Source organism: Numenius arquata, chromosome 10, assembly GCF_964106895.1.
Source record: "Numenius arquata chromosome 10, bNumArq3.hap1.1, whole genome shotgun sequence".
Lineage (NCBI taxonomy): Eukaryota > Metazoa > Chordata > Aves > Charadriiformes > Scolopacidae > Numenius > Numenius arquata.
Window position 1 is genome coordinate 39,221,560 of NC_133585.1, and position 144,179 is coordinate 39,365,738.

At 41.0% G+C, this 144,179-nt stretch overlaps 1 protein-coding gene across 1 annotated transcript; it reads left to right on the top strand.

Moving 5' to 3' along the window:
* Positions 1-6,906: 6,906 nt before the first annotated feature.
* Positions 6,907-92,369, top strand: LOC141469697 (bifunctional heparan sulfate N-deacetylase/N-sulfotransferase 4). Its single transcript, XM_074155344.1, has 13 exons — positions 6,907-7,887; positions 39,072-39,159; positions 44,208-44,362; positions 53,356-53,541; positions 55,243-55,371; positions 78,179-78,361; positions 80,081-80,177; positions 81,328-81,451; positions 82,721-82,895; positions 84,029-84,199; positions 86,572-86,681; positions 91,862-91,964; positions 92,250-92,369. The coding sequence occupies exons 1-13, from the start codon at positions 6,907-6,909 to the stop codon at positions 92,367-92,369; spliced, it is 2,622 nt and encodes an 873-aa protein (XP_074011445.1).
* The last annotated feature ends 51,810 nt before the right edge of the window (positions 92,370-144,179 follow it).

Genomic DNA, 144,179 nt, shown 5'->3' on the forward strand with positions numbered 1-144,179 from the left:
GCTATGACTAGTCTGCCAAATGACCTTGGAAAAGTAGACCTGCACCCAAGAATAACGCTACTTAGCTTTTTTGAATTTTTAGTGAGTTACTGGTGAGAAGTGATAGATTTTATTACCATCACTCAGGCAAGATGGACACATCAGAAACATCATAAAGACCATAGTTTTTATCATTTTATTATTATTATTTTAAGTCTGGCCACAAATCTAAGGTGTTTTCCCTGATGACATCAAGATATTAAGTACATTTTAGTATAAAGTGAATGTTTTAATATCGCTATGCAATGTTTTTGCCACATATGGAACTGCACAAAAGGTGGATGTGGTCATTAACACCTATGTGTTGCAATGGTGACTAGAGCCACCCTGTCAAGAAACAAGAAAAATATATAGGTTCTCTCTTCATGCATCGTTCTCCTAACACTATACTTAAATTACTGATTTCTAGGAGCTTCCATGCCTGACACTCAAGAAAAATCAGCAGTCAGTGATTTCTGAGGAAATATTACAACTACTTATGTTCAAAAACACTGAAGTGCTACAGACTGATAAATTGGAAGGAAGGTCACTGAAACATCACAGATGGGATATTTATGTGCATTTCTAGGTGGTCCAAGTGACCAAGGGACTGTTAGAAATTAATGGGTCAGGAGAAAGGAGTGTTGAGGCTGAACATCAGGCAACATTTACCAGAAGTGTGGTCTGGTTAAGTCTTAGAATAAACTTCCACTAGGAGTTAAGTAACATGAAGTGTTACATATGGGCTGGGGAATCAAAGGCAGCAACAACTTTGTGAGGGAGTATTTGCAGAAAGAACAGTACCTTCATTATAGTCTCATTAGTTCACATTTTTAAAAGCATCCTACTGATTCACATAGAATATCTTTGTGGGGGGTCTCATCAGCAGATAGTATAGGTAACTATCTGAAAGCATCAATAAGAAAAAAAACACTTGGTGAGTCAGCAATTTCAGACCACAGATGCATTAATGAGAACAAAATATGTTTGCTTACATGCTGTTATGACAGTACATTTATCACTTGTGTTCAAGAAAGTAGGACTGGTGGAAGTCAGTGGTGGCTATCTGCACACCTTCAGAAGTATTAAAGGGATAGAAATAATTATTATGAGGCTTTCTTTAATCACAATTTCCCTACTCAGTCAAAAGATGAGTAAAACACTGAAAATAAAGAAAACCACCCTATTAGTATGCTTCAAATCACACTTGACAATGCTAACCACAATAAAAACAGGTCAGCTTTGATGGTCCTGGAGCGAGACAAACTGCTAGCTTTGCATCAATCTGTCTGCAGCAATCAGATGTTACCAGTTTATCAAGAGTGAAGAGTTTACAGATTTCCTGAGTGCCTTTACACCATGTTTCCCAACCATCTTATATACATAGTACAAGGTGGGGTGTGTGTGTGCACATGTGTACACATGTGAGAGTACCTGTATGTGTAAAGCCTATCTCCAAGTATGCCTTTCCACCAGGAAGCCTTTTTTCTTCAAAGCTCCAAGTTCTGAAATCATCTGGAAAAGTTTAAATCCAAAGAAAGATAGAAGTCAAAAGGGTCGAATAGCTAGCTTCCAAGTATTGCTTCATGCATAAGATCGTGCCAGCTTTCATTGAGTGCACAAGGTGAGGTATTTCAAACACTTTGCTTTATATTCATTGATTATCGACTTCAACCTCTGGCATCATTTAGCTTTCTGGAATCACGCAAGATTATATGTGCGCTATAGACTGATCAAATTGCTGAAAACACTGAAAAATTGATGTTTTAACTTACAGATGATTATGCATTGATAACAACCAAAGAGGTGAAAGAGCTGAGCAGCCTCTCCACTCAGAAAGTATAAGAGAAAGTTAGAACAAAGTTAGAAGACTTGCAACAGCTTTTATCAGCTGTTACTTTATCCTAGGTAAAGGAGTTTCCTAAAACCTTGTGGTAAGCTATGAGCAGCTGGCATCACCACCCTTCATGAGCAAAGGCACATTTATCAACACACAACACATTGCAACTTTGTTAAACTTGAAAAAGAAAAAAGTTACTTTCAAGAAGCACTCAAGTTTCATGAGCTCAGTAAAAAAAGTCTCCTGGAAATTTTTCTGAGATTAAAAAAAGCTGTTTTCTCCTCTGCAATGAATAGAAACCCTGAACTTTTGCTAATGGTCAACAGGAGTAATTTTTCACTCAAATCAGTTTGCTTGTTTCTGTATTGAATGAGCTCTCCTACGTAAGGAGTAGCAAGTAGGTATCATGGATCGTCGGGCTGCTAATAAGTGGCAGGAGTCATACAAACTTAGAAAGTAAGGAAAAGAGGAAAGAGTTTACATTACTTTTTTTTAGCCTAAAGGGAAGTTTTATTATAGAAAATAAAGACATTCTGACTTCTGATTTATGCTGGAATCAGATGAGAGGAAACCTCTGGCCTGCCTCCAGAGGAGTTACCCATAGAGTGTTCTGCTCTGCTACAGACAGGTGACCAGAGATGACCGTGTTGCAGGGGATCAACAAGCTCCTCTCCTCAGCGCTGTAATCAGCTGCAGGCTCCTAACCTGCTGCAGAAGGAAGTCTATTAACTCAATCCAGAGAGCGGATAAAAACAACTGTTCGCTTAACAGCAAGATCCCTGCTTTCCAGACTCTGAACTAGATCCGATCCATAGCCTACCTACAAGGAGAGGTAAAGGCAGGAGAAGAGCTCACAACAGCCCTGCGAGGCAGTCATATCCCTGCACTTTGGTCAGGCTGGCAGCACAATCACCGAGATCTCACCACTGTCCTCAGGCCACATACCACCCATTTCTTCCTGATGGAAGGCATCAACTCTCCCTCTTAATGGGGTTTTCCCTATTTACCCAGGCAATAACGTCATTATTTCAGCTATCCTTCATTAGCAATTAATATATTTGCAATATGTAACTGCCTTCTGCAATGTCTGTATCCCTCCCACTGGTTAGTTGCACCTAATTTGGTCAAGATGCTTGTTAAATCACTAAGCCCTGTGAGAAGGTCTGCGTATAGGAACCAGACCATGAGAGAATCAGCTTTAATTCCCAATGAGATGTTAACACATGATATTAATAAGAGGCTGTTTCTCTTCAGTATTGTGCTATCAGTTTTAAATAGTTGAGTTCTAATCTCGAAATCAATCATCTTCAAAATCACTATGCTTTATTCATCAATCAAAAGCATTTTTCTGTGGAAGCAGGAAGTATTATTTAGCAAGGAGGCAGCAATTTATAAACCTCTGGTTTTCTTTGGTTGCCTGAATTAAAGAAAAATTACGGTTCCTGCAGATGGCTATGGCATCACAACAGAGTTATATTGCAGAGTTCTGGTCTTTCTGGGGAAGGCCCCATGTTTATGAAGTCAGCTTAATGCAAGATTGAAGATCTGAAGGACCAACTATGGATGAATGTAACCTTGATTCCTTGATCAAATGTCCCAGCTTTGGGCTTTACCCTTGACAAGTCAATGAGTGCTGACCAGTGACCATAGAACACAGGATGTCAAACACCAGCTTCTAAAATGAAACTACATTTGTAACGTTAATTAAGAAATATGGCCTATTTTCATGTTTTTCAAATTAATATAGCACAGAAATACTCCAAAGATATTTGAATTGAGTGAATATAAAGCTCTTGAACTTTAAGGGGGAGAGTTTCAGAGGCACAAATGGCACTTAACTTCCAATTATGCCTTGGAAAATGTCCCGCTAATGGCTAATATAGCTGATTTATTTTCATAAACTTTAATTACTTCACACTTCTTTTTTTTTCACCGAACAGTATAATCAGTTCAACAGAGCAGTTCAAACACAAGGCGCAAACTAAAAAGATTTGCTCCAATGCCAGGTTTCCATATGCAAGTTCAAATTCCTTATCAGTTCTAATATTTAGACATCTAGTTAAGTTTGAATACTTGCAGTTGTTATAACATCTGGATACAACAGATGTACTAGTTTACATTAAATCTGTTTACTATATTTTAACTGGAAGAGATTTTATGAATGTTATTTGGATCGAATAATTTGGGATGAAGACCATGCTTTTATTTTGGCTAGTATAAAGTGAGGCACTTCTCATATTTTAGTAATACAAACAATAGTAGCAGCAAAGATCTGGCTCATTAAGTGTATTATTTTGACAGTTTGTAATACCAGTTCCTGGGATATCCAGCAGGATAGAACAGCAAGGAAAGAATGTGCAATTTTAGGTCTCCTTTTATGCTATTCCCTTGTGCTACAGATGCAGGCTGAGACATTTGGCAAGTATTCAGCCTGATTTAGTGGCAGATTTCTTAGAGGAAAAGTCCTGGTTTTTATTTATTTTAAAATATTAGGGTCTTAATTAAGGTGCTTTACCTGCCCTGAGGATTTCTGAGACCCTGCTCTGAGAGGCGAGGTGAGAGCAGGTGCTGTCTCCTAAAAAGCAAGAAAATATTGCCCTCTAGTGCTGAAAGCAAGCAGAGGATGCAGAGTCCACGAAGGGTTTTTAATTATTGTTTCCAAGATACCTGCCTATCTCATGCTAACAAAACAAAGTCTTGTTGCAATTAGCTGTTTTGTGGGCAGATTACCCACCCGGCAAGGCTGCCCTTCCCATGGAGAGCAATTCTCCTGAAGCCATAAACCCTCAGAGCCAGGCTGAGTGACTCATCAACGTCACCAAAACTGCAACACGGCCTCGCAGAGGATGCTTCACTTGATCCAGCTTTATCTTTTGATAAAAATCTTAATTGGAGGTTTAATAAGAAGTGAGATCCTAGCAAGCAGAGAGAACTGCAGGAAAAGGAAAGCACCAAAGAGGGGCAAATACACCTACAATTATCAGGATTATTTCAATATCCTAATGACAGCTGTGATTTCTTTTTCATTTCTTCTCTCATACATAAGATGTTATTAAATACAGAAAACTTCCCTCATTCCTATTGACTTCTTTCCATGGATGAACTACGCACTTTGCAGTAGTTCCTTTTGGCCAATTGCTGTGTGACAGGCAGCAGAGTCACTGATGGAGCAGCCCACAATACAGGGGTACGGATCTCCTAGTAAGCTTCCACCAAAGAAAAGTAAAGATAAAAACCTGAAAAGTCACAAATGGCCTCAGCAACAACTCCCTCTCTCTAAACTGCAGGGATGGCAACATGTCCTCTCATGACCCAGCAGACCTATTAATTCACAATTACTTCAGCACTCTGTTCATTGCTTGATAAGCTCCCACAAGCAGTAGAGTAATACTAGGACAGTGGTATACAAGGCATTTAAAGTAAAATTAAAAACTTTTCACTTGCATTTTTAAGATCCTGAACTGACACAATCAAGAGGTTGTCACGTCCCAAGGTTGAGGAGACTCATATTTGCCGATTTCCAATGTCAGAATTGAGGTGAAATGACACCAGAGCAGTCCAAACAACAATTAATGTTTATTAACCAAACTAACTTTGCTGAAATATAAGTAAACTTATGAATGCAAGCCTTACACCATGTCATTAAGCCACCATTTTGGAAAAATTAGGTAGTCAAAGAGGGAGAACAGGTAAAAGTTAAAAGGAAGAAAGAGAGATAGAGGGAGAGAAAGATCACCAGTCCCAGGTCCAGAGGTCCTGGAAGCTGGCTGGGGTTAGGAGGGTGGCCACCCTGGAGTCCTGAGTTACCCAGTGAGGACTCATAGCCCTGCAAGGTAAGGAAGGCGGCCCAGAAAAGTGCTGACTCACCAAGGCATCCAGTGTACCCGGAATGGGGCCAGGGCTGCTGCGCTCTCAGCCATGGGGTGCCAGGCTGGTCCTCTCCAGCCTGTTCACCCTTATTCCGTCAACACTCTTCATCGAGCGTTTGAGGAGGTTTCTTGTAGTCTGGGTCTCTACAGAGGTTCCTTAGAACTGTATGCCAGAGTAATAAAATATACGGCTTGGCAAATTTTTTCAATACCTTTCTTACAAGCATTTTCCAGGTTTAGGTGTAAAGCTGAAGATGAATGAAGGTTTTCAGAAAGAATTTCAAAAGCTTAATCTGATGTAATGGAGGAGGGCACACCAACTGACAAGTGTCTGCCTGGAAAGAGTGTTTCTTCCTTGCAGTTCAAAAATCATCCATTGTTTACAGTCTGACATTGTTCCAATAAGTATAATATAAATAATCCAGAAAGATGGTAATTTCTATTTAAATCCATAGATTTAGTTACTTTTAATTGCCTCCGAGTCATATGGTTACCAATGGCCATTTTTCCTGAATTTAGGTAGAACCACCAAGACTTGCACAAGGGCTTCAGAGCTGGCCAAGCTGTCAGGTTTAAACACCTCATTCTTCAGCCCAGCAGGGACAGACCAAAGCCGCAGTCCTTTAGCTGGAGGTGTCATGTCCAGGGCACACATCTACATTCCCATCCATGAAGAGATACATGTCCTCAAAAAGTTATGTTTAGACTTTATTTTTATACCCTAAGAATATGGGAGAACTGTTTAATGCAGCTTATCTTAATACATCAAGAAAGCAAGTGACACTGAGTGCTCCTTGAATTGTTCATAAACTTCCCTCTTAACTCAGATTACCAGTATCAATCACCGCCCTTAGTAATGTGTGTTTTTAATTGCTTTATGGATTTTATTTATTCTTCTTTTACTTCTTGTTGCAGATAATGTTAAGAGTCCTCTTCATTGATTATTGGCAGCTGCTGCATTCTGAGAAAACCTCTTTCAATTTAGCTTTCCGGATCCTTTGACTTCCCGCTCCAACAGCTTTAAAACCTCCCCGACAGCTTCATAAATGCACTGCAATGGTCACATGAATGTCTTGGGAGGGGAATCAGCACCTCCGCATCTCCTCATTCCTATGGCACTTTAGGGAGAGAGAACCAAAAAAGCGGCAAGTCCAACAGAAATTGGAAGTCCTGTGAAAGATGAATCTAATCGTGAAGCTCCGCAGAAGTTTCAGAATGCTAGTCATTCTCCTGGCAACCTTCTGCTTGGCAAGTATCGTCATTTCTGCCTATTACCTCTACACCGGCTACAAGCAGGAAATGGCCCTCGTGGAAACCACCGGAGAAGCGGAGTGTGAAGACCTCAAGCTTCTACCATACAGGTCTGTGGAGCTGAAAACAGCTAAGCCAATTGATCCATCTAAAACTGATCCCACTGTCCTCCTGTTCGTGGAAAGCCAGTACTCCCAGCTGGGGCAAGATATCATAGCCATCCTCGAGTCCAGCAGATTTCAGTACCATATGGTCATCGCACCAGCTAAGGGGGATATTCCCCCTCTCACAGAAAACGGAAGAGGAAAATACACGATTGTAATATACGAGAATATTTTGAAGTATGTATCCATGGACTCATGGAATAGAGAGCTTCTGGAAAAATACTGTGTGGAATACAGTGTTAGCATAATTGGTTTTCATAAAGCCAACGAGAACAGCGTCCCAAGTACAAAACTGAAAGGATTGCCATTACATCTTTACAATAACGTAGCCCTCAAAGACTGTGTGGTAAACTCTCAGTCTCCCTTGCTGCGCATTACCAAAGCACCAAGGCTTGAGAAAGGTCCGCTGCCTGGCGAAGACTGGTCAGTTTTCCAGTTTAACCATTCCACCTATCAACCTGTGCTTTTAACTGAACTGCAGACCTCCAGACAGCCCCCCGCGGGATTGCCAAAGGCTGCTCTGTATGCAACTGTCATCCAAGACTTGGGGCTTCATGACGGGATTCAAAGAGTCCTTTTTGGAAACAACCTGACCTTCTGGTTGCACAAACTGATCTTGATTGATGCCATCTCTTTCCTTTCGGGGAAGAAGCTCACACTGTCCTTGGATAGGTACATTCTGGTTGACATAGATGACATCTTTGTTGGGAAGGAGGGAACGAGGATGAACATCAACGATGTGAAGGTAAGGCAAGAATTGGGGGATATCATCCCAGACACGTGTATGTGCAAACGGGTGTATAAAAAAGAGACAAAACTTGAAAAAGCTGGCAAGCTCCATTTCCTAGTAAAGGCTGAAAGTGCACAAGCATAGCTAGCAGGTGTAGAAATCATAACCTTAGATTATTTTAAGAGTCTATTTACCCACATACATACAGAGATGCATTTATGTATATCCATTGATACATAGAGACGGTCTCAAGCAGTAATGCCTATAGTGAATGTACGGGCTGCCTCTTGCTTATATAGGTTGTGCTCAAGGGCTTCACCCAGAGCGCTTGGGTAACAAAGGAGACTTTTTACACCTCACATAACAGAGATCTTTCTTTAAACTAAATAAAAGGAAGGATCTATTTCTTGAGCAAGTTTGCTGCTGAGACACCTGAATTTTTTAGATAACAATCCATGTTTTACACAAATTAACACAATTTTTTCCCTGTATGCATACATTTCCCTATGTGCACACATATGTAGGTGACATATATAAAATACCATTTAGAGGCATTTTCTGTATTCCTTCTTTCACTATTTCTGAAAAGTAGACAGAGCAATAGAAGAAGGTTGTCTTTTTAAGTCTCACAGAACTATCACTATATTTAAAAAGAACAAAAAGAGCAAAGGAAAAAAAGCCTGAAAAAATTAGTTACATTTTGATTTACAAGAATTAGCAGGATATTTTTCATTAGCAGACTAGCAGATAAGCATTTAAAGTTACCAGTGACAGGATGGAAGCATAGCCTACACTTCAGCAAGCGTCATAACCATCTGATATGGCAAAAAGCCCTCAGACTGTTCTTTGGTGGCTCTTTCAAACTTATTTTCATAGTCTGTAGTATCCAGGGACACCATTAGATTTATTCAGAGTAATTTTCAAAGATGTGTGCAACTTGGAAAGAATAGACAGAACTCTGTAGCATGAAAGTTATTTCCTTGCAATTTTCAACATGTGGGAATCATCAGATTCAGAGATTAATTGAAGGTTCTAAGCATGCAACATCACATTCTCAAGCCTTTATTCTAGAAGGTTTTTTCCCTCTAAACACCCCGATGCTTTCACGAGCAATAAGCAAGCCTTTTGTTTTTAAACACAGATTTCTATTTTTTTTCTTAATTTTTATTTCCACTTTTACAACTTGTATATTCATCTGCCTCCTCATCCAGCTCATTCAGAGAGATATCAAAACACCCAGAAAAAGCAATAGTCTCATGTACTATTAAAACTATTTTGCACATCAGAACAGTTCAGATAATTCTATTAGCTAAACCAGGCGTATGAATGCTCATCGGGGCTGATTTCTAGCACCATGCACTCCAAGTGCCTGGCGTCTTGAGATCTGAGCGCTGTGCACAAGCTCAGTGATCAAGTGCTCTCTCTCCGGAAATATATGGTAAAATGCTCTGAGAAAGGGCTTATACACGAGAGGAAATTAACTGAAAAGGCAATTGTGGAACAAGTTTTTCAGCAATAGCTTTCCGCCTGCACATTTTTTAGAGCATCTTTTGCTGATGTGGTTTGCTCCACTAAGGAAGTCTAATATTCTACATTGGTTAAAAAGCCCCTATTATTATAAGAAGAGTGTCCACAGAGTCACTCAGAAACTCAAATCATGCTTTTGACTGGAATATCTCACTCGGAAGAAAAAAAACAAGTCATCTCCTTTATTATCCAGCCATCGACAACATTACTAGGAAAACCTTTCCACCTGTGGCTGGCAGAGCAGCTGTGCTTCATTGCTCATTATAGGAGACACAGCAGAAAACTCCAGATTCAGGGGCTTGAGTAGGAGCTGGATGGCAGAACAGTAGCTGTTAGAAGCATTCAGCGTCACTTTTATATGCTGCACACATTTACCCATCTGAAAACCCAGCAGTCCACACTGCTGAATATCTTGAAAATAACAAGAGAAAGCATCTGTTAGGATTCAGATGTTTTTTTAAGTTATTTTTTAAAGGAATGTGTGGTGAGTCTTCTTTTTATGGATTACGTTTGAGTCAAGGTATGAAGGGAAGCTTTCATTCTTCCCACATTTCTCCACTGCTAATTTAGAAGCGCACTTCCATCACAAAACCACCAATAGTGCCACTCACAAGATAAGTCAACTCTTCACCTCAAGCAAGAAATCATGCCAAAAACACCCACCATGGGGAGAAATCTTTTGCAGGCACAGGCTCAGAACCAACCTTCACATTAAGCACTCTTTTGGAGACAATAAAAAGTTTACCTCCCTTTTAGACAATGTTCACACGTAAATCAACTCTGCAACTTGACCATCCATTGATATTCTGCCCTTAGCATCATGGATTTAATTTCAAATCAGTTACTCGGTACAGATTTATTCCTCAAGGTATTTCGCAAACACTTGCTACACAAATCAGTCCATTCTTATAGAATGGACGTTCCCAGAATACATTAACATTTAAAACAGGATGCTTGCTAATGAACATAAAACCGAAATCAGAGTGTACTTTGGTTAGTTTACAGTAAAGTATAATTACAGCCAGTTAGAGAACAATCTCCCAAGTCACTTGGGGAAGGAGGCAATTAAGAACCAATGGGCCTGCCTTAAGGCAGAGCAGTTTCTTTGCTTGAAAGACAAAAATAGGAAAGGGAGACAATATTTAAGAGGCTGATATTTAAGTGATGTCAAAGCATTGCCATGCATTTTGAAGCAGTGTCTGTGGCCTGCTGCTCAGAAAGCTGCATTTTCACAGCAGTTGAGAGGCTGTTTCCGACACACCAAGGTACCGTGAGGTTTAGGGGCAGATTGTGCTTGTCCTGTAAGGGTATGATGATGTGGAAGTGGAAATGGCTCTGATAGATAGAAGGATTAGCACAGGCTCTTCTGTATGTTTTTCAACAAGAACATGGTAGAATTTGGACCATCTTCTTTCTTTCCTGAACTGCATATTCCAGGCATAGTTAGGACCAAAAACACTAACCAAAAAAAAAAAAAACCAACAAAAAAACACACACGCAAACCCCCAAACCACTCACTAAAAACCAAATCATCCCCCCAGTCCATATTTATAATGCCATGCACCTCAAAACTCACTTCATCCTGTCTCCTGCAATGCAAGTTTAAATCAGAAGCATCCCCAATGTAAAAGAAAATATTTGTTATTTATACGGTGCTTTCAAAAGCAAGAGAGCCATATAGAGCAGTGCTTGTAATGAAACAGTTTCTCAACACAGTACAATCCACCACGTTATGCCACATCACTATTTCTACTATTCCTTTAGTTCTCAGCATTTATCACTGCAAACAGCGTGGGTTCACTTTGCGGAGTTACACAGGCTCTCAGTCAGGCTCTCCTAAGGTGCCGCACACACCCATGTGCCTCGGGAATGCTTTCACACATGCCAGATTCCCAGACGTGTGCAAGAAAACTGCAAATGAACAGTTACACACCTCCTAAACTGTATGACAAATACAGCTAAATAACATCACTCCGTTACAGCTCTGAGACCTTTCTTTCCAGTGACCAAACATACAATGACTGCCAACCCAAAGGACACACGACTCGAAATGAGTCTTCTGATAACAGTATTTGTAGGTAACAATAAAAAGATAAGTAACACTGTTCCTGTGTAATTACTTCCTGCAACGCAAATGTTTTTATCCCCTCACAAAGCCATTTCTCAATTAGGCACTTCAGGGATATATATATATAGTTTTTATAAAGTGTGGTATTGGCTAGAGGAACGGAGATTAGAGAATGGAGTTATTATGGGCTCTGTTTACCACAAAAGATCTCCTAGTCCCTTGTATTATAGAATTTGTGCAAGGTCATATCTGTCTAAGTAATTAAACAGGAACTCAGCAGAGCCACAGAAAGCTATTTTCCCAAGCTTTGCAGAGATCCATCTTGAGCCTAGCAAGCCTCTGCAAATGAATTTCTCCCTTTCCCTCCTGCCTATGTATTATCTCACTGCTTGATTTTAGAAAGCAAGAGACTCAAGAATTCATCAGTTAATTTGCAGAATTACTGAATTCATGTACTTGCAAATTATATTGGTTCCCAGCACACAAGTCCAGGAACATTAACATTACTAATTTAGCCAAAAAAATTAGAAATGTCAGTTTATGCTGGGTCTGGGACTGCCATACAGAAAAAAAAAAGAAACTTTAAAGGTTAAAGTTTTGTATTAACTGCACAAACACACAGAGGTGCGTTACCCAAACAGGTAGTAAGAACTTGCTAAAGTTTTAGTGGGTTTTGGTTTGAGGTGGGGTTTTTTTGATTTTTTTTTTTTTTTTGCTATAGTATGAGCCAGTACAATATTTACTCACCGAGGAAGAGATCAGTGCAGCAACCATGACTTTTTCAACACCTTTCACAAATATGTTTTCTATTGTTAAACCTGTAAGAACACAATACAAGCTAAGGCCCTTACTCTTTAATAAGTGAAAAAAATAAAACAAAAAACATTATCCTTTCACTTCCTAGCATCCTCTTAACTCTTGAACTGCAGCACAACTTCCCTTCTAGCACCTTCTTCCAGGTGGACCCTCTCAGGAGCCACCTGCTTCCCTCTCTTCCCCCACTCTCCCAGCTGGAGCTGATAATCAAATAAAAATTGCTGGTCCCAGCACCATCGTATCACAAAACCCCTTTCTCTAAAAGCTACACTTCCCATTTCTGTATTTCCTCTAATTGCTGGTATAAGGGCAGGAGCACCCTTGTGCTTTCTGAGGTATTATAAAATGATGGAGCAATGCTTGGGAATGTCATTTGTGTTACTGTTGACTGCAGTCCCTCCTTCTCCTTGCAGCACCGAATAGCCCATCTGCATTTTGCCCTCTTCCACTGTAAGCTTCAGTCCACTTACTTCAGTGGAAATACGTTAGTCCCTGACACCTCCTCACTTCCACAAGTCTGCACTTTATCTTTGACCTTCACTGTCATTAAAATGCCTTGAACACTTAAAGGCTGTGATTTCCTCCTCATTTTAGTATTTTAAAGGCAAGAATTCATGTTGGAGTTGCATCTTTTCTGATAATTCCAAATTAAAGAGTATTGGCTCAGCAGGAGGCTGAGCTCAATAACTGAATCTCTCCAGCATATGCTTTTTCTGATCTTTCTGCAAGGACGATTGCTTTCACGTGGAATAATTAGAAATGTCTGGGCCACATCACCAGACATGGCAGAAGCACAGTCAGTACAAATCTGCACAGGGTGGGTAAAGCTCTCTGTGCTGCTGTGGGCAAACCCTCCTCCCCTGTCCATGCAAAGTCTATACGCCCTTTGAAAGAAGGAATTTAATAAACTGCTGTAGAGTAATGCTCATTTCTGCTTCAGCTCTGCTGGGATGCATTACCTCTCATGCTCTTTGGAGTTGGTGGTACAGACCCAAGCCAGGCATGTGGATGGGGAAGCTCTATTAAACGACAAGAACATGTTTCTGCATTCCTTCGCAGCATTTGGCATCTAGTGTCACGGAATACACCAGCTTTCTGTAGAAATTTGCCAGCAGTGCCAGCAGACCAGAATTGAGAATGAGGGAGGGTTATCATGGGTACTTGGATTTCTAACTCAGGTTTCTGAAGAGTTTCTCCGGATGCTCCACTCTCTTATACCTATTCTATGCTCACACCCAACTGTAGGGAAGATTATGATGGAAGTTACAGCAGCCCAATAACTCAATCTGCATCCAGTTACTTCCAAATGTATCAATCTCCAAAATCCACAGTGCTTGAGCAAAATTTGAAACTCTTGCTGCTCTAAATAGGCACTAGAAACAAATCTTTTTTTATCGTTCACTCGTTTGCAGCTTTTTCCTTCAGCATAAGCTGCAAACAGCAATCGCTTCCTTGCCGATAATGTAAAATATAATAGTCATCCCTACAGCCTTTTTATAATAATAAACTCCTGCCAGTAAAGTAACCACACCAATGGACAATACAGCAAGAAACTAAAACCAGAAGATGTATGAGCCTAGGAAGAGAGAGGAGACAGCCAAGCATTAGTCATTATAGGCCATGTTGCCCTTATGTCACCTTTTAAAGCACTTGAGAGTGGCAGTGAAGAACACAATGAAGAAAAATTCTGGAGTTCCCACTTTTTGATGCTCTTAAAGACTTTAAAAGTGAATTTAAAAAGCGGCTGAGAAGGTATTGTAAGAAAAATTTAATAATCAGACAATCTTTTTAAAAATGGGAGCATCTAGTCCATTCTGCCTCAGCAGAGATGACAGTTCATTCAATATTTTCCTTGTTTGGGTCTCTTGAATCACCCAACTCTTTCTGCAATAATTTGAGTGTTGAATATTGCTCAAGTGCCTTGTCAAGCTACATCATACAAAACGTTCCATACTTTTTTTCTTTCAATAAAGCCTGTTCTTTCATTCAGAATTTCAGTACTGATGTAGTTAAAAAATACAATTCCTTTACCATCAGCAAAAAAATTATTTTCCTCCTTGGCAGCCTAGTGGGTCAACTGTCTATCTGAGTACCCTGCCTGAATTATAAGAGATTTGGGGTTCCCTCATCTGCCAGGTTTCCCACTGAAGATATGGTAGGTCTTGACAGAGTTTTATATGGTCTTGCCAGAAAACAAATTATGGCAGCTCTAATTTTCTAGCTCTTTCATTTCATTATTTGAGACAAATATGTTCCTCTTTGTGTCCCAGTCATTAAAAGGGTACCTCTACCACATAGTCTAACCAAGATCTTCCTGAATGTTTGAAAACTCATTCAGTGTTCTTCTGTCCCAGAGGGCATGGTGATTTTTTGTCTGCAGGGCTACAAGACTCCAAGCAGTGCAATTTGATATTGTTTGTACAAACGTCACAGAATTATCACAAATCTGAACTGGTTTTTTCCAAGAAAATAAATTTAATATTTTACAAAGCAAGCACACAAGTTAAAAAAAAAAAAAAAACAAACCAGAGAAAAATCTTCCTTCGTTCCTCCAGCTTTTTAACTAGCTGTAAGAACTAGATAGAATTTAATTTTGAAAAAAGGTAACAATTCTGAAATTTTAAAAAACAGCACAATATCTTTTAAAATACGGAAAGGACAGGGGGTTTTAGTTATTGGTCTAATTCAGAAATATCTAGTGCTCACAGCCTGTGCTCAGCATCACTGTCTTGTGACGCATTCCTTTGTTTACACTTCCATTAATTTCCTGGATTGAATGTCTTGAATCCCTTCTCCAAAATAATTCTGAAGTCATAGGCTGTATCACGCTGGAGTATATTTCTAGGATATATGTGGTACTCTATTTAACTTAGCTTCATTTAATTTACTTAAATCGTGTTCATAACATTTAGGGAATCCGTAGGAACAAAAACCCATGGCTGCTTTATATCAGCCTCTCAAGAGGCCTCCATTAACCTGAGTTTTAAAACAATGCATATTAGTTAAAAAAAAAGCAATAACAATTGCTTCCTATATAGCAAAAGAACACTCTATGAAATGATCAAATACCTTTCTAGAAAGGGTAGCCAATGCAGACTTAAAGAGCAGTCATAATTATTGTCTTAAAAGCACTTGATGCAGCAATAAACACATTACCATGAATGCCATACATAATGCAGTTACTTTAGTAGCAGTGTTACTTAAGTAATTTTAAGTACGCCTTTGTCATCCAAATGTGAGCAGAAGAAACAACATTTGGAGCAAAAGCTCAATTTAGTATCATTAGCATTGTTCAAATTATTTGAAAATGGCAATGCTCAGGAAAATGTGTGAATAGATAGAAGGATGGACAAACAGATGAGATAATAGGGCAACAAGGATGATTCAAGGATTGGAGCATCTCCCTTATGAAGAAAGGCTGAGAGAGCTGGGACTCTTTAGCCTGGAGAAGAGAAGGCTGAGGGGAGACCTTATCAATGCTTATAAGTATCTAAAGGGTGGGTTGAAGGAGGAGGGAGACAGACTGTTCAGTGGTTGCCAGTGAGAGGATGAGGGGCAACGGGCACAAGCTGGAACATAGGAGGTTCCACTCAAATATGAGAAAAAACTTCTTCACAGTGAGGGTGACAGAGCCCTGGAACAGGCTGCCCAGGGAGGTTGTGGAGTCCCCTTCTTTGGAGATTTTCAAGACCCGCCTGGATGCAGTCCTGAGTAACATGCTCTGACATGCTCTGGGCAATCCTGCTCCAGCAGGGGAGTTGGACTAGATGATCTTTATGGTCCCTTCCTACTCTAAAAAATTCAGTGAAATTCAGTGAAATAGAGAAAATCTCAGAAAATAAGAACTTTGAAACTTAAAATATTTAGTGATAATTAACTAGGCATTTTCTACCCACCCCTGTATCATAGTGTAGTATGAAAATAACTCTTTGACTCTGTCTGGCTTCAAATTCTTAGACAGATCAATCGATCGATCGATTGATCAATCTACCCATATACATATATATGCATATGTTCACACAAACTATATCAAATCTTATGACCTTCTTGTCTCTTCTGTAAATACGGCCATAGACTCCTTCAATTAATACTTTTACTTCTATTGTTATACATGTCCACCTGTCTTCTTTCCATACAGGCAGATTAATGTAAGGGCTTTTAGGTAAAAGTTACCAAATTCCACCTTACAAAGAGGGCAGAATAAGAGTCTAGTAAGAGCTGCACCTCTAACATTGGGCTTGGTGTCCCTGTAGGCTGCAAAATTACTTTCTGGTAAATGGTCGGTGTTTATTAATTATCATTCCTGAAGGTAAACATCACACGCCAGCATGTGGAACTTCAAAACCGGTAAATCGGAAGCAGAATACGATGCCTTTGGTCAAAATCTAGGATGTGACCATTGCTTCAAGTAAGCTGTGCATTCATCTATGGGAAGATTTAGGTTTTCCCCGGAGGGCTGGGCAATTTTCATCAGGGTTTCCTTTTCCTCTGGACATACACAGAGTCCAAATACTTTTACAGAGACATAAGAACAAATGACCTTCTGACTCCATCGTTCAACATGAGTCATGCAGAGCTTGGAATAGTTAGAATGAGTCATATATTGCTTTCAGCAGAGTTTGTCGGAGAATAGTGCTTTGCATACAAACACATTGATTCATCTGGAGAAATTCACTTCACAAGAAACTATTTTATTTAGGAAATTTCATATGGTCTGTGTGTAGCTACTTTAATAAATAAACAAAAAAAAAAGAATTATTTCATTGAACATTTAAAATTGTGACAGTTTGATACAGTTATTTCACTGCTGAAGGGGATGTCTGTGCATCAGAGTTTATTGAGGTTTTTTTTGCAATGATCAGAAGCACACACACAAAGAATCAAATTTGATGAGAAAATCATCCTGTCTTTTATGTTTATGTCACCAGATAATATTCTGGTGGCAGGCCAAGCAAAAGAAGATAAAATCATGCAAAGCTTTCAGGGTTTGCTGTGAAAGCATGAGCTGTAATAAAACACTATATGACACATTGTGGTTTTCCATCAGATGCCAGCCAGTGAGACCTGATGGTGAGCTTTTGACCTATGATCATTGGCATGGCAACTCTCCAACCCTTTATGGAGACACAAATCAAGGCTCTCCAGTTTAAAACCAAGAGCACCGATGGCAAGTGATGGGTAAACCCTTCATTATTTGCTAGTGTTTAATGGGGCTCTCAAGAAGGTCTTATAGGTACACTTATCATAACTTCTGCCAGCTGCTGTGAACAGGTACACATCCGGGAGTCTTAGGCACCAAATGCTGTCTATCAGTATCTCGCTTTATACCAGACCGTTTGGCAACGCAGCATCTCTAGGACTTTCAAAGGATGATGGTAAGAAACTGCAGACGGTTGACTTTCCAGATGCCAGTCTCTAGAATAAGGCTAACATCTGTGCGCACCGGGTTAGGACTGCACCAGCTGTACTGACCGCTGATCCATCTGTCTGTATTGTCAAGTTCCAGTACACTTTATAGTTTCAGTTAATTCTAGGGGGCTTTTTTGTCATTGCCAAGATATATAGCAGGCTGAACCAAACACACATGGGAGATTGCCTTGTTCTCCATTCACATGGCCCATGCTACAGGTGCATGCCACTACCAGTGCCCCAGGAGGAGAGTTGGCCTGTTCTCGGTGCTCAGAGAGCAGGGCAGTGCTCACAGCCATAAGTATCAAGCCCTTTTTCAATTGCTTCTGTTCTCTCCATATTAGGGTTGATTGGGAGTATTTGTACCAAGACACACAACAGTCATGATGTTATTTGGGCTAGCAGTTTGCAGCACCCGTGAAACATCACCCATGCTCATATGAATTTATAAAATGGTGAAAATGTGGACACCATAGCACTGGGAAGTTGCTGAAAAACCTTCCCCTTCCATAGATTCCGAGAGCCCCTTTGCTTGGGAATTTTATGAGATCACTTTATGTTTTCTGCTGTGTGCTGCATGCATGCCTGGAAGCACCCGCTGGGGTTAGATGTTAACACATCCCAAATGCAACGCCCCACTTTGCTATACAGGGCACCCTGACTCCGTTTGCGGAGATAGCAGTTTGCTGCCCCGCTCCTTTGAACCCCCTCACAGAGAGATTTCCCCTTCTTTCATGCATGTTTTCTGCCAGTACAGATTAGTCATTCACCAGGTCAGGAGAACTCCCATTTCTTTATTGCTGCACACATGGAGGCAGCAACACAGTTCTCTGGTAAATCCCACCACTGCTTCATTGCCAGCCTATTCTCAGTTCGGTAGCCGGTTGCCAACATCAGCTTTAGCTTACACTTCATTTTCATTTTGTGGCTTTTAATGTCTTATCCATACATTTATTAGCACTGCTACCTACACGTCCCTTTTATGGTGCCTGTTCTGAATGCACAGTGGTACCCTGTATGTGTGTACCCATGTGGTACATGGATGCAGCATAGCTTTGTACCCAACTGTAATCGTTTTCTGCAGGCACCAAACACAATTGCTACGTAAATACAGGAGGTAAGAGGAATAAAACTTTGTTCCTTATGGGCCAAACACACAAGGCAATGTTTCTACAGAGATTTTCTTAGAGATAAGAAGCAAAAGTAATTTGAGGACTACTGCCCATAGAGCATCTTCACCCACCGAGAGTAAGCCACACATTACATTTTTATTTTGATGGCAACCTTTTATTCTGGAAACATTGTCCTAATAACATAATACTTTTCCTTACAATTTGTCTTCTCTCTGTGCCAGAACATACAGTGGTCCTAAAATCAAGGTTTCTAACTCTTTATAAGATTCATCTGCATAGGACCTTAGAGTGTGTGTTTTAATTTGTTAAAACTATATTTCTTTCACATTTTTGCTTTTACTATTAAATATGACATTGTAAAAAAAACCAACTTGCTAGTTCTACAATAGGTACATAAAAATATTTTTTATTGCTATGAATACATTTCTCCAAAAAAAGCACGAAAGAATTTTTCACTCTCATGGGCCACTATATTACTATAATATAAGACTATTTGGTAATTTATCATGTCATCTTGTGTGGACAAAATTTCTAAATTTCTTATAGAAATATTAAATATGAGAAAATATAATCACAGGATCAGAGAGTGGTAGGGGTTGGAAGGGACCTTCAGAGATAATCTAGTCTAATTTCAATAGTTACAATATTTTATTAGGAATATTTTATAAAAGTTCAGAATTCCTCTCAAGAAATGCCAGAATGGAAACAAAACAAAACTTTTTTTTTTACATTAATAGAATTTCATTTTCAAAATTAACAAGAAAATGAAAGGATAAGTTATTCATAATTTCCTGCATACTAGTGAATTAGTAAAAACACTCTGGATCTTTCTGAACAGTGTTTTTGTTCATTAGGATTTGAATTATTGCCACATGTGGCATATATTAAAGTTTTCTGATGTAAACCTCCAACATTTATCATTGATTAGTATAGCATACGATAAAAAGCTCTTGTATTTCCAGTTAAGGTTGGCACAGAAAGACTACTAAGGCAATGTGTTGTCCTTCAGATCTGAGAGTTTCTTTAGGAGTGACTTTGGCTGTTCAGAGTCCAGAGTTTGTCTGGACAACCCAGGTCTGTTGTTCAAGGCCATAGAGCTCACAGGCGTTGTTCTGTGAATGGGTTAAAATATACATGGATGCAGTTTGGGAAAAAAAAAAGGTTCAACAAGTTGAAATCCTTGAAGTTGAGTGAAACTCTTACTTTTTTTCTTAATTTGGTTTGGTTTTTTTTTGTGAGACAGAGAGTCCTAAATCCCAGATTCCTTTAAAAAAAAATCTCCTTTTTTCGTTTAATTATCACTAAGAATTATGGCAAGCTAGCAAAGGTTAGAATAGCGTGTTCCTTTCTGAGGCCATTAAATTTGAGCAATAAAGCCATTATCCCACCTCTGGCTCCTTTTAGAAAAGCAGAACCGGTGACCACCTGTTTTAACTTTCACCTGGAAGAAAATAATGCCTCCCCATCCCCAAACATATTAGCAAAATATCACTCGGTGTTAATTTTTCATATTTTCTTGTGGAAATAAAGCCATGGGTGAGTAATTTTTTTTCCCCTTTCGGTAGCAAAAATTATAAATACCACTTACCAAGCCATGACAGTTTCTCTAACTGTATATAAACCTTACTCTTTTCTACATTTTTGTTCTTTCTTCACACTACCAGCACTCTCTTAATCTGCTGTTCACGTTTTCATCCAGACAGCACCCAAATGGAAGTGCGATCTATGGCGTGATACACAGTTTATCTGGCACACGACATCCACCCTACTTGCAATTTCTGATTGGAGAAGGCTGAATAAGTTATCTGAAAGTTTAATTTTTTTAATTGATGTAGTCATTTAATTGGTATTTTTGCATTTTTTTTTTTTAAAAAACAAAAATTATATATATTAAAACTAGTACTTACTTCCCAATACTTTCTGACCAAGGCATGGTGATATTCAAAGATTTAAAGATTAGAATTTAAGTTTTCCTTCCTTTCAACCCCTTGGACTAAATGGGTGAAAAATCCTTCCAAAATGGTAAAGTGGCAAGGCAGGAGAAAATTAAGTTTATATTTTTGTTACTCGATCAACCTGGACTGCTCCAGTGAAACAGTTTCCCATGGAAAAATGCTGATTTATTAAATGCAGAATGTTCCACCAAATGTGATTTAAACAAAATTATAATCTGCCAACTCGTCTGCTCTGGCAGGCTGAGGGAAAAGTGGACAGTTTCAAGAATATTAAAAAAAAAAAAAAAAATCCAAAAGATCATAATTAAATGCAGCTTTGGAATTGCTGATCTTCCAGAAATTAAAAAATGCAAATAATTCACACTCTGCTGAGAGACTTTTTTAATATGAGAATATTCTAGGAAATGGATATTTCAGGTTTTTACTGCCTTTTCATTTTATGTAAAGGCCAGAATTATTAATATAACTTTTACATTACATGTTAAATCTAAAATATCAACATTTAAGCAATTTCTAAAAGTTGTATCAATATTACACTTGAACTGCCTGATTGAATCAGATTGATTCAAAGCCACGGGCTTCGAGAACCTATGTTTTTCACCCCAAAACATCAAACCTTCAAGTAAAGGCTCTGTAAAGAATGTTTGAATTCACATTTTTGACAGCATACCGTATTTGCTTGCCTTCCTTGAAACTCATGAAATATTGGCTCTTAAAACTGTCAGTGATTCTTGAAAGCACAAGTGCTTTTTTGGTTGAGATCCAATTGTTTTAACAGGGTAAACCTCTGTATAATTGTCCATTCCCTGGGTTTTTAAACTCTTCAGAAGTCTGGAGGTCTGTACATTAGCCTGCTCATTAATAGCGTAGATACAATGCCAAGATCAGGATTGGTTTAGTTTTGATATTGATTTCAATATCAAGGGGGGTTGGCGTCAAAAATATTCTCGACAAGAGCAGCTCCAACCGTGATCTCAGGGCTTTGGAGAGGGGGGAGGCCACAGCTGGCCACCTCTGGGGTGAAAAGCAGCATATCAAAGAGCAAAAGAACATGAGAGAGAAGCCCAAGGGATGAGTGGAGAGGACTCTTGGGGAGAGACTCTTTATCAGGGAATGTAGTGATAGGACAAGGGGTAATGGTTTTAAACTGGAAGAGGAGAGATTTAGATTAGATACTTGTTATGGTTTGAGAGAACCCATAACAATCTATTGTCATTAGACAATTATTCTATCACCCGATGACCCCTCCCCACCCTGAAAGGGGAATCGAGGAACACAAAGAAACACAAGGGTTGAAATATAAATAGATTTAATAAACTAAGACTAAATAATTAGCAATAATACTAAAGAACCAGTATTAATTCTGATACTGATATAAGATATACAGAAATTGTACTCAGCCAACTATATCAGTAGGAAGTTGTGCACTCCCAGCCGTGGATAGCAAGTATCGGACACTGCGAGCGCAATGGCTTCAGGAGGAAGGGAAGGCCTCAGGGCTCCGGCACCGGGGCAAGGAGTTGTCTGGACCTGCCGCCATCAGGGAGAGAGCTGCCTACGCAGCAAACTTTTCTAATTTATATTGGATGTGACGTTCATGGTATGAAATACCCCTGTTGGCCAGCCTGGGTCAAATGCCCAGGCCTTGCTCCTCCTTGTCCCTGCACCTGGCAAGGCTCGAAAACACTAACCTTGAATCCCGTAGAGCCTGGCTGGCTATAAAGTAAATATTTTCACAAATTCAGACACTAGAGTCTTCTAAAAGTGCAATTTTCCCCAGCATTAGAAGCAAAGTTAGTCCTGTGTCTCTCAACCCAGGACAATACTAGAAAGAAATTCTTTACTGTGAGGGTGGTGAGGCACTGGAACAGGTTGCCCAGAGAAGTTGTGGATGCCCCATCCCTGGAAGTGTTCAAGGCCAGGCTGGATGGGGCTTTGAGCAACCTGCTCTAGTGGGAGGTGTCCCTGCCCATGGCAGGGGGTTGCAACTCAGTGATCTTTAAAGTCCCTTCCAACTCTAACCGTTCTATGATTCTATGAGGATCAAAGAGGACCCTGGATCAGGGCTATTTTCCAGTAATATTTAATCCCTAAGGGCTATACAGACTGAAGACCTTCTTTGTAATAATATTTACTGTAAGTTTTTCAACAAATTAGCACAAATATTTGGAAATTAATTGAACATAGACAGGTAAATAAGATTAATCTATATGTACCTACAATTAATAGAGACTAAATACTCTATAATCTTATTAATTTATCAAATCTTTAATGAAGCTCCAGGCATAAGTGTGAACTGCCGAGGCTGTGCTCTGCATGGTTAGTAATAACAACCCATGTAAAAAAAAACAGGTTCAGCTGCAGAATGTGAATTCTTTAATAAAAAAGCTCTGCATGTGTCTTCCTAGTAACGTATCCCAAGATTTATATGCATCATAAACAAATATGTCTGTGGTATTATAAAGTGTAATTCCACTGTATTTGTTATTAGGAAAGGGAATAAGGCTTCCCATATGCTTTCACTATTATTTCTCTTGTAACTGTGAACATGCCTGCCAGTACATTATCAGGAAATAAAAGGTGCCCATCGCTGTTATAAATATTGCAAGGTGGGTGTTATGGAGCAGCTCAGTGGTAAAGACCAGTGGGGATTTACTCTCAGCCTTCAGGCAGCAGGTATGTCTCAAAGCTCAGCAGCAAGAGGCAAAGCCTCGGACTAGTGACACCTTGTCATTTGTTTGCTTAATATAAGGAAACATTTTGAGTTGACAAGACACACATCGATTTCAGCAGTGTAGGGTGATGCCAAAGTGAGGTTTAGAAATTTCCAAAGATCAGGATCTCAGCTGAGACTTGAATATAAAATTACCTACGCTCAACTTAATCTATATCTCTCCTGAAGGGTAAGAGGAAATTCCCTTCTCTTCCCTCATGTATTGGTAGCTGATACCACAGTGGACTAAGTCATAGGTGAAAATAAACTATTTTTAGAAAAGGGACTTTATTACTCTTTTACTATTATTTTATGGTTTACCTTGGAGGCCTGGCCAACCAGCCCCTGTGTATTGCACTGGGCATTCTCTGAAGGCAATACAAAGTCCACCCATGCACATGAGGGTACAAGAGGACAGTGCGGTACTGGTGAAATGCCCTTTGAGCGCTCGCCAGGCTAGAGTAAAATCACTTGAAACTGTTTTACTGATTAAATGTGCTGGGGGAAAATTTTTGGCTGAATCATGTACTTTCATATGTCTTTGTCGTCACTTTCCTCTATTGCTATATCGGACAATATTCTGTGCTATGCCAGTATAAGAGTAAATGTGCAAAGTTACAGTTTATTGCAATATTTATAGACACAGGTATGTGCCTGTAGATCGACATGTACGCAAAGGCTGAAAGACCTCACTGTAGGATGGTTAAACTAAACTACTAAACTAAAGTAGAGGGGTCTACTCCAACCCCTCTGCCAGAGCAGCTTCACCTAGAGCAGGTTGCACAGGATGGCATCCAGGCGGGTTTTAAGTGTCTCCAGAGATGGAGACTCCACCACCTCCCTGGGCAGCCTTTTCCAGTGCTCTGCCACCCTCAAAGTAAAGAAGTTCCTCCTCATGTTTAGATGGAACTTTCTGTGTTCATATTTAGCAATTCCAGTGGCTGGTTGCTGGTGCTAAAACCTCAGGCAGCAAAGGTTTGAGGTGGGCTTCACTCCAGCAGAGGAAAGATGGGACAAAGAAGGGGGAATGCAGAGTCTACAGAAGAGCCTGAGGAATAAGGAATAGTTTTCCACAATGGAAAAATACCACCTATCTTTTAGATAATTCTCATCTTACAGTTGCAAATTCTTTTCTGGATTTGAATGTACACCTTGTCAAACAATCCCATTTGGGCAGCAGAGCATTAGCCAAGTAAAACCTATCCCAACAATCCAGTATTTATGATTTTAAACAGCTATTGCCATATAAAATAAAATTATGGCACTCCCCCACAGCTAGGAGAGTAACAGAACCTCTCACTTCAAAAATGAGTGAAAATTTAGTGTAGACACCTATAATTAAAAGGTTGATACTTTGCTGAACATTTTTCTCAGTTTAATGATCCAAAGTCACATGGATTCATGCTTTAAACTGCAAGTGTCACTACCCAGTTCTCAATGGGATATTTAGAGAGAAAAGTACTACCTATAATGACTAAGATCAAAAGCAACTAGAATTAAAAGTTAACTGGCTCAGTAATACCACTTTCCACCTGCCACAAAAATGCATGTGAGTGGCCTTGAAATAGGAATATTCTTTTAAACAAAACCCAAAAATTTCCCCCCAACCCTTCTGCGCATCTTTTTTTTTCTGAGAAAATACTATGCAAGCATTTAATGTGCTGGTGAGCTTAGTTTTCATCACTGTTCTTAAGTGATAGAAACTTATTCACCATAAATATTGACAGCCAGTGTTCTCCTATATGTGAGAACAGAGAAAAAAACAAAAATTTCAGCTATTGTGAGACTTATGAAAGGATCACAAACATTAGTAACACTGATTTTCACTGTATTATTATTGTAATCAGACACCATTATGCTTGGAAGACATACCCTTCTTCTAGGGCATGTGCTGAATCTTTCAACAAAACTATTCCCTGTGGAAGGCTCTATATACCACAGGAATGCGTTCTCATACAAATGTTAAGTTGGGGAAAAGAAAAAGAAATTTCAAAATTATGTTCCCATTCTCTTCCAAGCAGCCAAGAAAACACGTCATAAAAGATATCAGTAAACACTCTCTGATTAAAAATGCTTGCTAGAAATGTTTACTCTCCCTTCCAAATAAGTCACTTTGTGTACTTACAGCATAGCACAGCAATCATCCCGTGTAATTTAGAAAATCAGGGATGAGGAGCTTGAAGAGACAACAAGCATACCTTTCTAACAGGAAATACTTCGCAGATGCATGATGCTAGGGAAAATTCAATGCGTTCCAATACCAAAAAAGGTTCTTTATCAGAAACAGTTTTAGAAGCCCTGGGGATAAGTTATCCCTGTCAAGAATGATTTAGCAGTGTCTAGAAAGGGATCAGCTCCATCAAACGGTAGGAAATTCACCTAAAACCTCTTTTTGTCTGTGCTGCCTCTGGATCTGCCTTGGGTTGTGGTGCCAGGTAGAAGGGCTCCCTGTTATCAGAAGTTTCCTTCCTAGGAAGTCACTAGAAGGGCTGAAAGAATTCTTAATACTTTTTAACAATTACATTATACTACTTGAATATCTCAAGGGGGCACATTTGAGGTTTTTTCAAGTCCATAATCCGGAGTGATCTGAAGAATGTTGGTACTTCAGTTTTGCTCTGTGGTGATAGTTTTAACCATACAGCTATGACCTGAAGCATTTCCTCTGGCTCTTGGAAAGATTTGTTCTCAATTTTACCTAAAATTACTTAGTTTTATGAAAAAGTAACCTGCTGGAACCTCTGAAATGGTTGATTTCAAATTTTTCAGCCTCATTTGGCGATCTGGCTTGATTTTATCGGATAACATACTGGCCTTTGATGTTTCTATTCAAGAAAATTTAGTAGAAACTTACCACGGGCTTTGCCATTTGGCTTTGGATCTTCCAGCTTTCTCCTCTGGACAACTTATTATGCTGTCTTCAAGCTAGGAAGGATAATAAAGCAGTGGTAAGCAGCAGGAGGATTTTCTGAGACAGAGGAATTTTGAACCCATCCTTGAGGACAAAACAGGCTTTGCCTCCCTCTACTCTAAACTTGAAGGATATGGGGGGTGGCAGAAGCAGTCTGACCTCTGGTAAAAGAGATGAGCACGCTGTAAAGCAAGAACATTTGCCTTGCAATTCCCTTTTCATTTTACAGAAACTTCCAATGCCAGTTAACAAACACGATCAAAACACTGAAGTGAGCTCCCCAGATAGTGCCAAACGGCATCATGAAGAAGGAAGAAGAGTCAAAAAAGTTAAGCTCTGCTACACAAGCATCAAACATCTCAAAAATATTAAAAAGCAAAGTTAATCCTAGTGATTTTTAAAGTTCATCCTTACTCATAAAGATTTTGCAAAACTCCAGTTTTCAGAATAACTGACAAAAGCATGGAAGTCTCCAAGTATCACCAGGGAAAGCTGGGTGACAGGAGTTTCCTAGCGAACCATCCTTTTGTTCCAGAACAAAGAAAAATGTTCCACTGGTACAGATTTCTGTGAACCCACTCAATTTTAGGGAATCCAGTTCTAGCACAGTTACACTTTTTACACGCTGCAGCCAGATGTCTAATTGCAATCCATTGAGGATTAAAGGGAACCTATAAAACTAACAGATTGATTAAATACAATTCGGGCTTTCTGTAAAACAGAAGCCTTCCTAGGTCATTGGAAGTAAATGGAAAGGAGACTGTGTGATACAGGTATGTTACTTGTAACATGGTTGAGAAATATTCCGCAATAATTTAAAAGACAACCCTTTCCCAATCCTAAGGCATTTTTCACTTGGCCCCAAAAGAATAGCAGAAAATGGTTTTATCACGTTGCTTCAAGGCATGCTGCCACTTACAGTGCAACTAAGTGTGACTTTTTCTACCTGTTCAGGATCTACCTTCCTCTCCCCCACATACAACGCAGTGAAATAGATGGGCAAGGCTAGACTGGGAAAGGACAATAACTGCTGCCTGTCTTCTTGCTCCCACCTATGTCCAAAGCTTCTGGGAGCACCTCAGCACAACCATCAGTGTTTAGGAATTCCACAGAGACTTGGGGGTTTGTAGTTGCTGGCCCAAGGCAGAAGTAGCCGCTCTCCGCTGCCTATGGAAATGCTGGAGTCACCATCCCTGGAGGTATTTAAATATGTGTAGACATGGTGCTTAGGGACATGGTTTAGTGGTGGGCTTCACAGTGTTGGCTTAATGGTTGGACTCAATAATCTTAAGGGTCTTTTCCAACCTAAATAATTCTAGGATTCTATAGTGTTCCTTGGTATCCTTAAATTCCCTGGTTTCTGATTTTTAGGGAGAAGGTGGCAATGAACAGACTTGCAAAGGGGATAAAAGTAACAGACCATAGACACAGCTGGCATATAGGTGCTAGAAGTGACGTGAAAGGTATATTGAAACAATTTGAGGGAATGATTTGAGATTCCCGTTACATACTTTAGAAGGGGTTATAAGGAAAAATAGCAATTTAGAATGAGAAAGACAACAAAACTGGAAAAGTCTGCACACTGAGCATATGAGTTTAAAAAATACTTGTTCACAGACAAAAAAGCACCAAGGAGAGCCATGTTTCTGCTCTGTCCTTCTGCATTTGGATATTTTGGATCATTCCCATTTTTTAGCACTGACAGCAGGAACAGAGAAATTAACAACTGCTGTGGTTTCCATGTTCCTCCTCCCACTCTGAAAGCTTTAGAAGCCCTTCACTTAAACGTATGGAGGTACCCTCTTAACGCCACTAGTTATATCCATCATTGCACAAACACACCCCTTCTGAAAGCTGAAGGACAGACCTGAATTTTGAATATATCACCTCTGTTCCAATCTCTCCTTTATGATTGAATGTGTGTTTAAAAAATAAAAGCTTAATTCCACCACAAAGTATATACATCAGTTAGGTTTTAAGCAGTAAATTTAAAGTAGTAATTTGAGATTGCTGGTAAGAGTTCAGAATTTTGAGATAAATGTCCATGATGAGAATTTTAAGGAGTTTTTATTTTGATGACAAGTTACTGATGTAAATAATTTCCAAGGGCAGTAAAGGAGCAGAAAACCCACTCTGATTAAAGCTTAGTACATCCAAGTCCATAAATTAAAGACAATAGATAAGGTAGCCTCCATTAGTCCAGCCCTTAAATAATTTATAAGAACTGAGTGCCCACATATAACAGGTTAGGGGTTTTTTGGGTTTTTTTTTTTTTGCTTAAAGAAGCAATTCTGACCAATCAAGAAACAAGAGAAAGAAATATAGCAGATACAACTGAAACAAACTGTAGTTTGTATTTGTATTGTATTGTATACAATTTTGTACTGTAATAAAGAAGGGGAGACTGATCTTTTTTTGGCACGACCCACACATTACTTGAGAGGAGTTGTAAATACCTGTCTGTTTTACTATTGGTGACATGCAGCACAATGACTGACACCAATGCAGTTTGCTGCAACAGAATCACAATTGCTGAGCATTAATCTTTTATTAACATACTATTTTAAATCTTGATGTTGTCCCTTTAAAACTTCAAGACATTTTTCCTGTTCAATACTTATTTTAGGGTTGGTTTTTTTGGTGATTATCAAAGCTAGATGATGGTTCTGCATCTGCCATTCTGGCCTCTCTCATGCTAGCACCCTAGTAGAATTACAGACAGACAAACTCCACCTGCCTCGTGCAGACATAGATACAGGGCAAGATGCAAGAAGAGGCATCTCTTCTTTCCTCTGTGTGGCTGTTGTACTGGCCAAGCAGAACATCAGTCATAGGGAGCATGGGAGCATAGAGTGGCCTGGGAGAAGATGGGAGAGCTATTTAAATTAGACTAAGCATTCCTGATCATGTTGTCTCTTTTAAAAACTGGACCAAAAATTCTTCATCTACAGCAGGCAGATTACCTTCTCCTTATTCTCAAGCCTGAATAGCCTCATGAGACCCCACCTAGAGTACTGTGTCCAGCTCTGGGCCCTCCAGCATAAGAAGGACATGAACCTGTTGGAGTGGGTCCAGAGGAGGCCACAAACATGATCAGAGGGCTGGAGCACCTCTGCTCTGAGGACAGGCTGAGAGAGTTGGGGTTGTTCAGGCAGGAGAAGAGAAGGCTCCGGGAAGACCTTATAGCCCCTGCCAGTACCTAAAGGGGCTACAGGAAAGATGGGGAGGGACCCTTTATCAGGAAGTGGAGTGATAGGACGAGGTGGAATGGTTTGAAACTGAAACAGGGCAGATTTAGATTAGATATCAGGAAGAAATTTTTCGCTACGAGAGTGGTGAGGCACTGGAACAGGTTGCCCAGAGAAGTTGTGCTCGCCCCATCCCTGGAGGTGTTCAAGACCAGGCTGGATGGGACTTTGAGCAACCTGGTCTAGTGGGAGGTGTCCCTGCCCATGGCAGGGGGGTTGGAACTGGATGATCTTTAGGGTCCCTTCCAACCCAAAGCATTCTATGATTCTATGATTCTTTTCCTGAAAACACTTCAACTTTTGAAAAATCAGAATTTATAAGAAATAAGCCCCTTCACTGCCTTGCTTCAAGGTACCACCGGCTCCTGTCCCTGCTGCATACAACCTGTGGGGAGGGACCTTGGTCAGCAGCAGGGCTAGTGCCGGCAGGCTCTTCCCCTCCCCAGCCACAGGGAATCACCACCCATTCTCAACTCGGGCACGTGCTGCTTTTTCCCTTTGCAGAATTTGTCAGCAGATTTGGTTAGTATTCCTAAAAAATTCTTGAGAATTAGTAGTGATTTTTATTAAAGACCCTCAGTGATTTCCCAAATAGGCTGTAAATCTTTTCAGCAGTCAATGCCGACACAGAACAGTAATCACTGCTGGCAGGTAACCAGTGCAACCATACCCTGCTCTGTCATGACAGTACCAGCAGCTGGTCCTCTGGATGCTCACCACCATGCCTAATGCCTTTGATTTTCCCCAGCCAGATACGGCTGGAGAACTGGAAGCAATCACATTGACTCATCTATATGATGCTAGTTAAAATAAATCCTGCTTTTTATTAATGTGATTTATTTTTAATTTATACTTTTTGCTCTGTTAGACTGTCCCCTTGCCCTTCATTTGAGCTTTCTGTTGCTAGGTCTTCTAAGAAATACAAGAGGGCTGGCTATGAACACTTTTTTCCAAGAAAAGAGACAGAATAATTCCACGGATATTTATATATTTGCACACACACGTGCAGTTGGTCAGGGTGCTCTCGCTGCCAGGTTATCTGTGTCACTGTCGTAGCATCATCTCTTCTGTAATACTTAACCAAAAGCCACCTTCTGAGTTCTCAAGCGATGTTATTAGCCAGTTAGTCATGAGTAGCTAGTAAATTTGGTGCAATATCACCCCATTCACCTCATTCATCTGAAACTACTTGAACCTTTACTGGAACAGATGCATTCCTCTGTGCTGAATTAAGTGCAATTAGATTCCTGACTATTTTCTGACTTCAGGATGGAGTTTTGAAATAGCAGCAGAAGTAGATCTGATAAATTGGATATCCCACTTATAAAGGAGAAATAAATTCCTCTGTTTGCAATAAACTTATTACATATGAGTGAAAAACATGCCTTCTTTCTTGCTTCAAATAAACCCACATATCCTCTCAGACCTCACACTTAGATGGTTACTCAAGGGAAATGCTGAACAGACTAAAGTAATAGCTCTATAATAATAAAAAAAAATAGATCTGCAGACAGAGCTGGCTGTGTTCAGCACCATCAGAGACCTTCCTATTAATTCTTTATACAGCACTATAGATTAGCATAGTACTTCACAGAAATAAATACAAAAAGAAGTGAGGTCCCATATCTCAGGAAGGCTGGGCAATGGCCGAAGTCCTGCTCGCCTCGCTGGGTGTGGGGAGGGCTCTGCAGCCAGCACTGGGAATGACACCGTTTGTGTGACTGGGTGAAAACGTCTCAAGAGGGAACATAAATCTGTGAGGGCTGACAGTTGCCCATTGATCTGGTGCCTGTTTAACAGCTATTCAAATCAGTTTTGGCATAGGGTAAATAGCACGAGTGATTTCAAAATCCCATTAAGGATTTGACTGACTTTAACCCCTAAACTCCTTTCAAAATCTAGCCAGTAAGTCAATAATGTGAATTCTTTATAATTCCTACACTATAGTATTAAAGAATTTTCTATTGAAATTCTGTTATAAGCATGTGAAGTGGGCTGAAATCCTGACCACACAGAAATCAATGACTCAGCTTCACTGGGTTTAAAAATTCTTCACCAAGTTGTGTTTTAAGAAGTGCAGATACAGCTGATTTGATTGTCCTCCTTATGGCAGAAATTTGTGCTCCAAACCAAAAGCTGAAACTAAGGAACCTGGAGTCCTGGTCTTTCAGTGACCCTGTCAGTGTTGTCAGGCTAGACATCACTTCTTTTTTTTTAAATTCAGTTTTCCTATCAGAAAAACAGTGAGTAGCTATTTCACATCATCCTTATGATAGCTACTGTGATTATTACTTTTTCATGGTAGTCCTATGAAGATTGCATTGGCTTTGAAGACTGCCAAGACCACATCAAGAATTGTCAGATTTTTTTCCTAGAGTAGATTTTGGGGAGGGAACAGGAGTGGGAAGAGGCAATCAAAAATCACATCCTGACAGCAGCTGCTTGCAGTGGAAAAAAAACATTGCTGAAAGTATTCTTAGCTTTTTTTCCTCTAAAAATTTTCAGCTGGAAATCAAGAGCAAAACTGCTACTTTGTAGTCCTCCAACTTCCCACAGACCACCAGCAAATTGCTGCATGGAACAGCTTAGGAATGAACCTCAGGGCTATATAACTGCAAAAGCATTAAGGACAGATGTTAGGAACAAAAATGAATAAATGCATTAAAAGACTTCTTGGTATTAATAATAAGTATGTACCATAGTGGCCCGAGAAAACTCTCCTGAAGTGAAAAACACTGGTAAAATTTTCATCAAATCTTAAAGTAATTTTGGATGGAAGGGATTTCTGGAGGTGATCTAGTCTAAGCCCCCGCTCAGAGCAGAGGTAACTTCAAAGTTAGATCAGATCATATCTCAAAGGACAGAGATTCCCCAGCCTCTCCAGGCAACCTGTCTCAGGAAAAAATCCTGTTTACTAAGCCGTATATATAAATATAATGTATAGAAAAATTACTGTAAAGAATATCTACCTTTATATATTTGCACATATTTTATATCTACAATATGTATAAATGAACAGTAATGTGTACATAGTGAACATATATATATTATGCACACACGTGAAAGAAAAAAAACCCTGCAGCAGTGGAATCACTACCCAGCACCAGGATTCATTCCCAAATGAATGATGACTTTGAGTAATGGCAAGTTAGCCCATTTTTGACAGGATTCTCAGTCATATCCCTCGGATGGTGATGGGGCAACGTAACCTTGGCCATGTAGCCCTAGGATGCCAGACACTGGCACATCCTCCTGCGCCAGCAGCACTTCCTAGAATGAGTCTGCGGAAATAAAATAATTCATGATGACAGCAAATTATAGATACACTGAAAAGCAGAAATACCTAACTTCCCCTCCTTCCCCTGATCTCCTTCCAAACTGCCTGAAGAACTAGATCCTTTCTCATCTGCCCTCCACATTGTGCAGTCCTCACGGACAGGCCATGTAGTAATTTGGGATCATGTCTCCTTGGAGAAGCTCTATCTAGTGCAGTGCCTAATAGGTTGAGGAGACTCTGGACACCCTGACCACAGAGATCCCTGCCACAGAGATAGGAACTTCGAAGATCTTGAGGGTTTTTTGCTGGTTCCCAAAATTCAAATTCAAAATATTGGCTCTGGAAGGCCACATGTATGACCAGGAGCCCAAATGAAATACTGGGCTTCCTGCTCCACATTGGGGTAATGTTGAGTCCTGCAAATCTTGGATCCTTCCTAGGCCTCTCCTGGTGTTTTCAGACACGTTCACAACTTCTGGGAAGGCCCCTGAAACATCTGCAAGTGTCAGGAATTTGGTTGTTTTGTAGAAATAATGCTTAGAGCTCTTAGAAGGACATTTTGACAATTTCAGTTTTCATGCTGAACAATGTCTATGTTTCACAAACTTAGGATTTTCCTCTAAAACCAGATTTTAGGTTTTCACTAGCTGTTCTCACAGACACTGGTCCCTTCTTTCCCAAATACCTCTCCTGTCTCTTACACTATTAACTGTGATGTGAGCAGCTTCTCAAATGAGAGGCACATGGACTGATGGTTGTTAGTCTGCCTTTAAGATGGTGACCAGGTATAAAATTAATTCTTTTTTGGTTTGACTAAAGCTTCCACTCTATTTTCAAAGAGAGGGATCACCAGTCCCCTTTTTGTGCATTTGCACTCGCACAAACACATGATTTCATATACCTCTGTCTCACCACAAAAAGTCCCCAATATTGATCACATTTGCCTCACTTTCCCCAATAAGAAATACGAAATTAGTTTTTGTTGGCTCAATTAATCTGGCATCTGTCCTCTGCACCCTATAAATCATTGCACATGCAAAGAAGGGCTCATGTTTTACCAGTAGCATTGATCCACATAGACCTTCAGGTTAGGAGTAAAGCCTCTTTAATTACTTTGGCTGACTTTCAGGGTTTCTTTTCTTTCTTTTTTTTTTTTTTTTTTTTTTTTTACATCATCTTGGGAAGACTAGTACGACGTTTTAGTGTTGTTATCACTTAGCTTAGATTTGGAGTTTTGGTCCCTAGAGAAACACCTTCTACCTCAGCCTGGCCTGCCCATGCTTGGCATCAAAATCAGAAAAAGTCATTCTTTTACCTTCTCTAAGGATTTGATAACCTCTACACTTTCCTTAGCCAGAGGTGTTTTGACCTTTAATTAAAAGAAAAATTTGTTGTCTTCCATTCAGAAGGCAGCAAATAATGAACTCATTAAAATGAGGTTAGTGTTCAGGCCTTAGAGCAATAAGAGCCGAAGTCTCATTAGCAGCTAACAATCCAGAACATAGCACATAAATAAACCTAATATGCCAGAGCAAAATGCCTTGGTGCATTAAATTTGAGCAGAATCAAATGTTTACAGTCAATGATGTCTGGGGCATGAAGTTTTAATGTACTTAATAAAGGAAAGCAAATTGCTTCCTATTAGGCATGAAATGTTACTGCAGAAATTGCCCCAAAAAGTTTATTATGTAAATGAAGGATAGAGTTATAATTAACAAGGACATAGCAGGAAAATATCACTTCTTCTTAATAGATGCACCAATTATGAAGAATAAAGACATGGCAACTTCAAATCTACAAAAGGTAATTATATGGATTAATGTAAAAGACTGCTGAATGTAAATGCAATATATAGAAGAAACTGTATCTTGTGGATATCACAGAGAGAAGCCTCATTTAAAAAGCAAATAATCAATTAATAAGAGGAAACCTGCAAGTTTTGAGAGATTCCAGGCAATTAAGGTCTTGTATTGGAAAGAAGAGCTTGGATTACCTTAAAAAATGCACTTTGTTTAGCCTGTCCCTGAGACACGCCTGTTTGTCCGTGTGCAGGTGTGTTCCATGGTTCTTTCCTTGGAGAATGATAATTATCTAGTATGATCTATTTAACTGTCCAAAAATACAACAACAGTGAGTTCCAGCTGTTGCTTTAACACACCCCTATGAGTTCAATGGGGAATGCTAATTGTATTTTCACATGCAAGCAGCTTTCCTCCACTTACAGCTCTTTTAAGCCCTAGTACTCAGAGGAAAAAAAAAAAAATCCCACTGAGTCTGAGGATATGACACAGAGTGGCAGGTAGAACTTAAATACTATGATCAGATGAAACACCCAGGAGAAAGGTCTTCTCAACAAAATAAGATTTGTCATGCTTTTTTTTTTTTTTTTAATCCACTTTCCTCTATATGAGTTTCCCTTCTGCTGAAATTGTTGACAAAGCCTACCATTCCTCAGTGAAGGCAGCCAAGTCCTGAGGTCAGCACGCAACGGGAATGGGGATGGTACAGGGACAGGTGAATCCCCAGGGAAAGAGGGCTGCTGGGGACAGCACAAGAGGGCCAGGCAGAGTGTGAATAATTATGTTCACACCTGGCATTGGGTAGGATTTCCAGCTGTTAAAAGTCAATAACCCTTCTACATCCTGCAAACCCCTTCAAAATAAAATAAATGCCTTCTGCCTGGCATGGAGGCTGTGCAAGTCTGGAAAGGTTTCTGGCAATGAATGTCAGGGATGTGCAGCTCCTCCACCATGCAGGAGCCGGAGGCCTGGTCAAGGGAATTAATTCTGCCCCTCTACTCCACTCTTGTGAGACTCCCCCTGCAGTACTGTGTCCAGCTTTGAAGTCCTCAGCACAAGAAGGACACGGACCTGTTGGACCAAGTCCAGGAGGCCACAAAGATGTTTAGAGGGCTGGAGCACCTCTCTTATGAAGACAGGCTGAGAGAGTTGGGGTTGTTCAGCCTGGAGAAGAGAAGGCTCCGAGGAGACCTTATAGGCCCTTATAATCCCTAAAGGGAGCCTAGAAGAGAGATGGGGAAGGACTTGTTATCAATGAGTGTAGCAATAGGATGAGGGGCAACGGTTTTAAACTGAAAGAGGGTAGATTTAGGTTAGATATTAGGAAGAAAACCTTTACTGAGGGTGGTGAGACACTGGCAGAGGTTGCCCAGAGAGGTGGTAGATGCCCCATCCCTGGAAACATTCAAGGTCAGGTTGGACGGGTCTTTGAGCAACCTGGTCTAGTGGGAGGTGTCCCTGCCCATGGCAGGGGGGGTTAGAACTAGATGATCTTTAAGGTCCCTTCCAACCCAAACCACTCTGTCATTCTATGATTGCCCGAGCAACAGCATTGGAAACTCTCCTCACAAACAGGCAAATTAGCAGGGATTCACCCACTTGGGAGAGTGCAAGGAGGGTGATGGAAGAAAGCTGTCTGCTTTTCTATGCTGTGTGCTATTAAGGTCTGTACCTACAGGAGACAAAAGTTCTCATTATTTATTGTGCAAAATTACCAGGGAAGGCAGTAGCATTAGCAATTTTGTTTGAATATGTATTTACTAAAAATATGGAACGTAGACCCTAATCACCCAAATAGAGATTGGTTTTTTTATATTTAGGATGTGGAATGTGCTGCCCTTCCCCCCTACAAACAGGCAAGTAGTGACAAAATAAGTTTGGAGTGACTTAGCTGACAATATCTTCTTACTATTAAAATTTGGTCAGGTCATGAAAATGAAGTTTAGCTGCATAGTATATAAATTAATATGCATATATGGAAATTGCAATAAAAAAAGTCTTTAGGACCAAGCCAAATCCAGTTTGAGTGACAGATTTGCCCTTTAGACAGAGAAAAATGCTTGACACACTGCAGGTTACAGGATTTACATCTTAATCCTAGCTCTGTGTTTTTAATGAGACCTCACTGGGCTGGAATATTTCTGCCTATCCCGCAGTTCTGTCATCTTACTGAGATGTGAGTGTGAGGGAAATCAGAGAGAAAAACCAAAGTGATACGATGAAGTTTGTTTCGTGTACCTTCTTATACTATATGTTAAGTGATGATAATTTCTTAAGATTTTATTTTCTCAAAGGAAAATTAAATTGATTTTGCTCACCCCATCAGTCTTTCTCAACATATATAAAATGCCCTAGATACCTTGGAAAAATATGTTCTAAAATATAATGACTCAGATTCTATGCTTGTGACTTTAATGGTGTCAATTTAGTGCCATTTTCACCAACTGGGGATTTTCCTCAATATCTTAGCTAACCATGGTATTGATCTCTCAGATTTTACATTTTAGTGAATACTTAGTTGTTATAAATTATGTAAATATAGTCCCACGTGTGAAATTGTCACAGGATTGAAATAATCAACTTATTTAATGTCTGGCAAGATAGGCAGGAAACCGTACTGCTATGTTAATGTTTAATGCTAAAGCACAAGATTTACTGTCATTAGATCACTTTATTTCCTTTAGCAAGGAAAGGGATTTGCTTGGTGACTGTTGTATCTGATAACCACTGTCTTTGCTTTACATCTTCCTTAACACCCAATAAAAGTTTCTATTTAAAAAATGAAGGCAGATGCACACTGTCTGACAATCTTTTGTGTTACACTTCTGAGCTGCCTGGAACACCTCTTTGGAAGGTGGCTCTTAGCAAACAGTGCTTTGGAAGAGGCTGGTGCTCTAAGATGCACGGTGCCCAAATATCTACACAATTTGGAGGGAGTCAGCAACTTTAAGAAGTTAATATCCTACAGCAAACACTGACACTAGCTAACAGCACCTCCCAACCCATTGCAGTGCAAAGGAAATATGATAAATCATGAGACCACAAAAACCTGACTTGCTTAGTTCTGTTCTGGACTAGGATTGCACAGGCCATCAGGCTGCATCTCAGCTGCTTAAACCCTGGTTTCATCATTTGGACTGGACTGGCTTGTGGTCATAATTAGAGTTGTTTGTTGTTTTTTAAATTGGACCAGCGGGTTGAGAAAAAGGTAAAACTATTTTCCTGTAATGTTAAGTGAAATTACTAATGACTGTACAAAATGTAATTTTTTCAAATGAAAGGAAACATTAGCTGGACTCGGACTGTGTGTAAACCACTGCATTCATTTTGTCTTTCAACTGTGCAAGAACAAGAACATTCAATCAATAGAAATGTTATTAATAGATAACGGGAAAAGTTCTCAAGAGCCACATAATGGAGACGTGGAAAATTGATGAAAATAGAACTTATAACCCATTCAACATTGGCAAGACCAGTAGGAAGATACATACGCTATCCATCTCACATATGTAGCACATCCAAATTACGTAGGCTAGTGATTGAAAACAGACAGATATCTGTGCAGCGAGGACTATCTTTAGAAGCAGTGCAGAGCTGACAACTAACTATAAACATAGCTGACACAGGCTAAACTATCTTTTCTCTTTCTCTAGTGGTTGAAAATACATCCAAGAAAAAATGGATAGGTGACCAAGATGACACCTATTGCTTCTATAAGCAATACCCTTTTCCTCCATCTCATTTAGATTTGTCTTATCTTTTGCTTGGAGGAGAGAATAAAAATAAACAGGGATTTAATTTCTGACACACACAATACTTCTACCATAGCTCGAAACTGGAGTTTCGTTCATTCACACGTAAGCCTAAATTTGGTATTCAGACACAAGCAAAAATGCTTCCACAGGTAAGTAAATCCCAGCACCCACATCTGGATGGGAAGTAGTATTCCTAATTTTACTTTGGGTTTTAAGCACATTTTATCAAGCTTCATTAATAACCCAAAGCATGGGTGACAATGATTTACTATATTGCTGCCTCTGAATGGCTGGATTCAAGTCCTGCCATTGATTTCTGCGAATTCTATAGCATCTTGGTCTGAGTTACATACCATCACCTACTTTAGTACTTATGTACTATTAGTAGCATTGCTAGAACATCAGACTGATGGAACAAATTAAGCTCACTGAAATAATCATAAAAAAGAATGAGCCCAAAATAAAATGAGAAACATTTAACAGAATCTTTTTTGTATCTCCTCAGTTGGACACAACTTTTAAAAATTAGGCATTCCAAAAATTAATATTCATTTTTCTAAATGCATGTTAATTTCTTATTTATTTCAGGCTTTACTAGAGACTCAAAATTTACTGCGCACTCAGGTTGCAAATTTTACCTTCAACCTTGGATTTTCAGGAAAATTTTACCACACAGGTAAGAAGGAACTTCATGCTCTCAGGTAGCTGCAGTTAAATAGGTGACAGGATTTTAAATCTAGCTTTAAACGTGCCCTTTTTACATAACTTGTTGACTCAGTGGAGCTCCACCATTTTAGCATCCAGTGTCTAATTCAGTGTCCAAAGGGGCAAAGGTACACTATGGATGAGCTCCTCAGGAACACGTAGATGCCCATGGTGTTTTTCTGAAAGATACGTTGTAGTCAATCTCAGCGTTATAAAGGAGGCAAAGTAGCTGCTAAGATGTCTATAATTCCAATAAAGACAGGACAGCACAGAAGACATACTAAAGTTTTTCCAGGATGATAGGTATGATGAAATATAAAAGATTGGAAAACTCATGTATCAAAACCTCTGAAGAGGCAAAAGTGTTTGGATGGGATGCACAAGATTTTGCTATGACTGTAAAGGTAATCTGTCTCAGTGGTCTGCAAATCAGGAGGGATGAGAAACGGAAAACAAGATGAAAATAAATTTGCATTGAAACCCTGCTCCTTTCACACTCTATATAGTAACTAGTTGCACACTTGTACTGCATTTCTGTGGACAATATTTTACATTTCCTCCTCCTCTTCCTCATGACTGCTTTCTCTCTTTTGCTCCAGTTCTCTACAGCACAATTCCCTTTCTATTTTTATTTTTTTTCCCTCCTCCTTTCCCTTCTCCTTAACACTTGCTGCACCTCCATTCAGGCTTCCCTCTGCTGCCACCAAGCCATGCTGCTCCCTAGTACTCCTAAGGCAAAAAAACCCATATTTCACTGAATTTTTAGAGTTGGAAGGGACCATAAAGATCATCTAGTCCAACTCCCCTGCTGAAGCAGGATTGCCCAGAGCATATCATATTCAGCGACTCATTTCAAAGGATATACCTTCTGTCCTTCTCCTTTCCAAACGCCGTACCCATCCCAACTTTGAAGACCAGCTCCAAAATCCTCCACTGTCAAACCATCCAGCCGCATTTAGTGACATCAAGTGATGCTAGGGAAGCTTATCTGAAGCAGAGGAGGAGGCATTACAGCTGCAAGAGGATGGGAGGGTAAGTTTAAAAGCTGGGAATCGTGCTGTCCCAGCTGTTACGGGCCATGAGGTATCTGTGGAGTGAGGCAGGTCACCCCTCTCAGCGTAGGTGTTTTCATCGGTAGTGTTTGAACACCAAACAGATGAGCTTACCTGGCTCTTATGTCTCCATTTCATCATCCATTAGGAGAGTACAGAGGTCCCTGAGAGAAAGGGAGTTGAAGAAGCATTTGAGGGATGAGAAGAGAGAAGGAAACCAAAATTATGTATTTGTATCACTGTTGCTTTCAAAGTCTATACTTTTTTCCCCTTGTGCAAGCACATAACACTAAGCAACAGCTGCCCAGGAAACCTTACAGACTAAAGATATAGGCTGGAGAGCTTGAGAAAAATGAGAGGTAGAGAGAGATGGAATTACTTGCCTGGAGTCATATAACAAGCCAGTGGCTGACCTGTGATTAGAGAGCAACTTTGGAGACAGAAATTCAGTATTCTCTTCACTTCATCTTGACCTGCCTGTGTAGTTATTCCTTCTGGAGATTAATTGGACACACACGTAATACAGCAAAATAAACAAAAGTAGCCCAAGGCTCTGAGCCGCTCTGAAGTAGGGGTAAAGCTGGTATCAGTCATTACAGTGCCCACTGCAGAGAAAGGTAATTCAAGTAGGGGAGGAAGTGGAGAAAGAGGCAATTTATTATAAATGCTATGATGTACCTAACAGTGGCTGGCACAAAACATGCAGCCTTTCTACAAAATCCAACTCCTGACCTGAAGATACATTTTTGATTCGTTCATCCCAACAGCCTCCACATTCTTGCCACAGGTTTTCTTGCCCAGCTGGCACAATGCTGACCAATTTCAGATTTGCTACTGCTGTAGAGAGAGAAAATAGGAGAACGTGCATGTGTGCTTGTCCTTCCAAGGCTCACAAGGCTTACAAAACCAGCACAGAACTACTTAATGAGTTGAAGCATGTCATTGCCTCCATTAAGGGACCTGCAGCTGCCTGTACTCAGCAATGCATCTGTTTTTTTAAGTGAACACTTCATTTACAGGTTGGTGGTGGCATTTTGTCATATCAGCTTGGTGGAAAGGTTTCAAAGTATTCTCCATGCAGTATACACTTTATTGACTCGTTATAAATAAAATATGGGAAGGTATTCTTTAATTACTGTGAATGTAGCTTGTTTACCCAGAGAGACTTTTAGTATCAGATATTCAACATGTTTTATTAGCACACTGCAACTGCTGTGCCTTATTGACTTCCTTAATGTGTGATTTTGGTCTCCTTTCCAAAACTTGGATCATTTTAAAACTACAGGAGGGAGATGAGCGTGGGAATGTGTTGGCAGATTAAACAGTTATACATTTTCATCAAAAGATGTTGCTGACATCTGTACTACAAATACCAATTCTAGTTGGTATGCCTGCATGCAAGTACAATAGCTGATGCAGCAACCTCACTGCTCATCATCTCACCACCACCACTCCCTTCTGTGGCACTGGTAAACTACGCACTGTAGACATAACACTATTAGCAAAAGAACTGAGTAGACCCTATTAGTTACGAAGTTGTAGCAAACACTTTCTACTTGTTCATGCTGTGGCAATAGAAATTACGATGTTCTCAGGATTTCCATTTTAGATTTATAAGATTATTGATAGCAACTTCAAACTTAGTTTCAGTTTTGAGCTCAAAAGAGACCTCTAAGTTATGGCTGTAGTTTTAAAATAAGGGATTATTCATTATGTGCAAACAAACTTTGAATTATTACCTACCTGTGTAAAGTGCATACTGCGTCTCAGAGCAGATATATGTTTACTTCCTTGATTCTAGGTCTACTGCATTTTTCAGATTTCACATTAAGATGAAGATAGAAAGTTACAAAAAGAATGTTGATTGTACAAGAAATTAAAACCTCAAAATCCCATCCCTTGTTTTGTCTCCAATACTCTGAAATAAAGGATTGAACAAAAATATTTCAACAATATAAACACTCACCAAATGCTCCATTTTTTCCATCTCTTTGCACAAGATTCTTTGGAAATAATGCTACTTAAGAACTTATAAATTCAAACAACATTCTTTCTAAAGGCTTGTAAAGAAAATTGCCCCCAAAAGCAACACCACCACCAAATGCTAAACTTCCAACCTTTCTGTTTCAGGTCTGCCATTATAGGGTAAGGTGGGATTTTTTGGTTGAAACTGGAAAGTGTTATGTTTTATCTTGTTTGATTTTTGTTACGGTAAGAAAAAATGCAAAGTTTGATTAGTTGTACCTAAATTTACACAGAAATTAGTAGGAAAAAATAGGATTTTAAAATATAGTTTTAAAAAATGAAATTATTTCAAGAACTGTACTCCAAATTTTAGTAAGGCACTAAATTATACCTTGACTTAAATTTTATGTCGAATGATTGTAGTTCTTTATCTACTTCAATTATTCACCTTTTTCCTCTTCATCCCTACCTCCAGTTTTCTGCCTTTGGGTTACCAAAGAGATTTTCAATGGCTTCACAAACTCCTATTCCTTTCTCTCCTATCCTATTTTGAAAGCCTGTGTTAGATTTCTTCATTTAATCACATTTCCCTCACATGTGCCTGGGTGACTGCAAGTGAACCACATGCCCCAACAAACAAGAGAGCAGTCATTCAACAGATGCAGTACACAGAAATTTTGCATGAAGGAGTAGACATTCACAGAAGGAGCAGCCCTCAGTCCTTTCTTTTCACTAAGGAATTACCTAGAAAACAAGGTTGTTTTCTTTTTCCAGCAGCACTCCCATCAGTGGGGGCAACTTCCTTAGGGCTTGCAGAGCGCTGCAAAGAGGGGAGTAAAGTGATTCGGTGACACCAGGAGGAAGTTTCAAAGTAGTACTCTCCTTGTGTAGTGGTGTTCTTCAAAACACACTGCAGAAGTGAAAAATAAAAATAAAGAGCTGAAGTGCGTGCACCGAACAGCTATCTCCGTATGTTCCTGCCTCACGCCACAAAAGTAAACAGTGACATCCATGGCGCACTTTCTTCCAACGAGTTTTGCAAAACACTGGAAGGCTTACAAGGAAAAAAAGATATCTAAGTTTACATCAGTAGACTGATTTTGACAATCATTTCTTTGACTGAAGCTAAATAAAAGCATTTAAATGGTAGAGGCACAAGAAGGAAGGCTGCTAATAAACTGAATATTATTGAGTAATTTGAGGGTGAAGTTACTGAAATGTAACTTTGCCTTTGCAGTTTGAAAAAGCACTGCAGAGGTATGTCTGCAGATGGTGGAAGCAGCATTGTATTTTTTCTCAAATGGAAAGTTTTCTTTCTTATAAGCACACATGCTTGCTTCTGCCTGAAGCAGATACTCTTCACCAACACAGGAGACTTTATTGTGTTTACTTTAAGATTAAACCTGGCAAAAACTGAATACGAAACCATAGGAAATAATATTTGGAACGCCTTTGCTATTACAGCTTCATGTTTTCCACCTAACCGTATTTTGAAACTATTGCAAACTTGTTTCATACTTTACTGGAAATTATCAGATTTCAATTTACTGAGGCTAATAATGAAGTAGGTACAAGGGGATGGGGGGGAGGGCATTGGGTTGGCAAGACACTGGCGCACAGCTCTCTGTGATGCCACCTTGGCTAGCTACAACTGTGCAGGACCAAAGCAGGTGGGTAGAAGTCTATCTAATCTCCATCTCCATGGGGAGCCTGAACTTAATACTCCTAGTGCATTACATAGCACAACAATCAGCCCTTCAAAACTAATTCTTGTTAGAATTACTGTCAGTTAACAGCATGCCAGGAATAGAAAGGGGGAGCTACCATCCATGGTAATTCACCTCACTCTTTTTCTGATATGGCAGAGCCTGTCTGCAGCACAGGGAGACATCCGGGCCAAGGACATTAGGTTTTAAGGCAGCCTATTCTGTGTTTACAAAACATTTATGGGCATTTTCTGCTGTCACTTTTCTATTAACTTCTTTTTTTCTTTCTTTTGCAGGGACTGAAGAGGAAGATGAAGGTGATGACCTGCTGTTGAGATCTGTGGATGAGTTTTGGTGGTTTCCTCACATGTGGAGTCACATGCAGCCTCACCTCTTCCACAATGAGTCATCACTGGTGGAGCAGATGATCCTCAACAAAGAATTTGCAATAGTGAGTAAAAGTTACCAAAAGGTTCACCAGAATCTTTTGCATATTATGGCTGTGCTTTCCAACTTGTTTTTATGTTTATCTATATTATAGAATCATAGAATAGAATGGTTTGGATTGGAAGGGACCTTAAAGATCATCTAGTTCCAATCCCCCTGCCGTGGGCAGGGAAATTATACTTGTGTGTATATATGTGTTTATATAGATATGCAGATAAGGCAGCAAGTTTGGAAACTCAGCCCCCCGCAAAAAAAGCCTTTCTATGACTCAAATTTGGGCTGAATTTCTGGTTTTCTGGGGAGGTAGCAGCCCTTCACCGAAGAACCTTGTGAGACTGTATGGATGAGAAGCAGTGAAATCTCAGCAGATACCAGCTGGCCGTTTAAGCTTTAAGAATGGGGTTATACATAGGTTATCAGCTTCCTGAAGTCTGGTGCAAACATCCTCAATAAGGGAGAGAGAAAGTTACAGTGAACCCTAAATGTTGTGTAGGGTTTGTGAGATATATTGAAGCTAATGAAGCAAATAAGTGAAGCTGCTGGATTTCATTGTGCTTTTTTTAGATAGCCTGCTTGAAAACATGCTTTTTACATAGCTAACCTGTTGCTCATGTTTATAGATAGTGATGTTTCATTTTTGCTCATTTGTGTTGTTAACTTACAAGAGCATTGCCCAGAGCACTTGTGCTCCCAGGTCAGGTGAAAACCATTCAGAGTCATTTTAGGCTAATGCTACTTGCTTATTGAGCATGACAGAGAAAACCTGAAATCTATAAATGTTTGCTTTGGAAAAGACACTGTGTGGTCTTTGACAAGGCGCAGAAAATGCCAAGCTACTCAAAAGAGCAGAGTGACATGGTGGGGCTTTCTCTGCCGCTCAGGGAACCCAAGTCTCAGCCCTTCGCAGCTCAGAAAGGCCAGCCAGCAGCCGCCCCTTCCTCTCATCCCTCACAGGAGCCAAGGAGCATCAGGAAACCGGCAGAGGCAGATGCCTGAACAAGCAGATGGAAGCAAATTATTCCCTTGTTTACAAAAATATTTTCCTAACAACCTTTAAAGAAAATTCATTAAAAATGGCTTAACAGTTTGCTCTTCTTGCCAGTCTTTCCCCCTTCCCATCTCCTGCTTGGCAGGGTGTTAGGACAGAGGCGTTTTGGATGACTTTTTTTCCTTTTTACAGTTCTGCTTTACTGTCACAGCCTTCCTCGCATGGCCTGGTCGTGCCTTTTGTGTAAGCCTAGCCTAGGCACAAAAAGATAGTTGAGATTTTAAATACAACAGTAATTTTTTTAATAATCTGTATCTCAAAAAATACATGGTCTGTTAATCTTTAAACCTATAGGGAAATTTTCCAAGTATTTCAGGAAACATGAAGTCCTCTGGGTCAAACCACCTTTAGGAGTAAAATCTATAGCACAGCCTGAAAACAGGGCTTGTAATAGAATCTGTTTGCATCTTCAACTGCTGAAAGATAAAGCCCTTGTCCCTATCATCATTGAAGGGTAGAGACTCCTTAGGGTGCCTATAAATAAGGAGATGATGTCAGTGAAAGGCTGCTGTTATTACAGTTTTATTTCCTGTTAACATTTGGACAGGGGTTGTACCAACCTCTTGACCTTGAATCTATATGAGCTTTACAATTTACTTATGAGAACATTTCTTTTCAAAAGGCTTCCTGTGAAATCCTCTCTGTGGGAGAAATTTATCTTCTCGATATGACAACCTTTTTGATAGCTATCAGAGAGGTCCCAGCCATGACTTCAAAGTAGCTTTGCATCCTCCCCTGCTTTCTCATCCTCAGAATCGTATCTTACTTGGGAAAGGAACTCCCTGTTCTACAGCTGCACTTCTGCAAGTCTTCTACAGTTAAAGGAAACACCTTTTCATTATTGTTTAACTTCCCAGTGTGGATCCAAATTTAAACTGGAGATCTAGAACAGTACATAGAATATCTGCTTGATGTTATACGTGTTTTATTTGTGCTCTAATATCTTTATTGAGTATTACACTTGGGGGAACATACCTTAATGCTAATGCCATTTTCTCTTGCATTTCCCATCTATTGACCATATCTCCCCACCTTCTGTTTTATCTCTGAGTAGAGACAACACTTTGGGTCATTTTCGACAAGGAAAGCCGCAAAGATTATTTGGAAGTATGATCACATTCATCCTTCACCTAATGTGGTATTTCTTTGTGCATTTTTTTTAAGCATGGATAAGAAGGTAACAGGGTCTTCAGGGTGGGAGAGCACATAATTACACCTGAGAAGAACAGTCAAGGTTGCTTTAAGATCCCAAATACCACAACAAAAATTCTTTTTATTAAGACGGGTTGACTCCTCCAAGCTTTATCATTTTAGAAGAAAGCTAATAGGGATCACACTGCCCAGAATCCTGCACCCAAATCCCATCACAGTCAGCAGTTTCTCCATGCAAGAGAGTATCGGGCTTGGGATTGATGTTATTTACTAGGGGAAAAGGTTTCACAAAAGAAAATACTTTTCTTGAGTATTGGGGTTTGAAGTGAAGCTTAATAAACACAAGCCAGTGCACCTCAAACAGTATTTCATGGATATATTGCACGGAGCTATAAATGTACATAAGCATAATTTGCATTGGCTCTTGTATTTAAACTGTATGCATAATCTTTGGATTGCAGAAGCTCAAGCACACATACAGTCTGCAGAACACAGGCAAGGAATACAGGTGTCAGAGCTGGCAGCTAGATAAAAGACCTTGTTCTGTTTTATACAGATATATCCAGACCTCATAACGATGCTCGATAAAATGGGGGCTTACAGTTGCAGCCTGACTCAAACAGCTGCATCACAAAATACATTTAGAAATTGGATACCTAAGCAGTGTTATATACATTCAACTAATTGCTAATTAGGTATCTAATTGCCTTGATTTCAGTGCTGATACCACTGTGTATCTGGGGCTTAGTAAAATCAACAGTCTTTAAAGGATTTCCTTACACGTGAATTGCTTGTGAACCAGGAGGCTGCCTTTAACAAGAGCCCTCCAAATTACTATATTTTTATGTCATTTCTACTGTTTCATGCCTAGTCAGTGAAAGGAAGAGACTTTCTCACACCTTTCATAAATATTATTGTCCCACTGCTCTGGATCTGGCAGACAGCGTGGGAAGTTTTGCTTGGCAAAATCCTCGTCCACGCGTGCCTGAGAGATGGGCCTCACAGTTGCCCCCATCCATAACCCCATTCCCACAGCCCTTCCTGCCAAATCTCATCTCAAGCACTTACAATAGCCTCAGAGGAACAAGAACCAGAGATTTTAACTGTGGTAAAATAAGATGCAGACTACACAGAACTTTGCTGTCCCAGTGTCGTCTTATTTACATAAAACGGATGGGATGCTTCAGAGCCTGGAAAAGGCAAATGACATTTAGTTTTATTATTAGTTGGGTTTGACTTGATCATGTTTTGTGGAGTTCTTTTCTACCAGAAGATCCCAAAATCCTTCAAAGACACCAATGGATTAAGCCTTGGATTACATTTTGCAAACTGATAATATCTCAAGTATTATTCTTCTTGTTTACAGGCAAAGCAATTGATACACAGAGGTAAACAAATTGAGCAAGCAGAAGTCTCTGATAGCACATATTCCAAAAACAAAACACACCAAGTTTTTACTGCCATCCTTTAATCACAAGATACCCTTCCTTCCTCCCCCCTTTTGTACATCCTTATCTGACAAAAACAAGTAGAATATATTTAATCCAAGCCCGTAGCTCTTCATTTTTTCCCTCGACTTGTTTGCTCACTGATTATCTTCTGTGCTCATTTGTGAGCACATGTGCCCAAAGCACGGTAGAGATAGTTTTTGCCCTATCATCAACTGTAAAAAGGTAGCTGTGATCCGATATGAAGAAGTGCAAGGGAGACATATACAAAGCAAAGAAATCAATTCAGATACACATATACAAAACAAGGAAATCAATTCAGATCCTGTCTAGTAAAACTCCTTAGCTTCAATCTCCAGTTTATAAACCAGCTACAGATGCACGTTAGCACTTCCTCTGCCTAAAACTTTTGAACCGCCCAAACCACAAAGAAACCATGAGCTTTTAATATACCAATTAAATACCAAGCACAGTGAAGACCAGTGACCACATATCAAGGGCAAAGTATCTACATGCGATGAAAAGAAAGTCTAATTTGTCCCATTATTAATATCTGTAGTTAATGTTGGGAAGGAGAGATGCCCTCTAGAGATTGCCTCTAAAAATGTTCTGTAAATGGTCTACATATATAGGATAACAGTCCTGTGCAGACAGGACAAGATTTATTCTGCCTAACCTTAAGGTCCTTCCAAAATAGTGCATCTTCATTAGCGCTTTTGTCCGTACCAGGAGTGTGCTTTGATAGCACATCTCTAAGGCTGCCTCTACTTTCTTAGCTTTATTTAGTTTCACACACAGGCAGAGTCTACATGTTTCCTAGGCATGTATAGCTCCTCAGTGATGGACTCCTTCATTTCACATTCTCAGAAACCTGAGATCTTAAATCGCACATCTTGGTACCCTGCTACAGTGCAAAGAACACCTAGAACAGCAGTTGTGGTGATATTTGGGAGACTCCTATGCAAGACTGCTGAAAAACCGGTGTTTCCAGTGTCCCTGTCAACCCTGGATCTGACACCATCACCAGAAAATCTACTTCGTTAAGACCGCTTGTACTCTCTGCTTGGCGCACTGTACAGCCACGTGGCAAGGAAGGACACCACAGAGATGAAAGAACAATAGAAAACACAAACACCAACTCACGGAGCCTCTACATCTCAACAACTGTCACCTCTCATTTGCTGAACAGTCTTGTCTACCTAGAGAGCTTCTGAGCACATTTTTAAAGTTTAGAATTGAACTAAAAGTAATTGAAAGCTGAAATACTTATTCAATAAAAATTATCCAGATACATAAACCTTGAAAACAAAAATCATGTGTCCATAAAGGATAAAATACAGCACAACATTTTTGTGAATGCTGACAAGCAAGGAAGTAACAAATTCATTTACCGGATAAGAGAAACCTTACTAAGTATTTTAAACTGATATAGTAACACATAATCTCTTACAGAAAATCTCACCCTCATACAGCAACATTTGAAATATATCTCAGTACTAAAAATATGCAAATTTTATTTAAATGTTTTAATGTTGGAAGGTAACATCTTAAAAAGTACTAAATTTACTCTATCGCCTACTGTTAGACAAAGTCAAAAAGTTTAGCAAACTTATCTGAGATTGTACTATTAACTTTTTCATCTAATAAAAGTCTTTACACCAAAGGGAATACTGCAATTCAACTGACTGTGTGAAAGGAACAGTAGACATAAGATTTAATAAATTAAAATGTTGCTTTTTTATTCTTTCTCTGACTGACCAATACTAGGTGTTTCTGTAAAACAAATCACTGGTGATCTTTAAGAACCAGAATGCCAGTTGTGTTATAATAGTTTTAGGTTTTGTTTCATTTTATTTCATACTGTATTTTAACAAGGACATGTAATATTTGGTGCAATCAAAACCTGGTGGTTTTTTTCCTGTTGGACAAGATCCTGCTAACGTATTCAGTCAATCTTCCATACGATGTTTCTTATTCAAATTTACAACATCTACTCATGGAAAAAGTGCTTTAGGAATGTCAACTTGTTAAGACTATACCTCCTTCTGGAGGGTAGTGCTCATTCTGCATTATCTATCCTTTCTTTAGCAGAGGGTGCTTTTTTTTTTTTTGCAAACGTAGAATAAGCACACAGAGCACATGCTGACTCACGGCAAACACATCTCGTTTCTGTACAAATAGGAAGGTCAAAAGAGGTTAGGAGTTTCAAGCAAATCTTTCCTCACTTGAACAAAGCTGATAATTGAGAGAGATAAGCAGCCTTGGCAGATTGCTTCAGCCTTTCCATTCACCTGTTGAAGTACCCGTCCCACGCATGGGCTGTGGGCAAGGTAACTTCAGAGGGTGGCCCAATTTAAGGTATCTGGCTGCCGCTGGCCAGATGTGCTGGCCACATGCAGGCATGGGAGGGTGGTAGTAGCCTGAGCCGCATACCATGTGCTCACCGGTGCCTGGAGGACATGAGGTGTGCTCCTGGAGAGCATCCTGTAGTCTGGTCTAGCCTTAAAACAAGGCAGTTCACTTGCTCCCAGACCACACCATGATGCAAACTGATGCATGGGACATAGCCGCAACTCGGGGAATTTTCTGCCAAAAATGCAACAACTGTTTTAATCAGTTTCCTCCTATCTCACAAGTTATAACACTGACTCTTCTTTAATATTGAAGTCATCCACTGCTGCAGCTTCAGCTTCCACTGTCATTTAAATTAGAATTGAAAGTCTCTTAAGGCACTAGTGAAATAGGAATACAAATTTAACCTGCCCAAAATTAATGGCTCTGGGGTCCCAGCTTAAGCATGTAAAGGAATATAATGCTGCTGCTCTAAGTGCCAAAAAGGGTCAGAAGTTTTCCAAACTAGACAAACACACACACAAAGTTTTTGAACAAATTTTGAAAGGGAAAAAATAATCAAGGAAGTCTTGAATATAAAAATAACATAATAAAATCTCATAGGAAATGGTTTCTTAGAATATATAAGAAAATATACTTACTACAGGCATCTGCCATTTTGCCCAACAGCTTAGATTCAAATGTATGCTCCTCCTTAACACAATAGTTCTCAATCCCAAACTAAATTTAATAACCAAATGAGAGAAAAAAAAGGAAGCAGAGCAACAGAAATCACTAAAAGAGGACATACAATATTTAATTTACCCAAGTAAACTGAACATGGAACTGAGCAAAGAAAATCTGACTATTTCTTAGTTGTTTCTTCTGAAAGTCATATTGGGTATCTCAGTGACTGACGTGCATTTGTGTGATGAACTATGTAGTACGCAGGTTTTATTTAGAAGCTAATTAGCTTTTCATATTGAGAACTTATGAAAAGCTGCCTTATTTTATTTGTGAATGGCAGATTACCATTTCGCCATTCTGTTGCTATGGCAATACCAGCAGCAAACAGTAAGTAGATAAACAGGATTTCGCATGTATTCATCCAGACACCTACTTTTGGACATTCAGAGCAGTGTTCATTATCTAGCTCAGGACACATTTGTCTGTATCCTGCCCAACACAGGTTTGTTGAAGGTTTGTAGATTCAAGTTAATATAGAATATTTAAGTTAACACAGTGTATTTGACAGCATGAGCATCGTAGACAGAGTAATAAATGGCCAGATTTTTCAGAAACCTGTAGATATAGCTTTTTCCTTTATACATTATACATGTTCGGGGGGGGGGGGGGGGGAGAAAAAAAAAAACAAACCACACCAACCTAGTGAAAAGAGTGATTCAACACTTCTTATTATAGATCTATTCCTCATTTCATCCTTAAACTGACTCATGCCTTTCAGGTAGGTAACAACATGAATAAGCAGAAATTACATTTTTCTCTCAGTAAATTATGAAATAGTGAGTTTGGGGTTTCTTTTTTTTCCAAGATCAGACAATAACCTAAGATCTTTACTAATAAAGAATGCATAATTTTAAGTAGTTGCATTATATGATGTATGAACAAGTATTCCCCACAGATTTAACTTAATTTTTGTCAATGAACCAAAAACCGTTCCTTGCAAAGTACTTAAAGATGGCCAGCAGAACCTGCTGTTCCTGGAATTAAAGTAATCAACAGTTCTTGGATAATGCAGGCAAGAGAAAGGGGGAAAAAAAAAAAAAAAAAAAAAAAAAGGTCTCACAATTTAGCCATTCCCTCCGAATATCATTTTTATATGAAGATAAAACAACTGATGTATCCTACAGTATAGGGGGTAAAATGAATTCAGTAAACACAGTGCAGGAAGGGATGCAGCGAGAGCCAGAGTGGCAGGACACCCTGCAACCTGGAGGTGCTGTGGGAGAGTAGAAAAGGGCTTTTACTGGTACCTGCTGGAACTGAGCCTGTGCAGAAGAGGCAGAGCACAGCTTTTCTTTCTGCCAGGAGCTGATAAACGCCAGATGCGTTTCTGAACAGTCACTCAGACCAATGAAACTAATTACTACATTTTCACATGTATAGCTTACACTTCAAATAATTTGCTCTATTTTAAATATATCCCAGTCTATAGATGTGGTTATCGGGTCTCATCATCAGATGGGGTTTTCAGGCAGCCCACGCTAAGTCAGGAGCGGGAGGGATGAGGGGCAGAACAAAGGCAGGAGAGCATCAGGAGTGAAGGGAACATGCCCAGCATGCCTGCAGTTAAGCTTCTTCCTTAATTCCTTCTGCCTGCACATTAACTACCTCATTGTGCCAGTGGAAGATATTTTCAAGATAACCTATGGATTATATTCATGAAAATGCACCTGTTTCCTCATAGAAACTGAGCTGAATAAATATTTATGAAATGAAAAATATGTCCGTCAAAGTCCAGCTTTTTTGCTACTACCTTAATACCATGGAAAAAATATAAGCTGATTCAGAACCTATGGGGGATATTTATTTATTTATTTTTAAAATCAAGAAGAAAACTTGCTCTCATTTCAGAAATAGGAAACAAAAAAAATCCCACATCACTGCAATTTTTTTTTCCCATCTGTTTACTGCTCTAATGTTATTTGATAGCTTAGTAAATAAGCAGCATCAGTTTACCTTTAAAAAGAACTAAACAGGTAGAATGCATATTAAAATACATGCAATACGTAATGAGCAAGCAGGCAAATCTATTCCATATAACAGTATACACAATGTAATCCAAGAGGATTATTTATCACTCTGCAGTTACCAAACTGTAATTCCACTTCCCCTCATCTCCCCTCCATTTTTAGCTTGTGCTACATACAAATAGAGACAAGTTTGTCCAAGGACGACAGCTTCCCCGATGCTACTGTCTGCAGGAAAAATAAGCTTTGAATAATTCCATGTTCTTTTTCTGTTCCTAAATCTATTCCTCCCTCTGCTGTGTTGCAGGAGCACGGCATACCGACTGACATGGGATACGCAGTGGCTCCGCACCACTCCGGGGTCTACCCGGTTCACATCCAGCTCTATGAGGCCTGGAAGAAGGTCTGGCACATCCGAGTGACCAGCACAGAAGAATATCCACACCTGAAACCTGCACGGTACAGACGGGGCTTCATCCACAATGGCATCATGGTACACTGCATTTCCATGCTTCATAGCAATTGTACTTTAAGTCACTCAAAGATATGCTATTTTTATCAGATGCTTTGAGTTTTACAGCAATCATTAAAATTCTTTGTGATTGAGGGTTTGTAAGGATGCCAAAATGGTGCGTTTGTTATGCAGCCAGTTTAAAAAAAAAAAAAAAAAAAAAAAAAAAAAAAGAGTCACAGAAACTCAGGCAACTGCAAATATAATCCTCAGAAACGAAACATACTTGTAGTACCATCAACTATCAACGGAGTTATAAATGCATACTTTGAAATTCATTAAACTGCCTAAGACCTATGTTTCAAGCTCTGGTTCATCTTTATGCATGAAAGGATTAGAAATCCACCACCTGGGAAGGTGAGCAGGTGTAAGTAATCTCCTTCAGCAAGTATGACACTGTCTGAGGCCCAGGTCTCCTCCCAAACTTTGCTTCTGAAACTCCCAGAGCCCAGGACCAGGCACTTGCCCGACTTCCCCACCATGCGTTTGTACAAGGAGGGAGAAGGTTCCTCACATACACACTTCAACTACATGAAGGGCAGGAAAATGTATAAAATTATTTGACCTGTTTTACCAGCTGCCAGCCCATAGATAGGTGAAACGCAAAAACTGAATACGTGTAAGTGAAGTTAGACATATTTCAAGGCAGCTCCCAGGATGCTTTAAAGTCCCAGCTGACTTGAATATTGCCTATGCATGTAAAGTCAAAATTGTGATCCCCTAAAGACAACAAAAGGAACATCTTAATCGAAACAAGAAGTTACTGCACAGAGTCCAATTACTATTGGAATAGACTCAATTTCAGCTGTGCGTTTACACACTTATTAAAATGCTCTGCTGAATGTAGGTTTTATTTGTTGTTCTAACTGAGCAGAAAAGCAAAAACACTGACTAGAGGGAAACAAAAGGCCTTCCCCAGGTGAATTATGTCTCTGCATGGATTAGGCAATACCTGTACTCCCTGACAGTTGTTGTCTCTACTTTACCAGAGCACCTAGCTAATAATGTAACTAAACCATCTAGTTCTCCAAGATGAGTTTGTCTTCCCACGCCTGCAGTGACTGGTTTCTGACACACAGCCTCTTGATTTATGATGGGACGGGGACCTGACCTCAGACTGGTCTCGTTCAAGCATCCCACTGGTCCCAGACACGTTTCACAACCAGGAATGAGGGGCTCAGTATGGTTTTCAGGACTGAGGAAAGTATAAAACGACAAGTATTTTGTGGTCCACAGACTTGAATACAAATTCAGTGTCTCGAGAACAGTAAGATTAATTGCCTGAGATAGCAAAGATGGCCAGGAAGCACTACTTATCTGCTAATAAACTCACCTTGCTAAGGGAAGAGAGGTTTGGCTTTTTGTTTTCCTCCTCTTCCAAATGCCAGGAAACAAGCACTTATTATGAGTGTCTGAGCTGAATAAAGCGTTCCGCAGGAAAGCTCAGCCCATGTGTGTTGCAGCTTTTCAGAGCCGAAAATCTCCACATCTGCTGATCCACACTTGCTTACCACAAGAGTACAGAAGGCAGAAAAGAGCCCACGAATAAACATGCCAGAGCAAAGAGGCAGAAAGGATTGCTGTTTTACTCCTTTGAGTTGCTGGTGGGATTCGGGTGGCTATGCCAGGATAAGTTTGCAGAAAGAAGTCAGTGTCACAATGGTGCTGTTATTTTGTTCTCAGGTGCTCCCTCGACAGACCTGTGGCCTTTTCACCCATACTATTTTTTACAAGGAATATCCTGGGGGTCCTCAGGAGCTGGACAAAAGTATCCGAGGGGGTGAACTTTTCCTCACCATTCTCCTGAATCCCGTAGGTACCTCCTTTTGCTATTTTTTGGACAAGGGGGAGGAAGGAGGGACGAAGGGATGGAATCAGTTTTCTTTGATCTTGTCTGGGAAATGAAAATCAAGACCATTGCTCAGAGGTAACAAGCAGTTTAAGAGGAAAGAAGCAAAGTGTCTTCTGCTAATTTCTAACTACAGCTCTATGCATCAAGCTACTGGAAAATGCATTAGTTTCAGCCCCATACTGTTGCCCAACCTAAAGCCATGTCCCTGTAAGAGAAGACTGCACTGACTTGTTTAGCTGAGAGTGAAAGAAACCAGTGAGGGTAGAGAAAACTGTGATCTTATCCCACTTTTCCTTTATTCCATAAGCTTCTGTCCTCAGGCATGCCTGATACCACTTGATGGAAACCCCAGGGCTCAGGTGTGATATCATTACCCCACCACTGGCTCTTAAAAATAGGTTCTGTGCAGCTAAAGAATACCTCAAGCAGTACACAACTTACTAACAAACGTTTTTGCTTTGCTCAGTGCAACATTTCTTTTTCTCTGCCAACATTACATCAACCATAAACTATATATAAGTACGTATGTGTGCACATATAAACAACCTACGTATGTATAAACATACACATATATATGGTTTAATCAGAAGTGCCACACACTTTAAGGGTGATTTGCAGAGCTATTATGCAATTTTGTCTCTTACCTAATAAAGCAGTCTGAACTCTGCTGTGCTAATATACACCTCCGACAATATGATGTAGGTGGGTGCATAAGTGCAATTGGGTTTACCAAGGATCAAGGAGGAAAGCTGCCTGACTGCAAATGCTATATTTTTAAGTCCCAGTTCTCTTACCTGTGAAGAACAGTCTGATGCCATTTAAGACAGCAGCCTAGAGGTAGGAGGAGGAAGGACAAAAACAAAAGCCCCACGTATCAATTATTTTTTTACTGTCGTCCTCCCTTTTTCCTGTTCCACTGAAACAAACTATACCACTCAGAAGATAAATGTTTTGTGTCTTGCCGGTTGGCCTAATTTTCAGTGAGTTTGAATTACAGTACTCATTGACTTCTCTGCAGAGTTAAAGGAACTTCAGGTGGAGCTAACTCTCAAATCCAGGTCACTTATTTAGAGACCTAATATAGATTTTGGTATTATATAATTAGGTGAAATTTTTGGCTGGGGAGCTAAGGTGGCATCTGAGTCAAAGATTCAGCGGGCTTAAAAAAACAGGACATGTATTAGGAATTTTTCTGTACCATACATGTGACACCTAATTTGAGAATAAAAAAACATCCCTGTTCTTTATCCTGTCCCTCCATTGCCTGCAGTTCTCTCAGGCTGGCTTTTTTCCCCATAGTTTCCTTAAGTGTAACTTGGCTTATCACTGTCTTGGGATGCTGCTGGAATATATCCTTAGCTTTACCATACTTTGATCAATACCTGTGCACCTTTCACTTATCTGAAGATTTCCTCAGATTTAGACAATGCAGCAGTCTGCAGCAGAGTATGTTCTTACTCCACAAGAGATGCTCAGAATAGTCCCAGTTCCTCAGTCAACCACCATCTCCCTATTCCCTAAATTTCAGGTTTTTCTTTCTTCCTGACAGCAAATGAGCAAGAAGACACAAGTTCACAGTTGCCTATCAGAAATTACAACTTTTAGGTCTTTTAAACGAATGTGTCAAAACATTCTTTCCAAAGACAGGCTGAGGATACAGGGAAGGGTAGTTCTTCAATTAGTCTAAAAATTATTTTAAAGGCTATTATTGAACTCTTAATTAAATCAGATAGGCCTATGCCACCATTTATTACACCCTCCAGAATTAATTGGCCTGGGCTTTCCAGGCAGCTCCCAAGCAGGAACAACCTCGGAGGTGCTGGAGCATCTTCCTTCTGGGAGCTTCAACACCCTCAGCTGCTCACACCAGCCCCACAGGAGGTTTCCCCCAGGCGGGTCCAATTGCTTCCCCCAGGTAAGGACCAAATCCCTCCCTAGACAGGTCCTACAGCACAGACGAGTGCTCTTGGTGCCCCACTGATCATGGCACAAAGAATATTGAGAGAAGCAGTTCTGCTGTCTGCCTTTTAGGTTTCAGGAGTGATGCAGCAGAGACAGGACCTTTCCTAGGAAGGCAATATGTAATGGCAGGCAAAGCATTCCAGATTTAATCGTAGAATGGTTAGAGTTGGAAGGGACCTTAAAGATCATTTAGCTCCAACCCCCCTGTGATGGACAGGGACACCTCCCACTAGACCAGGTTACTCAAAGTCCCATCAAACCTGGCCTGATCAGGTATCTGTGATGTTCATGACAGAGCTAGAAGACTATCTTCCACAGAAAAGGAGGGAGGGGGGATGATTTTCTTTAGTACACGATGTCATTGTTTTGATCAAGCTACACTCCTGTAACAAGAGTGTAATATATAATATACTATATAATATATTATATAATAATATATATATTATTGGGTGGTATTTGAAAAAAAACAGCATTTCTATACTGTTAATGTTTGATTCCCCCCTCCCACTTCTATGATTTTTTGTCTTTACCTCATCAAAATTGATATTTTACTGAGCTAAGCGACAAGTGAAATACTGACATGCACTTCCCTCACTCTGAGTTAAGTATGAATCTGTTCCAATATAAGTGCTTACTCAGACAGGAAGAAATATAATTTAATCATGTATGAGCTGAAGTAAGATATACGGCAAAACCCCACCATCATTCAAGTCAGGTTGGTACATTACCCTATGAAATATGCACTGACTGACAACAGTAAAAGCAAAATCTAGCCTTATCTCAGAATAAAACTGGTGTGAGTAGGAAATAAAATCATCTATGGTCATACACCCCTCTTTTTTTAAATACCAAGTTTGGACAGCACACAAATGAACAAATGGGAAGACCTTTCTTTTATTCAGTGTAAAAGAAGGTGTAGTGTTTTGGTGGTTAACTTGAAAAAGTTTACAGATTAGTATATAAAAATCAATGGTATCTTGTTAACAGGATCAACATAGTGCCTATTCCACTGGTCAATCGCAAATTCAGTTGAATTTGAATAATGTTACTGGCATTAGCACAAGCTATGTGCCTACAGCAAGAGGAAAGTGGAACCTCTTCTGCAGGGTGAAGATAGTATAAAACTATTTCTGCTTGTAGAAAGAGAATGTATGCATGTGCACTCTCACAGCGCTGGCAGGCTACCATGACAACTGAAGTTACATACAAATTATGTGTGTGCTTACCATAAAAGATCATATTCCAGAGTCCAAGATTGGGTTAGAAATCTCCTTATACAGCTAATTATCTGCCCTGTGGTACACAGTGTTGTTTACTACCCCCACCTGGTTCAAAAAAGCACAGGGGAAAGAAAAAAAAAAACCACAAAGAAAAAAAGGAATATCTGGTTTCACAGAGCCCTTTCTATAACTACAGCAGATGATCACTTTGTTATCATTTTATGAGGTGCCTTCTTGATTCTCAAGTAGGCTAGAAGTTAGAAGAGGGTTTCTGAGCAAGTTTGTTTGTGGCTGTTGCCTGTCTGTCTCATTTCTGGTTTTGGGTTGGTTTTTTTGTTCCCTTTGCCATTCTTTACATTGCTATGTTTCTGTAGATGATCCTACCAATAGTTGGGCAACAATTCAAAGTTAAATGTGATGTAACAACATTTTGGGTTTAGATGCTCGAAAATCCATATGCTTTCCCTATAAAAACAAATCAACCCATAAATAATTGCTAATATACTTTTTAAACAAAAAATAAAGTGAGCTGTGCAGTTCAATGACATCTTCCCAAAGTAGCTATGGTAAAGGCTGGTCTCCCACATATTGCACAAGTGTCTGTTTGCTCCTGGCTTCTCTTTTGGAGGCAGCTACCTGGTTTCCCCCAAATCAAAATAGGGGAACCGAGTTTTGAGGATGGTTCACTTTAGGGACTGTTCCCGAAAGTCAGTCCACACAAGGCTGCATTGGCTTTGGCTCTCTGCAGACCTCCAACACCATTCCTGGGAGGCTTTCAATCCTCACATCTTCCCACTGTTTTGCACTATGTCCTTGAGTGTGCAACACACATTACCGGTCTCATGCATAAAAACATCCTTCTAAAGCAACAATATAGTTCTTGCACTATTTCAGACTCTTAAAAACAGATGTACAAAATAATTGTTATATTTTGGAGCTATATGTGCAGAAACACTATGTGGTGGGAGCAATGTAGGCATCAGCTTACTCCATGAGTGGATACAGAGGAGCATCACACTCCACATCTCACACCCTCACCTACAAACAAAGCATCGCTGCTGTAAGGCATCTCCTAACACCACATGGAAATGACCAAAGCTGTTGGAACACTAAAGCAAAAAAAAAAAAAACACACACACACAAACAAAAAAACCACAAAACCTCATCTTCTCTCACTTTCAGTTTGCCTTGTTGAAGAGACATATGGGCAAATCTCTAGATTATTACAGAGTAGACTAACACCACCAGCTAAAAAATTTCAAAGAGGTACTGCATAGTTTGGCCCCACTTTCACTTCACCATCCATCACCAGCTTCCTTGCTTGATTTACCAGTTTCTTTGATCTTACTAGTCCAACAGTTGCCCCTTTACACCAACCAGTACCATATACATTCACTAGTCAGGGAGGACAAGAGTACAGCTGAGAACAGTTCAGTTCATGCCCACAGTTATTTTGAGGCAAGTAAAAAGCCATACTTTACTCTCCAGTAAATTATTACAGGCTTCCCATAAACACAGACTTCAAAACAGTCTTTCAGACTGTTTCAAATTTTACAAATAATCACAGTGTCTTGATTAAAATCAGTACACCAGCACCTTTTGCTGTGGATTACAGCTATTTAGCTGTCTAAAACAAAATAAAAGTCAGCTATTTCTGGCCTTCTAACTTTGGATGTCAGGGCGAAGAAACAGAAACCTGAAAGTCTGTAAATAAGTGGTGACACAAGCTGTTCTGATGAGACACAGAAGAACAATAAGTGGATGAATAAACTTTAGCATAAGTAGCAGCCGAGGCACAACTGAACTGAAGTCAACATCAACGCCAACTTCTAGGACTTCTGCCTGCTTTTCAACCCTATAACCATGGATCTAATGTTTTCCCTGCGTTTGCATCTATACATTGAACAGGTCAATTGCATTGAACTGAAACAGGTCCCAGAAGAGTTAAAACACAGGTGATAGATCATGGTTCTTCTTATTGCATGGGCATGGCATCTGCACTATGAACCTGCTTTCTTCAGGAAAATGCCTCACCTGGATGATGCAGACCAGGGTCTCCAGGCAGAAAGCAGTAACTTGATTTGTAGTTGTGTTTTTAATAGGATTTCAGCAGTGACAACGGGTTGTAAAAGCACAGAGAAGTTCCTGTTTCCGTAGGCTGTTATGACATACATTTATAATCTTTTATCCCATCCCCCTGAACAAGGGCAAGTAAGAACACAATTTAAATAATCAAGTTTTGATTAACCATTTTTTTTCAATTAGTTTAATTACTGAAGCACATTTCAAGAATATTAAATGTGGGGAAGCAAATTTACTAAATAGTTATAATGTATCAAATAGGAAGAATCTGTTTACAAATAATTTAGGGTCAGACCACAACTCTGAATGATAATGGCAAGCAGTATCACTGACATTGATTACATTCACTGCAACACTATTTCTTCTGTGAGTATATGGTGTGAGAAGTTCCCAAAGGGGCCCTGGCAGGGAGCAGGTGGGATATAATGAAGTTTTTGCATGAGGTAAGGAACCTGCAACTAAATCTTGAATAAGTCAAGAACTCAATATCTGTTAACCTTTCCTAACTTTAGAACACACACCAATGAAGGCTACCGACAAATTCTCTTTTATCCCCTGCTGAGCCTTTGACAAGCAAGTGGTTTACAGAAACCCTATCCATTACTCAGGTTGGAGTTAGCAATTTCAGCAAATATATTATAAATTAATATTAAGCTCATATCCCAAAAAAGTTTGCACTTCCATGAAGGAATACCACCTGGATGGTTAAATCAGAAAATGCCCAAGTGACATTGCATTGGGATAAAGAGTTTGCAGAGAGATTGTCAAGGGGATCTTCTAGTGAATTTTTTGTTTTTGTTGTTAAAACGGCTTCTACTGAATACTCTATGGCTCAGAGAGATATTTTTGCTTTCTAATTTATGAATCCTAAAGATGAGTCATGTCTGGCAGAGATGATTTAATAGTATGCAGAGGAGGGATAAATTCCACCAAGACAGACAGAAATCAGACCAACTTTGCTTTGAGTTTTAATGAGGGTTACAAGAATCCCAGCCAGACCTTTCCAGGATCCAGCTAATGCAGAAGGCTGCTCAGCTCTAGAGTTTGGGGTTACTCTTTGCATAAACGCTTCAAAGCAAAGCTCATTAAAGTTAGTGGAAAAAGTCTCAGCAAACAGACTGGGTTTGAAATAAACCTAAATAAGTGCAACTATTTCAGAGAGGAGTTGGATTGATACCTTTTGAAGGGTTTTGTTCATCTGGAGGCTTAGAACAGTAACAAGGAGCTTCAGATGTATTTACAAATGAAAAATACACATGCAGTTTAGGACAGAAAATGAGACATTACTGTGGGTGTTGGAGCAGTCCTTTACTATTTGATACAAGAAAAGCAATGAAACATTCAACCAAAATATGTTTTTCCTCCCTTTCTAGACCAAAGCTAGATGTTCAATCAGTGTTATGTTGCTACTGTCGTGGGTGTTATTTCCTTTGTGGTTTGACAAACAAATCACAAATCAGTTATTCACTAAATCCTAATTAGGACAGAACTCCTAAAGGTCGTAGCATCAGCACTTTTATGTCAGTGGAGAAAATAAAGCAGCAAAACTACCACAATCAGTAAAAATAAGCAAGGGAAGAAGGGGGGAGGAGATACATTAAAATTTCAATCAATCAAAAATTTTTAAAAAGTTTTACAAAACTGCTTTTATGCATAATCTACTTTTGATAGTAAAATAAAACTTTTTGCAAGACTAGGATTCTTACCACTGTGCTGTGACAGCACGTATGTCTGTATTAATTGTAATTAGATCTTAAAACAAGAGAGTACATTATTACTCAAGAAATTACAGTGCTACTCAAGTCATATATTCAAAACCAGGGATTTAATACCAAAGAGCATCAGACAAGAATACCATGGCCTTACTCTGAATATAACACTACCCAGCTATGTAAACATGATAGAAAATTCTCTGGCTCTGACCAGCATTCTAGCAACCCGATCCCTTGTGAAAAAATATTTAGGTTTTCTGCAGGTGTAGAGGATTCCACTGCTTCAACAGAAAAAAAGTCAACTTAAGGCTTTTTAAAATTTATTTACTTTTAAAAGTATTTCAAACAGCATCATTTCCTTTTCTCTCTTCCTAAACCTTGCCAGTTCTTTATAACCTTTTTGCAGTGTTTTGAGGTGCTTTCAAAGATTTTTTTTAAATATTTGCTTCATTTGGTTATATAACTATAAAAAAATATATGGCATTTCAAGGAATTCAACATTTCAGTCATTTCCAGCATTTTTTTATTCTACTTCTCATTATTTACATAGCTTAACTGCCCTTTAGAATAACTTTATCTGTTCCCAGAATATATTTGCAAATCCCCCTTCCTCATTGTTCACTTCACCTGTGCTGTGCCATATTCCTTTGCTTTGCTCTTTTTTATTTTTTAAATACCTTCCCATCAAATGTTAACCAATTTTATACGCATTTCTGTCTTTGACATACTCAGCAGAGAAAGACAAGTTAACTGGCATCAAAATCAACCTGCATTAAGGTACCTTATTTTTTTTGAAAGAGAGCTTTGGAATGAAAGCTGTGATGTGCTCATCAAAGCAACATATTTTCTAAGGGAAACTCACAGTCACATCAACCGCTCTAATGAACAAACACAGAGCATGAGGTAGAGCGAGCAAATAGGAGGAACAGAGCAAATCCTTTGGTTTGCCTCAAAATGTAAACCATGAAAATTTATAATTAACAAAACATTCATAACATACAGATCCCAAAGCGAAATACTTGCAGCAGCAAAAAGCAGGTTTCTCATAGTTAGGGAACTCCATTGGAGTTTAAATTTGAGGAGGATTTTCCACATCCAGATGTCAGGCTCAAAACTAAGTGGGTTCAGTCCCTCTTCTCTAACCATTGCCCTTCATTCAGTCTCCTGAGAAATGCTCTGACGTATTTAAAGCATGCTTTTATAAATTGTTCTATATATCACATCTTCAGCATCCACAAGGTCTTCCAGTATCTGTTTTCTAGCTCGTCTCCTTTACTCCCCTGCTTCACAGACAATAAAGAACAGTCATAAACGTTTAGCAGCCAAGATAAGCTAATAAATACAGCCCTAAATATTATCGCCCCTACAAACAAGAGAGAGTAATTCCTCCTAAAAAAAAAAAAAAAAAATCTCTTTAAACCAGAGAGCTTTTTATTAAGCCAGCAAGTGACAGCACAAAAGGCACCTCAACCGAACACTAAAGAAAAATAAGTGCACCAGGCTCGGAAAAAGAACCAGCAAGACCCACTTGCTTAGTTGAGTAGTCAGTTAATTAGCTTTACTTGCTATTATGATGCATATTTTTCTCAATATCTGTTCACGTTGAAGAGCTAATGGATAGCCCTTAACACCTCCACCCCCTTCCCATTTTCTGTTCCACTCTAGCCCTATTTTGGGTCTGCAGCCACCAAGCCCTTCAGAAGAGACAGTGGCAAGTTAACACTGAAACCAAAGTAGTTGTAGACCTTGCTGTGTATGCAAGGGCAGTTTCTTGCCAAGTATGACCCAATCTTTGGCCACATTCAAACAGTGAAAGAGCTTGCAAAAAATTAAACCTAATATGAGACCCCCACCATCTCAAGACATTCCCACCTCTATCCTGGTCACAACTGAATTAAAGTTTTCTGTAGCCTGAACCAAGAAGGTCAGATATCCCTAGAGATGTGGTTAAATTGAACATCTCTAGCAAGGATGAGATTGTTACTTATATCCAGTGCCTAAATTCAGGACATGCTTCTCTTCTCCTATTCTTCCTTCCTTTTCCTCCTTGTTATACACATGAACTTGGCTGGACTAACTCTTCCTTTCCTCTTCTCATGGAGTGTTTTAATTCAGTCTTCCACTGTCTTCTTTCCATAGTTCCACCATAAAGAACTTGCACAGACCATTCCTGCATTTTATTTATATATATATAAATCTCTTTACTCTAGATTTATACCTGCATCACCACATAGTATCTAGAGACACATGCATACCTTGCACAAAACATGTTTTTTCCACAAAGCTAACAAAATAAGACATATTTGCAACTGAGAGATTAAGCCATTTTTAAAGTTAAAAAAAGAAAAGTAGCAGAAAAAGGGAAAAGTTAAGCACCTCTTTAAACTCCTCTTCCTACTTCAATCAAACATCCCTAAGAAGCTTTCACCTGAAGTGAAATGTGGCATATGAATTTCAGGAAGATTAGCTTCTTTTGTGGGAATTTGGTTGTCGAGAGTGAAATCAGACTTCTGATTGAAAGGTAACTTTGAGCGCAACTCAGGAGAAGCTACAGACAGTCCATAATATGGTACATTATTATTCTAACTTTGAACAAGGCATGATCACACTTGCAGAGATAGGCAAATTCTTTGTAAGCGTCATGGGACACTTTTAATTTTGAAGGCCACATACATGCATTTACATTTTTAAACTCTCACCATAACTAAAGGGTTATTGTTCATTTCCAGCCTGTTAGATCTAGATTCTGTGTGTCCCACATGTGCCATACTTCGAACATTTTGTTCTTGTTTCCTGCTCTCACTCATCACAAAACCAGATGAGAATCACACATTATTGCTTCAGAATATGAAAAGTAAATGCAGAGAGGGGTTAATTTATACCTTCCACAAGAGATTTGGGAGTGTTATTATGAAACACCTTGAGTGTTAATAATATTTTTCTTTTTATTTGCTTTGTTTCTCTGAGCATAGCTGTAGAAAGAATAAAAAATAACCTTGGGCATTGTAGGAAATACACTGCAATCCAGAAGTAATTCATAATGCAGTTCTACTAAGGGCCCTGTGAACAGAGCATCTCAGCATATTTCAGGAACAGGAAAAAGCAAGCAAGCAACCTCCCTGCTAGAAAAATGTCGATACACGTTGAGCCATAATTAGCAGGCTACTGCCTGTAGGGGCAGGCTTGTCCCTCTCCAACACGAGAAGCGGGGTATGTTCATTCTACCAAATTAAAAGGGGGTTTTGTTATTAACCAGCTATGTCAGAATACATCTTAATGGTCACAAACATACCAAGTCAAATGAAAAAAGACAGCAAGTTGGCCCTTATTCTTCTTTGTACAGGGGGCCATTAACGTGCCAGCAGAATGTAAAGAACCATTTTTCCACATGTAAGTGAACGTTACAGCGAAGCACAAGAGAGTGGCCAGATGCTCATCCCTGTAGAGAGGGCTACAGGGGTTGGCATCCCAGAGGCATCCAGCCAGAGCTGCTGGGGCAGGCAGCATAACTGCAGGATGTAGTCATTATCTTTTGCCTGAGGAAGAGGGTAGTATCTTTTCTTTATTCAGAAAAATACTTACATCCCACACATGCTGGGCATTGTAAACACTTCTGTTTTCTTCCTGCCATGGCACATATTAAGGTTCAATAGAACCAATATACTTTTTTTTTAAAGACAGCACACTATAAAAGTGCCCGTATCTACAGCACAATCACTCCTTCCCCTAAAGATATTTCTTTTTGCAACTAGAAGACCTGTAAGCACTGATAACATGATAGAAATATTATAACACAAACATAGAAGTCAAAGCCACTTTTATCTTCCAACTCCAGGTGTATGATTAAATCCACTCCAACCTTGCTTAGGCTTTTTCCCCTTTGTAAATCATTCTTTTCTCCTTCATCCCACATGGCTACCCCAGCTGCAAAGGGCTTGTATGGGAAAATATTATCCCATGGAAACTCAAGCCTTCAGCAGCATATTTAGAAACAAATTAGCTTGAAATTCAAAGCATGAAGAAAATATTTCAACGATAACACATCTCCTTTCTTTCACGACATTTTCCTTCTTTATAAAAGCTGATACTCCAACACCATGTGTTTTGGTACTTTATCAGAATTGCCTCCCAGCAAGTTAGGTGATGGCAGAAATAGTAATAAATGGCTGTGTGTCAACAAGAGGGTTATTGGGTAAAGAGAAAAAGAATCTGTTACCTTCAAGCACACACCATACGATAATTTATTAAACTGTCAGGAGGCAAGCCTTTAAGGTAAAAATGAGCTGACTCAGAATTCTCTGATTATTGAAAATGAATCCTTAATAGAAGTAAATGGACAAGAACAAAATTTCCTTGCTGTGTTCGCCATTCAAAATTAATTGGAAAGTGGCTGATTTGAGAATATTATATCCTCTAGTGAACTGAAAATGCTGTATTTTTTTTCCTCTGAAACCAAGAGTGGAGAATTAAATTAACTCTGAGGTTTGTTTGCTCAGAGTAGGCTACTAAAATGGATTAATTAATCATCATTTATGAATACTATATAACATAGAGAAGTCAGCTCTTCAGAAAACTGCTAGAATAGCAACATGACAGTAGAACAGTTATAAAAACAAATTATAAATTTCCTGCATCTCCAGTCTATATCAACTTGCCTGGCATTTCCTTCTTCGCAGTCTTAGAAAAAGTATCCTGGTGAAAACTTATTCAGCATTTATAAGAGGACTCAGTTTAGACTGAATGATTTACGGTTGTCCTACAATTCTGTGTGCAGTTCAGGGTCCTGGGCAGTAATTTCCATAGGGAATGTCAGTATTGCTCTGAGAGACTTTACTTTCCTCTACCTGGAGACTATGAAGTGCCACGTTAATGATAATAGGCATAATTCATTCCATCATTCAAAACACAGTTAGAATCAGATCTTATTTGAGCACATCTATAAAGAGAAATGTCAGAGAAACTGTCATTTATGGACACTTATCCAAACAAATAATCATTTTGACCATCATTTGCCATTAGCAGATACATGAGCACGTTTCTCCCAAAGGTCAGCCAGCTCAGAAGATTATGTTTTAACTCATTGATTGGAAGGGTAAACAGAGAGAAAAATGACTGAAGATCCAGTTAAAAAAATAAAAGCACTGTCACTAGGTCAGGCTCCTATTGAACTTACTGAAGTCCTGTTGAAGTGAAAAGACCAGCTTGCATCTTGGCCTGGTGTATTGAACCATGGTCTGAAATACTGGGATTCCTCTATAGGTATTAATGCTTTTTTTCTTAAGGTGGTCAGGTCACCACCCTTGAAGTCCATGTTCACTTCAGGACTAGTTTCTTCCTGCCTAAAAATATTTTCTTCCCTGGAACCTTCCAGAGTAGCCAGGGGAGATCTCCAAGCTGTGAGAAGACAAAATTTAACCCCAGGTCATCGCAGAGAAGATAAATTTGACAGAACATTCCCCGGTGACCCACAGTGTCTATGCAAAGCGACTCGAGTCAAGCACACAGCTTGGCTCAAATGCAGCGTTCATAAATATTTATTACCACTGTGATTAGCTGTTTGGCAGCCTGGCCACTGCTGGCTCCCTTGGTTGAATGCTGTCTAGTTTTTTTACACAGATTCCTGAGTGGCAGAGTCTCCTCCTCTTACCCAGGAATTGTAGCCATGCACATATTACATGAGTAGAGCAAACTCTCTCTTAATTATACTTCATCATATCCTCTGCGGTCCACATAACTAAGGTTTAATGTTGCTTAAAACATAAGCATCGTATTTAGATTTCTTCAAAGTAATGAGAGCACTGTTTATTTCCATTAAAATAAAAGTCAAACAGGAAGACATTTTCTGACTATTTTCCACTCACACAAGTAAGAGGCCCCATAAGATATTTTGGAAATTCTGGAAAAGCAATTAGTTTTGCTGCAGAGATATTTAATCTGTGCTAAAAAGCGATCCCTCCTGGATTATCTGTAATATCTACGTGCTACTCAAACATCTCATTATTTAATTAGATATTAGGCATTTATCAACCACCATGCACAAATCTGGCCCTCCCCTAGAAATAAGCAGTGGGAAAACTTGGTGAGGGCAGAAGCAGCAAAGCCTGCAGGCTGGTTGGCAGTCATGGCTCCAGCCTGAGCACTCAGATATCATCTGTCATCTCCCCATACACATGCATATGCAATGGCCCCACACATGATGGTGGTTCCACCACTTCCCTGGGCAGCCTGTTACAATGCTTGACAACGTTTTCAGTGAAGAAATTTTTCCTAATATCAAATCTAAAGCTCTTCTGGTGCAACTTGAGGCTGTTTCCTCTTGTCCTATCACTTGTTAGTTGGGAGAAGAGATCCAACCCAGCCCTCGCTACAACCTCCTTTCAGGTAGACATAGAGAGTGATAAGGTCTCCCCTCTGCCTTCTTCTCTCCAGGCTAAACAACCCCAGCTTCCTCAGCCACCCCTCATAAGACTTGCTCTCCAGACTCCTCACCAGCTTCGTTGCCCTTCTCTGGACCTCAGTGTCCCTCCTGTAGTGAGGGGCCCAAATAATCAGTGCTGTCATTATTTCACTTCCACGGAGCCAAAAGTAAAAATTTTGCTTTATCCATGTATACAGGGGAGGCACAGTGTATTATTTCTAATAACATTTGCATTTCTCCATGCTGTGATAAATACAAGACTTGTGATATGGGTGCACCACTCAAAGGCACTACAGAAGACCTTGGACTGGCACTGGCCCCTGGTGGTCATTCACCCATCAGCTCAGGCCAGCCCTCCTGCTGTGATGGCAGTTCTGTCAGGACAATATTTGCAACATTAAGAACAGTAAGGGAGAGCTATCATTATTTCAGTGCAGTAATACAGAAATCTTCATGATTTTCTCAGCCAGAGCAGGATGTAATTTGGTATCATAAACCGATGCCAAGGAATACTCACATTATTCATTGGCACAAAATAATTGAAGCTGAACTGATTTTTATCTGCAGAGGATTATGACTAAAGAGGTTGACAGCCTCGACCAGTATTTTGTAGTTGCTTGATAGAATTAACAAGGAGCAAGCAATATATACCGTCAAGGAAAAGGGTTATTGATGGCTATCTCCTTACACAAACTCCTGTGATCATCTCTGAAAACTGAAGACCAAAACCATATGAGACTTCTCAGAGCTGTATATTTGATGATACTTTTATTATTCTGTCCGAAATGGTTGGTGTACAAATCTGACTTAAGACAATAGTACCCAAATCCATTTTCACTTGATTCATTTGTGTATTTTGAAATTGGGTTTATTCTTGAGTCTGAACTAAATAGATTTATTTTTTTATAGGAAGTTTATAGTCTAAGGAACTCAGATGGCAACAAAAAAAAATTCTTATGTCATGAATTTCACTTAAAAAAGAAAATATTTGCTTATAACAGGAGGACTGAATTGCTCTAGACTTCTGCAAAGACTTCATGGGGCCCACAGAAGTAACTGGTAGCATCACATTTGCACAGCATTCATTAAACTTTGCCCACAATTAGATGTACTGCCGATCACTTATACAAGTGTGACAAATGAACAGACATAAAAAAATCCATTTAGTTTTTCCACCCTAATGCAGTTACGCACTGACTGCATAAAGTCATCAACAGTAGCAGTTATTTTTTCACAGGCTCTGAAAGCATGCCCTAATAGTAAAAAAAAAAAAAAAATCCACTTTTTTTTCCACTAATTTTTTGCACTAATTCCACTAATCCACTAATTACAGGCTTTAAAAAAAACAGGCTTTAAATGGAGTGGAACATCCTAACTAGCTTTCTTCATCTAGGACCTCACTTATCAGGGCTATCAAAGATGTATATAACTTTGGAAACAGTTGCTGTGTTTGAATGTGGTCATGATTTAGCTTTTATTTTAGAAGTGAGACTTGGGTAGATATTAGAAAACAAAAATAAGACTTTATTCTCATAGGGAAAGGAACAATGCACAGGAATTTTTCTGTCAATAATAAAGAATTCATTTAATCATACCAACTAAATAATGCAAAAGTAGAAAGTCTTCCCGGGTAAATGAGAAACAATTTTGCTCTTTGAATAGGGAATGTTAAAACAACATAGATACCCTACAGTATTTGTAGAGCGGTCCCAAGGCCATGTACCACCATTGATCGACAGCAGCTTCCCCTCCCATCGCTGGGAGCGTTTTGGGTGGAATACAGACACTGTAATGAATATGGGCATGGGAAATAAAACGCCTTTCAATGGTTTTGTTTCCCCTTCAATCAAAGAAAAAAATGTTTCTTTCCAAACACTGCCTTTGTTGCTTTCTTTAAAGATATCATGTTTGGAAAATATTTGATTATCCTGTCAAGAACACTAAAATATAGAAAGACGTGCAGAGTAGAAATAGAGTAAAAGTAAAAAAGCGATTTTCAGGCATATAAATGGTATTGCTTCAGTAGCAAGGGGGTCATGAATATGAATAGTGCTGAATTCTAGAGAAACAATTTGTCATTATTAAAATTAGTGCTTTGTCAACACAAAAATCTCACTCCCAGCTTCCTTTTTGTGCTGCTGCACAAACAGCTGCATTAAGGGCCCGAGTGTTCTGGGTTTCATTATCAGTGAATGGGGCTCTGGCTCATAAGGTACAAGAAAAGTCTGTAATCCATAATAGGAGGCTGTCAGGATGTGAAATATATTAAACACTCGAAACTGAAAGAGGTATTTCTGTGGTCAGCCTAGCATAGAGCTACTTGGTATTAGTAAATGGACACTTGACAGTTTTGCATTTCTCAGCCATGACATCCCATTTACACATTCAGAAATACAACATGCTGCCATCTAGATCCAATTATGAGAGTTTGCTCTTGGAGCAACTGTACAGCATTTTTCGGAGCACAATGGAAAGAGACAGAATAGCAAAATTCATTTTTCTGGGAAACATGCAAGAGGGGAGCAGAGAAGAGCAATAAATATGCTAGCACATTTCTACAAGAACAGGATGCCTGCACCATATATTTCCCAACGTGTCTTTGTTTTGGACAAGGTTGAGCTATACCCTGGTTTATTTTGCATGCATTAATTCCTTCCTTCTTGCAAATTTTATGTAAGAGGTGCAAAAGAAAAGGAAAAAGTTGCTAAAGACAGCAAACAACAAGTTCCTCTTAGAGGAGCAGGATTCACACGTGAGACCTATCTCTGTTCCCGGGCTTTCCATCAATGGGGCAGGGCCAAAAGATGAGCAGGAGGAAAGGGCCTAAAAGGGAACATTGATCCTATTTCATTAGTGAATGGCTGAGAGGATGAGGTGGAGAACATTTACACATAAGTTTTGTAATTGATTTTTTCATTGCAAGTGCTAGGTTGATGGACAGGCAGAGTTTCAAATATCAACATAAAAATATCAGCCAATATTTGGTTCCCAATATTGGATAGCCATCCTTGAGACTGGCCAGGTACACCAGTGAGACTAGTTGGATTACACTGCAGCTGGAAGCTGGAGCACTGACGGTCCTTTTTCCAGGAATCTCTGTTCTAGAATGTAGGCATATGTTATTCTCTAGGAGAAACCAGAAACTTTGTGCTAATTTCATAATTGTTTTACTCCACTAGGATAGACGGCAAGGGCATTGGTGGCTATGGAACATGGGCTTCTGGGGAACACAGAGGAAGCAGCCGTATTTAATATCAGCTTCTGTACAAGTCAACACAACTGCAGGTTTCACTCAGGCTGGAGGGATTTACACCAGCTAAGGGCAGGACTTACCCTCAGTCATCCAAAGGCATAGCTTTGAAGTGAAACATCAAACATTCCTGCACTCAAAGGTTCATGTACAGCATAAACTAAATCCTGCAATAAACAAATGCACATGCACACAAGATAGGGGTTTAAAAGCAAATATGTCCTGGCTTTGGAAGTACTCTTACCCTTTGAGATCTTCAGGATATTTATGTTTCTGGTGGTCATGTACAGTAAGGAATTTAAGCCTCTGGAAGTATAACCAAGTGGCTAACAGGATCTTCATAGCTATGTGGCTACTGCTAGAATGATGTGGGTCACCCAGCCAGTCTGAAAATCCCACCAGAGTTCAACACTTTTTGCAAACTTTCCTTGAAAGCTATGTCCATGCTGCAGGATCTGCAGTGGTTTGCAGTTCTCTGGGATGATCCTCCCAAAAAAGACAAATATGATTTCCAGTATTAGAGTAGTCCAGCATCCTAGTGCCCTCCAGAGACAGACAGCTAATCTTCATCCAAAAACAAGTGCTTTTAGTTAAGATTGTACTTAAGAGGAAATAAGCTTCTATATTCTGCATTAATAGGTACATAGGGCTGTGCATCTGGAGAAAGTTCATTAACACTGAGTACAGAATGCAGTTTTGGGGTACTTCAAGCAGATCTAGCACAGTTTATATTCCAATAGATTTGAAAGCAGCCCTTTATTTTTTCTCTACTAGCTAATCTAGATTTCATTTTACATATATAACACAATCATGCATATGCAAACATTACATATAGAGAATATGCTGTGTATCTAAAATTTCTTGATATAACTGATTTTAAAAAGCCTGGCAAACAAGAACCAGCTAGTAAAATGGTGTGGTGGTGCTGTCATTAGTTTACAAACAATCCCATAAGTGTGACCAGTTCAGGTTTGTTAATAAATCACTAACCAAATACTATGGTTTAGGAGCCCAGGAGCTGGTAAATAGCCAGATGCAGGGTATAGCTTCTGTTGGATTCTGTCAGGTGGAGGAAGTGTAAAATACCCTTTCTTTCCCCCTGCCCACCCAGCCTAATGGAAATAACATGATTTATGAACCAGAATGGCACACTAACTGCACAGGTGGTCTGAGAAATTTAGGACCACGGTTCTCTTCCCACCTCTTTCTTTTGAACAGAGAAATTGTAGACCATTGTGGACATCTCTGAAATGTTAATACAGAGCAGCCAACAGAAACCAGGAGAAAAAAAAGCCCATTACAACAGTAAAATCAGAATTTCCACAGTCTATGGGCCACAGCTCTCCATTCACTCCCATTTAATATAGATCGAAATAAGATGCTCCTAGAAGTCCTGTGTGGGTCAGCCTAGGGAGAGGAGATTAATTCTTTGCAAATCACACCATCCCTCTGTACCTCAGTTTTGTCACCAGCAAAATGTAAATCTCAGAATTCTCTATTTTGTGCAAGTCTTTGAAAGCAATAGCTAAAAATCCGTAGGTGTTTCTTACAATTAAATGAAGGGTCAAAAAAAATAATTTTAAATAGTGTCTCTGTAACAAAAGGACCCTGGGTGCAGAAAAGCAAAAGGGATTTCAAGAAAAATGTATTACGGGGTATTAGAGGGAGGCAGCGACTGAGTACTGGATCAGAGGGTGGATGGCAGAAAGAGAGAAAAAAGTAAAAGTTTTCCTACCTATACCTTCAGTATTCTTTCCGCTTCACGCCTCTCAAATTATGAGTGATCACAGCTACGGGGACAGAGGGAGAGATAAATTGGAAAAGCTAATAAGATACTGCATCAGTACAAGCTACAGCATCATTTGAACACCAGTCCTGCAAAATGTCTGTGTTCTGGCACCAATGTAACACACAACTGACCTCACTTCCCATGGCATGTTGGCTGCAGATTGTATAGGGACACTAAGGGATTTTACTCAGTGCCTCTCTGCACATTTGTGTAACACACATTACTCCTAAGGTTAAACTAGCATGAGCGATGCAAGCCAGCCAGAGCCCTTTCCCCAGCCTCCAGAACTTGAAACTATTTATTGCCTTTGTGCCGCTCCATTACGCTGAGCGGCATCCTGCCTCCCTCCCAAAAGGATTATCCCCACCTTGAAGTGTTGCCTGGTGGTGAGTCTCAGCCTGTGTGCTGTAGCTTACTTTTTGTCATAGGAAGTATGAAAAAAAGGCTCTTTCTCTTTTATTCACCAGTTTTGCTTAGAGCACCGCAGGAGGGGACGCTCCTTGGTTTCCACTGGTTTCCTCACTCTTGCCCTCAAAAGCCTTCCTGGGTCCACCAAACAGCACAGTAAAGCAGTGACAGCAGCATGTGTCCCAGCAGCAGCATCATGCTAGATCAGCACATCTGTACTATTGCATTTTCTATGTATTGATGCATTGACATGAAAACAAACTTTTGTGTCCATCTATGCTGTAAACACAGACAGTTAATAACTATCTCCTTTTGCCTCAATGGATGTGGAGACAAAACCATGTAAGTTCTTTGCTTTCTATCTCATGTATAATGCATCATATTTGGGTTTCTTTCCATTTCAAAAAGTATCAATGGAGCAAAAGAAGTCAAGAGAGATATCCAAGATCTCCTGACTCCATAAATACTGATCAATTAGATCTTTTGGACTGGACTGCAGCCTAATGAAACTTACAAAAAGCTAATATCCATCTCCTATAAGTACCTTTTTACATTAAAAAAATCTCATTCAAATTCAGGTGTAAAAAAGGCAAAAAGAGCAAGTAGATTTACTTGCATACTTTATTTGCTACGATAATATTAAATTGCTGCAATAATATTAAATGTCATTGGCAGATCCTTTAACACTTATCAAAAAAAACACTTCAGAGACAAGATGATATTCTCTATCAACATTTCCTACAAGTGTTTTCCTTTTCAGCGTTTTAAAAATGGTTTGCAGAAAGCACATGTCACGTTTTGAGGAGGTGAACTCTAAACTAGAAAGATTATGTTTGTGTTGGGGTTCTTGGAGGGAGGGAGAGAAGGTCATTAGATTGGCAACCCAAAGAAGAAGATTCATTACTTTGCTTATAAGTTTCTGGGCTACTACATATGGACATGCACAAAGACCAGGGCAGTTTTAGTGTTCTCTCCAGTTATGTCAAACACTTTTAGTCATAAAATGCCTAGGCACTGGAATCCACAAAGTCAAGCCAACAGAAAAAAGATCTTGTACAGTTGCCAGTCTTTGCTTGACAGAGGCTCAGAACAGAATAAAAGCAAAGAATAAATTACCTTTTGTGAAATAAAGTGGGCACAGTGCAAACACACTGCAAATGGGCCATAAGGGACACTTTCTCCCAAGCTCCATCCATCTTCACCTTATAGAAGTACTAAAAGCCTTATCAATAATTTAACAAACTAATGGACATGTTTTTAAACATGGGCTGATGCTTAAAGAAGCACCATGTTGGCAGATCAAGGTGGTGAAAGTGGAAAGCTTGTGGCTTTTTCTTCTGCGGTTAATTTGAAAGTCAGTACAGCATGGTGTGCTATAGACACAGTATTTTTGTCAGCAGCACTTTCTTCTGCTAGAGCTCGAGCCTGGGACTGCAAAACAGCAATGTCCTGAAGGGCAAACTCCATCTTCAGGTGGGAACAGTGGTTTGCTTCAGAAAGCTACTCACAGTTAGCAGGACTGAGCCACATGGATCAGTGATAACAACCTTCCTGAGACACACCTGGGCATTTTGCAGCAATTGTAGGCATGAAGGTCCTAAGCTTTGGGACTCAGCACTTCCCACCAGCTTAACAGATGGGGAGCCTGGTTGCCACCCAGCTGGGTTGCCACCCAGCCTGGTTGCCGCATAATGTCCCCAGGGCTCTCACTCAGGGACCAGGGTGCCAGGACAGCCCTGGTTTTCCAGGGATAGCCTACCCCTGGCAAGGACAGCACAGAATCATCTAGGTTGGAAAGGGCCTTTCAGACCATCAAGTGCAACCATTAACATAACACCGCCAAAACCACCATGACCCTCAGCACCATGTCTACCCATCTTTTAAATACCTCCAGGGATGGCGATTCCACCACTTCCCTGGGCAGCCTGTTCCAACACTTGACAACCGTTTCGGTGAAGAAATTTTTCCTAATATCCATCCTAAACCTCCCCTGGTACAACTTGAGGTTGTTTCCTCTTGTCCTATCACTTGTTACGTGGGAGAAGAGACCGACCCCCACTTTGCTACAATCTCTTTTCAGGCAGTTGTAAAGAGTGATAAGATCTCCCCTCAGCCTCCTACATCTTGAAATCCCCAGCATATATAACATATACTTCAGGCTTTGAAGGACCTCAGCCTAATTGTCCCTCATGTGTGGGTTGTGCAAGACATCACTCAAACTATAACCAGCTTCCCTTAAGACATAGTGGGGGGAAGGGGAGCTCACTGACCTGAGCACACAGAGTGCTGGAGACCCAGATTTGCTGCTGCAGCTCTCTAAGGATGAAGGTGCCCACATTACCTCCTCTCTGCTGCCTGCACATCACTTTATAAGCTCACACCCAGCCCCCAGCTGTGCTGTCAGGCCCCGTTACTAATCCTCCAGAAAGAGATCACCTGGATGTAGATATCTATCTGCAAAGCCAGCAATTTACCTGTGAATCACTGCTAAACTTCCTGCCACCATATTGTGAAGTTCGCTGTAACCAACATTATACCCCTAATTTTTGACTTCACGTGAAGGCCTCCTTGAGGCATGATTTCGTTATTGAGAAGTGCACTGCCTGACATGCTCTTCTGTTTAATTGCTGAGGTCACATTAGTTAATTTGTACTTTTTGCGATCTGCTGCATATTATCGATTATCAGCTTCAGAGATGGTGCTGAAAAAGAAAAACAATATACACTGTTCAGTTACCACTATGATGTTATTTCTTGATAACAGTGTCATTAAATTCCACTGTCATTGCACGTCCTATCTTAGGCCAATATACTGAGTAAAACAGCCAAGGAACAACACTCATATTGATAGCATTATCATAAAACTAACTAATGACCATCTACAGATAAACCAGGCCTTTGCAGCTGCACAACCCAGTTTGATCACCTCATGTAAAGAAAATACTGGGAAATATATTCTTTACAAATTCTCTTTATGCCTCTGAAAGAAACTGAGATCTGCAAAGCAGTGGCCGTTCAAAGAAGAACCATAATAAGGTTGGTAAAAAGGCAGAAGTTATATTGGCTTTAAGGAGAAAACAGTGATTAGCTGGGATATTGTCACTCACCAAGGCTTGAAATTTTGACATTTCAGAATTTATTCACCTACTTACACCCATGCCATTTTGAACAAACTAGACAACCCTGCCTTCAGATGAAAGAGGTTATTAGTCAGATTTTCAAGTTAATCCCATAAATAACAACCCTGAAACAAAGTGATGCCTACACGTGGGATGGGAGGAGCAGAGAGTTGGCTCTCTGGGGGGTGCCAGGGACTCCGAGCCCAGAGCTCATGTACACCAGCGCCTGCCGGGTGCCTGCCCAGAGTGAGGAACAGTGAAGTAAACAGAGGGCATGCAAAAAACAATTTTTATATTGTTTGTAAAAGAAAGTCAAAATTGAAGAATAAAAAAAAAATAATGTCTGAAAGCACCTCCTGAATGCCAGTCCATGGGGAGTCCATGAGGGACACATCCCTTCAGAAAAGGGATTTTAAAGAAATGACACATATGTGACAAGTTGGGAGATTTGGAACAGACTGCCCAGGAAAGTGGTGGAATCACCATCCCTGGAAGTATTCAAAAGATAGGTAGATATGGTGCTGAGGGACACGGTTTAGTGGTGGTTTTGGCAGCGTTATGTTAATGGTTGGACTCAATGATCTTAAAGGTCCTTTCCAACCTAGAAAATTCTATGATTATGATTATATTATTCTACGATTTAACCCTCTCAGACGGGCTAGGAAGTGTGACCTTTTCATTGCTTTTGGGTTTTGCGTCGGGAGGAAATGTTTTGGCAAGGCTCGCAGGAGCCCCCGTACCTGCCCTTCCAGTCAGATGCTGCCATCTTCTGGTGTCCTGCCACTGAAAGGTTTCTCTTGCCTTCCAGATCAGCATCTTCATGACCCATTTATCTAATTACGGGAACGACCGCCTGGGCTTATACACCTTTGCAAACCTGGCCAACTTTGTTAAGAGCTCGACCAACCTGAAACTGCAGACGCTGCCCCCAGTTCAGCTGGCTCAGAAGTACTTTGAGCTCTTCCCAGAGCAGACAGACCCTCTTTGGCAGGTAATGCCACATCCTCTTCCTCCTCCAATTACAATCTGCTTGTTGAAATAAGAATCTTCTCCTGTAAAAAATAAAAATAAAAAATCCCACTTCGCATTCAGATAAGTTATTTCTTCCTGTATGCCACCTTATATTATTTAAATTTTCTTGAAGACACCACTGCTTTTGACTAGGAATGGATTAGCTTCTACTCACTCCAAATCAGGCATTCTAAAAGCACCTAATTGCCATTTAAGTGAGAGAAAGCTTCCCTCCCCATCCCTCCTGTCTTTAGTTTTGCTGATGCATCACATTGTGTTAACTGATATCGGTAAGACGCCTGCAGCCAGACGGTAGCAAGAGGTATCTCAAGGTAAACAATGCAGATTCGTTGCACTCCTTAATGATGGATTGCTAATGTTGGAGCACAGAAGCTACGAGGAGGATTTCCCACCATCAGAACCCCCTTCAGTGAAACAGTGAGGAAAAGGTGGGGCTGGAGGGGTCAGTGCTGCAAACACAGAATAGGCAGCTATTTTAAGAATGGAAAAGGGTTTCTGCACAGACTGACTATTTTCTATCTCTGTTTCAAATGCACAATAGTGTTGCTTGTAATCTCAACACTGTAATTTCCTAATCATTGTTACACATATCTGGCTCTTCTCTTATTCAGAATATGATGTGCCACGCTGTGCTTTTAGCTATGCAGGCATAAATCCAGAGTGACACCATGGAGATCTGTGCAGTTATTTTGGGCTTACACTGGCAAAAAGGAGCAGGAAATTTCCCTATTATTTTTGGCCGAGATGCAAAAGTATAAATCTATAATATTTCCATTGAGTTTAGTGGAGCTGCAGCGATTCACATCTGTTAATGATTTTCTCCATTATATTTTGTTAACTTTATTCACTAGTAAACTGTATCTTCTATTACTACCCAAATTCTATGCAAAAGCAGTATCTATATGATAACTGCTTCAAAGAGCAGTCAATCCTGACCCTTTCTGTGGGGTCTTTTGTTCACATGTTTTTATTTTGCATTCATAGGTAGTAGAAAGATAAGGAGATGAATAATATCCCACGTTTCTATTTTGTCTTTGCTTTTGGGTTCTTATGTAAATTAAAATTGGCACTAAGTCGTATGCATCTGAAACCATTTTGTCACCTAAGAAAGTAATGCCTTGAAGCTATTCAAACAGAGGTTTTCATTTTAACCTCAAATGAAAACTTGATTAAATCAATTTTTTCCTTCTTTTTTTTATTTTTTTATTTTTTTTTTCTAATGACTGAACTTAATCCTCAGTCATGCAAAACCATTATATACGCATTGAATTTTAGTCAAAGGGACCATATACGTGCCTACCTACATGCCTGCAGACTCTGGGTTTATTAAATGAGCCTGACTAATGGAGAAGGAAATGCAGCAGTCTCACAGGGTGCAGATTTTGATACCAATCCTTCCAGGATTTGCACAACTGTGCTTCACTGGGACCCCTGGAAGGACTGGTTCTGAAGGATACCCAGGAGTTTGGTCCCTGCACACTTGAATGCTTCCATGGATCCATACCAGAGCCCTCAATATCTGTCAAGAGTAAACTCTTATGAGGAAACGTGGGATTTTACTACTTAGTGTGAGGGTCTGGCATTAGTGCATAACATTTAGACCCTGCAAAGACTCACGTGCATGCAAACATTTATGATACCCCCAGCGTGATGTTCACAACCACCTTTTTGTCTTCAGAATCCGTGTGATGATAAACGACACAGGGATATCTGGTCCAGAGACAAAACATGTGACCACCTACCCAAATTTCTTGTGATAGGACCCCAGAAAACAGGTAAGAAGTAATGAATTTGTAACCAAAGCTAGCCCCCCCGCCCCCCAGTTTTGTACCTGTGTATTTATGTTCTGTAAATTGAAGCCAACTCCCTGCCATAGAGACAGTGCACTCCCCATCCCTACGGGATTCGGATAGTAACTCCTTCGCTGCCAACAGAAAGGGGGAACTGTTTCTATAGAAAAATTGCATTCGTTCACCATAAAAAAACCCATGCTGTCAGGCTACTCTATGTTAAGATCATTATTAAGTTATTTGACAAATTATTTCAACATCGTTTGAGTCCCTACTTGACAATAAATGTATTTACCACCTTGCAGGCCTCTGAGGGTCTCAAGGCATTATTTCAATTAAGCCCCATACTCCCACTCCCAAGGCAGCTATTACTGTCGTGGACATATTACAGAAAGTGGATGCTGAGGCAGGGAAATAAATGACTAATCTAAGATCATATAGAAATTCTGCGACAGTGACAAAGAGATGGCAGGTCTTGATTCATAGTTCAATGATAGCTTGCATAGCATGAAATCATTGAAGAGCAAGTTTAAAGACACATTCTCCAAAATTCTGTTTACCACCATATATCATTTCCAGTTGTTTTTGTCAAATAAACAACAAAAAAGTACTGTTACTGGGATTTTAAAGCATACTTATTACATACAGGTTTGTTAGCATTGAAATAAACAGTTTATTCCTCAATAGCAGACCACCAGGAAAAATACACAGAAGACGGAAGTGCGGTTCTGGGAGCAACAAAAGCATAATCCCATAATCAGTGCTTTTGAAAAGTTTTGTGCAACATAAATAGTTTGAAAACAAACGTGTTCAGGCCAGATTCCCTCACTGGTTAAATAGAAAGTCAGGCAAGCAATGTTGTGAACAACAGTATCAGGCTTGCATCAGAGAGCAGAATTCAGAATTTGGAGATAGGGAAAAGTTCGCTGAGCAGAGAAGTCCACGTGTATTCCCCCCTCTCTCTGAGAGCCCCTTGAACTTACACAGGCCTTTCATCAATAGGTGACTTTCTTCTAAAAGGTAACCTAATTTTCCTGTATAGCTCAGCATGCATTGATTTAAAGTACTTTCTTGAATGAAATAAAGTCAAAGGGTTTTTTTTTCTGTTTCCTAATGGCATCTCTTGTTGTCGTAGGAACAACAGCTCTTTATTTATTTCTTCTGATGCATCCTTCCATTATCAGTAATCTCCCTAGTCCAAAAACTTTTGAAGAAGTTCAGTTCTTCAATGGAAACAACTACCACAAGGGAATTGACTGGTAAGAAGAATAACAAAAAAGAAGTGTACATTATTAATACATGGTAAATCACAATGGAACAATTACAGCAGCATGTATGACATCGACATAATTACTGGATGAATTTGTTATGGTTGGTATTATCAAACAGAAAAAGAAACTAATTTGGAATGATGGGACATTTAATCAAGTCCTTAATTTTGTTTAGATATTACAGTACCAATTTTCTTATTTTTTTCACAAATGAATACAATAGCCAGCTCGGTTACGATGTCTGTCTTCATGCTGAATTGCACCTCTGTCTTTTCATAACTGTATCTATACTGACTTATACTCTTTTTCTTCAAAAGCAGCTTTTCATGAAGTAACATTTGATTTGTCTCTTCATGAGAAAAAAAAAACACTGTAAAACATTTCAGCTTGTATTCCTATCACAATTTTAAATATTGCTTTTACTATTTTTGCACAAGAAAAACATTTTTGTAAGGCTTTCGTTTCTACAGGGAAAAGCAGTTCTCATCCTTGTGTGAAAACTGAAATATAAGACAAACATCACACGACACAGAAACAGATTAATCTTGAGCAGTTTCCCTTGCCCACATATGGCCTGGAAGGCGTGTGGAGCAAATGAGGATGACCAATAAAAGCAGGCTCTCCCCACAACTACAAGATCAGCTTCTCATTTCAAGGTGTCACGAAAAATAAAGGGAAAGAAAGGGTTGGTGTTTCTCTTCACCGAAAAATGCCTCCAAAACAATTTCACCTTTTGCTTCGTTTGAATTCTTCACCCTTTCAGTTGAACCTTCTGTCTTACTTACTTTTACTTCCAATCAATTTTAAGTGGAAAAGACCATTCAAAGCCAAAATTCAAGTCTTGCATTCCGAAAAAGTCTAAAATGACAGATTTGTTAGTTCCAAAATGAAATATTTCAACAATGTTAAAATTAAATGGTTGACATTTTGAAGCTTTTCCCACTTTATTCTGCATCTAAAACTGAACTCACTCCAAACTGGTGAAAGATATCCCTTTGACATTGAACTTATTAGCAAAAATCTCATCCATCAAAGGAAAAACCTAATTACTTGACTTCATGGAGGCTTTAGCTATTGCCAGCACCATGTAAGAGCCAAGATGTGTTCCCCCTATTCCAGTTCTGGATTGAGCTGAGAAATTCAATTTTGCTTCCTGTGAGTTATGTCTGAAAATTCCCACCTACCATGAAATAGGAAGCACAGGGATACAACTCTTTTGTGATTCTGCTAATTCTAACAAGTCTCTTCACCTCCCAGGTACATGGATTTCTTCCCCACTCCTTCCAACGTCACCACCAACCTCCTCTTTGAGAAAAGTGCCAACTATTTCCATTCTGAGGAAGCCCCTAAACGAGCTGCTTCCCTCATCCCCAAGGCCAAGATCATCACCATCCTCATCGACCCATCCGATCGGGCATATTCCTGGTACCAGGTACGGACCTTGCCTTCGAGAAATGGACAGTGAAATCGATGGCAGGGGACGATGGCCAGCGTCAGTGGGAATTTGTGTCCTTGAGCAAGAATGGGATTTATCGCAAAGCATTTGCACTCTGTAGAAGTGGAAGGATGCTGAATGCCAGCTTTTGCAGTTGGCACCTGTGACACCAGTGTCATAAATGATGAAACTTCTCAGCACAGAGCTGCCACCAGCTGTAAACAAACAGTTTAATCTCAATTACAGCTGACACGGCATAGAGGAAAAGCAGTGCTCCTCGCCCAGGGAGATACACAGGGGAAAATGAGCATGGCCTAGCTAGAAAATCAGAGCTCTTGATGCTGAGAATCTGGCACCTCATCCCATCCTTCAGCATGTAGGCTGAGCAATATGCGGTGGTGTACAAATGCATGCAGTATCTTCCAAAGTTTTGAAGGAGTTAGAAAGAGCTGTGTCTGGAGAGTTGGGTTGGTTTTTTTTCTCTCCTTGGAAACAAAAGAAAGCCTGTTGTTTTTCTGAGGAAATTCCAGGATGCTCTTTCTTGTCTTTTACTGAGCCCACACCTTTCCACAACAAAGTCTGCACTATTTAAAGAATGCCTATCTTTAAAGAGCCGTTTAAGGATGCATGTGAAATATGGTGTAGTCACACAGATAAAGAAAATACTAAAAGCAGTGTTATAGAGACACAAATTAATACTGTTGCAATAAGCACAAAATACACCATGTCTGATACTGGTTTTATGAGTTCTGCGAGAAATAAAACATGGCCTAGGGCTGCAGTTTGCACCCTTTTTAATATCTCATTTCTACCTTCACAACTGCTGATGCAAGCTGCAAAGTAAGAAAAAAAAAGCAATACAAATAATTCTGTCTACTTCGGTAGAATTTGGTTCCTCAGCTCCCCTCCTGCCTGTCCCAGGAGGGTCCTTGACTGAAAGGTGGCCCCATCCTGCTTTCTGGTCCCCCCTTGGCTCCTACTTGGCAGAATTGGCACTGGTGGGGACCCAAGGGTCTGCTGAGGCTGCAGCCAAGCTGGCTGTGCCAGCACAGCCTTCACAACAGCTCTCGGGAGGCTTATGGCTTAATCTTCAGCATCCTTGTGATATGTGTCTAAATATCTCCCATTAGCATCAGCGATCCCACGAGGACCCCACTGCCCTGAAATTCAATTTTTATGAAGTCATAACGTCCAGCCATTGGGCACCCTCGGAGATAAGGACTCTCCAGAAGAGATGCCTGACACCTGGATGGTATGCTGTCCATATTGAAAGATGGTTAACTCATTACCCTGCTTCACAGGTAATTTCCAACCTGTTGTTTTGCCAATCTTCTCAGTTCATCTCCTCAATGAGTACGGCCTCATCATTAGAGATGACGGGATATTTCCCGCTGGAACCCTCAGCTGTTAGGAAATGTGGATTCAACAAAAGCGGGATATTTGGCAGAAGTCTGATGATTTTTCTGTCTTCTGATGGAAAAGATGCAACAGGAAAATGTTATGAACTGTGGCCACTTGGGCTTGATGGGGAGTCTGGGGGTTCCTTCCAGGATCAGCCAAGATTGCCAAGGCTTCTGGGTCCCAAGAAACAAGCAGCTGCAACATGAGACATTGTGGGAAGGTTTGACAAATTTATTTAGAAAATGCCAGGGCTTTTTCTAAAAAGAAATGTCATTCCGCTTCCCACTCACTCCCTTTCATATAAAATTTCACATTTGTTTGATCCTGATAAGGAATTAGCCTTTCTCAGTGTTAGAGCAGAAATTCCTTCTTTTGCCCTATCTTCCTTCAGATGTTTTATTGAATTCCCTTTTATAATCTTTCCCAGGAAAAATTTACATAAACGCATAGACCTAAAGAATTACTAAAAAAAATTGTTTACAGATATAAACCTAAAGGAAACATTTTAGTACTACAAAATATTTTTCCTGTGGATGTGGTCCATAGCTCAGTTCATATGTCTATCTACTGTAAGAAAAAGTTGTAAAAGGGTATTTAATGAGCAAGCATAATGAACACGTATCTCCAGAGACTGCTCTATGAGGGACAGAATTTTGCTGAAAGGAGGTAGAACTGAGTGTTGCCTATTTAGTCAGCGACCTGGTTGAAAAAAAAAAAAAAAAAAGAAAGAAATAGAAGCTCTGTCTTTTTGCAATCCTCACTTTTCTTTTTATACAGTTGCAGCTGTATGACGAAGAGGAGAAGCAGGTCAATCCCATTTCCAGGAGAAAGGAGAAAGTCTCAGTTAGTCATTTACTTTCTCCTTTCATCTTTGGCCTTTCTGCTCTTTCATAAATGGGAAAGAAGTACTACTTCAAGCAGCTGAGCTTCCAGCAAGGGCACTCCCAGGCAGCATTGCCCTAGGAGCACACAGGGCATGTCTCCTCATCAGCCACCTCATCCCAACTTCTTCCCCTGAAGGAGAAGGGGCTGTCCTGGAAAATTTGGGGCATGCAAAGGGTGCCCAACATTCCGTGCCCTGTTACCTGTGCTCCTTTTCTGCCCTCACCCAGGGCTGCTGCCCCCTCTCATGCACCAGGGGATGGATAGGATCCATCCTATCCAGTTTAGGATGGATATTAGGTGAAAGGGTTGTCAGGCATAGGAACAGGCTGCCCAGGGAAGTGGTGGAGTCACCATCCCTGGAGATATTTAAAAGACGGGTAGATGTAGTGCATGGTTTAGTGGTGGTTTTGGCAGTTAGATGATGGTTGGACTTGGTGATCTTAAACATCCCTTCCAACCTAGACAATTCTATGATTCTATGATTCTCCTGACGCAGCGAAGAGCAAGTGCAGCCCTCTTATTAAACATTCAGTGGCACATCAACATATTTCTTGTAAAACCGGTAACTGCTCATGTTTCATAGTTAGAGTGATTAATTTTACAAGATACACAACAAAATGCACTCATTCTTAATAAGGTGCACACAGAGTACATTCACGGTGCTTACTAATGGGCACTCAGTAGTATGCATTCACTCAGCCTGTGCACTCAAAAACTTAATAATTCATAATAAGCTTTCACAATAAATATAAAACACATCTGCCCAGAATAATTATTAGTAATACTGCTTGATACTCCAGTAGACTTTTGATACATTATCTTAACATTTGCTTGTGGAGCTCCATGTACCTTTACATCACATCAATCTCTAATTAAAAATAAAACAAAAAAAACCCTTTGCTAACAAATTCGCAAGCCTGTATACTTGATAGACTGGTTGTAAGTTTCAAATAAATTGCCACAATGTCACATTTAAACATGTAATTGTATAGTTTCAAAATATCTAATTCTAAGATATATGTATATAAGATTTTTTGTTATTTTTCTTATTCCATGTCAGATTTTCTATGGACACATTCTAAACCTCAACAATATTTTTATATTGCTTATCTCTTTTTCTCAGAATTCTCTGAGACTCGGGTTTGGTTTATGAGATTTAACTCTTGCATTTGAACAATGTGCACACACAAGAGTTACAAGGTTCCCACCTGTACAGATTCAACATAACAGAGTAAAAAGTAAATATCTAAAGAGAAGTTCATCCATATGATTGCTACTAGCACTGCACATGCTAATTTAAATCCATGTTGTCACAGAAGGGAAATAATGTAATTCTTTCATTAAACTTAGTCCTGTTTCTAAATAGCCAGCATGTTTACCCCTACAGTTGCTTATTATTGATGGACAGCAGCTAAGAAGTGACCCAGCTACTGTGATGGATGAAGTGCAGAAGTTTCTTGGAGTCTCTCCTCATTATAATTACTCTGAAGCTCTAACGTGAGTCTGTTCCTTTATTATCTACCCTATGGGATCACAGTGTACCTCCCCTCCTACCAAGATCAGTTGATCATTGATTACAAACAGAAAACACACATTACAACAATGATACTTTTGAAAAGCTTGGGGCTTTCTTCGAGTTATGTTTAATATTCATCCAGTTTTCCTTTAACTTGTATACCTATTATATGTTATAGAATTTAATTGCACGACTGCATACATTTCCACATGCAGACTATACTTTGCACAACATACAGAACAAATGACTGCACCGTATTTTTATTAGATGCAGAACAAAGGCCCAGACTCATGTAAAAAAAAAAGTCTGCTAAGTTTGAGTGTTTGATCAGAGATACCCAGGACCTGTTTTCTCAGGGTACCTAGTTTTGCTTTCATCACTGCACTGATTAAAATGTACATTCAGCTGATGTGAGTTGTGCATGTAAGAGCTGAGCACACATTTGCACATCAGTCTGTTGAACTATATGGCAGTCTCCAGGAGCTGAAGACCACATAGGTGTGAAAAGTTTGGCTTAAACGTTTTTATCACATTCATATTGGAGTCTAATGGCATAGATTGGGTTAGAAGCACTCAGTATGATAAGATTCATCTGGTCACATGGTTTCTTTGATTGTTTGCTTTTAATGTGGACCAAATATATCATTCCCTAATCCCTTTTTGTAGATGTTTGAGCCAATTCTGCTGACCTGGTAGTCACCAGACACCATGGCATAGAAGAATTTAGTCTATATTCTTATAGTTTGGTAAAATTATAAGCTATTAATAGTAGATCCCTAACCTGGAAGTACCAGGCTCAAGTGCAGCACCTGGAGCACGGGGAGAAGCTTGTATTTGCCTGTGGAACACAACACCCTCAGACTGAGCAGCCTGACTGTCCATGGCCTGGGGTGTCAGCGCCAAAACTGCCAGTGCTCTGCAGGAGGCCAAATCAAGGTCCCCTGAACTTAGGGAAAGCCCTTTGATTGACTTCCCCCAGCCCTTGGTTGAGATCTAGCAAAGGCAGCTGTCATGAGCCTGGATCACATTTCTCATCCTTGCTCCCAAGAGGGTGACACTTTCCCCATCAAAGGGGATTAATGGCCTGTGTGGCACTCTCTCTTTGCCATTCCTCAATTCACCGCAGGAAGGCAGAGTCTCTGCAGGGGTGGGAGTGGGCTGAATCTCTCTCTCGCCTCGTAGTCCAGCAGAAAATTGTAAGAAGCTTTTGCACTGAGCCTCTCTGTATGAGGAGCATCATCTTGTTACAGTCAGAAGTGCTGGGCTGGGAGAGCCCTGGGACATCCATGGGCTGAGAAGAAGTTTTTTCCGAGTCAGTGTGCAAGCATGATCCTGCACATGGGGTGGGAATTAGAAAAGCCTGAACCTCGCCTTCCCTGCAGGCTGCTACTAGGAAAAAACATGGGACAATGAGACCACAGACTTTCCACCTACCCAACACTGCCTCCTCTCTGCTTATGATCAGTGTTTAATGTTTCCTCCACTGGGAGGGTTATGGTTATTTATATAATAGGTATAAAGTGAGAGTTGAGAGCTGATTGTTCTTTGGGTCTTAAGAATGTTGTTCTGCCAAAATTTTTTTCTAGAGGGAAAATTTGGGGTTTCAGAATGTAATTTTTTAAGTCTTTGGTTTCCAAAGTGCATGAAATACAGGAGGATTTCGACTACACAGTTGAACTACTGATGTTTGAACAACTGCTGCTGCACATCTGCAGTGCCTTCTGCTAGGTTTTTAAAAATACACACCCACATACATATATCTTCCTCTCTGTAACTAAATTAAAGTCAGTGGAGTCACACACCAGGAAAAAATTTGGCCTCACATTTGTTTGGACAGGAAAACTGATTGTAAACAGATCTATAAAATTATGCAATCACTGTTTAGAGGCATCAAGAATGCAAAAATGCTGTGGAAGCACACACTTCTCTATGGATTTAGGAAGGAAGAGAAAAATGCATTAAACAACATAGTTGCTTTATGGTAGGACTGTCAAAGTAAAAAACATTGCATAGGATCGTTCCTAGTCATTACTGACTAATAACTGTATACCACACATTTTTAAAGTTGTCACAAAGCAGCCTAAGGACCCAGTCCTGCAAACACTGGTGAGCAACAAGTCCATCACCCTGAGTAATTATGTGAACATCTTATAGGAGAGTAAAATCAACCCAGGCAGAAAGAAGGTACTGATCCGAGCCATGGAAAGAGAGCAGAGAGGAGAAAGAGGCAGGGCTTGGGCATCTGGAGAGAAGTGTACATCACACCAGGTTAGTAAGAGCCACAGCTGAGGTGGCAACTAGGTCATCGCTTCCTACACACACTGCTATAGAGGACCTAAATTCAGACTAGATACATGGAAGACATTTTTTACACTGAGGGTGGTGAGACACTGGCCCAGGTTGCCCAGAGAGGTGGTAGATGCCCCATCCCTGGGAACATTCAAAATTTTCCCAAATTCAAATTCAAATTCAAAGTCATCTTGCAGGGGGCTCTGAGCAACCTGATCTGGTTGAAGATATCCCTGCTCATTGCAAGGGGGTTGGACTAGATGGCCTTTAACAGTTCCTTCCAACCCAAACTGTTCTATGATTCTGTGATTCTACAACCTACACCTTTTATTAGAGTAGTGAAAAAAAAAAAAAACCACCCAGGTAAAATCAACTAATGTTGCATGGCTTTTACACATAATACCACCAACAGAAAGACACTGGGATCCCCGCACAAAGTGCTAGGAGAGGGAAACTAGTCAGTGGTCTTCATGAAGTTCCCACTGCAACACTGAAGAGATGTTTCCCACCTCTTCCCCACCCACTCATTTTCACAAGGAGTGACCAAGAGCTTAAATTTTTTAATGAACACTTAATGAACAGAAATTTAGGACACATGAGACTAAAGTTAGGAAAGACCTTTCCATTTAATCACAGGATGGCCCTACCAAAGCTCCACTGACTGCTAGGAAGATGTATTTCACGCCCGACATCCTCAGAAGACTCATGGTCTGGGGTGGCATGGGCCAGTGGTTCCGTTCTTCCTTTGTTTTTCTCAGCAGGCAGCAAAGGATGGAGGCAGGACACTGCTTGGCTTTGGCAAAGGGCAGACAAAATTCCACTTCCTCCAGCCTGGCTCATCACACCACGCTCTGCCCAAGGAGGCAGCTCAACGTCCATCCTCACAGGGGAGATTTCCCTTGCATAAACAACAGGAGGGAAAGGAAAAACAGGATTATGGGAGCATGCTTAAGTGTCAGATATTAAGAGAAAGAACCTCACAGTGGCATTGCTTAGCCCTGCCCTGGCAAGCACCCTTCCCACCTCTAGCATCAGGTGGTGACTTCCCAAGAGGTGGGGTGGATGTGTGGTTGTCCAGCTTTAACCCTCCATCTCCCACAGGCATCCTCTGCAAGGGAAGAGAATATAACCAAGCCTGGAGGAAAGGTTTCTGCTGACTGCTTTAAAAATCCCACTTGTGACTTTATCCTTAAGGCTATCACTGTGTTTAAATACGTACTTCCATTGTGCCCAATAATGTTTTCGGGAGTCCTGAGAGCTTCGTAATACCTGAACGCAATGGGCTGAATTCAACCCAAGCTGTCTTACCCTCTTTTCCCCTATCCAAATTTGCAGATTCTCTTAATAATGTTCAATATGCTCCTTCTGAGGCAGAAATATTGTTTGGGGCATAGTCTTGCAGTTTTCCTTTTACCCAGCTCACTATATTGCTGCTTCTCTTGGGAAATTAGTGTAAGCCAGCTAAAGTACTTCACCATACAATCAGCAGATGGAAAAGGCCAAAGTAGAAATGAATCTATCATCGATATATCCATTTAATCAATGATTTATTTATTTTTAATTGAAACAGCTACTGAGACAATTTATGAAACAAGGGTCAGGCCTGCAATAATAGGCTGGGCAAGAAAAAAAAAAAAAAAAAAGTGAAGAAGCTTCACCCTTCTCCAGAAATTAGTTCACTTATGTACAGCAGCAAATTGCAGGTGCACCCGTGTTGTACAGATATACCCAGGGCAAAAAGGTAGTCTGTAACTAATTAACTTCATGTTCCAGCCAATTATACTTCTTCCTTTTCAAACATCTGCTGAATAGCAGAAATGTGAACCTTTTCAATGTTTTATGCATGCTGCAGGTCCCATAGCAATAAATTCCAGATTTAATGCTGCGTGTTGTTCATTCCTTAGTGAGTACGTGTTTTAAAGCCTTAATCTAAAATTCTTATATCTTTGAATTTTAGACATCAAAATCAAATTGCATATTTCAGATAAGACTGCTAAGACAGTGTTTATGCTACAATGCCATCTTTGGAATGAAAATTATATTTAGATCTAACGATATGGAACAACCAACTTCTCAGGTGCAGTTGAATTACAACAACCAACCAGCAGTTCTTTCAGTAGACCTGAACACTGTTTATTTCACTCAAAAATCAGCTGAAATATTTCAGTATTATATTTCTCATCATTCTCACCGTTTTCTTTATAAATCATGTCTGTGCTTGTTGGAGTCAGCAAATAGACCCGCTTGTCCTTTTTAACCCCTCTCACCTTGGCAGTGCTGACCTACAATAGCATCAGCTCCATATGGAGAGATTTCCTTCAGCACAGCTGATAATGGCCTTGAGAATATAGTGCGTTGAATTTCAGGAAAAGAGCCAATTAGTAATTTTTTCAACAAAACATTCTTTGTTCAAGTGTCATTTGATCAAAACGTTAGCATCCTGCAGGGATACATGGAGCGGTTTGACATGAATAAAATCTCTGACCAAAACCAGACAATAAAATATGAGTCACAGTCTGGAGTGGGGTCGTGTAAGATCCTTGAACTCAGGAACTTGACTGGTGTCCTATAGAACAACACTTAAAACTTGTACCCTATATGCTGGACAAGCTGAATAAACATTAGCTAGTGTAGGTAAAGCACAATGTGAAAAACTTCTTGCCTTGAGCAAGAAGCACTCCCAAGGCAAATTTGTGGAAAAAATAAAATCCCAGAGCTTTCAGAAGAGAGGAAAGCTGTTTCCCACTCTGTCCTCAGTATTTCGGTCACCTAGAGAGATGTGTGCAGCAATGATTGTTGGCTAACACTGATGATTTAGTGGCTGGGAGATTCTTCTGTAGTAAGGTCTTTCAAAAAATATAATTCTCTATAGGTTTGACCCTCAGAAAGGCTTTTGGTGCCAGTTATTGGAAGGAGGAAAAACAAAGTGCCTGGGAAAAAGCAAAGGTCGAAAATACCCACCAATGGACCAAGAGGTAAGGGCTTTCTAGAGATTTAAGTTAACATTTTTTAATATTGACCCTGCATTTGACTCCAAAAATAAACACGTTGATTATTTTTGTTATTATTATTATTTTCACTAGCTTGATATTTTTAAAAATAAGAAACTTTTAATGAGCTTTGAATGACAAGAGAGAATTGCCCCTTCTTAAGAGTCCCTCTCTGGGAGCAGTGCACAGCTCCCTGCCGGGGACCCACCAAAATCTGCCATCGGGTGGGTTCCTTCTTTGACTATTGTTATTTTTTTTCACCCTTCTCAGTCTCGAGCGTTTCTGTCAAGTTACTACAGAGACCACAACGTGGAGTTGTCCAAGCTGCTGCACAGGCTGGGGCAGCCCCTGCCTTCCTGGCTGAGACAGGAGCTGCAGAAAGTCAGATAGCATCCAAGGGCAGGGGACCCACGTAAGGACAATTTCCTTCACCGTCAAACCCCCTGCTTCTCCGACTCACTTGTGATCGTCAGTAGAGGACCTCATGAATAACACTCTTTCTATTAAAAAAAAACAAAACCACACAAAAGAATAAAAAAACCCAAACCCAACAACTGTTTTTATGCACGCGCTGACAGTTATTAGCATCAACCCCTGTTGTCAGCTTCCAGGAAATAATTCGGAGCTACGTGGCATTACTCTTTATCCAGACCGGGATTCGTGCATAGCCTAGTTCCTCGGTTCACCAGGAAGTACCAGAAACTGTGTGTAGGACGGATTGACTTCGGTGTACGTGACAAATTGCAGTCTGTCAGGACACGGGCAAAGGATGGGAACATCTCTCGCTGGACCGTGAGGTTGGTCATCCCCTGGGGTTTTTCAGCCTTTGTTTTCGCTGGTTTTTTCCCCCAACCCTGCAAGTTTTCCTATCATTTTATAGGGGGATATTCAGCACTTTGCAGTTGGGATCCATAATGGTTATGATACACATAGCATTAGATACTAGTATAGATATAGACAGTAGTAGATCTCATTGCCTGTCTTTTGGATGTGGCTACTTTGCCACCCTGATAAGCTTTTTCATTGCATCTCTTGGGTTCCTACAGCAGCTGTGACAGAGCTCCAAGATGTGAATTCGTATCAAGTATTTTGCCATAATTCCATAAGACTCCTTAAAACACTATTAAAACCTTTTCCAAGCAGGCCATGCAAGCAGTATATCAAAAATAACCTAATATCGAAAATTTTGTTTCTATCTCGAAAGCAATATTTTTGCTCTGAAGCCTTCAAAGTAAGAGACTGGGTTAGTGCAAGCTATTACAGAAAAAAACTTTAATGACCAAAGGTATTTGTTAAGGTTTTGAAAAAAAAAAATAAAAAACAAAACCTAGTTTGTTGAAGGATAAACTCTTCCTATAGATTATAATGGAATTGAAAGGACAAACATATCCACTATATATCATGTATACATATATGATGCATATATTTTTATGCCTGCGTATCTACCAACTGTATATCTAGATCAGACATACACTTAATTTTAAATATCTGCTTTTTATGCCCATAAGTAAACAAAAGGGTGGTTTACCAAAAATATGATATTATGAACTGTGCTTTCTTCTCAGATTTGTGTGAGCAAGGTTGACAAAATCGGGCAGAAACTCTCTGGGAAATTTAACCTAAGGCATTTAACCTTAGGCATTTTAGCCTTGTAACACTATTTCACAAGAAAACAAAAGCTGGCAAAGCTTTGCTACATGTTCTTTATGCGGCAAAGAAATAGAGTAGGTTTTAGTTTTCAAACTTCCCCATCTTAGTTCCTAGGCAAAAGCCATTTCAGGTGCTGCAGAGTCTTTGTGTTTTCCTCTCCCCGTGAATTTGATCCTTGCCTCCTAACTTAGGAGACAGAACTGGAGGTGGGGGTTGCACCATGAATTCAGACTAGTGAGAGCTAGCCTCAGGGAGCGCAAATCAGAGCACATCATTGACTGGGGCATCCAAGAGCACTTGAATTAATTTAGGCTTCCAACCAGTTAATACATGTAAATATCCAACCAGTTAATGCATGTAGATATCTACCTTAGTACTTCCAAACTCCTAAATCATGAGACCGTCCAAGACAACGACATTCACTTTTTTTTGATTGACAAGTCAAGTGCTTCCCAGAGCTCTCCTGCTCTTCTGCTTCCCAGAGCCCATCCTGCTCCCAGCTCGGAAGCGGTGGCACTGGCTGGTGAGTGTCCTCTGGCACCAACTGGGCTCCACCACTTTGCTCCACCACTGCTCACTTGAACGTGTCTGGCTGTTTCTTCCCTCTGCACCATTCCAGCTCTTTTCTCAGTCCCAGCACTGGCCTGGTCCAGGTCCCTCATCCATGAGAGGAACTAGCACTGCCTTCCATGGTCCTGCACACACGGCCCATGGGGTTGCACAGAGGAGAGGCTGAGGGGCCACCAGCACCAAGTCCCTGTGTGGCCCCTTGTGCTCCTGCTCAGCCCTCGCTTTCTTCTGCAGGAGGACCCACAGCAGGGGTGGAAACAGGATAAGGACAGGTACCCCCTGTATCCCTATGAGATTTCCAACTCCACCAGTGCTGCACTAGCCTATACCTGCAAGGACGAACAAGAACACACAGGAAAGCCCAAAAGACACGCGTTGCCCAGTGTTTGCTTTTGAATATTGAAATGCGATTCATCTCACATAAGTGAGACATCTACTTTATTTTATAGGTGATGAAGGGAAATAGCACTTCTAGGACACCATTCATCTCATCACAAAGCAGACTTCTTAAATGAATGAGATAAATCTTGCCTCTTCCCTCTATTGATTGTAAAAGGACAATAGACAACTCCTTCAGAGGCAGAGCTCAGCTGTATAGGTCTAAAATTAGGTGAGCTGAAAAGGAGATTTTATCTCACAGCTATAGTTGTTGAAGATGAGAGGGAGCTGGGAGGGTCCGAGGGAAGGTTTTGATTTTGTTTTGTTTTCCTAAAGTAATTTTTCTAGTTCTTATATTTCGACCAGGAGGACTCTTCAAAATCAAGTAGGGCAAACTAAATGCCAAATAAAAGGAACCTTACATGGAGTTTTTTGGCTTCTTTGCAGGAGGGGAAAAGTCAGTTACAGACTTTGTTGCAATTTCATACACTTTTAACTTCTAGTGCTGATAATGCCAAAGATGACTAGTCTGATGAGAGTTTTGGATAAGTAAAGCTTGGTCAGAGAAGAATATCTAAATCAACCATTTGATAAAATTTTAGCTATTGAAATGCATTAGAACTGGTTCATCATTAATTAAAAGATGAGTTCATAACTTCATGATTTAAAAGCTAAATAGACATAACTGATTTCAATTTTTCAAGGAAATGAGACAAATACATTGAATCTGGAAAATTATTTTTTGTTCTTAGCTTTTCATTTAGAAAAAAAATGAATTAAGTCTGTCCAACTCTCAGCTCTGTAATAGCATCATGTCCTTAAAACACACTGGATATTTTTATATCTCATTGTTATTTTTAAGTTTGAATGGGCATCACATTTCTGAGAGATCTCGTGTTCCATTGAAAACTGACATTTGAATTGACTTCATTATGTGTCATATAAAGATGAAATAACAGTATTTCAAAGTTTCATTCCTTCCACTTGTAATAAGACCCATCAACAGAGAATTTCTCTGGATCACCATATTATAGAGAAGCCTTTGTGAACTAGCTGTAAATGATCTCGGTTTCTTTTATGCTTTTCATATCGCTGGCCACGTAATTGTTGGGATCCTTAAAGACCAGCAAAACAAATGCAATAAAAATGAAACATTTATTCACAGCAAGGGGGCTGTAGCTGGGAAAGATAATGCTGGCCCTTCTTTCCTATTCATAAGATACAGGATTCATCTCCACAATACCTCCATGTGGCGCAGGCTGTAAATCAATAGGAGTTTTACATACTGGAGGGCTCCGGCTGCAGTTTGCTCCCATTCCCCTGGAAATACAGATTCCTGCAGAGGTTTGAAGGAGCTTTGCCGCACTGAGGACCTGACCTACTGCCCGTGGAGACCAGTGGGAGTCTTCCTGTTAATTCCAGCAGACCCTGGGTTGGCCCCTAAGAGCCAGTTTCATAAGGCACAACGTGTGTGGTTCAAGCATCACTGCAGGAAATCCATCACCAGTTTGATTTCTATTGCCAAGTGGTGATTTCTTCCCCCCAGCTCTCTCGGTTGGTGCTCTGCCATGGTTGGAGCTGCAAGCCATCCCCACCACCAGCACCCCATGGGGCTGCACCACTTCTGATCTCCCCATACCACACATGACCCTCTCTGCTCCTCGCTGGCTATAAGAAATAGAAAACCCTACAGGCCAGACACATGCGTCAGGGTCTATGGCAGCATATTTGATGATTAAAGTAGGACTTTGGCACTCAGAAAACCAAGCTTGTATAATCAAGGTTGTCTTTGAGCGAGAAGCAATCAGAATGGAATCCAAAACCTTCTAAATTATGCATTGACCTCTCAAGGTCTAAAATAAAGTTGCTGGATTAACTGCTCATAGATGTTTTCTAATAACACAAATTTTCTCCCTGATAGGGAATCAGACTGCCGAGTGTCCCCAAAACAAATTAAGATGGCAGAATTATAAATTCTTGGGGGAGGAAAGTGTTGCGTAATGAAAGCGCTGATGGGTCCAGACTCTCTGATGTGATAATAAGGCAGCGGGGACATGCCCTGAATACAAACAGAGAAGCTGACTATTTTCTCATCTTCCTTCCCCCTCCTCCCTTTCCTTCCCGTTCGTGTTAAAGTTTGAGCCAGCGCAGTGCATCTGAAAAGCACGTGGCGAGCAGAGCCTGAGAGACGGGGGAACATTATTTGTCTCTAGAATGATCAGCCAAGAATAAATTGGGTGCAGGGTGCTCATTTCCCCTAAGCTGGGCCACCTTAAAGTCAGACATCAAGTCCAAACTAGTCATTTAGTTTCCATCAGTAGCAAATTATGTTTATAATGGGTTTAAAATTGATGTTTATAATAGGTGTATAAGTGTGTGACAGCTGTGTAAAACAGGTACAACACAGATATATAAATCAGCAGAGACTAAGTGTCTAATTTTATTGTAGTTAAATAAGATTAAGTTGGCTGCTGGTGTCAGGAGAAGCTCTCTTTGCACATGCAATTTAGCTTTGCCATTTTAGCTCTCGGGTTGCAGTGCCGTCTCTCTCTTACCAGCAGATACTCTCTTTCTCAAAGAGCTGAAATCTCATATGATCACCTCACTATATTTGTCCTCATCGGTATCAGATCATGAAACTAACATAACAGGCTGTCCATCATTATACTAGTTCATAGATCTCTGCTTAATTCTGCCAGGAATTGTTGCTTTGGAGACTTTTTATTTAAGTATATGGTTACGGAATAGGACTTTCCCTGTCAGACAACATTTCTTACAATGTCTATATTTTCTCCTTCCAGTTCATCCTTTTAGTGTGACTGCAAAGGTGTGGACCTGTCTGTGGATTCGATTCCTCCATCGCTATCCTAGAAAAGCTACCAGAAATAAATAAGGATTTGCAAGCGACACAGATTCTGAAGTGTTCAGTGCTCCAGTGACTGCATACCTTTTATAAGACTTATTATCATTTCTGTAGTATTTCAAAACAAAAGACATCCTCATGATAGAACTGAGGAAAACCTTCACTGTCTTGCCCAAGCTCTTTTTTTTTTTAAATCTTATTTCCCCTCCTACATGACGACAGCAAATTCAGTTGAACAAACATTTGGTGTTGAAGAAGAAGGAATTAAAATAAATTTTGATCACTCAAAGTATTTTTGTTGGGGGGATGGTGAGGGAGGTCAAAGTCTGTATTTGCTGGAATTGTTTTAAATAATTGATGTGCACACACCTTATTATTGGTTCTTCTCACTGCCACAGAATAAACACTTCTGATGGTGTATTATAGAGAGCGCTTTTCTTCTTTCCTTAAATCCTCTTTCCCGTTTTCTGAGCCAAAATCTGATCTTGAATAACCTCTGCCATATATTTCAAGTCGTGCCCTGCCTCAGCTACTCCTGCCTCAGCAACTCCTTGAGGCTTTCAGCCGTCCTCAACACACTGTGGGATTTACAGCGCTGGCTGCACCAGCACTGGGAGAGCCATCGACCTCATCCTCTGCCTCCCTCCTCCTCCTCCTCCTCCTCCTCCCCCTCCTCCTCCCGGGCAGGGAACATCAATTCAGGCAAGTCTGACACTTATATGTTTGTTATGCTGCATAACACACATTTATGGCCCTGCTTTTCAAAAGTATCACCGGCTTCCACTCAATGAGAGGTGTGGATATTCGGACAGCCCTACACGAGTTCTTTCGTTAATTATCACACCAGGCTTTTTCCTCTGCTCTGTTTGAGGAATCTTTTTTAAGATTTCAGCTGATGCAAATTGCCTTGAAGGTGGCTCAAACTGTGCGCTCAGAATTATGAGATACTGATAATTTTTTTCCCCCCTGAAATATCATAATGCTTCTACTTTATATTATAAAATATTCATTTGTTTTACAGATCTATGTCAGAATGAGGTTAAATCATATCAGAGTCAAGGATGCTTAGTACAAGCCTTACAGAATAGCAAATTATGCCTCACTAGAACTTTTATCGTTAAGCAAATTAGAAGTGACATACAGACATCTTAATACCAGTTTTGGCTTCCTTCCAGATCTGCTTGATGCTTTCAGACAAGGGAGACATGGTAGGTAAAATTTTCAAAATATTTTAGGACTTTAAGTCTGGTTTTTTTTTTAAAAAAAAAGGCTTGTAGGCCCTTAGAAACCAAAAAGCAATTGGCTTTCTATCATAATTGTTTGTTATCAATGGAGTCAGACAGTTAAGCACTTTTAAAAGCCCCCACAGACGTTCGCCTGCCTGCTGCTTTGGATTCCATATGCCTTTCTACATCTAAATGAAGAGATTACTGAAAAAAAGAGAAGGCAGGTTTTTTTCCTGTCACTCACAGATCCTTGTCCTTTTTTGACCACTTCTCAGATTTCTTTCAGATTCCGTTTGCATTCCCCAGGTGGGAGAGGAAGCCATGTGGAAATTGTGGCTGAAACCTACCAATGAACCTTGAATGATTTTTGCCTAAAACAGAAATCTTTCCAGTCTCAGTTGAGTTTCCTGCCTTAGTAAAAGGATAGTAGAGTTCTTCTGAAAATTTACCACTTCTATTAAATCCATTAAGGTTTGCATTTTCTCTTCTAGCACCTGAAATCAGACTATTCCCCCTCAGACTACTGGAAACTGGGAGCACTAAATAAACTGAGCTCATCTATTTGTGAAAAGGGCTTTTTTCTGTATGCAGTTTGTGAGAGGAGAGGAGAGGAGAGGAAGACCACTTTTCGTGCAAGTAAATATACAAATTTCAGTTAGAAATTGATTTATAGAATTACAGAAATTAATTCTACATGTAATTTATACTCATATTTCCACTCATGAAGACTTAAAGGCTTCCAGAAACCAGATTGACATTTGCATTTTAGCCAGCTCCAGCTGTTGGGTGGGGAGAAAAACATTTAAAATATCTAAATAAACCCGTATCTGCCACTTTGGGTTTACACAGCCATTTGTCCTGAAACAGCTAACTCTAACCAAACACGGGCTAGTTTTATAGTACTCCTATTTCTTTGGGAATAGGAATTTGACATGCTAATGCACAAATCTGTTTTCATCACAGAAGGTCAACTAACTTTATGAGCTGGTAGTTAGAATCATCCTGGTTTTTTTCAGAGGTTATTTTCAGCCAGAGGAAGGTCAGCAGTGGGTGGAGTGGGATTCCTTAATCTAACTTGCAATTCCATAAAATGCTATGGGGGTTGAAAAATACGCTTTATAATTTGGGAGATAATTGCATGCCATTCAATTGACTTTGTACTTGCTACTTTTCTAACTCTGGTGTACGCTCTGCTGTCTTGCAGAACTTATCTGTAAGACACATTCCCTGTTGGGTAATTTAACTTCCCTTCATCGTATGATCTGACCTACAAAAAAGAGCTGGATATATGAGAGGATGAGTTTTTACAGAACTTACTGTGAGGCACATATTTATTTACAGAATTTTTCTTTAATAATTTTTTGTTTCACTGTGTTTGCCTAGGCCAGGGAATCATCTCAGTATTAATCTGCATGCCCTCCAAAGACACACAATTCCCATTAGCATCAACGACAATTAAATATTCTCATGAAGGAGAGAATAAACTCACCAACAGAAAATGTTATTTAATGACATTGTAGTTACAGCACATCTTCCTGCAGAGCTTTGTATAATCACACCAAGTAAGCAAAGAAAAATTGTTCTGCAATGTGAAGTGTTTAAAATTTCATAAGCAATCAGGTTTAAAAAAAAAAAAAACAACAAACAAAAATCAACTTTCGGCTACCCCATCATGACTAGGGACTGAACTAACCCAGTGATTTTATTGATATGAAATCCCCCATGCACTACATAGCTGGAGAGACGTTCAGATCGAGACCCAAAGCCAAGCTCACTATTGCTCAGGTTCATTGCTAGGCAGGGAACCTACACCTTCCAGCAGCCCATCTAAAACAGCACACCACAAGATCATGGTTTAAGAGGTCCTGGATTTAGTGCCCTGGCTACATTTAGCAGTCTATGTCTTTCTTATTGACTTATTACCCTCCAGACAACCCTGGAGCGGCTGCTTAATGCTGATGTCTAAATCCACAGACTGAAGGTGGATCCCCACCACCTTCCCAGAGGAAGGTTCCTCAGAGGGGACCTCTGATCCGCTCCGCAGGGCTGGGAAGGAGATTAAAAGCCTACCAAGTCTCTGAGAGTTATCACATCTACTGCTGCATGAGATTTCTATACTGCACCTGGCAATAAAAAACAATATGAACTAAAGCAAGGGCTTTTTATACAGGAAAACAAAAATATATATTGAAATAGTCTTCACTTATATTTGTTTATTATACGGATATACAGGGCTCATGAATTTTTTATTTAAAGAGAAAGTTTTCTGTCTTACTTGTTGTTTTCTCTCCTCCAAAAAGGCCTTCTTCCTGCTCTACCATAGCCTGCTTCCCCTCCATTTCCTCCTGCCTACCTACCTGCCCTCCCTGGGGCTACTTCTCACCATCAAGATGTATTATTTTACCTGTAAATTTCAATACCAACTGAATTTCTTTCTGTACTAGTTTCTCGTGCTCCTAGCTTTCACAGAGGAAAAAACGCAATTCTCCCAAGTAAGCATCTTCTTTTATTTCCTAAACCATACCCTCTTTAATTACTTTTAAATATCCTAGTTAATTAAGACAACATGTACTAGGAGCATGCTGAGGTTTTCTTTGATGTTGTTAGCTTTTCTACATTATTTGCACATTTTTTCCATTGCCCAGTACTAATTCAGGGAAGCTACTCGGTTATAAAGCAAGGCAGAGTTGGATGGCACCACGTGTAAATCTGCTATCATTAAGTTGGGAGCTGCAGTTAAATTATAAATTGTCATCTTAAGGACGAAGGATCCATTTTTATGGATTCCAGTTCATCCTCTGCAGACTTCAGCTATTTCCCGTAACTGCCACACAGAACGCACTAAAATTTGTCAGCTGCTTGGAAGAGGAGAGAGTTGAGCCTGGAGACTTAATTCCCTTCAATCTTCTTAAAAGATATGATCCAATACCTCAAGATAAACACAATGCCAGCTTAGGAAGATACAGGGAAGCAATCCAAAGCAGCCAGGACAATCAGAATGGACAAAACCTCATTTTTCCAAAGGTCAGATGCACAGCCAAGAAGCCACCTCTTTTCTTTCCCTCTGTGTTAGAAGATCTGGCTGAAGAAGAAATATTTCATTGCCTGGATCACTGTAGGAAGCTATAGTGTAAGTGCTATTAGACAGACCATGTTGTCATGGTCTTTCTAAAGCCCATTTCATGAGAAGCAAATTTCCCACCCGCTCCACCCCTGCCCCCCACAGGGGACAAGCTGAAGTACAAAATTTTGACAGACATGTTTTATATTGGTGACATCTTGCAACAGTGTTTTTGCTCTGGCGTGGAAAACATCTGTATAACGGAGAATTTTTATGACTACAGGAGCCTGCTCGGCAGCTGAAGGTTTTAGTGCAGACCCTAAATCACCGTTTCTGTAGCGCTGCAGATTTTTTTTTCAGAATAGCTCTATATTTTCAGAAACCCCAAGTACTTTTACTTAAGTCTTAGCACATTCATGTGACGGAGCCAACCACTAATCAGGCAACAAGGTGAGTTGTGCAATGAGAGAAAGCATCCAAAATCACAGAATTACGCACTAATAACCACACACTAATCGCACAGCAAACTGCTGCAACCAATGAGAGAAAGTCACGCACATTCTTTGACCCCCAAAACAAACTTGTTCGCACCCCAGGCTGGCACAGAGGACAGCCCTTGTCCCTTGGTATCATTAAGCATTATTAAAATAAATGCTTATTTTAAATGGAAATCCTTAGAGCGGATAATTGTGTGTCCTCTTGGAAATTTCAGCTGTGTTTATAAAATCTATGCAGAGACCTCACCGGCTTTACAGCTCTGGCTTGTCTGAAAACTACAGCCATTAGAAACTGTCAGAAAACTACACACTCTGAAATTTATCACCCTTCTCTCTGCAGTCAGTCACTGATACACCTGTGCATAGACCTGACTGTGCTCTTTTCATGGCAGCCGTTATGCTGTTCCTTTGTCAATGAGAAATTAATTTTTGTCCTCCTTCAAAAAGACCACCCCAGAAAATTAAGTTCTGAGGAGAATGAAGTGAAGCGTTTACCAACAGCCCACTCTTTGCTCTCTGTTTCCATGTCTTCCATAACACATCATTTGACAAAATACTGAGTACTAAAGTAAAAATATCCTTTACAGACTTGTCTTTCCCATGGACCTATTTAATACTGGCACATTAAGCACATTTTTATTTTACCCATTAAACAAGAAGAATTCTGGACACTTAACAGTGACACAATGAAGACATTATAAAATTTGGTAATGTGCAATAAAACTACTTTCATAAATGCCCAACCTTAAATACAGCCATTTTCTGGTTTTTCTTCCAATGATAAGTTTTACACTCTTGCACATTCAATTACAAAGCTTAGAGCCAATTTAAAATGACTCCTTTGTCCACAGATAATTCCATTTCATTTTGGCTGCCTTTTTCATTTACCACCTGTTGATTAATTATCTTAATAATTTATTCCTTAATACCTTTGTTGTTTTTCCAATAAAACACAAGTTGAATTCTGGGGCAGATACCCATCCTCTTCTGCGTAATAAAAGGGCAAAGGAAAATGCTGCAGTTCCCGGCGTATGGATCTTTCCCACAACACTGTCGCACCTGCAGAGGGTGAGCACTGCAGGAGAGTATCTTCTCACACCTGCAAGGGAAAGCTAGGAGATCCAGTCTGGACTAGCCCTTTGCTGCATTGATAATAATCATCACCATAGTTAGAGATGTGTTAATGAAGAGGAGATTGTAACACCAGCAAGAAGTTTTTGAAAACCATAATGAATAGAAAACAATTAACACATCCTGAAACGGAAAGTGCTTCTTGGAGAGAAGATTTTGCCTACAGTAAAGAAAAAGTCTTGAGTCCTAGCAAACCATCTCAGGAAAACCAAGGCCCACAATTGCCATGTTAAAGTTAACTGACAGACCTGATACATGGGGCATTTCGGAAATAAAAAAGCATATTCATATCTATCCTCACAGCGAACAGGCTTCCTGAACTTTGTTAGAAGGTTAAGCAAGTGCGATGTATTATTTTAGCAAGTGAGAGTAGGAGAAAATTGGTGGCAGCATGAAGCACGAGTCCTCAACGAAGGGAATTTAGTGGCAGACAAATTAGACATCCTGCCTTAAGAGGTACTTTTACAGGGACTAGATCAGAGGAGCGATTGCCACGTTTAAATACTCCATATTATTAAATGCTTTAGCAGTATTAGAGGAGGGAGCTGGTTTCAGACACAAGCCAGCCTGCTGGAAGCAAAACCAGACGGGCAGATTCTCACTGGGCATCTCCACTGCTATGGGAGCTACTGGGGTCCACTGCCTGCATCACCCACGGAGCCACAGACAAGGGACAACCCTGGAGGCCCTGACCCATCTGACAGCTTGCAGGAGGGGTGGGGTTTTTTGGTTGTAGACTTCATGGAAAAGCCAAAGCTGGTTTTCTCCAGCGAGCGCTACTCCTTCCTGTGTGAAAGACGCTGTGTGCGCCTCGCTGTAATTAGCTCAATGAATCGCACCATCACTCACCAGCTTCTCAAAATAATCAAAGCTCGTGGGAATCCAAGTCTGATTTCAAAAATGCTTCTCTGAAGCTGGAATCATTCAGGGTATAAAAGCATAATCCTATTATGGTGGCAGAGTTTAAACGCTTTCCCCACCAGAGCAAAGCTGACAGCCAGCACAACGATCCGGATCCCTGCAGCGCAGCGGTCACACCAGGCTGGAAATGCTTTGGAGGAGCCTCCGGAAAACCTAGCCCTGTGGCTGTGGGTACAGCTGGGACAAAGGAGGAACATGTCCAGATTTGCACTTGCAGCACCAGGGAAAGGAGAAAAGAGGCATCAAAGGAAAAAGCCGCATTAATCTCAAAAATCCCAAATCACCGCTTCAGGAGTAAGAAGAGTAACACCCTAAAATCCTTTGGCTGATCCCAAGAAGCCAGGATGACTCAAGGGTCTTGAGTCATAGACCACGTAGGAAAATCCACTCCGCTGAACAGAGCTGAATGGAATGAAACTGAAATAAGGTGATTAGAACGGAAAAAAACTACATGTACTTGGAAAATTTTCAAGAGTTTTCTCAACTGCCTCAGCTGAAAGTTACCAGATAAGTTAGATATGAATAATACAGACCTCAAAGTCAGATATTGTGCCTCAAAGCAGCTGCCAACACAAAATGTAACTATATATAATGGCAAAGGAACATTTTCTTCACTTTGTCTCCTTGCAGCATTTCATGTTGGTGGGTAATGCAAGAGCCACATTTTAATCATATAATTAACTTAGCGCACTAGAACACTATCTAGCACATAGCTCTGACAAAAATTGTTTGAAATTACTTGACCTGAACTACTTATTACGCTGCATTAACTATTATTTTTCTGAAGACAGCATTCTAAACATTTCAGTATGAGTTTGTGAAATAACTAAATAAAATCTCGCTCTTAAATCTGCGGTCTCTTTCCCACTCATTCACGTACATTGAATATTGGCTGGACAAAAACACTGTAAACAATGCATTTACAAGATACACAAATCTAATAACTTTACCAACTTCACCTGCATTTAATGCCATGGATTTCATAGTACCCCACAGGCATTACGTAACATGGGTCATAATCAATATTTTCCATAAAGCATTGAATTTAGGCAGCAGGCAAAATTTTCCCTCTCTGTAACTATTTGACTGTAATGGAGCAGCACAACACACAAATTTGGGCCGGTGTTTCTGAAACTGTGATTTTCTTGTCCACGGAGGCATCCTGCATTCAGCAGAAATACCAAACACTTTGTTTCTCCCACCCTGGCACAGAGATGTCTCCGTAATACAATACTGGTTTGGACACAGCAGTTCTTTCACTTGTCCGAAGATATTTAAGATTTTTTTTTTTCTTATCCCTACACCAATTTTCCCGCTTTACTCACAGTCCAGTAGATCTGCCCTCCTCCACCAGGCAGCTGGCTCTCGGAAAAGGGTCAAGTGCTGCTTCTTCCTCCATCTCTGCCAACAAAGCTGCTTTCACGGTAAAAAAAAAGGTCAAAAACAAACGCATGACTAATCATAAAATGCTACTATTGAAAAAGGGGAGGTAGGGAAAGCTTTACCAAGACATTAGCTATAATTTAGCCAAATTTAGCACATTATTCATCTTTTTCTTTCTTTGCACCTCTAAATATATTTCAAATGTTTAACAGCAGATTTCCAGAATAGCCTTTCACTTTTTGAGACTTGTGATGAGTATTTCTTCACACAAGGGAAGAATGAAACTGGGATAAATAGACTTATTTTTGCTCCCAGAAGACAAAATTAGGGCACCAAAAATGAAGATGGCCCCTTTTGTGTGTGTGTAAGCAGTTGCAAACTTTTGAAAAGATGGTTTTCCTTGAGGTATCTAAAAACCTACTAATCAACTCTGAGAATTTCAACCATTGTCATTTAAGAGAGGCATGGCTGAAGCAGACCTAGGACTGGGGGGAAAAAAAAAAAAAGAAAAAAAATGAAGATCATCTATGCCTTATGACATGCTGAGTAGTCACCTTTCAAGATGTTTTGATTGCATCAGTATCATTTTATAACATTATTGGCTGATATAATTTTAATACACAATTTAATTTTCAATTACACAATTTAATACAAATTAAATAGATGGGATTTACATTTACAGAAAGAAAATGAGGAAACAGAACTTGATTAAGATTAGTAAAATGGCAATATGCTGCATGCATAAAGGATCTGCCAGAGGAAAACTTGAGTTCTCAGCTGGCACAGAGCCCTGCCAGGTGGATATGGTCCCATGGTCTGGCCAGGGGTCAGTCACCCACCCCACAACAGGGACCATGGCCATCAAAGACTGTCATATCACCACCAGCTTCCCCAGCAGGTCCAGGGACTGCTACCCCAGCACCCTGACGGCCTCCAGGTCTCACTGGTCGGTGTCAACTCGCCCTTATTTTCTGAACCCTGGCGCTTATCCGCAATTACAAACCAAAGGAGCAAAGCCCAGTTGAATTATGTACGGTGGTGTGGACTTTCAATCACTTTGGAAGGTGGGCACCATCTGGGATGGGTTTCCAGGGAACCTCATGCAACCTTTTGGCAATGCAGATGGGACTGTTTTCTTGTCAGATTTCACAATATTAGAATAAAAGTTCACTCACCGGGAGCCCTGTAGGTGCTGAGTTCTAGAGGTTAAAAATAAGATGCAAAGTTCCCCCATGTGTCAGCCTTAATTTTACTACCAGCCTAGCAGCAAAGGAAGCACTTTTAATTAAGTGCAAGACAAGTATGGAAAACTGAGTTTTCTGAAACAAGGAGGAATAGGATTATTATAATCCAATGAGACATAATTAAATGCAGAAATCAAAGGCTCTTAGTGGCACAGAACTTGTTAGAGCCTTGAAGTGGGTATTTGCACTTTAATCTGACATGTTGCAGCTTCTTCAAAAAACAAAGCTTTTTCAGAAGGAATGAAACGATGACAGAGACGTTTGTAAAACGTTTAGAAAAAAGGCAAAGTGAGCAAAAAAAAAAAATCCATACAAACAACATTACAGCAAAGCCTGTTCCTCAGGAAAAAAAAAAAAAAAAAGAAGCAAAAAAACAAACCCTGGCAATGCTGATGATGACATTATTTTGAAAAAGCAAGACTTCATACTGGGAACAGCGATGATAAAGTTGCAAGGGGGCTCTATGATGGGAGCTGATGTAGTTTCAAGTGGGCTGCTCTGTAGGCTAGAATCCTGTTAGGATCAAACCATCTTAATGAAATTATACACATCTTATCTTTTTTTTGGAGGGGAGTAAGGGAGTTTAAGGCTTAAGCTGGATTGCTGTTTGTGTCCCACTAAAAGCTGTCCCTCGCATAGAGCACAAAGTAAATAGGAGTTACTTTGTTCAGATACCCAAGGAGGATTCTCCCACTAGGGAGAAAATGTTTGTCATTCTACGGGATTAAACAAAACTTTAATATTTAATAGCCATGTTGTCACTTGAAGTGCAATGGCTCAAATTCCCCTTTCTCTCATGGGCATCGTTATCATATATACATGTGTGTATATGTTCTTTTCCATTCTGCATTTCCAAAACCGCATGAAGCGGCCCAGAGTCCCCTGAGCCAGTGATCCCACCTTTCTTTATCTCCCCAGCCTTGGATGAAGTCCTGGGCAGGGATGGGGCAACTAAGAGTTTTGTTCCTGCAAAGATTATTCAAGGGACTGCCTGGGAAACAGAGAATTTGGGATAAAGTGATAGGAAACTCTATACTCCTGAATTTGCAGATACATTTTGTGTCCAAGTTCCAACTTTTTGGGGTGGGTTTTTTTGGCAGACTGGTCTTAAGTCACTTATTTAGCTCCTTTGTGAAGCCCCTCTCCCATGCTAAGACTGTCATCCCAGAAAAGCACCGGCTCTCCTTCTCCCTAGACCCCAAAGGGTTGGTCACCCGTCAGGCATCCCTAGCCCCCTCTAACTCCCTACATGCACGCCCTCCTCCTGAGAGGTGATATGGCTCTTTAAGCTCTTTAATATACCTACTTTCATACTTTTTCCTCTTTTTCTTTTTTTTTTTTTTTTTATTTCCAGCTGGTGCTCAGAGTTGTTTCATACAGGGCTGGAGTGTGATTTAAAGCAGGGTTGCTGTGTGCCCGTCTGTGTCCATGGGGAGAAAGGTTGAAACTAATATGAGAAGAGTAATCAACAGTAATTCTTCAGGAGTCTATCATTAAATTTGTCATTAAACAGAGTCTGCAGCTACCTGCCTGCCCAGCCACCAGCAGCAGCAAGCCGTGCACGCCATGTAATGGCATTTTGATAGACTGTCTTTCCTGCAGCCTTCCCGAGATTGGACTGTATAATTTACACCACCAGCACAGCATTGCCTCACTGTGATTTGAGCAGCGAGACCCTTGTCCTGGTGTGATTAGACTATGATGAATTGGATGCCTGCCCAGGGAGTCAGGGTACGCCAGTGGGGCCGATTGCCAAGTGCCTGGGACATGGCACAGAGCTCGCTGTCCCCCAGCTAAACAGCCTGGGGGTCTGTGCTGATTCATCCCACCTCACCTACAGTGTGAAAAAGCAGCCACACTTTTGATTTTGTATTTACAGTATGAAAAAAAGCAAGGGGGGGGGGGTGGTGGGGGGGGTGGTGCGTGTTAAAATGAACACAGAGCATTATTTGTCTTATTTGTCACCCCAGCAGAGAATAGGTATATCTAGGGGGTGTGAAACCTCCCTAGAAAGTTCCAAAAGGAGTACTTTGATTTTTCCCAAGCCCTATCCCCAACATGAACCTCTTCCCACAACCAGAATTCTCCAGGATCTGCAGGAGAGGGGAGGTCCCTGAGATGGCTGAGCCCCCTGCACCCCAACACCTCATCCCCTCTGCCTCCCTCACAGCACACAGAGCCCCTCGCTTCAAGACTGTCACTACCATCACTCAAAGGCAGATTACAGCAGAGGTTATTTATGAGAGGAGAGAATAATGCTTACTTTAAAAGCAAATACAACAAAAAGACGTGATCTCCAGGCAGGCTGCACAGAGCACATGCTGAAAAGCTTTTTACCCAGGTGGTAACCCACAGACATGCACATGCTCACAAATTCCACACAACGGATTCACCAGTACCTCCATTTTAAATGTTAAAACCAATTTGGGGAAAGCTTTTTAGGCTTTGGCTGATTGCAGACTATCCTCAAGGGTGATGGTTTTGAGAGACGGAGCACACTTCCTCACCCCTGGCTGGTTCCAGCTTTTTCTTTTAATCCCAAAGTTCAACTCAGTCAAACAAAGTGGTTCCTTTGGCTTCATCAGCAGCCTCTCATTTAGCCAGATTTCCAAATTCCCCCTAACACTTAACCCATTTCAGTGTATGCAGGTAAAAATCAAAATGAGGTGATTTCACCAGGTATTAGAAGACAACACACCTGTCTATCAAGTGTGTGATTAGAGACTTGCAGAAAACACTGCTGGCAGCCCCTACTCACAATCTATGGAAATGTAGAAACCTCTTTCTTTTTTTCCCAGCAGACATGATTTTTCTTTTACTAATGCCTTTCCACTCACACCCTCCCGGCAGAAATTCACAGCTCAGCAAGGCTCTTTTTCTTCATCTCTAACTAATCATCAAGAACAAGAAGGACATGGACCTGTTGGAGTGGGTCTAGAAGCCAGGGCACAAAGCTTCCACTCTTTCCTTCCAAAGACCTCACTGGACAAATTGCTCACTTCTCTAGGCGTCATCTCTTCTCCAACCTGATTTACTATGTGTATTGCTGCAGAGCTACAATCCCCAGACATCAACTCTTTTTTGGTTGGCAAAGACCAAATTCAATCCAAGAGAGATGGCCCCTTTTCCAAAGAGTGCCTGGCTTCTGAAACCTGGCTTGTTCATTTGGGATGGACCAGCCTGCTCGTGCACCTGAGCAGTAGAAGTAATTCAAAGGATAAGACAGACACAAGGTTTTCTTTCTTCTCCCAAAGCAGTTATTTAAAACAAAAACAAACAAAAAAGCTCAATGTAACAAAACAGCCAAGAAAACATTAACAAAATAATCAAATTATGACCTCCATATACATATGCATCATTGGATCATTTAGTTTCCAACATACACACCAGGACAGCAGAAAAAGGAGGCAACATTGACTATAGATCTATAAAAAGATGTTATGGCATGCTCTGGATCTTGAAAGACTGTATAGTAATTCTTCACTGACAAGCAAGGGACATATCGGAAGAACAAGCTTTGTTTTATAGATGTCCTTTAGTAAGCTCACTCATTTTCTTTCCCTTCTCTGAAAGCGAGTGGACATTAAGGACCTGATGCCACACTCGCAGGCTGCCCTGATCGCTGCTTCCCCCCCCAAACATCTCCCCCAGGAGCAAGGAGAAGCGGCTGGTGCCTGACTCGGGTGGGAGCAGCACCAACACTGCAGAATGTTGTATTTGTGTAGAGAAACACAACAGTTCAGTGCCAACCCTATCCCCACCCCCAAAATTGAACTATAACAACTAAGTTTTACTAAAGACATCAAGCTCAGAATATTCCACGCCTTTCATTTGCGTCCTTCACTTATCACAGAGCTTCTCCGAAAGGCGAGAGGCACTTGCTGATGGAAACAATTCAAGCTTCTGCAGCGTAATTCAGGAGATAAACCGGAGACGAGTGTCCTTGAGCGGGTGGCCTTCCTGCTCGCCTAATTCTGCAATATGCTGAGCACACCCAGTGAGCCCCCGCACCGAGAGCCTCTGCATTTTGAGTGGGGAAAATGGTGCCAAAAAAGGTCTCGAGTGTTTGCAGAAATAAGGTTAGATCCTGGTGCTACAGAAGTCTGTGGTACACAGCTCCCACTTTCCATAGCAATGAAAAAGTAATTCAATTCTTTTTTTCAATAATTCAATACTAAAACAAATATTGATTAGATTAATAAAAGAATTTCAGGAGTCATCTTTTCAGGTTTGGGTTGCTGGGTTTTTTTCTCCCTTTTGGCATTCTTTCCCTTTTAGCTGTCACCCTACTTTTCTCTCTTCCCAAGACAGAAAAGAAGACAAAAAGTCAAATAAGAAATATATTAGATTCTCCCACTCTCTAAAAAGAAGACCCAACATCCCCAAGCTCTTGCCACCTTTTTGTCATCTTCTGAGAAGAGAGAAATAGAAAAGAAAAACAGGGCATTTCTTTCCTTTTAACAGGCTCAGAGACAGAACGGTAATATACAAAAATTTATCGTCATCCCTTTCTTAGCAGTTGGTAATCAATATAGCTAAAGAAGTGTTTCATATTGATCTCTAAGCTCTTGTATCCTTCTGCTGGCATCAACACTATATACAAGGATCCTGGGTGGTGTATAAACAGAAAATAAAAGGCAATATGTCTGTTGTGATATATTGATTAACTAGCTATAAAACCATTTTGGAAGAGTTATCCGTAGGTGCCTGTCTTTTATTGATGTCGAAGGTACAGTACTTTGGTTGGAAGCACCTTTGATACTTACAGAGATCTGATATTTAGGGAAGACAGAGCTCTGGGAATAAATACTATGGCTCATTTTAGCTGACTGACTATCGAACAGATTTTTCTTTTGGAAGCTTTGTTTGGAGCGTGAGATATAGTCTGTCTCCAATTGTGGAAAATCTCTCCCCACAAAATAATACTGACAGGTTTGCACCGAAGTACTTGGCTGATCTGTGACTATAGACGTGCACTGGGGTTTTATTTTTTTGTCTTCAAAATATATAAGTCTATGCCCACACAAGAACACCTGGAAATGGGTACACTCATCTCCTCTGCCCCAGAAGACACAACCACAATTGTGCCCAAGAAATAGCCATGTGGTTACACACATCACCAAGCATTGCTTCTCCTGAGCAATATCATTATCCTAATGATAAATATCTACCCACATGGCACAAGCAATTCAACTCTGAATGGAGCGCTAATCAAAGAGCTTTGCTCCTTCACAAAACTACAGGATGACAATTCAGTTAACTAAACCCTCATCGCCTGAGAGGATGCCTGCAGCAAACTATAGAAGCTACGGCTTTGTCACAATGCATCAGAAAAGCCATAGGGATAACAGGGGGGTGGAAGCCTCTCCTGCCACAGCCCCATTAAAATAAATGGGGAGCCAGCCCATCCATGGCTGCACAGACACACAGACGTGGGCAGAAAGGAAGGGACCACTCCATGAATTCAGGTATTTAAAGCTGCTCCTCCACTGTGGAGGGGAGACCAGAACCCTTTCCAATTAGAAATGAGAAACCAGCAGGAATTTGCCCATGACTAGCAGGAAAAACAGAGGGCAAAAATGCCCCCAAAAGGGGACTTTTCCTCCACTCCCCTTGCCTGGGCTTGCATCTTTCTAAAGCTACCTTAGCTTACTAACAAGATAGCCATCTGCTTATACAGAAGGGCCTTAACTCTTCTGTATCCACCTTTAAATACTCTCAGTGGCAAAGAACTGTGCATTCTTTCCTAACTCATTTATTGAATTATTAGATATTATTAGATTTTTATTTATTATTTGAATGCATTTTCTTCCCCTTTGTTGGACAAACTGAGTTTTTTAGATCTATTTCATGTAAGATAAGAGAGGTAGCAGTAAGCAAAGCAGAAAAGCAGAGCTAAAAAGCCACATGTGCCTTCTACTCTCACTAAGACTCTCAGGCACCCAGGGTAGGAAGCTCCACAGTGCCACCTTGCCAGTTTCGTTTGCAGCTGCAAGAGACACCGGAGAACTGGACCGGTTTCTTCGTCTCACCAACCAAGTTGTTGCAACCAAGGCACAAACACAAAGCCTTCTCCCCCGCAGAGAGCAGGCACGTCCCTAGAACTAGAGCTTAGCACCATTATAACTTCTGGGTACACATAGCTCTTCACCAAAAGGAGGGGAAAATTGGTGGCAGTGGTAGCTTAACCTAAACCCAGTATTCAGATATAAATTAACCCATACGGTCTAGATTCACATATGTGTTTTGTGGCTCTTATCGGTGCTTAGAGATGCTAATGATTATCTCTTCCTCCAGCAGCAGGTTACAAAGCCCATCAGTAGTAACTCCGAAGGCCACTCAAGCACACTGGAAACCACGTTCATACATGCGGTAGCCTCACTCCTAGCAGTAAAGCACCTAGACTTCCACGAACCTACCCACTTATTAATGAGCCTCTTAATATTATTCTTGTTAAATCCATGCCACACCTTTTGGTGAGTGACCTACCTGCCTCAGTTTCCCCATAAGCACACTGGGTACGCAGATCCAGACTCCGAACTTATAGAAGAGATTTGCCCTTCCTACACTAGCCACCATATCCTTCAGAAACCGTCTCTTCCAAGTAAGATCTGTACATTCCACACACAGCCTGCTTTGAGGACAGACTGCTAAAAAGAGAGTAGATTTAGATTAGATATTAGGGAAGAAATTTTTTACCATGAGGGTGGTGAGACACTGGCCCAGGTTATCCAGAGAGGTGGTCGATGCCTCATCCCTGGAAACATTCAGGGTGAGGTTGGACGGGGCTCTGAGCAACCTGATCCAGTTGAAGATGTCCCTGCTCATTGCAGGGGGCTGGGCTAGATGACCTTTAAAAGTCCATTCCAACCCAAACTGTTCTATGATTCCACTCCCCATACAATACATATAAATAAATTTAAACACCACCACCACACACATACAGAAAAGAAAAGGCACTTACCTTCCCACCAGCCAGCCCTGGTCCAGACAACAAACTTTCCCCTTTCAGCCCAGGGAATTAAATGCCTGGGTGTGTTCCCAGGATTATAAAAGCTTCCAGGTGCTGCTACCAGCTAGCTTTGTCCTGTCATAAGCACCTATGCTTTATCAGCTGTGTTGACCTGTGATAAGAGGGGGGCAAAAAGTACTCAAGGGACTCTCAGAGAACTACTGAGTATGGCATTTATATACTTTATATATATATATATTACAAAGGAGCAAGGGAGAGCAGCCATGTGCACAGTTTATGACCTGAAATCTTATTATGGGCAGGCTCCATGTATTCTCCAGGTGTGAAAGTGGTGGTTTATGGACTTTCACCCTCCAAAACCTCCTCTGCCATCCTCCCTGAAAGCCACTGCCATGCAGCTATACATCATCAGTATGCAAATCTGGGAAGCTGAAAGCATAGACTAGTTTAACATTAAAACCCAGCACAGTAACACAAAGCAGTGAAGTAATTACAGGTCAGGCTGTGTTATTCATTCTCATAAAGAACAGAGAAAAATAAAAATTTCCAATGTGTTGCACAAGAGAGAGACAGGATTTAGGTCCAGCTCATGCAGAAGCGCACAGCCGTGCCTACAAGGGGAGGCACCAGAGAAGGGCTCCGTGCAGCCTGGTTAACCAGTCATGTATAATTCAAAAGAGCTCCAGGTATGCCATTCAGCACGGCATTTATGGGTAGAAATAGCACAGTGGAGCTTACTGGATTTATTGAGTGCAGCGTTTATTGTATTCATTGAATTTCCTGGTTTTATATGGAACTCCTAGTAACAATTTCATTCCAGCCCTTACATATTAACATATGCAGAATTGCCTAGCATGGGTTTTCAGCACTACAGAGATATGAAAGACAATACCACTCACATTTCGAGCGGTGCAAAGGAAAATGATAATATCAATATTACAAATAGCTTAATGTGGAAGCGGTATCCAGTGCAGAACAAAATAAAAAAAAAAAAAAAAAAAAAAAACCTGTTAAAATGTCACCAAGCCTCCTCACGTACAATCAAAGAATCATAAACCCAGCACCAAAAGGGGCCTTGGTGGCTTGCCAGGCACGAGTCGGCAGCCACAGCAGGACTAGCCACACGGTGGTTTTCACTAGCCCAATCTTGCTTTTGTAAGCCCTCTGCAAAGGACGGCTAGCAGCCTCCCCAAAGAGCCTGTTCCATGTCTTATTACCCCCCTAGAGAGTTCTCCCGAAGATCCAACTGGGAAACTGGTGGGGTGATGGGAGGGTGGCTGCAGGGAGCTGGAAAACAGCTGATTTTTGTCCATTTTATTACAGCCTTTTACATAATGTTACCCCTTCTATTTTTCTCTCCCTCCCTGTCCTTTGCTCCTTCCCTGATAAAAATCAACTGATTTTCTTCAATCTTTCGTTCACCATAATTTCTAAACTTGATTTCCAAGCCACCTCACATTGAGGACAAAACGGATGGGACAACCAATGAATACCAGATTCAGGCTTCACTTTTCCAAGAGAACGATCTCCATGCAATAGGCTGCACACGCATGTGATCACTGGTCCAGGCACTCCTGACTTTTTTATTTTTTCACAGATATCATTGCCACATCCCTTGGCAGCAAGGTTGTTCGTGGCCAGTATTAATGTAATTTAGTGCTGACAGGCAGCCAAAACATTGAGCTAAAGTTGGAAAGGATTTATCGCTGGCCATAAGGTTAAGCAGAGCGTGATACCCTGTAGAAGTAGTTTGTTCTAGTGAGTAGGTGCTCCGAGGAAGACAAGAAAACCAGCCCCAGCATTGATTTCCAAGTCACTTCATATTTTGCTCCTCTTGCTGAGGGCGCACTCAATCCCACTATATCATTGATGAAGAATTTCTGGTTTTACAAGATTTCCAGTTATGGAAGACTGCTGGATTTCCATCCTTTCCTCTTACTATAAATGGCACAGCATTCTATATCCTGGCCACGACCTTCAAGCCATGTTTCCAGCCACCACACTGGCGCATCCAGGTTCCTGATGGAAGCAGAGACCTAGGGATGGGCAAGCATAGACATTACTGACCTGGATTTGGGGAAATACAAGAACGTGGGGCAGCAATGCTCTTAGAGTCCTCACACCTGATTCGTGTCCAGCCATTGCACTCACTGCTCAGACTGAAAAAAGCACTGAGCAAATTCATACATTTTCAACTCATTCTAGAAAATTGCCCTCACGCTGTTATTTGCATTGCAAATCGCCCTGCACAATGGGAAGCATACATTATCGTTAGGTGTCTGACACACCTCCGATTATCCCAAAGGTGCTAAACAGCTTCTGCCTTTCACACCTTCCCCTTCATTTAAAAGAGACTTTGATAAATTGCAAGCAGGTGCAAACCAACAAACTAGCGTGTACTGGATGATGAAGCAAAGGCCCTGATAAATCCAGTTCCTCTGGGCCAGGCAATATATGCCCAGTTATACAATTCACAAAAAAGAACACTGTGCATAGTTTCAAAATAAAGATCAGGACCAGGGTCCCTCTGATTACCCAGGGCAGCAATTCCATCCTAAACACAGAGGAAAGAACATCGGGTAATAATAGTAATCTGTTTAAACCTGGCAGCACTCACCACCACCCAGCTGCATCCTTAGGCCAGGAGACCCAACCCCAAGACCTGGGAGGACATCTATCACCATTGGGTACAGGCGGAGTCCAAAAGTACTGTATTTCCAGTTTAGGGGGTTGGGAAATGGGACAGCACAGTGGAAAAAGTCACACCAGAGGTCAAGAAAATCAGTGTCTTGTGGTTTTAATTCAGGTTGCCAATTGCCTTGATACCTGAACACACAGCTTGTGCCCCTGAAGTGCTTTCCCTGGGAAGGGGTATTGCTGCCTCAGCGGGGAAATCATACATGAACAAGGGACTTCACTTCCAGCAGAGACAATTCATTTCCCAGAAATTGCCCTGGTACAAACACAAGTCCAAAACAATGAGAAACTAGTGCTGGGAAAGAGTCAACACAAACATGAAAGAAACAAATAATAATAAACTTTATATTATTAATAATAATAAACTTTATTATTATTTAAATAATAATAAACTTTAATGCATTTATTCCTCTAACTCTGGCCCAACTTGACTTTTTTTACCGATGCAGAGCACCAAGCAACAGGTATTCTCGTCTCAACTCTGCATCCGCACCTTGGTGGCTCTCACTCCCTTTACATCCTTCTTCATCAAAACCAGTACAAACAGATGAGCATTGCTCCCACTACACTATCTATACTATACAGTATAGAAAGATCCAATATATAATCAACAGGTGCTAAATGACTAATACCCTAGAGACTCAAATAAGGTCAAAAAGGTGACTGAAGAGTTGCTGACACTTCATGCTACCTACCATTCAAAAGCACCTACCCACCTAGAATATGCATATATTCCAGGCTGCATAGCCACTACAGTCTTACAACATCTGTTAATCATTTATATACTACTTATACATATGTTAATATCAAGTTTAATCATAAGGTTAATAGCAACAATCTGTTCTTGCTTTGAGACTGTGTGGATGTGCTCAGCAAAATCAACTTGAAGGGCAGGAAAAACGTGCCTAAACATTTCCTACTGAAAGATTGCTCTCTTAAGTAGGAAGGTCAATTCTCGGGGGCGATGCTAGAGAAGACAGCTATCTTTTTTATGCCCTTTAAAAAAATTCCACAAGTAGGAAAGCCATAAAAATCTTGAAACTTATTTAACATAAAGCTATTCCTGGATGATGTGGCATTAAATTGGTGAACTTCAAGATAGTTAATGAATCTTAATATACACCCTGAGGACTATAAACGTATCTATGTACTCATTATCTACCCGCAAATAAAATAACAAAATCTTGCCTTTTTTCACTGGTGGTTTGTGGTTAATAAATAAATATGGCCACACTCAAAGGGTTGCAGTCAATGGCTCAATGTCCAAGCAGAAGCCAGTGACGAGTGGTGTTCCTCAGGGGTCGGTACCACAACCAGTGCTGTTTAACAACTTTTTCATTATATGGACCACATCCAGCCATAACAAACCACAGCTGTCAACACACTCTTTGCAATTGGCTCATGTGTTTAGGTGTTGCCCTTTCCCAAGCAAATACAGAGAAAATGGGCAGGAGACCGGGGTCTTCTTTCTTACCTCCACAGCTGAGCAATGCTTCCTGGGCTGCAACTTTCTTGTCTATAAACTGGATATATGGCTTCAAAGTGCTTAGAAAAAAAATTTCTGGAAGAAATTCAGAGAAGTATTGTGGAAATGAGCTGCAATCCAAAGAAGAGTCTTGGATAATATGAAGCATGGACTCTCTCTCACTAAGATGCCACGATCACCACCAGCAGTCGTGAATGTGGGCGCTTAGTAGTGTTGAGTGATGCACTTTGTGTTCAAGGAGCGCCCTTTCTCAGAGGCACTGAGGAGCCACAGCGCTTCATGAAGTTTCCAAAACCTGCAAGCCCTCTTCTGTGCTCAGCTATAAACAATTTATATCTGTCTCCTAAACTACTGAACCTGAAAATGCTGGCCTAGGAGGCATGCAGGAACCACCAATCCACCGGGAGGATCTGTAGCAAGGGGGAGAGGTGCCTCAAGGACCGTGGCCTCTCTCCCCCTTCTGCATGTGCAAGAGACTTTTAGGTGCACATATCCTAAAGAATCAGCAAAAAAACATGCCACCCAAAGCTAGGGTTCTCAGGGGAGAGAGGGCGGCTGCCTAGACCATAGCCAAGGACAGAGAAGAGATGGGACTCTCCATGCCCACTCTAGACCCTCCATCAAATTGCTGCTCTGAGAACGTAAGGAGGGAAAAAAAAAAAACAAATGATCACTCAATGCTTGAGGCATAAATAAAAGTTAAATTTAAGCCATTCTTATCTGCTGACTCATAACAGACTCCTATATGTGCGAGCCTTGATCCCTGGCCTGTCACCGATGTGCTGTAAGAACAGGCAACTGATGGACCATTTTCCCTGGCAAAAAGAGACTGCACAAGGTCACACCGGGGCTTCTCCTGGGAGGCTTCCAGCAGCAGTTCGGGAAGTCACTGAACTAGGAAATCTGCTGGTGTTTAGATCATTGCCAGGAGCAGAATACTGATGAGCGGCTCCCGGAGCCTGATGGCAGGCTCTCCCCGCCAGTGGCATCCCATCATGTCACATAAAGCCACAGAACTGGGTCCTTCTGGTCTTTCCCTGAGTCATCTCTATCAGTTTCGTAGAAGCTACTTTGCACTTACACCAAATCATCTGAAATTGGAATCAGGCCCATTTTGAGGGGTTAGCATTTCCCAGGTAGTAAACACTATTGTGCTGGACCGGCAGTGATTGAAACACTGCACCAGGTGCAAGGCAGCAGAAAATCTCACCCTTGGAGTTTGTCATCTTTAAATGCTTAGAATTAAATTCTTGCACACAGATTATTTGTTTATTACTATTCCTTAAGCTCAAAGCTGATAAATATGAAGTATAAAACATTGTCATGAAGTATAAAACATTGCAATGCCTGGAATACTTACAAGCTGCCAAAGAGAAAACCTGACTTTATTTTTTATGTATTAATTACATGTTGCCAGGTAGGAGGCTTTACTCTTGTGGGACCACCTGCTAGTCTCATTATAAAATGTCTTGTACTGAGTCAAAAAATGTGATATACTCTCCAGTGACTCCACATTGGTGTACCGAGAGTGTTTATATAGATGGTGTCAGGATCCTCATTCTGCTCTCTTCACTCACCTCTGTGACAGGCCATGGTTAGCAGTCCATCAATATGACAATATTGAGATCTTAAACATATTCCGTCCTCAGCAATCCCCAAATTATCAGATGCCATTTCCAATACCTGCAAGATGGGTGCCAGCAGCCTGCTTTGGTTGGCTGTATTCCTGCCCCTGTCATCAGTACATCACCCTCTCTGCCTCAACTTCTGGCTTCTGCAGACTTACCTTATACACCTTATCTGCTACTAAAGGACCTCTTTTGTCTTCCACTAGAGTTAGCCAAAACTGAAATGAGCATTTACAACACTCCTCCTCTTCCTAAAATTGCCCAGTGAGAACTTCATTGGATTTATGTACTCTCTGATCAAGCAGAAATTTAAGAGGGGCTCTGAAACAAAGTCACCTTTGTGGCACTTGTCAACAGAGTTTTATTACCGTTTTGATCCCAATGGCTGTCGAGATAAAAGGAGGAGTCCTTTCAAATCATACAATGGATGTAATTTAATAAGTGGTCAACAAAATTGCCATGAGCAAAGAACTCTTATTGTTCCTTTTTTTTTCCTTTCCTCTGCAATCGAATTATTAGTCTCACATCCCTCGCAACTCCCCGTATTAATTCTTGTCTGCAGCAATGGTGCCCACAGAACAAACACAAGTGTTGTGGAAATGCCACCACTCCCTTGTCCCCTGCTGCGGCCACATCTGCGATGAGGTGATTTTCTCCTGTCCTCGAGAGTCCACTGAAGCTTCTTCTCCCCAACGCTTCACAGGGAAAAAAGTTCTTAACAGACACATTTTCTCTTGAGGGTCACTGGGTCTTCAACCGGAGCAGTTTGACTCTGGCCATAGGTTTTCAAACTGACTGTTTCTTCTATGCAGTCAGCCATATAGGTTTTATCTCCATTTTCCAAGGCAGTTAGGTTTTTAAGGACATACTTAGCTTAAAGCAAGAGAATATGTGACAATGGAATATTCCTGACCTTACATTTTGGGCAGATGGTCAAATGCCTACCTGAATCGTGTTCTCTTATGGAAAATAAAGATGATTTTCTGAAAAAGAATTGGGTTTTGCACATTTATTTTCCTTGTAATTAATTCTCTCTCTTCCTTTATATATCTTTGTAATACAAAATTACGTCTGGCATTCTCCTCTGAGAAAAATGTCATGACCCGTTTTTTTAGCATCATCTGAAATCTTCCACTCTCAGAAATGAAAAATAAAACCCCTCTTAGGCTTCTTATTAAGAGGAAGAAATGTGCTGACAGTTTAGCAGTACATGTGAATTATAAGAGCTATAGCATGAAGACAAGCACTGAGAGATTTATAGCTGGAACAGAACCGTCCACGCAGCCCTGGGGGTCCCTTTTTCGATCCTGATCCCAACACCATCTGCCTTTGCCATTGCTCGGGAGAATAGCTTCGCATCAGCTGCAACCATCAATATTCTGCCACCTCATAAAACACTTCCTCAAAAAAGAGGCATCTGAATTTCTAACTGGGTTTCCCTTGTTTGGGGGATTTTATAACCCTGATCTAAATTATTCAGAGCTTCTTTTTTACCCCAGTGTCTCCACCAATAGATCTAACCACCGGAAAGTACTGTACACATTTCATAGTAACACTTCAGCAGGGTAGAAAAGTTACAAAGGTCTGAACATAACTAACTTATGTTCCAGCAAATCAACAACTAAAACAAAAAACCTGAACTTTTGAGGAGGAGCAAAGCTACCTCGTGATGGACAGCAGCCGGATGTTGTTATTTAAAGGTAATAGTAGAAGACCTTCACATCCATGCAGCATAGCATGTATGTAAATATTATGAAAGATGGGTAAATTGTTCCCTGACTAAAACCAATTACCTTGTCTTATGGTAAATAGATCTATTATTGTCACTTCCACTGACAAATGGTTTGTTTTTTACCTATTTTGTCATGCCCAGCTTGTCAAACAACCCTTTCCTTGAGTGGCAAATCTACCCACTACCCCACAGCATCGGACTGAGGTGCTCCTAGGTAAACCAGTGCTCCAGCACACACAGGAGAAAGGAAACATTACCCTTTAATCGAACTGGCTTTAAAGCCACTTGAAAATCACTGATTGGTGTCAGTGGGGAGAGGCTGAGCAGTGCCTGTTCCCTTGTGTTTGGGTTGATGACCAGGCTCTACTGCAGCAATTAGTGGTCATTAGCAGGCACACCTGAAACAGGCTTGCAAGGGGCTGGGGCAAGGTCCCCCTGAGTCCAACAGCCACTGGGAGAGACAAAGGGGGTTTTCAGATAGAAGCTGATGCCAAACCTCCTGTTCCCCCCAGCATCCCCCCCAGCCTCCTGGCACCCTCTCCTGCAGCTCTGCTGACTTTGGTGAATGCTAATTGCATCCTATCAGGCCCCCGGATGATCATCATTCAATGTAATTTGCAGCTAGGCCAATTTTTAAATTATTTTGGGAACTATAATACTTTGTTCTGTAAATGTTTACCCGCTAAATATCAGATGTGTTAGTTTCCCAGTGTATCTGCATATGAATGAAAGGGAAATAGTCACAGTCTCTGGTATACAGATGCACACAAAATTGCAAAAGCTTTGAATCCAGACACTTGGAAGACATTATGTCATTTCTCTGATTTATCTTGTGTTGTTCTAGCTGCAGAAAATAAAACCTTAAATAACTTCATAATTTTTGATGTCCAGCTTTTATGAATTCCAAGGAACATTCGTGGGAACATTTCCCTCTCAGCTTCTAATTTGATGGTGGTTATTTGAAACACGTTGAATATTTTTTCCCTTTATAGATAAAACAGCCCCTCCAGGAGGATGTGGAAATAAATAGCAAGTGAGGGAGCCAAACATGAAAATTTCAGTCACCAGTTGAAGATATGGTTTCTGCATGCTACAGTTTTCCCTGAAGAATGAAGACTTCTGCAACAGATACAAGTGCATGAGAAATATGAAAGCAGTTATTATTTTATGTAAGGGGTTTTAGTGATGGCACTGATAAAAATTGCTCTCCCAAGATAAAGTTGTCTTACACTGAGGCATGTAGGTGGTATCAGTGCAGGCTGGCTGATCAGACGAGACACCCAATCCTTGTTTGAACTCCTCCATTCGTTTAAGATATGTCTTGAACTTGTTTTGGAGAAGAAGCGCGCTGTCCTTTGCCGCCATTGCTCCCATATCTTTTGTTTTCCGTCTTCGTTAGGATGATTCATAGCAAGGGATGAACTGGAACTAAACTGAGGCTATCTGCAGGATAACTGAAGGCTTTACAGAGCCATGAAATCCTAAGGGGACCAGCACCAGGCGCTCAGAGTAACAGGCCGGCAGATTTAAAACGATTTGTTCCTTCACTACGTTTACAGAGAAAATCCCTGCAGGTACAAAACCAGTGGCCTTGCCAGGTCCCAGCCATCCTGAGGATTGCATGAGCTTCAGCCAGAACAAAGCAGGAGAGTCCCCTGAGCAGACAAAGCGCTGCTCATTTTTAGTCATTAGTACAGAGGCCATTTCAATCCTATTATCTCAAAAAGATAGGACTTCTCCAGTGTCCATGGGAAAAGAAGCCCTGCTCTAAAAGAGAAAGACAGACTTGGTGCAAGCACCTCCCTTGGCCAGAACTGGGTGAATCAGGCTTTCGGCAAATGATCTCTTTATCTTATTTAGGGTTGAGTGGCTTTTTTTGTTGTGCATGACTAATTTGCGAAAGGGTTTCATTCCCAGATTCCCACAAATTACTCGATGACAAGGGGATTTGCTTCCCTGAGCACGTCTACAGCCGGTTGACGGCGAGGTTTCTGCAGACACCCAGGAGTGCTGCTGGCTGTCTCCGCCTGCACTGCACCATCGCTCCCCGTGATTCAAAGATTGACACCGCTCCTCGGTGACTCAAAGATTGACAAGACTAACTAATGTAACTTTGTATTGACAGGGAGAATTTAAACACAGTATAGCTACCGGCATGATTTATTATGAAGGCCCCTGTCAGGAGAATGTGCTTCGGACAATGAATAAACAAGGTTATTCCTTCTTTCCACCAGCAAAGGTAGGCAACTTTGTCAAAATGTGTGGTTTCAAGCATATTTTCTCTAGTACAAACCTAAGTATTACGCTCCTTTGGGATTGCATTCAAACGTAAAGATTGATTCTGATTTAATCTTCATGGCACACAGGCAAGGTAAAGGGAAAAAAGAGTAACCTATGTTAAGGTCTTATTATCACTAGATTTGAATATGTTCTTTATGTATTTAGTGAGCAATGAAGGAATATTTTAACAGAAATTTTTGCATCTGCTACCCTGGGAACTAACAGCAACTAATTTTACAAATATTTATACATTTTATTTTGCAATTACTATGCATTTTGTAATTATTTGTAAACTAGTAATTTCTGTAAATATTTATTTGTAGAGAAAGTGATTTGGCTATCCATTGGGGGGTGGGGGAGGAGGAAATGCTACTTTTCTCCATTTGTGAAGCCACTCTTAAAAAGATAATGGTATCTCACTTCAGAGCTGGAATAACTGAGGCAGCTGTTTCCCCTTTTTTTGTCAGGAGTCTCAGCCCTGGGTCTGGTCAGACCATGTCCCGTATCCTCAGTGTAAACAAGACAGCACCCTCCAGTTGGTAAGTTCATGGGTTCATCACACTGTTCCCACTTCTCTCAGAAACACAGAATAAGGGAAAAGCCTAACATTTGCTTTTTGGAGACATTTGTTCTCTTCTGGTAGCTCCAAGAAAGATGTCAAGAATTTAGATGGTGACCTGGTGGCGAGTGTCCTTAGCTAGTTTAGACGGAAGACCCCTGGTTGATGAGTATAACACATTTGTAAGTAAAGGAATATTTGTTTAAGATATCATCAAGGATTCACTCCAGGAGACAGGGTAGCCCTGTGGGTGCTTGGTGTTCACTGAGCTGCTCCGAGCACTTCTGCAGGTAAAAGGCAGGCTTTTGCCATGGGAAGGGAGTTTTACCATTAGGGCAAGTCTTGCTTCCACATCCCAGTTTATTGCAGCAGAATAATTTGACAGGGTTTCATTATACCACCTGTGGGGCTCTTGACAAGTGAACGTACCATAAAGTGAAAACAGTAGGAAGTGTCCTGCAGACTGGATCTCTTGTTCATTTAGCTTTTTTCATTTTCCTGGCATGCTGCGTAGTGGTAGCCCTTTGCAATAAGGAAGACTGTCGTCTTTCTGTCACTATTCTGTCGGCTGCCTCTGGGGAATCAAGAATCAGACGAGAAGTACGGCTTTCACTAGCCAGTATTGGCATTGCCCTCCTCCTGTCTGACAGCAAATCCCCCAGATCTTCCATATGGGTTTATTATCCATATCAGAAGTGTCTCCGTTTTGCAGGCAATGATTCAGGGGAGCAGGACGTATGCAATGACACTCCAGAAGATGGTGGCAGGCTGGGGAATGGACCATGAAGTGCATGTCAATGCACTTAGCATGTTTGTCCTCGTTTATATATAAATTTTGACTCATGTTTTTGTACACTTAATTTCTCTGTGAATAAAGCCACTGACTGAACTCACTCACCAGATGTCATTCCCTCCTATCAATCAACTACTCCACAGTATAAATCCCAGCAGTGGCCACTTCTATAAGCTTTGGAGAAAAAGAAATTAAGGACACATAATTCTTAGTCTTAAGGAAGCTTTCCCCTGCCCCACCACGCTTAAGCTTAACTCTTCACCACTACATTCAACTCCCTACCTATTTCTATCCTATCTTCACTCACCATTGGATCCCCAGGTGCCTACGAGGCTCGCTGGCACACACACCTTCTGTGCTTTCCTCATGTTTTCCTCCAAAACAGAACTGAAGATGGAATTATTCAGGAAGTACCACTGGAAGAGTGTAAAAGGAAAAAAAAAAAAAAAAAAAGAGTTTCTGTTAATTTTGTGACTGACTGAAAGCAAAAATATGCAGTACATGCCATCCAACCAATCCCTTTCCAGAATCTATCACCAAGAACTGGATTGACACCAACACAACTCTGATGACCCTCACAAAGGAAAACATGCTGGGCATTTTCTCATTCCTGAACAGTTTAAATACACTGGGCTGGCTGCAGTGGCAGAGCTTCCCTCAGTTGACCCTACAAGACTGAGCATTTAGACCCTATTCTAGGAAGAAGAAATGCAAATATGAGCTCAGGCATGTAAATATTCCTGATAAAGGCTGTGGGACTGCTAGTGCCCCGGAGGTCAAGTGTGCAGTGGATCAGTACTACCTGCTTGGGGAGGCTGAGCGGCTTCTGTTAAGGTTTTAAATACACAGAAACCTGCAGCAGAGTTGGGAACACATTTTCTAGACACTTTTCTCACTGGTTTTGAGCTCCATCATCCTTCACTGGTGGTGCCAGGAGTATGAAGGAGGACATGGCAGGAGAGAAATTTGCACCTCCCTGTGTTTTTATCTATCCCCACTAAAAACACCAGGCAAACTGTCCCAAACAGACTGTGAGGCCACCAGATCCCAGGAGCACACTCACGTTGCACAGATACTCTTGCAGCGGTTGTGGGATATGCTAAAGCACGGAGAAAATAGCTGCAATATGTGAAACTCTGGTCATCTTGGGAGACATGCCAAATTGCTCAGGCTCAGAGCTTCAGATTCATCCATCGTGAAGACCTTGATTACAAGGTAGCTCCTGTGTCAGAAAAAAAAAAAAAAAATATCTATCTGATGACATTTTATTTTAGAAGGTGCCATCCATCCAGGGTAAATGAACCTTTTCTTTATAATCTGTTTGGTCCATCTCCAGGATGTGGCAGAACACTTTGTAAATGGGGATGTTACGGAGAACATCTTCCATGTCGAAACTTTTGTATTCCCTCGTGTGCCTTGGCTGCAAACGCCACAGGCTCCCATTTGACAAGCAACATGAAATCTCTGGTTTACATTTAGATTTAGTTATATGTCAGCTCTCTTTCTGAGTACTCCTCTTGTAGGAGAAGAGTGATTGAAATTACTTCTGTAATCGAGGAGTGCAGTCTATTCTACTTCTTTGTTATAACTAGAAATTTGACAAAATATTTTTCTCAAAGCTTTTGGCCAGTAAAATTATTTAAACAGTCAAGATTTCAGTCGAGCAGTGTAAGAGAGGCTATTTTGCTAGTTTAGAGTAATGATCAGAAAAGCCTCTATGCATCACTGTTTATTATACACCTCATTTACTCTGATATAATGCTAATACTAACCCAAAGTTCAAAGCCGATGAAAGTCACGTTTTCCTATATAAGGAAAGCAAATTTTCTTTGTCTGAAGCATCTGAGAAGATACAATATAACTCTGGCAGGAACAGACAGTGCCCGGGACAGTTTCTGTCCTCCCTCATCTGCTCAGGTGACCCCAGCCACCCTGTGTCTCCTTTTTAGCACAACCCAAACAGACAGCGACCTCTTGCAGAGTCTCCAAAAAAAGGGCATAGAGAAGAAGGAAACAGAGACAAGAGGATAATAAATGTCAGGAACAACATTGAATGGCTTCCATTTGAAGAGAAACAAAGCAAAGCAGAACCCTTTGGCTTAGAAGAAAGTCCTTAAGTAACCGTTCAGCGGCCTTCCACAGTCTGGAGAAGGGAGCAGATACCTGCTGATGACACAAGGACTGTGGGGAACTTGTTGAAAGAGCCATTTATGGGTGAAAAAATCACAGGGGGCATTTCTTCACAAACAGTCCAATGGGATCAGTGGAAGTTATATCAATCTAGAAAAAATATCAATAGATGCAAGCAGGAACTACCCAGCTGTTGGGGGGGCATCAGCTGGGTATAAACATGCTGGGGCACATGCTGTTTGATGCCTAGATGTTAACACACGGATTGACAGACACGGCATGAGCAGGATTTGTCTGTAATAACTTTGTTTCGTATTTTATTTCCCAAAGCTTCGGCTACAGACTACTACCATTAATCAGAAGTTTTGCCAGCCCTAGGTTTAGGTTTCTGCATACACCAAGAGCACAGAAAACACCACAATTACTTTATTTTAACATATGTGACTGACTTCTCCAAACTGTGATCTATCTTCTTCATCTCTAGCCAGCATCATTCCGCTCAGGCTGTCCTCTTGCCCTCCACTTAAGCCTTCGGGTCCTGGTTTATTTGTTATCTAACCTATAGATCAAGAGCTCTGTGGAGTAAGAATATTTTTCTCTTGTTTGTTTTCAAAATAATCAGAAAAATGCACTAGATTGTTTTAACATTAACACAATAAGATAATAATGAAAAAACCTTAAATCTCACCTGTGCGGAAGAAAGCTACAGGCACACAGCCCCATGCAGACAAGCAAGACTCAGTGACATTATCTGATATTGGGATGAGCGATAGCCTCTAGGGAGAGCCCAGGAAAGTCTCTCTCTCATCATCAAGGAGCTGGAGAAAGAAACAGACCATGAGAGGTCACTTAATCCATCCTTTAGCCCCAAACTGGGTTCAGATGCTCCTATGGCATTGCAGAAAGGTGCCTGAAACACCTGCCTCAAATAATCAAAGATGATTCCCAACACTAGAACACTCCCTGCAAGCTCTCACAACACCTCTCTGGCCTTGACATGGCATAGCTTCCTTGACACCTAGCCAGAACCTTTCTCACTGCAAATTAAGCCTGTTATTTCTGGGCTGACCCGCAGAGTTCACCCTCGAGGGTACCCCCAAGACCACCTCCATGTGCCTGGGCAAGGCAGGGAGGGCATGTGTTGGAGAACATCTTCTGTCTTGTATTGAAGAACAGGAAATCTTATACATTTATCCTTCATGAAGATTAAAAAGATGCAGTATCCTATATGTCATTTGGATAACATCTGGATTTCTCAAGGGCTTTTCTAAAGCGATACCAGACTCCTGCACTCTTTAACCTCCTTCTGACAGCTTTTCCCCTTATTTGCTTGCTTTTGTCTTTGTCACGGGGGATTTCTTATCTCTTTGGGTGTCTTCATAAATTGAACATGTCCGCAGCAATGGAACTCCAAGAAATGAACGGCAAAATAACAAGGTTGCAAAACCGTGTGCTTAATTTCACAGTCCAGTTCCTCAATATGGAAGACAGAAATGTCTTTCTCCTGCATCCTCCAGCCTTGCAGGCCTATATTGTTCAGCAATTTATACTCATCAACCACTTGACACACATTTTTACAGATTAAACTTTCAGCCTGGAGCCTAATAAAATGCCAACTGACAATGCAAAATTTATTAAAAGTTTTAAAAAAACTCTATCACCAATTACCCGGAGTTTCACTCCAGGTAACAAACATTTAGTAAGTGTAGTTTAACACACACAGATAGTATCTGCACCTAAACACTTTTGAAGTTTGAATTCAGTTCAGAAGGGTGAGGATTTCACTCGTGTCATTCAGGGATACCTCCACCGAGGTCAGCAAAACAACCCTGTGGCAGGAGAATTAGGCCCTATGGTTTTTCAAACCTTTCTATCCTCACCCAAATGCAGCAATGGACTCGTGTGTTTTCAGCTTTTGTCTTTGCACTGCAGTTTTTCTAACAGGTTAAATCTTTTTTTTTTTTTTTTTTAATAGAGTCTTGCCCCTGGAACTTCAGACTATACCTAGGATGTGTTTTAACCTTCTCTGCAATCTTTTTTCCTATATAAGCAGTCAAACAGCACAGTCCGGTTTGGGTAAATATTCCACTGTATCAATGAAACTTGAAGCAAAAAGCATCTCTAGAACCAAACGACATATTTACAAACAAAATCAGGAGGAAACGTGTCCTGGGGGGAATCTTATCTGCCATATGAAATCATCTTGCAATAAACTGCACTGACACAGCAGGATGGTTTGTACACGGGTTAAATCGAAACAAGACGTTGGAATTGAAACCCTTCACTGCTGTGGTGGTCTGGTTCATCTCTGCTGATAAAAGACCTGAAGTGCTGCTTAAGCTATAAAACCTGCAGTACCTTCCCCCTGCTTTGTGGATTTAAATGCATCCAAAATCTCAGAGAAATGGTTAGTCATGGAAGGTTTTCCCCATTCTGTCTCAAAAAGAGGATCTCACAAAAAATCCTGGCTGTTGAGATCCAGGTCTGGAGCAAACTCAGACTGTATGTTACCAGCTTAATTTGGTTTTACAATAGATTGACTAAACTATTTCAGCTCTTTTGTCTTGATATAAAATAATAGTTCTTTAAGAGGGCATCAGGAAGAAAAAAAAAAAAAACATTCCCAGGTACTTTGTAATGACCAAGGTCCAGCCAACCAGATTTCCTCTTGAGCCTTTAAAGTATTAACTGTTTTGTTTTTTTTTTCCTTTTCTTTTTTAAACTACTGTAGAATCTGTTTGGGTTGAAGATGAATGTCATAGAAAAGCAATTCAACAGTGCCACCCATGCTCTGAGCAACCTTCAGAGTTGCCTTGAGGAGGTTAGTGTGTTAATTTATCAGGAGCAAAATAGTATTTGCAATATTCGGTGACTTCCACTCTGTGACTCATTTGCATCTTTCCTGAGGACATAGGAAAGGAATACAGTAAAGTCTTGAAATGGCAACTGTCCTTCAGTACTTAGTACCTGATTATACAAACAACTTCATACATTCTACGCTACTTTTGCATCCAACAGCAAGGGAAAATACATTGAGAGAAGGTGCTCATTTCTCACTCAGGAAGGTGAGGAATTCCTCAATAAATAAAAAAAAAAAAACAAAAAAGAGGGTGGCAATACAGTTTAAAAACCATGCACACCTTTGAGAGTGAGGATGCAGCATAATTAAGTGGTAAGACACAACCTTGCATACCTAAAATCGACCCTGCAAAGGGAGACAGCACCACACCTCACCTTTATTTTTTAAGGCTGACTTCCCTGGTAGATTAGAGAAACTGGTAACTTGGGTTCACGCTTGCATGCATGGATGTGATCCCCCCCATCCAAAATAAATCTCTAATAAATCTCTGCCTGCACATCCTGCCTATATTTTTATATCACATTTCTTTGCCATCTGTAGTTCCTTTCATGGCTGCATTTACATCCAGATTTTCTTTTCTTCAGATTTAAAATTGAAAACACTGCAGAGCTGCCATAGATTAGCAAAACAAGGCCCTGTCCTCGGCATAATACACGGGCTGCAATTTCATCCCCGAGATTCGGCTGCTCCCCTTGAATCGTGCTTTTGTGTTTTATGGCATCAACAGAAACATTTCACTGAATTGCCGCCTTGTATTCGGTTACAGACAGCACTCAGTATTATCCGGCTTTTCGAAAAAACAGCATCTCTGAACATATCCCCGGTGCACTGGGAAGAAAAGCCTGGATGGGGCTGGAGGAGGAGGAGGAACGCTTTCTTTTTATTTTTGCAGAGCCGGAGTCAGTGCTATTTAGTTCCCGAAATTCCATTTCGGCAGCGGTAGCACTCATCCCACACTACAATTTGGTTATGTCGCAGGATAACGGTCACTGTCACAAGGTGCTGTGGGCTGATTATTTAGGATGAAGCAGACTGGAAATAGGAGTGATACGATTAGTTTATACTTCAGAAAGACGGTTGCGATTCGTCCTTCTGTCCTGGAAGTTCACCCGGAGCAGTGATTGCCCAGGAGCAAGGCTCTGCCAGGATTTCATATGAGGGAAAAGGCGTGTTTGCCTTTGGAGACGTGGCACCACCCCAGCAACCAGCAAGGCCCGAAAACAGCAGCTAGCATTTGCCAAGCAGATTTCTTGTAAAAGAGAGTTATTTCATATCCTGCTAAGGAAAAAGAAATATTATCCTTATCTTTCACCAGGCTTCAATGATCTTAAAAGTCCCTTCCAACCTAAACGGTTCTATGGTTCTGTTCAACTCCAAAGCCAGGTGTATTAACAGCGAGGACTTTTGCCTCTGACAGCAAAGGCCTAATTCTGCCCTGAGAGACCTGCACAACCTTTTGATGTAAACGTGTGAAATTAGTGAGAATTAGGAGCAAATCCCCTGTGCCACAGTGATCCTTTAGTAGAAAGGGAACACATGGACACAGGGGGCTCCACTTCGTTAATTACAGATACCATTCACACTATCCGTATTTAATTTTATGTGCATTTCGGAAGCGTATCAACTCTCCAGAACACATTCCCGGCCCAGAGCAGGAGGGTGAAGCACTCTCCCTGACACTGACCCCAGTTCAGAATGGGCAGCGGAACCCAAGGGGCCACCACATGGATCCCAAGCCTTGACACACCCCCCACACACACACACACCCCCCCACACACCCCCCCCACACACACACCCCCCCACACCCACACCCCCCCCACCCCCACACCCCCCCCACACCCACACACATCCCCCCCCACCCACACACACCCCCCACACCCACACCCCCCCCCCACACACACACACCCCACACACACACACACACCCCCCCCACACACACACACCCCCCACACACACACCCCACACACACACACCCCCCCCCCACACACACACACCCCCCCCACACACACCCCCCCCACACACACACCCCCCCCACACACACACACACACCCCCCCCACACACACCCCCCCCCCACACACACCCCCCCCACACACACACACACCACACACACCCCCCCCACACACACACACACCCCCCCCCCACACACACCCCCCCCACACACACACACCCCCCCCCACACACACACCCCCCCCCACACACACACCCCCCCCACACACACACCCACCCCCCCCACACACACACCCACCCCCCCCACACACACACACACCCCCCCCACACACACACACACCCCCCCCACACACACACACCCCCCACACCCCCCCGCCAAGGCCTGCAGTGCCCGGCTCTGCGACGGCAGGTGGCAGCGCAGCCCCGGCCAACGACAGCGACGCGGCCGGGGGCGGGGGGGGGCGGTAGGGAAGGGGGAGGAAAAAGCTGGGAAAAAGAGAGATGGAGGAGGAAAAAGCAGCGGGTTTCTAACAGGTTGCCTGGGGGGGGGGGGGGGGGGGGGGGAAGCAGCCCTGCTGCGGGAAAAGCCCCCGTGGGGTGCGGGTGTTTCCAGCCCCTGAAAAAACACAGCTCTGCAAAGGACAGGGATGCGCAGCTGAGGGCGTGTACACGGACACACACACGGATGCGGACACATGGACACGGGTGCATGCATCTGTTGTTCCTCCTTACTCCCCCCTTAAAAGAAAAAAATAGTTTATATCTAACAAGGAACACAAATCTCAAAAAAATGCCATAAACTGGGAGGTCAAAGAAAAATACCGTCTTGTTTTGTTTAAGTTTAGGCCTTTTAAAATCTCTTTTTAAAGCAAAATAGCATGCATTTCTGAGGAAAGCTATCCTTAGAAATAGACAGCAGGGAGAAGGAAAGGCTTTTCTAGGAAATAAGGGAGCAGACTGTTTCAGCACTGAAAACTTTTTCCCAACTTATTTCCAAACACAGAAATGCCTAGAAATCAAGAGGCGAAAAGGGTTTTTCAATCTGTGCCCGTAGCAGGAGGTGGAGGCTGGAAGTCTATCAAGCTCCAGGGTAAAACCAAGAAGCATTTTCCTCCCATAACTCCATTTAAAAGACTGTTCTGGTCACACATGATAAAAATCAGAAAATTACCAACTTAAATATTCCTCTGGCCAACTTCTACCTATCTGGTTTTGTCTCAACATCATTCTTTAGCTAAAATACCTTCCCAGGTCCTTTTTCCGTTATGCTGCAGCGTCATCTAAGCTTCTCCTAAGCCTTTGTCTTTTGGCTAAACCAAACAAGCAGGGAACTGGCCTCTTCTTTCTTGAAATTGATACCTTCTGTGTCAACAAAGTCACTTTTTCCCTTTCACAAAATGCTCAGCTACAAATTCCCAGCCAGCTCCTGCCTCCGGAGCTCCTGAAGCCAGGAATGGCCCAACTTCTCTTGTGGCTCATCCCAACCCTGCCTGAGGTGTGCAGAGGGACAGGACAGACCCATGGTTGTCACCACCCCTCAGATCAAGGGCTTTGGCAATGCCTAGAGCAAAGAGAGCATTCAAACAGTGTGCAGACACCATGCAGCAGTTGTGAGAAACAAGACAACCTTCACAAAACAAGGCCAGTTATAGAATCACAGAATGGTTTGGGTTGGAAGGGACCTAAAAGTTCATCTTGTTCCAACCCCCCTGCCATGGGCAGGGACACCTCCCACTAGACCAGGTTGCACAAAGCCTCATCCAACCTGGCTTTGAACACCTCCAGGGATGGAGCATCCACAGCTTCTCCAGGTAGCCTGTGCCAGTGTCTCACCACCCTCACAGTAAAGCAAAGAATTTCTTCCTAATATCTAATCTAAATATCTCCTCTCTCAGTTTGAAACCAGCAGGTCCACATCCTTCTTATGTTGGGGGCCCCAGAGGTGGGCACAGTACTCCAGGTGGGGTCTCACCAGAGCACAGTAGAAGCACAGAATCCCTTCCCTTGCCCTGCTGGCCATGCTTCTTTTGATGCAGCCCAGTATGCGGTTGGCTTTCTGGGCTGCCAGCGCACATTGCTGGCTCATGTTGAGCTTCTCATCCACCAACACCCCCAAGTCCTTCTCCTCAGGGCTGCTCTCCAGCCATTCTCCGCCCAACCTGTATTTGTGCCTGGGATTGCTGTAACCCAGGTGCAGGACCTTGCACTTGGCTTGGTTGAACTTCATGAGGTTTGCACAGGCCCACCTCTCAAGCCTGTCCAGGTCCCTCTGAACAGCATCCCTTCCCTCCAGCATGTTGACAGCTCCCCACTGCTTGGTGTTGCCGGCAAACTTGCTGAGGGTGCACCCAATCCCACTGTCCATGTTGCGACAGGAGTGACCTCTTCAGCTTTAAAAGCGACTATTTTGCAGCCCATCTGATCTCTGCAGAAGAGCTTTGAGACCTCGGCAACGTCAAGTCCAATACAGAATCACAGAATCACAGAGGTTGGAAGGGACCTTTTAAGATCATCTAGTCCAACCAATGAAAAAAAAAAAAAAAAAAAAAACCACAACACAAAAAACAAAAACAAAACCACCACACACGCAACCCACACACACACCACCACACCACCCAACACTAATCCATATTCCCAAGCACTATGTCAACTCCTCTCTTGAATACCTCCAGGGATGGTGCCTCAACCACCTCCCTGGGCAGCCCATTCCAATGCCTGACAACCCTTTCAGTAAAGAAATATTTCCTAATATCTAACCTGAACTTCCCCTGGCGTAACTTGAGGCCATTGCCTCTTGTCCTATCATCTGTAACTTGGGAGAAGAGACCGACCCCCGCCTCTCTACAGCCTCCTTTCAGGTACTTGTAGAGAGCAATAAGGTCTCCCCTCAGCCTCCTCTTCCCCAGGCTGAACAGCCCCAGCTCCCTCAGCCTCTCTTCGTAAGACTTGTGCTCCAGACCCCTCACCAGCTTCGTTGCCCTTCTCTGGACCTGCTCCAGCACCTCAATGTCTTTCCTGTGGTAGGGGGCCCAAAACTGGACGCAGTACTCGAGGTGGGGTCTCACCAGTGCCCAGTACAGGGGGACGATCACCTCTCGGGTCCTACTCACTACACTGTTCTTGATACAGGCCAGGATGCTGTTGGCCTTTTTGGCCACCTGGGCACACTGCTGGCTCATGTTCAGCCTGCTGTCGACCAACACCCCCAGGTCCTTTTCTGCCAGGCAGCTCTGCAGCCATTCTTCCCCAAGCCTGTAGCGCTGCCTGGGGTTGCTGTGACCCAAGTGCAGGACCCGGCACTTGGCCTTATTGAACCTCATCCCGTTGGTCTCAGCCCATCGATCCAGCCTGTCTAGATCCCTCTGCAAAGCCTCTCTACCCTCCAGCAGATCAACACTCCCACCCAGCTTGGTGTCGTCTGCACACCATGTCGTGGCACATACCTTAGATAAGGTATGTCGTGGCACATACCTTAGATACCATAACTCCCCAGCCGTTGCCCCTGGACCACACAGCCCCTTCCACCTCTATTCACTGAGGATTTCAGGGCTCATTTCCTGCTGGCTCCTTCCTCCTGTAATTCCAGCAAATCTGAAGATTTTATCTTGTGCATCTCCATTAATAGCCCTTCTCGGGGAGCTGGCTAGTCGCCAAGCACTTCCTCGGCTACTGATCTGGTCTTAAGTTTGTTAACAGAGAGCCAAGCGTACGCTGTAGCAATCTAACCACAAAACCCAAGAAGCAGAAAAGGCATGCTCGGTATTCAACACCTCATTTCACAACCTAACAGCTGAGGGCAGCACCCCTTTCTCCCCTTTCCCACACACATAACCTCCCTGCCTGCTTTCTTCCACATCGGTATTTCACGGCATTGGTGCTGGGGAGGTGGAGGTTGAGCAGAGACTTTTCTGGGATGTCCTCATGTCTCCAGATTTCTCATGCAGTGAGGCCAAAAGAGAGGAGCAAAACCCAAACATAGGCAGTGAGAAGAGGGCAGCAATGCTTCAGTATTTGTAGGAATATTGGTATTCAGCTCAACTGAATTGAATGGGGCTGAGGCACACCAAGGAATTTTAAATAAGAAGTGTACTGGTTCACTTTGCATGACTGGTATCTGGACATGGATAGTAATCTCTCTAACCCAACACACGACATACCTGTTTGTGGTCCTGTGCTTGGCAGATTCTGGACATAGTGTTCTTGCAGATCTCCCAGCCTGAGAACTAATTGTTCTGTATTGAGAAATTTCTGAACCACGCAGTTAGGAGGCTTAAAGACCTCTCTTCACAATCAGATCTCCAATGGACACTGAAGGTGGACCTACAACTTGGCCTTCATTATATGAAGATCACGGTGATCCACATAACTCAGCCTAGAATACAGTTGAAATTGATAGTTTACAGTCAGAGGACTAAAGGCTTTTACACATTTCAGTAGAGGCAGGACAGCAACCTGGTAAATTGCAGGTATATACATCAAAAAAAAAAAAAAAGACATTACACAAAATGGCATGGGTCTGAAACTCACTAAATACCTCAAAAATCACAGCGAGGAACACCTGTGGCAATATTTGATCACAGCCAAGAGCACAAAGGAGTGATGTGCATGAGAGAGGGCAGGACATGAGGTTGATCCGTGAGGACTCCCTACACAGAACATAACATCACCCAAGATCAACCAGTGTGTGGCAGAAATAGTCCCATCTGTCCTGGAGCAGAATAGGAAAAATTCTGCACACTGCTAAAGATTGTGTCCTGAAATAGCTTGGCCAGAGGAGGGCCACAGGGTGTACTTTACTGAGAGGACAAAGATTTGAAAAAGAGTTCAAGGACGCAGGGGGACCATGAGGCAGACAGAGTAGAGACACCTAGTGCCATGGTGGGACAGCCCTAGACTTGAAGTCCTGCAAGCTTTCACAAACATGCTCCTCACGCTGTATGATGGAAAAACAGAGAAAGGAGGAGGAAAAGGCCACATGCTTGCTCTCCTACTCTCACACCTCAAGAATTACCGCTTGCTTTCTCTCTTACAGCAACAGCAGCATTGCATATAGATCAAGGTGTGCCCTCAACATGGGAAGGCATGCAGCTGGACATGCGTTGGCTTATGTTACACACCTAGAAGCACCAAACTTTCCCAATGGCATAGTCCTTTCCTCCCACACGCAGGAAAGCAGGACTGCCCAGAAGCTGTCCATAAGAATAGATCTGGTGAAAATGTTTGGGTCTATACCCCAAGGAGAGAGATGGATTTCCCTCCAAAAGAAGATCCAGCAGTAAGCCTCTGCCTTCCTCTTACTGCTGAGAGGACACACTTGCTAGGGAGCCTTAGCTGCCTCCTGCCACCGCCAGTCCTCTGTCCCAGCTCTCAAGTCCCTTCAAAATAGCTTCCAGAACAGCAAGTTAATACAGGCTACATCCACCCAAATAAGTTTCCTGATGGGCAAACGGAGAGGGTGAACCACAATTGGGATCGAGGTGGATCATTCTCTCCCCTAGATTAGAACCCTTGGGTCTATTTCCCACATGAGAGGTTTTTGATCTCCAGGCTGATGAAAGAGCAGTATTTCTGAGGAGAGGCTGCTGGCCAAGCCCCATGTCATGGGAATAAATCATCTCCCTGGAGCTACTTTCAAGTAGCTGTTGCTGACACCAGCACAGGAACAGCCCTGGGTCATCCATTCTTCCACTTTCCCTGATAAAACATCAGATGGAAGAAGCCAAGGAGAAGGCTGATCAACAGTTGCAAAAAACAAGTGCTCACTTGACCTACTCGCAAAATGTTGATGTATGGCCATCCTGGTCTGACTGGCTACTATGACAAAAGGCAAGACGGAAAGCAGCACCAGCCATGGCAAAATAGCTGCTTCTCACCCCAAAGTCACGCAGAGGTCACCAATGGGCTGTCAGCTCTGCCAAAATGCACCCACAAAAGCAGAAGTCGTTGCCCTGACTCCTTTGTTGTGATCAGAGAAGTCGCTCGCAGGAGACCAGGGGATCCCAAGGGCTCCAGCAGAAGCTGCCTGTGCCCCTTCCCCATCTGAAGGACCCCAGCACGCAGGGGAGGAAGAGGAGTCTTGGTCTCTCATCTGCATAGAGACTCTTCAAATTTTCTCAGGACCCTGTAAGCCAAGAATGGGATATCTCCTGAGGACCAGATCAAAGAAGCTAGTGGCAAGGATGTTGGTCACAGGTCTGGGAATAACCTGTCCTAAAGGAAGTTACTTTTATACAATCTGTTCAGTGATGACAATTTGTTTATGACTTAAAGTTGTCTTACCCATAATGTTACTTTAACCTTCTTTACTAAAAGTTTTTTTTTCTTCACACACTTTAAAACTTTACACAGAAATCCCGTCGGTGATCCCATGGATACGCTGGAATGTTTCCTGTTGTTGGCTTGAGGTGCTCTTCCCTTTATGTCCACTAAAATGCATACTTACAAAAAAAATAAAAGGAAAAAAAAGTTGAGGAAGCTGATGAGTCTTTCAGGAATCCTAAGTGCTACACACTGGTGTGGATTCATCTGCCTTTTTGGCAAAAGCACAGAGTCATATAGTCCCTGCCCCTCATTACACGTCATTCCTTACCCATTGCTTTCTTCACTGCTCCATCTGCTTTTGTAAGGCAGCTCTGAAAGAAACAAAAAAAACCCCAGGGAATAACCTAGGTTTTACTTCCGCAGGGTTATTTTTAACCTGGATATTCTCACCAGTTTTGTTTACAGTGCAGCTTCACAAAAAAAAAAAAGGTGTGTGTGCACAAATGGGAAGGCAGCGACCTGCAGTTCACGGCAGAACGAGCGGCCAACAGTAAGGAGTCCTTAAAGAACATAAAAAGCTCTTGCACCTAAGTAACAAGTGACAGGATCCAGGAAAGAAAAATTGTTGCCTTTGCTGTACCCTGCGATCAATCACACTACAAATTCCATATGATTTTATCTTAAAAAAAAAAAACCACCATAATATTTCTTTTTCCAGTAAAGTAATGCAGATTTTTAATTTATGCATTTTCTTCTTGCTGTCATACTTTTTTTAGCATCACCAAAAGACCCAACATCACACCTTCTTCTGGACCATCAGACAGAAGCTGCAGAGCCAAAAACAACAGAAAGGAAAAGCCAAATAAACACTTCTTTCATCAGGGAACATACAGGTGAGGCTTGCGGCGTTGAAAGGCGTTATCTGCAATGAAACCAACCGATCAAAGTTATGGTCTTAGGTCTGAGCTTGGAAATATTCCCTGGGGTGATAGTCTCCCTCCACCAGAAGCCAACAGAGCCCAGCCAGGACATAAGGGGTATGCAGGAGCTACCTAAGCTTTCCATACGGGCAGAATTGGGATGGAGCTATTGGGACAGCTTCTGGAATAATTGTGGTACCACCGAGAGCAATCTCCAGCAAAGCAGAACCAGGAGGACGGGTAAATGCCATGGGGCTTTAGCAAAGAGGCAAATCAACACGTGATATACACAAAAACCATACACAGCCAAACTCTAGTGAAAAAGGTTGCTGCAAATATATAGAAAGGCATAAAAGTTAAGACTAGAAAAGCAGGGCACAACAGAGAAGAACCTCTTATAAATACAGGCAAATGCTTTAATTCCTTGTAGAGCTCTAGTTTTTCTAGCTATATTTGCTGTCTTTTTATAAAGAGTTTTCTCAATGGGTGTCTCCCAGAGCTGAAAAATCTTTTCCTTGCTCTAAAACTCATAGGAACTGAAGAAGGGAATTTATTCAAAGCCTGTTATCTGAGATTATCACATATTTGATGCTTAGTTTCAAAAAGTAAACAAGTTGGTTGTGTTTTGAATGAGAACATTTTCTTCTTGTGAAGCTGCCAGAGGAATTCAGTGCATCTTTCCACAATGAACTTTGAAAATGTCTGTATAATGTTTAGCCACCCTATGAGAAGTACAAATAACAGAAAAAAAAAAAATCTAGAAGCTTCCAAAGTGGAGGTCTAGCATCTCGTCCCTCACTTTATGGGGGTTTAACATTCAGTCCAGACTTGCCATGTGCAATCTGATTCATGATCTTTAAAGCCCGACACAACACCACTGCAGACTCAGCCCGTAACTGAAACTTAAAAGGCAAGGCTAGCAATTTGTCTCCAGGCAAGCGATACCTGAGATATCAGGGAAAAGGACAAAGCCTTGCAGTAACTAAGGGGAAACTTGCTTCCCAGTTCCGGTTAGCTATTTCTTTTCTCACATCTTGACCAGATAGGGAAGTCTGCAACCTTTTAACCTCAGCCAGAATATAATCATAGAAACATAGAATTGTCTAGGTTGGAAGGGACCTTTCAGATCATCCAGTCCAACCATCAACCCAATGCAAAAACATCACTAAACCATATCTCTAAGCACTTATGTGTACCTATCTTTTAAATACCACCAGGGATGGTGCCTCAGCCACTTCCCTGGGCAGCCCATTCCAATACTTAATAACCCTTTCAGTGTAAAAATTTTTCCTAATATCCAATCTAAACCTCCCCTCGCACAGCTTGAGGCCATTTCCTCTTGTCCTATTATCTGTGACTTGGGAGAAGAGACCAACCCCCATCCCTCTACACCCTCCTTTCAGGTAGTTGTAGAGAGCAATAAGGTCTCCCCTCAGCCTCCCCTTTCTCCAGGCTGAATAACCCCAGCTCCCTCAGCCGCTCCTCATAAGACTTGTGCTCCAGACCCCTCACCAGGTTCGTTGCCCTTCTCTGGACATGCTCCAGCACCTCAATGTCTTTTTTGTAGTGAGGGGCCCAAAACTGGACACAATACTCAAGATGCGGCCTCACCAGTGCCGAGAACAGGGAGAATAATCTCGCACATTCATCGTGTATCTGCAACACTCAGGCATCTACAACAAGAAAGCGTTGTCCCTTCCAACCCACACCATTCTATCAGTGTTCATGGACAGGCTGGTTGACTCTGAGCCAAACAGCTCAATTCTGCGATTCTTGATTATTGCTGAATTCATGCATTAAATCAAAGAATAGTTTGGGTGGGAAGGGACCATTAAAGGTCACCTAGTCCAACCCCTTGCAATGAGCAGGGACATCTTCAACTAGATCAGGTTGCTCAAAGCGCCATCAAACCTGACCTGGAATGTTTCCAGGGATGGGGCATCTACCACTTCTCTAGGCAACCTGGGTTAGGGTTTCACCACCCTCAGCATAAAAACATTTCTTCCTTTTATCTAGTCTACATCTACGCTCTTTTAGTTTAAAGCCATTACCCCTTGTCCTGTCGCAACAGACCCTGCTAAAAAGTTTGTCCCCATCTTTCTTATAAACCCCCCTTTAAGTACCGAAAGGCCACTATAAGGTCTCCCCAGAGCCTTCTCTTCTTCAGGCTGAACAACCCCAACTCTCTCAGCCTCACCTCACAGCAGAGGTGCTCCCACCTTTGATCACCTTCATGGCCTCCTCCGGACTCAAACAGGTCCATGTCCTTCTTGCGTTGGGGCCTCAAGAGCTGGACACATGGCAACAGCTCAGATTAACTGCACATTATGCAATACAGTATTTTATTTTTATGAATCAGTTTTAAATGTGCTGCTCTTTAATTTTCTTCTGAGTTCTTTGGGAAAGGCACACGGGTGAGTTCCATCTTGCTTCCGTGTGCTATTAGTTTAGATCCTTCTTTACATCAGGTTTGTCATGTTGAAGTTCTCTTGAGGCAGTGGTCACTCCAGCAGTACACATATTTCTTTTCTCCCTCTTATTTTTCCTTGGACCGAAATGATTTCCATTCCTCTCCCTGTCCATTTCTGGAACTTTCTTTTGTCCATTTTATCTGTTGAGTGGACAAAACCCAAGGAATCAGAGAAACTTCTCATCAGTTTACTTGCATAGGTTTATCCCTGGGCACTGGGCTGATACACGCATTAAGACATCCAAGAGAATGTTGAACATTTTTATACCGACTGCTTGCAGCTCATCTCAAACCAGCCACTTACTCAGCTTCCTCTCTCTTACTTCACCTTCGTGCCCAAGCTGAGCAGGGTCAGCAGTTCCTCCATCGCCTTTGCCTCTTCAGCTTTTGAACAGCCAATGCAATTCTGCATTTTCTTATAACACCAGCATGGATAATAAACACATAAAATACTGCTTAGATCTCTCCCAAGTTAATTACTACAGACAGAGCGACACAACAAATTCTTCCGGATTTCGAAAGAAACATTTCATTTTCACCCCCACCCCTCCATGCTTTCCTAATCTCATCTTCACCAATCTGTTTTCCATGGTGAAAGATTTTTCTATAAAGGAGGAAACTATCTACACCTATGTATTTACATTACCTCAAAGTCCTTAAAAGTAACCCCCCAGCTTTATGAGATCTGGCAAGGTTTTATTTTTTCATAACAGAGACTAGAAACATAGATAATACATTAAAATTTTGACCTTTAGTTTGTCCTAGTTGATTCTTAAATATGCAGGGCTGTAGTAAAATGTTTATTTCCCTGGAACTCGGATGATGTATTAAGTAAAACTCTGGTAAAATTTGGTTTTGTCATGCAGTAATCAACCACAAGCAGAACAAGACAAATGACGCGCACCAGAGTAACTCCCTCTCCATCTCCAGTGTCATCACTACTGGTTCAGAGATGTACCAGTTGCGAGATGTATTCCAGTCTCTTAGTCTGGAATAAAAACGTCTATATGCAGATTTATTTTGTGATCCTCTTAATGAATTTTGACAAAGTTCTCTCTCCCCATTCAGAAAAGAAAAAAGGAAGGCGGCAGGCAACGGGAATCCCACACCTGTGACTACAACTGCAGCGGGGTGGGGACATTCGCTCCCGAGGGTTTGCCCATATAGAACGTATCTTGACTTTTCAAACTGTTTTAGTAATGTTCACAGAAAACTACAAGAAGCAACATCATAAAGCCAGTTTAAATTGTGTATCAGCAAGAGAATCTAAGCTTGCCAAAGCAGATGATCAAGCATCTGCATGTGTTAATTGGTGTCAGTACCCTTATGCAAAAACCACCCGGTAGATCAGCATCCAAAATTATTTCTTCTCTATCAACCACTGTATCAGTGAAGTATCTCCAAAGGCGCTCAAGAGAAATACCCTGAAGATGGCAGAACTTTGATAAGAGGGGTTTTTTAATTGTTTCTGCAATATTATGAGATGAGGTAGTACTGGGAAGGACTGAGGGGTTAGACAACACTTGCGACTGCTGACTGTTGACCATTTCCTGTATAATGAGACACCCAATGCAGAGTTTGAGGTGAATCAGAAAATTTAAGGTGACGTTTAGGTAGTAGACTCAGACAGCAGGACATCTTCGATGAAAGAATCAGACAAATCTTAACAGCAAGATGAAGACACTACATGAATGCTCGTTTTACGACGAGTTGACTACGGCATCATAAACTGAGTATTATAGGAGAAGAGGGCCCAAAGCACCTGGTCACAGATGTGAAAAACATCTGGTTTAAAAATACCACCAGCTGTGCATTAGACCATTTAAATGCCGAAAATCTTCATGTCCATCTGCAGAAAGTTACAGTCTATGTTGTTTCTTGCTTTAGCAATCACTCCTCACCAGCCTCAGTTCTTACACCTAGACATATAATTATTTCATTAACATATAATCATACTAACATTAATAAGCCCATTAACGCTCCATGCAGTGCAATTACGCTGTCAATAAGTTGATGCTTTTGTCCGCACTTTTTCCACAGACCAGCACTTTCACAACAGCACTTCTAATCTTGCTGAAGGCTGCTGTTTGTGGTTCAAACACCAATCTGACACAGTTTCATCAAAACACCCTTCAATCCAAATTTCCTCAATTCACGCAGAAATGCAAAGCACTGTTCTTCTAAGGAGAAATTCCTGAATTGGCTCACAATGACATCCCAAGGAAGTTTGGGTATTCCTCCTCTTCCATTTTTCTAACTCCTACATAATACTAAAAATAATATAAACCTTATGTATCCTCTTCACCACAAGGAACACATCAGGACAACAGTAACTTCCAGCAAATACTATGATTTACCTATTGCTAAAGCTTCCATCCCCTCAACATACAGGAAATACAATCCTTTCTAACCAATTTTTGTTTCATTACAGACTAATGGAGAAGATCAAGACAGAAAGGCATGACATGCTCCAATTTTTGCTATTTTACAGTGAAAAAAATTTAGCATTGGTTGGTTTTTGTTTGAAAGAGCAAACACA

Excerpts from the sequence above, each read along its gene's own strand:
- LOC141469697 (XM_074155344.1), top strand. The coding sequence starts at position 6,907 with ATGAATCTAATCGTGAAGCTCCGCAGAAGTTTCAGAATGCTAGTCATT. Across the intron at positions 78,362-80,080 it reads AGACAGACCCTCTTTGGCAG|AATCCGTGTGATGATAAACG; the intron begins GTAATGCCACAT and ends TTTTGTCTTCAG. Across the intron at positions 91,965-92,249 it reads ACCCACCAATGGACCAAGAG|TCTCGAGCGTTTCTGTCAAG; the intron begins GTAAGGGCTTTC and ends CACCCTTCTCAG.